This window comes from Schistocerca americana, chromosome X (genome assembly GCF_021461395.2).
Source record: "Schistocerca americana isolate TAMUIC-IGC-003095 chromosome X, iqSchAmer2.1, whole genome shotgun sequence".
In the NCBI taxonomy this organism is placed as follows: domain Eukaryota; kingdom Metazoa; phylum Arthropoda; class Insecta; order Orthoptera; family Acrididae; genus Schistocerca; species Schistocerca americana.
This window is the reverse complement of record NC_060130.1, coordinates 25,745,381-25,889,559: the sequence shown is the minus strand read 5'-3', so window position 1 is coordinate 25,889,559 and position 144,179 is coordinate 25,745,381. Positions and strand designations below refer to the sequence as shown.

Sequence of the window (144,179 nt, the reverse complement as noted above, 5' to 3'; positions counted from 1 at the left end):
CGTCAATAAGAAGGTCAGAGGCATACAGTAAACCTGTAGTGAAGCATCGGAATCTATAACTAGTGTCACAGAAATGGTTCAAAGCATTGACAGTAGAAAGAGTCAGTCTTCTAGTACTTAAGTCGGCATTGTGCCTTTTGTATTTAATTCCGATGCAATTTCTGTGTTTCATCGTCAATAAGAAGGTCAGAGGGATACAGTTATCCTGAAGTGAAGCATCGGAATCTATAACTAGTGTCACAGGAATGGTTCAATACATAGACAATAAGAAGAGCCCGTCTTCTTCTACTTGAGTCGGTATTGTGCCTCTTGTATTTAATTCCGATGCAAATTCTGTGTTTCATCGTCAATAAGGCGGACAGAGGGATACAGTAAACCTGAAGTGAAGCATCTGAATCTATAACTAGTGTCACAGGAATGGTTCAAAACATAGACAGTAAGAAGAGTCAGTTTTCTTGTACTTAAGTCGGCATTGTGCCTTTTGTATTGAATTCCGATGCATTTTCTGTGCTTCATCGTCAATAAGAAGGTCAGAGGGTTACAGTAAACCTGAAGTGATGAATCGGAATCTATAACTTGTGTCACAGGAATGGTTCAAAACATACACAGTAGGAAGAGTAAGTCTTCCAGTACTGAAGTCGGCATTGTGCCTTTTGTATTTAATTCCGATGCAATTTCTGTGTTTCATCGTCAATATGAAGTTCAGCTTGATACAGTAGACCTGAAGTGAAGCATCGGAATCTATAACTAGTGTCACAGGAATGGTTCAAAACATAGACAGTAAGAAGAGTCAGTTTTCTTGTACTTAAGTCGGCATTGTGCCATTTGTATTTAATTCCGATGCAATTTCTGTGCTTCATCGTCAATAAGAAGGTCAGAGGGATACAGTAAACCTGAAGTGAAGCATCGGAATCAATAACTAGTGTCACAGGAATGGTTCAAAACATAGAGAGTAAGAAGAGTCAGTCTTTTTGTACATAAGTCGGCATTATGCCTTTTGTATTTAATTCCGATGCAATATCTGTGTTTCATCGTCAATAAGAAGGTCAGAGGGATACACTAAACCTGAAATGAAGCATCGGAATCTATAACTAGTGTTACAGGAATGGTTCAAAACATAGACAGTAAAAAAGGTCAGTCTTCCTATACTTAAGTCGGCAATGTGCCTTTTGTATTTAATTCCGATGCAATATCTGTGTTGCATCGTCAATAAGAAGATCAGAGGGACACAGTAAACCTGAAGGTGAAGCATCGGAATCCTTAACTATTGTCACAGGAATGGTTCAAACACAGACAGTAAGAAGAGCCAGTCTTCTTGTACTTGAGTCGGCATTGAGCCTTTTGTATTTAATTCCGATGAAAATTCTGTGTTTCAACGTCAATAAGAAGGTCAGAGGGCTACAGTAAACCTGTAGTGAAGCATCGGAATCTATAACTAGTGTTACAGGAATGGTTCAAAACATAGAGCGTAGGAAGAGTCAGTTTTCTACTACTTAAGTCGGCATTGTGATTTTTGTATTTAATTCCGATGCAATTTCTGTGCTTCATCGTCAATAAGAAGGTCAGAGGGATACAGTAAACCTGAAGTTTAGCATCGGAATCCATAACTAGTGTCACAGGAATGGTTCAAAACATAGACAGTAAGAAGAGTCAGTTTTCTTGTACTTAAGTCGGCATTGTGCCTTTTGTATTTAATTCGGATGCAATTTCTGTGTTTCATCGTCAGTATGAAGGTCAGAGGGATACAGTAAACCTAAAGTGAAGCATCGCAATCTATAACTAGTGTCACAGGATTGGTTCAAAACATAGTCAGTAAGAAGAGTCAGTTTCCTTGTACTTAAGTCGGCATTGTGCCTTTTGTATTTAATTCCGATGCAATTTCTGTGTTTCATCGTCAATAAGAAGGTCAGAGGGATACAGTAAACCTCAAGTGAAGTATCGGAATCTATAACTAGTGTCACGGTAATGGTTCAAGACATAGACAGTAAGAAGAGTCAGTTTTTTTGTACTTAAGCCGGCATTGTGCCATTTGTATTTAATTCCGATGCTATTTCTGTGTTTCATCGTCAATATGAAGGTCAGAGGGATACAGAAAACCTGAAGCGAAGCATCGGAATCCATAACTAGTGTCACAGGAATGGTTAAAAACATAGACAGTAGGAAGAGTCAGTTTTCTTGTACTTCAGTCGGCATTGTGCCATTTGTATATAATTCCGATGTAATTTCTGTGTTTCGTCGTCTATAAGAAGGTCCAAGGGATACAGTAAACCTGAAGTGAAGCATCGGAATGTAAATCCGGTCTCGCAGAAAAGGTTCAAAACATAGACAGTAAGAAGAGCCAGTCCTCTTGTCTTGAGTCGGCATTGTGCCTTTTGTATTTAAATCCGATGCAATTTCTGTGTTTGATCGTCAATAAGAAGGTCAGAGGGATACAGTAAACCTGAAGTGAAGTATCGGAATCTATGACTAGTGTCACAGGAAAGGTTCAAAACATAGACAATAAGAAGGGTCTGTCTTCTTGTACTTAAGTCGGCATTGTGCCACTTGTATATAATTCCGATGTAATTTCTGTGTTTCATCGTCAATATGAAGGTCAGAGGGATACAGTAAACCTGAAGTGAGGCATCGGAATCTATAACTAGTGTCACAGGAATGGTTCAAAACATAGACAGTAAGAAGAGCCAGTCTGCCTGTACTTGAGTCGTCATGGTGCCTTTTCTATTTAATTCCGATGCAATTTCTGTGTTTCAATGTCAATAAGAAGGTCAGACGGATACAGTAAACCTGAAGTGAAGCATCTGAATCCATAACTAGTGTCACAGGAATGGTTCAAATCATAGACGGCAAGAAGAGCCAGTCTTCTATTACTTGAGTCGGCATTGAGCCTTTTGTATTTAATTCCGATGCAATTTCTGTGTTTCATCGTCAATAAGAAGGTCAGTGGGATACAGTAAACCTGAAGTGAAGCATCGGAATCTATAACTAGTGTCACAGGAATGGTTCAAAGCATTGATAGTAGGAAGAGTCAGTCTTCTAGTACTTAAGTCGGCATTGTGCGTTTTGTATTTAATTCCGATGCAATTTCTGTGTATCATCGTCAATCAGAAGGTCAGAGGGATACAGTTATCCTGAAGTGAAGCATCGGAATCTATAATTAGTGTCACAGGAATGGTTCAAAGCATAGACAATAAGAAGAGCCAGTCTTCTTGTACTCGAGTCGGCATTGTGCCTCTTGTATTTAATTCCGATGCAATTTCTGTGTTTCATCGTCAATAAGGTGGACAGAGGGATACAGTGAACCAGAAGTGAAGCATCTGAATCTATAACTAGTGTCACAGGAATGGTTCAAAACATAGGCAGTAGGAAGAGTCAGTTTTCCTGTACTTAAGTCGGCATTGTGCCTTTTGTATTTAATTCCGATGCAATTTCTGTGCTTCATCGTCAATACGAAGGTCAGAGGGTTACAGTAAACCTGAGGTGAAGCATCGGAACCTATAACTTGTGTCACAGGAATGGTTTAAAACATAGACTGTAGGATGAGTCAGTCTCCTAGTACTGAAGTCGGCATTGTGCCTTTTGTATTAAAATCCGATGCAATTTCTGTGTTTCATCGTCAATATGAAGGTCAGAGGGATACAGTAAACCTGAAGTGAACCATCGGAATCTATAACTAGTGGCACAGGAATGGTTCAAAACATAGACAGTAAGAAGAGTCAGTTTTCTTGTACATAAGTCGGCATTGTGCCTTTTGTATTTAATTCCGATGCAATATCTGTGTTTCATCGTCAATAAGAAGGTCGTAGGGATACAGTAAACCTGAAGTGAAGCATCGGAATCTATAACTAGTGTCACAGGAATGGTTCGAAACATAGACAGTTAGAAAGGTCAGTCTTCTTGTACTTAAGTCGGCAATGTGCCTTTTGTATTAAATTCCGATGCAATATCTGTGTTGCATCGTCAATAAGAAGATCAGAGGGACACAGTAAACCTGAAGGTGAAGCATCGGAATCCATAACTATTGTCATAGCAATGGTTTAAACATAGACAGTAAGAAGAGCCAGTCTTCTTGTGCTTGAGTCGGCATTGAGCCTTTTGTATTTCATTCCGATGAAAACCCTGTAATTCATCGTCAATAAGAAGGTCACAGGGATACAGTAAACCTGAAGTGAAGCATCGGAATCTATAACTAGTGTTACAGGAATGGATAAAAACGTAAAAGGTAAGAAGGGTCTGTTTTCTTGTACTTAGGTCGGCATTGTGCCTTTTGTATTTATTTCTGATGCAATTTCTGTGTTTCATCGTCAATACGAAGGTCAGAGGGATACAGTAAACCTGAAGTGAAGCATCGGTATCTATAACTAGTGTCACAGGAATGGTTCAAAACATAGACAGTAAGTAGAGTCAGTTTTTTGTACTTAAGTCGGCATTGTGCCTTTTGTATTTCATGCCGATGGAATTTCTGTGTTTCGTCGGCAATAAGAAGGTCAGAAGGATACAGTAAACCTGAAGTGAAACATTGGAATCTTTAACTAGTGTCACAGGAATGGTTCAAAACATAGACAGTAAGAAGAGTCAGATTTCTTTTACTGATGTGGGCATTGTGCCTTTCGTATTTAATTCCGATTCAATTTCGGTGATACATCGTCAATAAGACGGTCGGAGAGATACAGTAAACATGAAGTGAAGCACGGAATCTATAACTAGTGTCACAGGAATAGTTCAAAACATAGACAGTAGGAAGAGTCAGTTTTCTTGTACTTAAGTCGGCATTGTACCTTTTGTATTTAATTCCGATGCAATTTATGTGTTTTATCGTCAATAAGAAGGTCAGAGGGATACAGTAAACCTGAAGTGAACCATCGCAATCTATAACTAGTGTCACAGGAATGGTTCAAAACATGGGCAGTAAGAAGAGCCAGTCTTCTTGTACTTGAGTCGGCATTATGCTTTTGTATTTAACTCCGATGCAATTTCTGTGTTTCATCGTCAATAAGACGGACAGAGGGATTCAGTAAACCTGAAGTGAAGCATCTGAATCTATAACTAGTGTCACAGGAATGGTTCAAAACATAGACAGTAAGAAGAGTCAGTTTTCTTGTACTTAAGTCGGCATTGTGCATTTTGTATTTAATTCCGATGCAATTTCTGTGCTTCATCGTCGATAAGATGGTCAGTGGGTTACAGTAAACCAGAAGTGAAGCATCGGAATCTATAACTAGTATCACAGGAATGGTTCAAAACATAGACAGTAGGAAGAGTCAGTCTTCTAGTACAGAAGTCGGCATTGTCCCTTTTGTATTTAATTCCGATGCAATTTCTGTGTGTCATCGTCAATATGAAGGTCAGAGGGATACAGTAAACCTGAAGTGAAGCATCGGAATCTATAACCAGTGTCACAGGAATGGTTCAGAACATATACAGTAAGAAGAGTCAGTTTTCTTGTACTTAAGTCGGCATTGCGCCTTTTGTATTTAATCCCTATGCAATTTCTATGCTTCATCGTCAATGAGAAGGTCAGAGGGTTACAGTATACCTGAAGTGAAGCATCGTAATCTATAACTAGTGTCACAGGATTGGATCAAAACATAGAGAGTAAGAAGAGTCAATCGTTTTGTACTTAAGTCGGCATTGTGCCTTTTGTATTTAATTCCGATGTAATACCTGTGTTTCATCGTCAATATGAAGGTCAGAGGGATACAGTAAACCTGAAGTGAAGCATCGGAATCTGTAACTAGTGTCACAGGAATGGTTCAAAACATAGACAGCAAGAAAGGTCAGTCTTCTTGTACTTAAGTCGGCATTGGGCCTTTTGTATTTAATTCCGATGCAATATCTGTGTTTCATCGTCAATAAGCAGATCAGAGGGATACAGTAAACCTGAAGTGAAGCATCGGAATCTATAACTAGTATCACAGGAATAGTTTAAAACATAGACAGTAAGAAGAGCCAGTCTTCTTGTACTTGAGTCGGCATTGAGCCTTTTGTATTTAATTCCGATGCAATTTCTGTGTTTCGTCGTCAATAAGAAGGTAAGAGGGATACAGTAAACCTGAAGTGAAGCATCGGAATCTATTACTAGATTCACAGGAATGGTTCAAAACATAGACAGTAGGAAGATTCATTTTTTTAGTACTTAAGTCGGCATTGTGCCTTTTGTATTTAATACCGATGCAATATCTGTGTTTCATCGTCAATAAGAAGGTCAGAGGGATACAGTAAACCTGAAGTGAAGCATCGGAATCTATAACTAGTGTCACAGGAATGGTTCAAAACATAGACAGTAAGAAGAGTCAGTTTTCTTGTACTTAAGTCGGCACTGTGCCACTTGTATTTAATTCTGATGCAATTTCTGTGTTTCATCGTCAATAAGAAGGTCAGAGGGATACAGCAAACCTGAAGTGAAGCATCGGAGTCTACAACTAGTGTCACAGGAATGGTTAAAAACATAGACAGTAAGAAGAGTCACTTTTCTTTTACTTATGTCGGCATTGTGCCTTTTGTATTTATTTCCGATGTAATTTCTGTGTGTCATCGTCAATACGAACGTCAGGGGGATACAGTAAAACTGAAGTGAAGCATCGGAATCTATAACTAGTTTCACAGGAATGGTTCAAAACATAGATAGTAAGAAGAGTCGGTTTACTTGTACTTAAGTGGGCATTGTGCCTTTTGTATTTAATTCCGATTCAATTTCGGTATTACATCGTCAATAAGACGGTCAGAGGGATACAGTAAACCTGAAGTGAAGCATCGGAATCTGTAACTAATGTCACAGGAATAGTTCAAACATAGACAGTAAGAAGAGTCAGTTTACTTGCACTTAATTCGGCATTGTGCCTACTGTATTTAATTCCGATGCAATTTCTGTGTTTCGTCGTCAATAAGAAGGTCAGAGGGATACAGTAATTTTGAAGTGAAGCATCGGAATCTATAACTAGTGTCACAGGAATAGTTCAAAACATAGACAGTAAGAAGAGTCAGTTTACTTGTACTTAATTCGGCATTGTGCCTTTTGTATTTAATTCCGATGCAATTTCTGTGTTTCATCGTCAATAAGAAGGTCAGAGGGATCCAGTTAACCTGAAGTGAAGCATCGAAATCTATAACTAGTGTCACAGGAATGGTTCAAATCATAGGCAGTAAGTAGAGCCAGTTTCCTTGTACTTGAGTCGGCATTGTGCTTTTGTATTCAATTCCGATGCAATTTCTGTGTTTCATCGTCAATAAGAAGGTTCAAGAGATACAGTAAAACTGAAGTGAAGCATCGGAATCTATAACTAGTGTCACAGGAATGGTTCAAAACATAGACAGTAAGAGGAGTCAGTTTTCTTGTACTTAAGTCGGCATTGTGCCTTTTGTCTTTAATTCCGATGCAATGTCTGTGTTTCATCGTCAATATGAAGGTCAGAGAGATACAATAAACCTGAAGTGAACCATCGGAATCTATAACTAGTGTCACAGGAATGGTTCAAAACATAGACAGTAAGAAGAGTCAGTTTTCTTGTACTTAAGACGGCATTGTGCCTTTTCTGTTTAATTCCTATGCAATTTCTGTGCTACATCGTCAATAAGAAGGTCAGAGGGTTACAGTAAACCTGAAGTGAAGCATCGGAATCTATAACTAGGGTCACAGGATTGGTTCAAAACATAGAGAGTAAGAAGAGTCATTCTTTTTGTACTTAAGTCGGCATTGTGCCTTTTGTATTTAATTCCGATGCAATTTCTATGTTTCATCGTGCATAAGAAGGTCAGAGGGATACAGTAAACCTGAAGTGAAGCATCGGAATCTATAACTAGTGTCACAGGAATGGTTCAAAACATAGACAGTAGGAAGAGACAGTTTACTAGTACTAAAGTCGTCATTGTGCCTTTTGTATTTAATTCCGATGCAATTTCTGTGTTTCATCGTCAATAAGAAGGTCAGAGGGATACAGTAAACCTGAAGTGAAGCATCGGAAACTATAACTAGTGTCACAGGAATGGTTCAAAACAGAGACAGTAAGAAGAGTCAGTTTTGTTGTACTTAAGTCGGCATTGTGCCTTTTGTATTTAATTCCGATGCAATTTCTGTGTTTCATCGTCAATAAGAAGGTCACAGGGATACAGTAAACCTCAAGTGAAGTATCGGAATCTATAACTAGTGTCACAGGAATGGTGCAAATCATAGACTGAAGGAAGAGTCAGTTTTCTTGTACTTAAGTGGGCATTGTGCCATTTTTATTCAATTCCGATGCAATTTCTGTGTTTCATCGTCAATACGAAGGTCAGAGGGATACAGTAAACCTGAATTGAAGCATCGGAATCTATAACAAGTGTCACAGGAATGGGTAAAATCATAGGCAGTAAGAAGAGTCAGTTTTCTTGTACTTAAGTCGGCATTGTGCCTTTTGTATTTAATTCCGATGAAATTTCTGTGTGTTATCGTCAATACGACGGTCAGAGGGATACAGTAAACCTGAAGTGATGCATCGGAATCTATAACTAGTGTCACAAAAATAGTTCAAAACATAGACAGTAAGAAGAGTCAGTTTACTTGTACTTAATTCGGCAGTGTGCCTTTAGTATGTAATTCCGATGCAGTTTCTGTGTTTCATCTTCAATAAGAAGGTCAGAGGGATACAGTAAACCTGAAGTGAGGCATCGGAATCCATAGCTAATGTGACAGGAATTTTTCAAATCATAGACATTAAGAAGAGTCAGTTTACTTGTACTTAAGTTGGCATTGTGCGTTTTGTATTTCGTTCCGATGCAATTTTAGTGTTTCATCGTCAATAAGGTCAGAGGGATACAGTAAACCTGAAGTGAAGCATCGGGATCTATAACTAGTGTGACAGGAATGTTTCAAAACATAGACAGTAAGAAGAGTCAGTTTACTTGTACTTAAGTTGGCATTGGGCGTTTTGTATTTTGTTCCGATGCAATTTTAGTGTTTCATCGTCAATAAGGTCAGAGGGATACAGTAACCCTGAAGTGATGCATCGGAATCTATAACTACTATCACAGGAATGGTTCAAAACATAGACAGTAAGAAGGGTCAGTTTTCTTGTACTTAAGTCGGCATTGTGCCTTTTCTATTTAATTTCGATGCACTTTCTGTGTTTCGTTGTCAATTAGAAGGGCCAAGGGATACAGTAAACCTGAAGTGAAGCAATGGAATCTAAAACCGGTTTCACAGGATAGGTTCAAATCATAGACAGTAAGAAGAGCCAGTCTTCTTGTATTTGAATCGGCATTGTGCCTTTTGTATTTAATTCCGATGCAATTTCTGTGTTTCATCGTCAATAAGAAGGTCAGAGGGATACAGTAAACCTGAAGTGATACATCGGAATCTATAAGTAGTGTCACAGTAATGGTTCAAAACATAGACAGTAAGAAGAGTCAGTCTTCTTGTACATATGTCGGCATTGTCCCTTTTGTTTGTATTCCGATGCAATTTCTGTGTTTCGTCGTCAATAAGAAGGTCAGAGGGATACAGTAAACCAAAAGTGAACCATCGGGATCTATAACTAGTGTCACAGGAATGGTTCAAGGCATAGACTGTAAGTTGAGTCTGTTTTATTGTACTTAAGTCGGCATTGTGCATTTTGTATTTAATTCCGATGCAATTTCTGTGTTTCATCGTCAATAAGAAGGTCACAGGGATACAGTAAACATGACGTGAAGCATCGCAATCTATAACTAGTGTCACAGGAGTGGTTCAAAACATAAACAGTAAGAAGCGTCAGTTTTTTTGTACTTAAGTCGGCATTGTGCCCGTTGTATTTAATTCCGATGATATTTCTGTGTTTCATCGTCAATAAGAAGGTCCAAGAGATACAGTAAAACTGAAGTGAAGCATCGGAACCTATAACTAGTGTCACAGGAACGGTTCAAACCATAAACAGTAAGAAGAGTCAGTCTTCTTGTACTTAAGTCGGCATTGTGCCTTTTGTTTGTATACCGATGCAATTTATGTGATTCATCGTCAATAAGACGGTCAGAGGGATACAGTAAACCTGAAGTGACGCATCGGAATCTATAACTAGTGTCCCAGGAATGGTTCAAAACGTAGATAGTAAGAAGAGTCAATTTTCTTGTACTTAAGACGGCAATGTGCATTTTGTATTTAATTCCGATGCAATTTCTGTGTTTCATCGTCAATACGAATGTCACAGGGAAACAGTAAACCTGAAGTGAAGCATCGGAATCTATAACTAGTGTCACAGGAGTGGTTCAAAACATAAACAGTAAGAAGCGTCAGTTTATTTGTACTTAAGTCGGCATTGTGCCTTTTGTATTCAATTCCGATGCTATTTCTTTGTTTAATCGTCAATACGAAAGGTCAGAGGGATACAGTAAACCTGAAGTGAAGCATCGGAATTCATAACTAGTGTCACAGGAATGGTTCAAAACATCGAAAGTAAGAAACGTCAGTTTTCTTGTGCATAAGTCGGCATTGTGCCTTTTGTATTTAATTCCGATGCAATTTCTGTGTTTCACCGTCAATATCAAGGTCAGAGGGATACAGTAAACCTGAAGTGAAGCACCGAAATCTATAACTAGTGTCGCAGGAATTGTTCAAAATATAGACAGTAAATAGAGTCAGTTTACTTGAACTTAATTCGGCATTGTGCCTTTTGTATATAATTCCGATGCAATTTCTGTGTTTCATCGTCAATAAGAAGGTCCGAGGTACACAGTAAATCTGTAGTGAAGCATCGGAATCTATAATTAGTGTCACAGGAATGGTTCAAAACATCGACAGTAAGAAGAGTCAGTTTACTTGAACTTAAGTTGGCATTGTGCCTTTTCTATTTAATTCCGATGCACTTTCTGTGTTTCGTCGTCAATAAGAAGGGTCAAGGGATATAGTAAACCTAAAGTGAAGCATCGGAATCTAAAACCGGTTTCACAGGAAAGGATCATAACATAGACAGTAAGAAGAGCCTGTCTTCTTGTACTTGAATCGGCATTGTGCCTTTTGTATTTAATTCCGATGCAATTTCTGTGTTTCATCGTCAATAAGAAGGTCAGGGGGATACAGGTAACCTGAAGTGAAGCATCGGAATCTATAACTAGTGTCACAGTAATGGTTCTAAACATAGACAGTAAGAAGAATCAGTCTTCTTGTACATAAGTCGTCATTGTGCCTTTTGTTTGTATTCCGATGCAATTTCTGTATTTCATCGCCAATAAGAAGGTCAGAGGGATACAGTAAACCTGAGGTGAACCATGGGGATCTATAACTAGTGTCACAGGAATGGTTCAAAGCATAGACTGTAAGATGAGTCAGTTTTCTTGTACTTAAGTCGGCATTGTGCCTTTTGTATTTAATTCCGATGCAATTTCTGTGTTTCATCGTCAATAAGAAGGTCACAGAGATACAGTAAACCTGAAGGGAAGCATCGGAATCTATAACTAGTGTCACCGGAGTGGTTCAAAACATAAACAGTAAGAAGCGTCAGTTTTCTTGTACTTAAGTCGGCATTGTGCCTTTTGTATTTATTTCTGATGCAATTTCTGTGTTTCGTCGTCAATAAAAGGTTCCAAGGGATACAGTAAATCTGAAGTGAAGCATCGTATTCTAAAACGGTCTCACAGGAAAGGTTTAAAACATAGACAGTAAGAAGAGCCAGTCTTCTTGTACTTGAGTCGGCATTGTGCCTTTTGTTTTTAATTCCGATGCATTTTCTGTGTTTCATCGTCAATAAGACGGTCAGAGGGATACAGCAAACCCGAAGTGAAGCATCGGAATTCATAACTAGTGTCACAGGAATGGTTCAAAACATAGACAGTAAGAAGAGTCAGTTTTCTTGTGCATAAGTCGGCATTGTGCCTTTTGTATTTAATTTCGATGCAATGTCTGTGTTTCATCGTCAATAACAGGGGCTAAGGGATACAGTAAACCTGACGTGAAGCATCGGAATCTATAACTAGTGCCACAGGAGTGGTTCAAAACATAAACAGTAAGAAGCGTCAGTTTTCTTCTACTTAAGTCGGCATTGTGCCTTTTGTATTCAATTCCGATGCTATTTCTGTGTTTCATCGTCAATACGAAAGGTCAGAGGGATACAGTAAACCTGAACTGGAGCATCAGAAGTCATAACTAGTGTCACAGGAATGGTTCAAAACATAGACAGTAAGAAGAGTCAGTTTTCTTGTACATAAGTCGGCATTGTGCCTTTTGTATTTAATTTCGATGCAATATCTGTGATTCATCGTCAATAAGACGGTCCAAGGGATACAGTAAACCTGAAGTGAAGTATCGGAATCTAAAACTAGTGGCACAGGAATGGTTCAAACATAGACAGTATGTAGAGTCAGTTTACTTGTACTTAATTCGGCATTGTGCCTTTTGTATATAATTCCGATGCAATTTCTGTGTTTCATCGTCAATAAGAAGATCAGAGAGACACAGTAAACCTGTAGTGAAGCATCGGAATCTATAACTAGTGTACACAGGAATGGTTCAAAGCATGGACAGTAAGAAGAGTCAGTTAACTTGATCTTAAGTTGGCATTGTGCGTTTTGTGTTTCATTCCGATGCAATTTCTGTGTTTCATCGTCAGTAAGAAGGTCAGAGGGATACAGTAAACTTGAATTGACGCATCGGAATCTATAACTAGTGTGACAGGAATGGTTCAAAGCATAGACAGTAAGAAGAGTCAATTTTCTTGTACTTAAGTCGGCAATGGGCTTTTTTGTATTTAATTCCGAAGCAGTTTCTGTGTTTCATCGTCAATAAGAGGGTCAGAGGGATACAGTAAACCTGAAGTGAAGCATCGGTATCTAAAACTAGTGTCACAGGAATGGTTCAAAACATAGACAGTAAGAAGAGCCAGTCTTGTTGTACTTGAGTCGGCATTGTGCCTTTTGTTTCTAATTCCGAAGCAATTTCTGTGTTTCATCGTCAATAAGAAGGTCCAAGAGAAACAGTAAACATGTAGTGAAGCATCGGAATCTATAACTAGTGTCACTGATTGGTTCAAAGCATAGACAGTAAGAGGAGTCAGTTTTCTTGTGCTTAAGTCGGCATTGTGCCTTTTAGATGTAATTCCGATGCACTTTCTATGTTTCCTCGTCAATATGAAAGGCCAAGGGATACAGTAAACCGGAAGTGAAGCATCGGAAACTAAAACCGGTCTCACAGGAAAGGTTCAAATCAGAGATCGTAAGAAGAACCAGTCTTCTTGTACTTGAGTCGGCATTGTGCCTTTTGTATTTAATTCCGATGCAATTTCTGTGTTTCATCGTCAATAAGAAGGTCCAAGAGATACAGTAAAACTGAATTGAAGCATCGGAATCTATAACTAGTGTCACAGGAATGGTTCCAACCATAGACAGTAAGAAGAGTCAGTCTTCTTGTACTTAAGTTGGCATTGTGCCTTTTGTTTGTATACCGATGCAATTTATGTGTTTCATCGTCAATAAGAAGGTCAGAGGGATACAGTAAACCTGAAGTGAAGCATCGGAATCTATAACTAGCGTTCCAGGAATGGTTGAAAACATAGATAGTAAGAAGAGTCAATTTTCTTGTACTTAAGTCGGCATTGTGCATTTTGTATTTAATTCCGATGCAATATCTGTGTTTCATCGTCAATAAGAAGGTCACAGGGAAACAGTAAACCTGAAGTGAAGCATCGGAATCTATAATTAGTGTCACAGGAGTGGTTCAAAACATAAACAGTAAGAAGCGTCGGATTTATTGTACTTAAGTCGGCATTGTGCCTTTTGTATTCAATTCCGATGCTGTTTCTGTGTTTAATCGTCAATACGAAAGGTCAGAGGGATACAGTAAACCAGAAGTGAAGCATCGGAATTCATAACTAGTGTCAGAGGAATGGTTCAAAACATAGACAGTAAGAAATGTCAGTTTTCTCGTACATAAGTCGGCATTGTGCCTTTTGTTTGTATTACGATGCAATTGCTGTGTTTCATCGTCATTAAGAAGGTCAGAGGGATACAGTAAACCAGAAGTGAACCATCGGAATCTATAACTAGTGTCACAGGAATAATTCAAAACATAGACAGTAAGAAGCGTCAGTTTTCTTGTACTTAAATCGGCATTGTGCTCGTTGTATTTAATTCCGATGCAATTTGTGTGTTTCATCGTCAATAAGACGGTCAGAGGGTTGCAGTAAACCTGAAGTGAAGCATCGGAATCCATAACTAGTGTCACTGGAATGGTACAAAACATAGACAGTAAGAAGAGTCAGTTTACTTGTACTTAAATCGGCATTGTGCCTTTTGTATTTAATTCCGATGCAATTTCTGTGTTTCGTCGTCAATAAGAAGGTCCAAGGGATACAGTAAATCTGAAGTGAAGCATCGGATTCTAAAACCGGTCTCACAGGAAAGGTTCAAAACATAGACAGTATGTAGAGTCAGTTTACTAGTACTTAATTCGGCGTTGTGCTTTTTGTATATAATTCCGATGCAATCTCTGTGTTTCATCGTCAATAAGAGGTTCAGAGAGATACAGTAAACCTGTAGTGAAGCATCGGAATCTATAACTAGTGTCACAGGAACGGTTCAAAGCATGGACAGTAAGAAGAGTCAGTTTACTTGTACTTAAGTTGGCATTGTGCGTTTTGTGTTTCATTCCGATGCAATTTCTGTGTTTCATCGTCAATACGAAGATCAGAGGGATACAGTAAACCTGAAGTGAAGCATCGGAATCTATAACAAGTGTCACAGGAAAGGTTCAAACATAGACAGTAAGAAGAGTCAGTCTTCTTGTACATAAGTCGGCATTGTGCCTTTTGTATTCAATTCCGTTGCAATTTCTGTGTTTCATCGTCAATAAGACGGTCCAAGGGATACAGTAAACCTGAAGTGAAGTATCGGAATCTATAACTAGTGTCACAGGAATGGTTCAAAACATAGACAGTAAGAAGAGTTAGTTTTCTTGTACTTAAGTTGGCATTGTGCCTTTTGTATTTAATTTCGTTGCAATATCTGTGTTTCTTCGTCAATAAGAAGGTCAGAGGGATACAGTAAACCTGAAGTGAAGCATCGGAATCTATAACTAGTGACACAGAAATGGTTAAAAACATAGAGAGTAAGTAGAGTCAGTTTTCTTGTGCTTAAGTCGTCATTGTGCCTTTTGTATTTAATTCCGATGCAATTTCTGTGTTTCATCGTCAATAAGAAGGTCTGAGGGATACAGTAAACCTGAAGTGAAGCATCGGAATCTATAACTAGTGTTACAGGAATAGTTCAAAACATAGAGAGTATGTAGAGTCAGTTTACTTGTACTTAATTCGGCGTTGTGCCTTTTGTATATAATTCCGATGCAATTTCTGTGTTTCATCGTCAATAAGAAGGTCAGAGTGATACAGTAAACCTGTAGTGAAGCATCGGATTCTATAATTAGTGTCACAGGAATGGTTCAAAGCATGGACAGTAAGAAGAGTCAGTTTACTTGTACTTAAGCTGGCATTGTGCGTTTTGTGTTTCATTCCGATGCAATTTCTGTGTTTCATCGTCAATAAGAAGGTCAGAGGGATACAGTAAACCTGAAGTGAAGCATCGGAATCTATAACTAGTGTCACAGGAAGGGTTCAAACATAGACAGTAAGAAGAGTCAGTCTTCTTGTACATAAGTCGGCATTGTGCCTTTTGTATTCAATTCCGTCGCAATTTCTGTGTTTCATCGTCAATAAGACGGTCCAAGGGATACAGTAAACCTGAAGTGAAGTATCGGAATCTATAACTAGTGTCACAGGAATGGTTCAAAACATAGACAGTAAGAAGAGTTAGTTTTCTTGTACTTAAGTTGGCATTGTGCCTTTTGTATTTAATTCCGTTGCAATTTCTGTGTTTCTTCGTCAATAAGAAGGTCAGAGGGATACAGTAAACCTGAAGTGAAGCATCGGAATCCATAACTAGTGACACAGGAATGGTTAAAAACATAGAGAGTAAGAAGAGTCAGTATTCTTTTACTTAAGTCGGCATTGTGCCTTTTGTATTTAATTCCGATGCAATTTCTGTGTTTCATCGTCAATAAGATGGTCAGAGGGATACAGTAAACCTGAAGTGAAGTATCGGAATCTATAACTAGTGTCACAGGAATAGTTCAAAGCATAGACAGTAAGTAGAGTCAGTTTACTTGTACTTAAGTTGGCATTGTGCGTTTTGTGTATCATTCCGATGCAATTTCTGTGTTTCATCGTCAGTAAGAAGGTCAGAGGGATACTGTAAACTTGAATTGACGCATCGGAATCTAAAACTAGTGTGACATGAATGGTTCAAAGCATACACAGGAAGGAGAGTCAATTTTCTTGTACTTAAGTCGGCATTGGGCTTTTTTGTATTTAATTCCGAAGCAGTTTCTGTGTTTCATCGTCAATAAGAAGGTCAGAGGGTTACAGTGAACCTGAAGTGAAGCATCGGAATCTATAACTAGTGACACAGGAATGGTTCAAAACATCGACAGTAAGAAGAGTCAGTCTTCTTGTACTTAAGTCGGCATTGTGCCTTTTGTATTTAATTCCGATGCAATTTCTGTGTTTCATCGTCAATAAGGCGGTCAGAGTGATACAGCAAACCTGAAGTGAAGAATCGGACTCTATAACTAGTGTCACAAGAATGGATAAGACATAGACAATATGAAAAGTCAGATTTCTTGTACTTAAGTCGGCATTGTGCCTTTTCTATATGATTCCGATGCAATTTCTGTGTTTCGTCGTCAATAAGAAGGGCCAAGGGATACAGTAAACCTGAAGTGTTGCATCGGAATCTAAAACCGGTCTCACAGGAAAGGTAAAAAAATAGACAGTAAGAAGAGCCAGTCTTCTGGTACATGAGTCAGCATTGTGCGTTTTGTATTTAATTCCGACGCAATTTCTGTGTTTCATCGTCAATAAGAAGGTCAGAGGGATACAGTAAACCTGAAGTGAAGCATCGGAATCAATAACTAGTGTCACAGGACAGGTCAAAACATAGACAGTAAGAAGAGTTAGTTTTCTTGTACTTAAGTCGGCATTCTGCCTTTTGTTTTTAATTCCGATGCAATTTCTGTGTTTCATCGGCAATACGAAGGTCAGAGGGATACAGTAAACCTGAAGTGAAGCATCGGAATCTATAACAAATGTCACAGGAATGGTTCAAAACATATACAGTAAGAAGAGACGGTTTTCTTGTACTTAAGTCGGCATTGTGCCTTTTGTAATTAATTCCGATGCAATTCCTGTGCTTAATCGTCAATAGGAAGGTCAGAGGGATACAGTAAACCTGAAGTGAAGCATCGGAATCTATAACTAGTGTCAGAGGAATGGATAAAACCAAAGACAGTAATAAGAGTCAGTTTTCTTGAACTTCAGTCCGCATTGTGCCTTTTCTATTTAGTTCCGATGCAATTTCTGTGTTCCATCGTCAATAAGAAGGTCGGAGGGATACAGTAAACCTGAAGTGAAATATCGGAATCTATAACTTGTGTCACAGGAATGGTTCAAAACATAGGCAGTAAGAAGAGTCAATTTTCTTGTACTCAAGTCGGCATTGCGCCTTTTGTATTTAATTCCGATGCAATTTATGTGTTCCATCGTCAATAAGAAGGTCAGAGGGATACAGTAAACCTGAAGTGAAGCATCGGAATCTATAACTAGTGTTCCAGGAGTGGTTGAAAACATAGATAGTAAGAAGAGTCAATTTTCTTGTACTTATGTTGGCATTGTGCATTTTGTATTTAATTCCGATGCAATATCTGTGTTTCATCGTCAATAAGAAGGTCACAGGGAAACAGTAAACCTGAAGTGAAGCATCGGAATCTATAACTAGTGTCACAGGAGTGGTTCAAAACATAAACAGTAAGAAGCGTTAGTTTTATTGTACTTAAGTCGGCATTGTGCCTTTTGTATTCAATTCCGATGCTGTTTCTGTGTTTAATCGTCAATACGAAAGGTCAGAGGGATACAGTAAACCTGAAGTGAAGCATCGGAATTCATAACTAGTGTCACAGGAATGGTTCAAAACATAGACAGTAAGAAGCGTCAGTTTTCTTGTACTTAAATCGGCATTGTGCTCGTTGTATTTAATTCCGATGCAATTTGTGTGTTTCATCGTCAATAAGACGGTCAGAGGGTTACAGTAAACCTGAAGTGAAGCATCGGAATCCATAACTAGTGTCACTGGAATGGTTCAAAACATAGACAGTAAGAAGAGTCAGTTTACTTGTACTTAAATCGGCATTGTGCCTTTTGTATTTAATTCCGATGCAATTTCTGTGTTTCGTCGTCAATAAGAAGGTCCAAGGGATACAGTAAATCTGAAGTGAAGCATCGGATTCTAAAACCGGTCTCACAGGAAAGGTTCAAAACATAGACAGTATGTAGAGTCAGTTTACTTGTACTTAATTCGGCGTTGTGCTTTTTGTATATAATTCCGATGCATTCTCTGTGTTTCATCGTCAATAAGAATTTCAGAGAGATACAGTAAACCTGTAGTGAAGCATCGGAATCTATAACTAGTGTCACAGGAACGGTTCAAAGCATGGACAGTAAGAAGAGTCAGTTTACTTGTACTTAAGTTGGCATTGTGCGTTTTGTGTTTCATTCCGATGCAATTTCTGTGTTTCATCGTCAATACGAAGGTCGGAGGGATACAGTAAACCTGAAGTGAAGCATCGGAATCTATAACTAGTGTCACAGGAATGGTTCAAACATAGACAGTAAGAAGAGTCAGTCTTCTTGTACATAAGTCGGCATTGTGCCTTTTGTATTCAATTCCGTTCCAATTTCTGCGTTTCATCGTCAATAAGACGGTCCAAGGGATACAGTAACCCTGAAGTGAAGTATCGGAATCTATAACTAGTGTCACAGGAATGGTTCAAAACATAGACAGTAAGAAGAGTTAGTTTTCTTGTACTTAAGTTGGCATTGTGCCTTTTGTATTTAATTTCGTTGCAATATCTGTGTTTCTTCATCAATAAGAAGGTCAGAGGGATACAGTAAACCTGAAGTGAAGCATCGGAATCTATAACTAGTGACACAGAAATGATTAAAAACATAGAGAGTAAGAAGAGTCAGTTTTCTTGTGCTTAAGTCGTCATTGAGCCTTTTGTATTTAATTCCGATGCAATTTCTGTGTTTCATCGTCAATAAGAAGGTCTGAAGGATACAGTAAACCTGAAGTGAAGCATCGGAATCTATAACTAGTGTTACAGGAATAGTTCAAAACATAGAGAGTATGTAGAGTCAGTTTACTTGTACTTAATTCGGCGTTGTGCCTTTTGTATATAATTCCGATGCATTTTCTGTGTTTCATCGTCAATAAGAAGGTCAGAGTGATACAGTAAACCTGTAGTGAAGCATCGGATTCTATAACTAGAGTCACAGGAATGGTTCAAAGCATGGACAGTAAGAAGAGTCAGTTTACTTGTACTTAAGCTGGCATTGTGCGTTTTGTGTTTCATTCCGATGCAATTTCAGTGTTTCATCGTCAATAAGAAGGTCAGAGGGATACAGTAAACCTGAAGTGAAGCATCGGAATCTATAACTAGTGTCACAGGAAGGGTTCAAACATAGACAGTAAGAAGAGTCAGTCTTCTTGTACATAAGTCGGCATTGTGCCTTTTGTATTCAATTCCGTTGCAATTTCTGTGTTTCATCGTCAATAAGACGGTCCAAGGGATACAGTAAACCTGAAGTGAAGTATCGGAATCTATAACTAGTGTCACAGGAATGGTTCAAAACATAGACAGTAAGAAGTGTTAGTTTTCTTGTACTTAAGTTGGCATTGTGCCTTTTGTATTTAATTCCGTTGCAATTTCTGTGTTTCTTCGTCAATAAGAAGGTCAGAGGGATACAGTAAACCTGAAGTGAAGCATCGGAATCTATAACTAGTGACACAGGAATGGTTAAAAACATAGAGAGTAAGAAGAGTCAGTTTTCTTGTACTTAAGTCGGCATTGTGCCTTTTGTATTTAATTCCGATGCAATTTCTGTGTTTCATCGTCAAGAAGATGGTCAGAGGGATACAGTAAACCTGAAGTGAAGTATCGGAATCTATAACTAGTGTCACAGGAATGGTTCAAAATTAGACAGTAGGAAGAGTCAGTCTTCTTGTACATAAGCCGGCATTGTGATTTTTGTATTTAATGCCGATGCAATTTCTTTGTTTCATCGTCAATAAAAAGGTCCAAGGGATACAGTAAGCCTGAAGTGAAGCATCGGAATCTAAAACTGGTCTCACAGGAAAGGTTCAAATGATAGATTGTAAGAAGAGTCAGTCCTCTTGTACTTAAGTCGGCATTGTGCCTTTTGTATTTACTTCCGATACAGTTTCTGTGCTTCACCGTCAATATGAAGATCTAAGAGATACAGTAAACCTGAAGTGAAGCATCGGAATCGAAACTGGTCTCACAGGAAAGGTTCAAATCGAAGAATGTAAGAAGAGTCAGTCTTCTGGTACCTAAGTCGGCATTGTGCCTTTTGTATTCTACTTCGATGCAATTTCTGTGTTTCATCGTCAATAAGAAGGTCCAAGGGATATAGTAAACCTGAAGTAGAGCATCGGAATCAATAACTGGTCTCACAGGAGAGGTTCAAAACATAGTCAGTAAGAAGAGTCGGTCTTCTTGTTTTTATGTCGGCATCATGCCTTTTGTATTTAATTCCGACGCAATTTCTGTGTTTCATCGTCAACAAGAAGGTCCAAGGGATACAGTAAACCTGAAGTAAAGCATCGGCATCTAAAACTGGTCTCATAGGAAAGGTTCAAATCATAGACAGTGAGAAGAGTCAGTCTTCTTGTTTCTAAGTGGGCATTACGAAATTTGTATTTAATTCCGACGCAATTTCTGTGTTTCATCGTCAATAAGAAGGTCCAAGGGATACATTAACACTGAAGTGAAGCATCGGAATCTAAAACTGGTCTCACAGTAAAGGTTCAATTCATAGAATGTAAGAAGAGTCAGTCCTCTTGTACTTCAGTCGGCATTGTGCCTTTTGTATTTAGTTCCGATGCAATTTCTATGTTCCATCGTCAATAAGAAGGTCCAAGGGATACAGTAAATTTGAAGTAAAGCATCGGCATCTAAAACTGGTCTCACAGGATAGGTTCAAAACATAGAGAGTAAGAAGAGTCAGTCTTCTTGTCTTTAAGTGGACATTATGGCATTTGTATTTAATTCCGACGCATTTTCTGTGTTTCATCGTCAATAAGAAAGTCCAAGGGAAACAGTAAACCTGAAGTGAAGCATCGGAATCAAAACTGGTCTCACAGGAATGGTTCAAATCATAGACAGTAAGAGGAGTTAGTTTTCTTGTACTTAAGACGGCATTGGTCGTTTTGTATTTAATTCGAATGCAACATCTGTGGTTCATCGTCAGTCAGAAGGTCCTAGGGATACAGTAAACATGAAGTGAAGCATCGTAATCTAAAACAGGTCTCGCAGGAAAGGTTCAAATCATAGACAGTAAGAAGAATCAGTCCTCTTGTACTTAAGGGGGTATTGTGCTTTTTGTTTTTAATTCCAATGCAACTTCTGTGGTTCTTCGTCAGTCAGAAGGTCCAAGGGATACAGTAAACCTGACGTGAAGCATCGGAATCTAACACTGGTCTCACAGGAAGGGTTCAAATCATAGAAAGTAAGAAGAGGCAGTCCTCTTGTACTTAAGTCGGCATTGTGCCTTTTGTATTTCTTTCCGATGCAATTTCTCTGTTTCATCGTCAAGAAGAAGGTACAAGGGATACAGTAAACCTGAAATGAAGCATCGGAATCTAAAACTGGTCTCACAGTAAAGATTCAAATATAGACATTAAGAAGAGTCAGTCTTCTTGTACTCAAGTCGGCATTGTTCCTTTTGTATTTAATTCCAATGCAACTTCTGTTGTTCATCGTCAGTCAGAAGGTCCAAGGGATACAGTAAACCTGATGTGAAGCATCGGAAACTAAAACTGGTCTCACAGGTAGGTTCAAATCATAGAATGTAAGAAGAGGCAGTCCTCTTGTACTTAAGTCGGCATTGTGCCTTATGTATTTAAATCCGATGCAATTTCTTGTTTCATCGTCAATAAGAAGGTCCAAGGGATACAGTAAACCTAAACTAAAGCATCGGAATATAAAAATGATCAAACAGGAAAGGTTCAAAACATAGACAGTAAGAAGAGTCAGTCTTCTTTTACTTAAGTCGGCATTGTGCCTTTTGTATTTAATTCCGATGCAATTTCTGTGTTTCATCGTCAATAAAAAGGTCCAAGGGATACAGTAAACCTGAAGTGAAGCATCGGAATCTAAAACTGGTCTCACAGGAAAGGTTCTAATGATAGATTGTAAGAAGAGTCAGTCCTCTTGTACTTAAGTCGGCATTGTGCCTTTTGTATTTACTTCCGATACAGTTTCTGTGCTTCATCGTCAATATGAAGATCTAAGGGATACAGTAAACCTGAAGTGAAGCATCGGAATCAAAACTGGTCTCACAGGAAAGGTTCAAATCGTAGAATGTAAGAAGAGTCAGTCTTCTGGTACCTAAGTCGGCATTGTGCCTTTTGTATTTTACTTCGATGCATTTTCTGTGTTTCATCGTCAATAAGAAGGTCCAAGGGATACAGTAAACCTGAAGTAAAGCATCGGAATCAATAACTGGTCTCACAGGAGAGGTTCAAAACATAGTCAGTAAGAAGAGTCGGTCTTCTTGTTTTTATGTCGGCATCGTGCCTTTTGTATTTAATTCCGACGCAATTTCTGTGTTTCATCGTCAACAAGAAGGTCCAAGGGATACAGTAAACCTGAAGTAAAGCATCGGCATCTAAAACTGGTCTCATAGGAAAGGTTCAAATCATAGACAGTGAGAAGAGTCAGTCTTCTTGTTTCTAAGTGGGCATTACGAAATTTGTATTTAATTCCGACGCAATTTCTGTGTTTCATCGTCAATAAGAAGGTCCAAGGGATACATTAACACTGAAGTGAAGCATCGGAATCTAAAACTGGTCTCACAGAAAAGGTTCAATTCATAGAATGTAAGAAGAGTCAGTCCTCTTGTACTTAAGTCGGCATTGTGCCTTTTGTATTTAGTTCCGATGCAATTTCTATGTTCCATCGTCAATAAGAAGGTCCAAGGGATACAGTAAATTTGAAGTAAAGCATCGGCATCTAAAACTGGTCTCACAGGATAGGTTCAAAACATAGACAGTAAGAAGAGTCAGTCTTCTTGTCTTTAAGTGGACATTATGGCATTTGTATTTAATTCCGACGCATTTTCTGTGTTTCATCGTCAATAAGAAAGTCCAAGGGAAACAGTAAACCTGAAGTGAAGCATCGGAATCAAAACTGGTCTCACAGGAATGGTTCAAATCATAGACAGTAAGAAGAGTCAGTCTTCTTGTACTTAGGTCGGCAATGTGCCTTTTGTATTTCTTTCCGATGCAATTTCTCTGTTACATCGTCAATAAGAAGGTACAAGGGATACAGTAAACCTGAAATGAAACATCGGATACTAAAACTGATCACACACGAAAGCTTTAAAACATACACAGTAAGAAGAGTCAGTGTTCTTGTACTTAAGTCGGCATTCTGCCTTTTGTATTTAATTCCGATGCAATTTCTGTGTTTCATCGTCAATAAGAAGGTACAAGGGAAACAGTAAATCTGTTGTGAAGCATCGGAATCAAAACTGGGCTCACAGGAAAGGTTTAAATCATAGACAGTAAGAAGACTTAGTCTCCTTGTACATAAGTCGGCATTGTGCCTTTTGTATGTAATTCCGATGCAATTTCTGTGTTTCATCGACAATATGAAGGTCCAAGGGATACAGTAAACCAAAGTGAAGCATCGGAATCTAAAACGGGTCTCACAGGAAAGGATCAAAATAAAGACAGTAGGATCGGTCAGTCTTCTTGTCCTTAAGTTGCCATTTTGGCTTTTGTATTTAATTCCGATGCAATTTTTGTGTTTCATCGTCAATAAGAAGGGCCAAGGGATACAGTAAACCTTAAGTGAGGCATCGGAAACTAAAACTGGTCTCACAGGAACCTTCAAGTCATAGAATGTAAGAAGAGCCAGTCCTCTTGTACTTAAGTCGGCATTGTGCATTTTGTATTTGGATCCGATGCAATTTCTGTTTTTCATCGTCAATAAGAATGTCCAAGGGATACAGTAAACCTGAACTAAAGCATCGTAATCTAAAACTGATCACACAGGAAAGATTCAAACATAGACAGTAAGAGGAGTCAGTCTTCATGTTTTTAAGTCGATATTGTGCCTTTTGTATTTAATACCGACGCAATATCTGTGTTTCATCGTCAATATGAAGATCCAAGGGATACAGTAAACCTGAAGTGAAGCATCGGAATCAAAACTGGTCTCACAGGAAAGGTTCAAAACATAGACAGTAAAAAGAGTCAGTCTTCTTGTACTTAAGTCGGCATTGTGCCTTTTGTATTTTATTCCGATGATGTTTCTGTGTTTCATTGACAATATAAAGGTCCAAGGGATGCAGTAAACCAAAGTGACGCATCGGAATCTAAAACTGGTCTCACAGGAAAGGTTCAAAATATAGACAGTAAGATGAGTCACTCTTCCTGTACTTAAGTCGGCATTTTGATTTTTGTATGTAATTCCGTTGCAATTTCCGTGTTTCATCGTCAATAAGAAGGTCCAAGGGATACAGTAAACCTGAAGTGAAGCATCGGAATCTAAAACTGGTCTCACAGTAAAGATTCAAATATAGACATTAAGAAGAGTCAGTCTTCTTGTACTTAAGTCGGCATTGTTCCTTTTGTATTTAATTCCAATGCAACTTCTGTGGTTCATCGTCAGTCAGAAGGTCCAAGGGATACAGTAAACCTGATGTGAAGCATCGGAAACTAAAACTGGTCTCACAGGTAGGTTCAAATCATAGAATGTAAGAAGAGGCAGTCCTCTTGTACTTAAGTCGGCATTGTGCCTTATGTATTTAAATCCGATGCAATTTCTTGTTTCATCGTCAATAAGAAGGTCCAAGGTATACAGTAAACCTAAACTAAAGCATCGGAATATAAAAATGATCAAACAGGAAAGGTTCAAAACATAGACAGTAAGAAGAGTCAGTCTTCTTTTACTTAAGTCGGCATTGTGCCTTTTGTATTTAATTCCGATGCAATTTCTGTGTTTCATCGTCAATAAAAAGGTCCAAGGGATACAGTAAACCTGAAGTGAAGCATCGGAATCTAAAACTGGTCTCACAGGAAAGGTTCAAATGATAGATTGTAAGAAGAGTCAGTCCTCTTGTACTGAAGTCGGCATTGTGCCTTTTGTATTTACTTCCGATACAGTTTCTGTGCTTCATCGTCAATATGAAGATCTAAGGGATACAGTAAACCTGAAGTGAAGCATCGGAATCAAAACTGGTCTCACAGGAAAGGTTCAAATCGTAGAATGTAAGAAGAGTCAGTCTTCTGGTACCTAAGTCGGCATTGTGCCTTTTGTATTTTACTTCGATGCAATTTCTGTGTTTCATCGTCAATAAGAAGGTCCAAGGGATACAGTAAACCTGAAGTAAAGCATCGGAATCAATAACTGGTCTCACAGGAGAGGTTCAAAACATAGTCAGTAAGAAGAGTCGGTCTTCTTGTTTTTATGTCGGCATCGTGCCTTTTGTATTTAATTCCGACGCAATTTCTGTGTTTCATCGTCAACAAGAAGGTCCAAGGGATACAGTAAACCTGAAGTAAAGCATCGGCATCTAAAACTGGTCTCATAGGAAAGGTTCAAATCATAGACAGTGAGAAGAGTCAGTCTTCTTGTTTCTAAGTGGGCATTACGAAATTTGTATTTAATTCCGACGCAATTTCTGTGTTTCATCGTCAATAAGAAGGTCCAAGGGATACATTAACACTGAAGTGAAGCATCGGAATCTAAAACTGGTCTCACAGAAAAGGTTCAATTCATAGAATGTAAGAAGAGTCAGTCCTCTTGTACTTAAGTCGGCATTGTGCCTTTTGTATTTAGTTCCGATGCAATTTCTATGTTCCATCGTCAATAAGAAGGTCCAAGGGATACAGTAAATTTGAAGTAAAGCATCGGCATCTAAAACTGGTCTCACAGGATAGGTTCAAAACATAGACAGTAAGAAGAGTCAGTCTTCTTGTTTTTAAGTGGACATTATGACATTTGTATTTAATTCCGACGCATTTTCTGTGTTTCATCGTCAATAAGAAAGTCCAAGGGAAACAGTAAACCTGAAGTGAAGCATCGGAATGAAAACTGGTCTCACAGGAATGGTTCAAATCATAGACAGTAAGAGGAGTTAGTTTTCTTGTACTTAAGACGGCATTGGTCCTTTTGTATTTAATTCCAATGCAACATCTGTGGTTCATCGTCAGTCAGAAGGTCCAAGGGATACAGTAAACATGAAGTGAAGCATCGTAATTTAAAACAGGTCTCGCAGGAAGGGTTCAAATCATAGAATGTAAGAAGAGTCAGTCCTCTTGTACTTAAGTCGGCGTTGTACCTTTTGTATTTAATTCCGATGCAATTTCTGTGATTCATCGTCAATATGAAGATCCAAGGGATACAGTAAACCTGAAGTGAAACATCGGAATCAAAACGGGTCTCACAGGAAAGGTTCAAATCGTAAAACGTAAGAAGAGTCTCTTGTACTTAAGTCGGCATTGTGCCTTTTATATTTATTTCCGATGCAATTTCTGTGTTTGATCGTCAATATGGAGGTCCAAGAGATACAGTAAACCTGAAATTAAGCATAGGAATCTAAAACTGGTCTCACAGGAAAGGTTTAAATCATAGACAGTAAGAAGACTTAGTCTCCTTGTACATAAGTCGGCATTGTGCCTTTTGTATGTAATTCCGATGCAATTTCTGTGTTTCATCGACAATATGAAGGTCCAAGGGATACAGTAAACCAAAGTGAAGCATCGGAATCTAAAACGGGTCTCACAGGAAAGGATCAAAATAAAGACAGTAGGATCGGTCAGTCTTCTTGTCCTTAAGTTGCCATTTTGGCTTTTGTATTTAATTCCGATGCAATTTCTGTGTTTCATCGTCAATAAGAAGGGCCAAGGGATACAGTAAACCTTAAGTGAGGCATCGGAAACTAAAACTGGTCTCACAGGAAACTTCAAGTCATAGAATGTAAGAAGAGCCAGTCCTCTTGTTCTTAAGTCGGCATTGTGCATTTTGTATTTGGATCCGATGCAATTTCTGTTTTTCATCGTCAATAAGAATGTCCAAGGGATACAGTAAACCTGAACTAAAGCATCGGAATCTAAAACTGATCACACAGGAAAGATTCAAACATAGACAGTAAGAGGAGTCAGTCTTCATGTTTTTAAGTCGACATTGTGCCTTTTGTATTTAATACCGACGCAATATCTGTGTTTCATCGTCAATATGAAGATCCAAGGGATACAGTAAACCTGAAGTGAAGCATCGGAATCAAAACTGGTCTCACAGGAAAGGTTCAAAACATAGACAGTAAAAAGAGTCAGTCTTCTTGTACTTAAGTCGGCATTGTGCCTTTTGTATTTTATTCCGATGATGTTTCTGTGTTTCATTGACAATATAAAGGTCCAAGAGATGCAGTAAACCAAAGTGACGCATCGGAATCTAAAACTGGTCTCACAGGAAAGGTTCAAAATATAGACAGTAAGATGAGTCACTCTTCCTGTACTTAAGTCGACATTTTGATTTTTGTATGTAATTCCGTTGCAATTTCCGTGTTTCATCGTCAATAAGAAGGTCCAAGGGATACAGTAAACCTGAAGTGAAGCATCGGAATCTAAAACTGGTCTCACAGTAAAGATTCAAATATAAACATTAAAAAGAGTCAGTCTTCTTGTACTCAAGTCGGCATCGTTCCTTTTGTATTTAATTCCAATGCAACTTCTGTGGTTCATCGTCAGTCAGAAGGTCCAAGGGATACAGAAAACCTGATGTGAAGCATCGGAAACTAAAACTGGTCTCACAGGAAGGTTCAAATCATAGAATGTAAGAAGAGGCAGTCCTCTTGTACTTAAGTCGGCATTGTGCCTTATGTATTTAAATCCGATGCAATTTCTTGTTTCATCGTCAATAAGAAGGTCCAAGGGATACAGTAAACCTGAACTAAAGCATCGGAATCTAAAAATGATCACACAGGAAAGGTTCAGAACATAGAGAGTAAGAGGAGTCAGTCTTCATGTTTTTAAGTCGACATTGTGCCTTTTGCATTTAATACCGACGCAGTTTCTGTGTTTCATCGTCAATAAAAAGGTCCAAGGGATACAGTAAACCTGAAGTTAAGCATCGGTATCTAAACTGGTCTCACAGGAATGGTTCAAAACATAGACAGTAAGAAGAACAGTCTTCTTGTTCTTATGTCGGCATTGTGCCTTTTGTATTTAATTCCGATGCAATTTCTGTGTTTCATCGTCAATATGAAGATCCAAGGGATTCAGTAAACCTGACGTGAAGCATCGGAATCAAAACTGGTCTCACAGGAAAGGTTCAAATCGTAGAAAGTGTGAAGAGTCAGTCCTCTTGTACTTAAGTCGGCATTGTGCCTTTTGTATGTAATTCCGATGCAATTTCTGTGTTTCATCGTCAATATGAGGGTCCAAGGGATACAGTAAACCAAAGTGAAGCATTGGAATTTAAAACTGGTCTCACGGGAGAGGTTCAAAATATAGACAGTAAGATGAGTCAGTCTTCTTGTACTTAAGTCGGCATTTTGATTTTTGTATTTAATTCCGTTGCAATTTCTGTGATTCCTCGTTAATAAGAAGGTCCAAGGGATACAGTAAACCTGAAGTGAAGCATCTGAATCTAAAACTGGTTTCACAGTAAAGATTCAAAACATAGACAGTTAGAAGAGGCAGTCTTCTTGTACTTAAGTCGGAATTGTACCTTTTGTATTTAATTCCAATGCAACTTCTGTGGTTCATCGTCAGTCAGGAGGTCCATGGGATACAGTAAACCTGAAGCGAAGCATCGTAATTTAAATCAGGTCTCGCAGGAAAGGTTCAAAACATAGACAGTAAGAAGAGTCGGTCTTCTAGTTTTTGAGTCGGCATTGTGCCTTTTGTATTTAATTCCGATGCAATTTCTGTGTTTCATCGTCAATAAGAAGGTACAAGGGATACAGTAAACCTGAAATGAAGCATAGGAATCTAAAACTGGTCTCACAGGAAAGGTTCAAAACATCGACAGTAAAAAGAGTCAGTCTTCTTGTACTTAAGTCGGCATTGTGCCTATTGTATTTTATTCCGATGATGTTTCTGTGTTTCATTGACAATATAAAGGTCCAAGGGATACAGTAAACCAAAGTGACGCATCGGAATCTAAAACTGGTCTCACAGGAAAGGTTCAAAATATAGACAGTAAGATCATTCACTCTTCTTGTACTTAAGTCGGCATTTTGATTTTTGTATGTAATTCCGTTGCAATTTCCGTGTTTCATCGTCAACAAGAAGGTCCAAGGAATACAGTAAACCTGAAGTGAAGCTTCGGAATCTAAAACTGGTCTCACAGTAAAGATTCAAATATAGACATTAAGAACAGTCAGTCTTCTTGTACTCAAGTCGGCATTGTTCCTTTTGTATTTAATTCCAATGCAACTTCTGTGGTTCATCGTCAGTCAGAAGGTCCAAGGGATACAGTAAACCTGAAGTGAAGCATCGGAAACTAAAACTGGTCTCACAGGAAGGTTTAAATCATAGAATGTAAGAAGAGGCAGTCCTCTTGTACTTAAGTCGGCATTGTGCCTTATGTATTTAAATCCGATGCAATTTCTTGTTTCATCGTCAATAAGAAGGTCCGAGGGATACAGTAAACCTGAACTAAAGCATCGGAATCTAAAAATGATCACACAGGAAAGGTTCAAAACAGAGAGAGTAAGAGGAGTCAGTCTTCATGTTTTTAAGTCGACATTGTGCCTTTTGTATTTAATACCGACGCAATTTCTGTGTTTCATCGTCAATAAAAAGGTCCAAGGGATACAGTTAGCCTGAAGGTAAGCATCGGTATCTAAACTGGTCTCACAGGAATGGTTCAAAACATAGACAGTAAGAAGAACAGTCTTCTTGTTCTTAAGTCGGCATTGTGCCTTTTGTATTTAATTCCGATGCAATTTCTGTGTTTCATCGTCTATATGAAGATCCAAGGGATGCAGTAAACCTAAAGTGAAGCATCGGAATCAAAACTGGTCTCACAGGAAAGGTTCAAATCGTAGAAAGTATGAAGAGTCAGTCCTCTTGTACTTAAGTCGGCATTGTGCCTTTTGTATTTAATTCCAATGCAGTTTCTGTGTTTCACCGTCAATAAGAAAGTCTGAGGGATACAGTAAACCTGAAGTGAAGCATCGGAATCTAAAACTGGTCACTTTGGAAAGGTTCAAAGCATAGAGAGTAAGAAGAGTCAGTCTACTTGTTTTTAAGTGGGCATTGTGCCTTTTGTATTTAATTCCGACGCAATTTCTGTGTTTCATCCTCAACAAGAAAGGCCAATTGATACAGTAAACCTAAGTGAAGCATCGGAATCAAAACTGGTCCCACAGGAATGGTTCATAACATACATAGTAACACGAGTCAGTCTTCTTGTACTTAAGTCGGCATTGTGCCTTTTGTATGTAATTCCGATGCAATTTCTGTGTTTCATCGTCAATATGAGGGTCCAAGGGATACAGTAAACCAAAGTGAAGCATCGGAATCTAAAACTGGTCTCACGGGAGAGGTTCAAAATATAGTCAGTAAGATGAGTCAGTCCTCTTGTACTTAAGTCGGCATTTTGATTTTTGTATTTAATTCCGTTGCAATTTCTGTGTTTCCTCGTTAATAAGAAGGTCCAAGGGATACAGTAAACCTGAAGTGAAGCATCGGAATCTAAAACTGGTCTCACGGGAGAGGTTCAAAATATAGACAGTAAGATGAGTCAGTCTTCTTGCACTTAAGTCGGAATTGTACCTTTTGTATTTAATTCCAATGCAACTTCTGTGGTTCATCTTCAGTCAGGAGGTCCATGGGATACAGTAAACCCGAAGCGAAGCATCGGAATCTAAAACTCGTCTCACGGGAGAGGTTCAAAATATAGACAGTAAGAAGAGTCAGTCCTCTTGTACTAAACTCGGCATTGTGACTCTTGTATTTAATTCCGATGATATTTCTGTGTTTCATCGTCAATAAGAAGGTACAAGGGATACCGTAAACCTGAAATGAAGCATAGGAATAAAAACTGGTCTCACAGGAAAGGTCAAAACATAGACAGTAAGAAGAGGCAGTCTTCTTGTACTAAACTCGGCATTGTGCCTCTTGTATTTAATTCCGATGCAATTTCTGTGTTTCATCGTCAATAAGAGGGTACAAAGGATACAGTAAACCTGAAATGAAGCATAGGAATCTAAAACTGGTCTCACAGGAAAGTTTCAAATCATAGACAGTAAGAAGACTCAGTATTCTTGTACATAAGTCGGCATTGTATTTTTGTATTTAATGCCGATGCAATTTCTTTGTTTCATCGTCAATAAAAAGGTCCAAGGGATACAGTAAACCTGAAGTGAAGCATCGGAATCTAAAACTGGTCTCACAGAAAAGGTTCAAATGATAGATTGTAAGAAGAGTCAGTCCTCTTGTACTTCAGTCGGCATTGTGCCTTTTGTATTTACTTCCGATACAGTTTCTGTCCTTCATCGTCAATATGAAGATCTAAGGGATACAGAAAACCTGAAGTGAAGCATCGGAATCAAAACTGGTCTCACAGGAAAGGTTCAAATCGTAGAATGTAAGAAGAGTCAGTCTTCTGGTACTTACGTCGGCATTGTGCCTTTTGTATTTTACTTCGATGCAATTTCTGTGTTTCATCGTCAATGAGAAGGTCCAAGGGATACAGTAAACCTGAAGTAAAGCATCGGAATCAATAACTGGTCTCACAGGAGAGGTTAAAAACATAGTCAGTAAGAAGAGTCGGTCTTCTTGTTTTTATGTCGGCATCATGCCTTTTGTATTTAATTCCGACGCAATTTCTGTGTTTCATCGTCAACAAGAAGGTCCAAGGGATACAGTAAACCTGAAGTAAAGCATCGGCATCTAAAACTGGTCTCATAGGAAAGGTTCAAATCATAGACAGTGAGAAGAGTCAGTCTTCTTGTTTCTAAGTGGGCATTACGAAATTTGTATTTAATTCCGACGCAATTTCTGTGTTTCATCGTCAATAAGAAGGTCCAAGGGATACATTAACCCTGAAGTGAAGCATCGGAATCTAAAACTGGTCTCACAGTAAAGGTTCAATTCATAGAATGTAAGAAGAGTCAGTCCTCTTGTACTTAAGTCGGCATTGTGCCCTTTGTATTTAGTTCCGATGCAATTTCTATTTTCCATCGTCAATAAGAAGGTCCAAGGGATACAGTAAATTTGAAGTAAAGCATCGGCATCTAAAACTGGCCTTACAGGATAGGTTCAAAACATAGACAGTAAGAAGAGTCAGTCTTCTTGTCTTTAAGTGGACATTATGGCATTTGTATTTAATTCCGACGAATTTTCTGTGTTTCATCGTCAATAAGAAAGTCCAAGGGAAACAGTAAACCTGAAGTGAAGCATCGGAATCAAAACTGGTCTCACAGGAATGGTTCAAATCATAGATAGTAGGAGGAGTTAGTTTTCTTGTACTTAAGACGGCATTGGTCCTTTTGTATTTAATTCCAATGCAACATCTGTGGTTCTTCGTCAGTCAGAAATTCCAAGGGATACAGTAAACATGAAGTGAAGCATCGTAATCTAAAACAGGTCTCGCAGGAAAGGTTCAAATCATAGACAGTAAGAAGAGTCAGTCTTCTTGTACTTAAGGCGGCATTGTGCCTTTTGTTTTTAATTCCAATGCAACTTCTGTGGTTCTTCGTCAGTCAGAAGGTCCAAGCGATACAGTAAACCTGACTTGAAGCATCGGAATCTAAAACTGGTCTCACAGGAAGGGTTCAAATCATAGAATGTAAGAAGAGTCAGTCCTCTTGTACTTAAGTCGGCGTTGTACCTTTTGTATTTAATTCCGATGCAATTTCTGTGATTCATCGTCAATATGAAGATCCAAGGGATACAGTAAACCTGAAGTGAAACATCGGAATCAAAACTGGTCTCACAGGAAAGGTTCAAATCGTAAAACGTAAGAAGAGTCTCTTGTACTTAAGTCGGCATTGTGCCTTTTATATTTATTTCCGATGCAATTTCTGTGTTTCATCGTCAATATGGAGGTCCAAGGGATACAGTAAACCTGAAATTAAGCATAGGAATCTAAAACTGGTCTCACAGGAAAGGTTTAAATCATAGACAGTAAGAAGACTCAGTCTTCTTGTACTTAGGTCGGCAATGTGCCTTTTGTATTTCTTTCCGATGCAATTTCTCTGTTTCATCGTCAATATGAAGGTCCAAGGGATACAGTAATACCAAAGTGAAGCATTGGAATCTAAAACTGGTCTCACAGGAAATGTTCAAAACATAGACAGTAAGAAGAGTCAGTGTTCTTGTACGTAAGTCGGCATTTTGACTTTTGTATTTAATTCCGATGCAATTTCTGTGTTTCATCGTCAATAAGAAGGTCCAAGGGATACATTAAACCTGAAGTGAAGCATCGGAAACTAAAACTGGTCTCACAGGAAAGGTTCAATTCATAGAATGTAAGAAGAGTCAGTCTTCTATTACTTAAGTAGGCATTGTGCCTTTTGTATTTAGTTCCGATGCAATTTCTATGTTCCATCGTCAATAAGATGGTCCAAGGGATACAGTAACCGTGAAGTAAAGCATCGGCATCTAAAACTGGTCTCACAGGATAGGTTCAAAACATAGACAGTAAGAAGAGTCAGTCTTCTTGTACTTAAGTCGGCATTGTGCCTTTTGTATTTAATTCCGATGCAATTTCTGTGTTTGATCGTCATTAAGAAGGTCCAAGGTTCAAATGGTTCTAATGGCTCTGAGCACTATGGGACTTAACTGCTCAGGTCATTAGTCCCCTAGAACATAGAACTAGTTAAACCTAACTAACCTAAGGACATCACAAACAACCATGCCTAAGGCTGGATTCGAACCTGCGACCATAGCGGTTTAGCGGTTCCAGACTGCAGCGCCTATAACCGCACGGCCACTTCGGCTGGCCAAGGTCCAAGGGATACAGTAAACCTGAAGTGAAGCATCGGTATCAAAACTGGTCTCACAGCAAAGGTTCAAAACATAGACAGTAAGAGGAGTCAGTCTTCTTGTACTTAAGTCGGCACTGTGCATTTTGTATTTAATTCCGATGCAATTTCTGTCTTTCATCGGCAATAAGAAGGTCCAAAGGATACAGTAAACCTGAAGTGAAACATCGGAAACTAAACCTGGTCTCACAGGAATGGTTCAAAACATAGACAGTAAGAGGAGTCCGTCTTCTTGTACTTAAGTCGGCATTGTGCCTTTTATATTTATTTCCGATGCAATTTCTGTGTTTCATCGTCAATAAGAAGGTACCAGGGATACAGTAAACCTGAAGTGAAGCATAGGAATCTAAAACTGGTCTCACAGGAAAGTTCAAATCATAGACAGTAAGGAGACTCAGTCTTCTTGTACTTATGTCGGCATTGTGCCTTATGCATTTAATTCCGATGCAATTTCTGTGTTTCATCGGCAATAAGAAGGTACAAGGGATACAGTAACCTGAAAATAAGCATAGGAATCTAAAACTGGTCACACAGGAAAGGTTTAAATCATAGACAGTAAGAAGACTCAGTCTTCTTGTACTTAGGTCGGCAATGTGCCTTTTGTATTGATTTCCGATGCAATTACTGTGTTCATCGTCAATATGAAGGTCCTTGAGATACAGCAATACCAAAGTGAAGCATCGGAACCTAAAATTGGTCTCACAGGAAATTTTCAAAACATAGACAGTAAGAAGAGTCAGTCTTCTTGTACGTAAGTCAGCATTTTGACTTTTGTATTTAATTCCGATGCAATTTCTCTGTTTCATCGTCAATACGAAGGTCAGAGGGATACATTAACCATGAAGTGAAGCATCGGAATCTAAAACTGGTCTCACAGTAAAGGTCAAAAACATAGACAGCAAGAAGAGTCAGTCTTCTTGTACTTAAGTCGGCATTGTGCCTTTTGTATTTAATTCCGATGCAATTTCTGTATTTCATCGTCAATAAGAAGGTCCAAGGGATACATTAACCCTGAAGTGAAGCATCGGAAACTAAAACTGGTCTCACAGAAGAGGTTCAATTCATAGAATGTAAGAAAAGTCAGTCCTCTTGTACTTAAGTCGGCATTGCGCCTTTTGTATTTAGTTCCGATGCAATTGCTATGTTCCATCGTCAATAAGAAGGTCCAAGGGATACAGTAAACCTGAAGTAAAGCATCGGCATCTAAAACTGGTCTCACAGGATAGGTTCAACACATAGACAGTAAGAAGAGTCAGTCTTCTTGTTTTTAAGGGGGCATTGTGGCTTTTGTATTTAATTCCGACGCAATATATGTGTTTCATCGGCAATAAAAGAGTCCAAAGGAAACAGTAAACCTGAAGTGAAGCATCGGAATCAAAACTGGTCTCACAGGAATGGTTCAAAACATAGACAGTAAGAGGAGTTAGTTTTCTTGTTCTTAAGTCGGCATTGTTCCTTTTGTATTTAATTCCAATGCCACTTCTGTGGTTCATCGTCAGTCAGAAGGTCCAAGGAATACTGTAAACCTGAAGTGAAGCATCGTAATCTAAAACAGGTCTCGTAGGAAAGGTTCAAAACATAGACAGTAAGAAGAGTCAGTCTTCTTGAACTTAAGTCGGCATTGTGCATTTTGTATTTAATTCCGATGCAATTTCTGTCTTTCATCGTCAATAAGAAGGTCCAAGGGATACAGTAAACCTGAAGTGAAGCATCGGAAACTAAAACTGGTCTCACAGGAATGGTTCAAAACATAGACAGTAAGAAGAGTCAGTCTTCTTGTACTTAAGTCGGAATTGTGCCTTTTGTGTTTAATTCCGATGCAATTTCTGTGTTTCATCATCAATAAAAAGGACCAACTGATACAGTAAACCTGAAGTGAAGCATCGGAATCTAAAACTGGTCTCACAGGAAAGGTTCAAATCATAGAATGTCAGAAGAGTCAGTCCTCTTGTACTTAAGTCGGCGTTGTGCCTATTGTATTTAATTCCGATGCAATTTCTGTGATTCATCGTCAATATGAAGATCCAATTGATAGAGTAAACCTGAAGTGAAACATCGGAATCAAAACTGGTCTCACAGGAAAGGTTCAAATCGTAGAACGTAAGAAGAGTCTCTTGTACTTAAGTCGGCATTGTGCCTTTTGTATTTAATTCCGATGCAATTTCTGTGTTTGATCGTCATTAAGAAGGTCCAAGGTTCAAATGGTTCAAATTGCTCTGAGCACTATGGGACACAACTGCTGAGGTCATTAGTCCCCTAGAACTTAGAACTAGTTAAACCTAACTAACCTAAGGACATCACAAACATCCATGCCTGAGGCAGGATTCGAACCTGCGACCGTAGCGGTCTAGCGGTTCCAGACTGCAGTGCCTATAACCGCACGGCCACTTCGGCTGGCCAAGGTCCAAGGGATACAGTAAACCTGAAGTGAAGCATCGGTATCAAAACTGGTCTCACAGCAAAGGTTCAAAACATAGACAGTAAGAGGAGTCAGTCTTCTTGTACTTAAGTCGGCATTGTGCCTTTTGTATTTAATTCCGATGCGATTTCTGTGTTTCATCGTCAATAAGAAGGTCCAAGGGATACAGTAAACCTGAAGTGAAGCATCGGAATCTAAAACTGGTCGCACAGTAAAGATTCAAAACATAGACAGTAAGAAGAGTCAGTCTTCTTGTACTTAAGGCGGCATTGTGCCTTTTGTTTTTAATTCCAATGCAACTTCTGTGGTTCCTCGTCTGTCAGAAGGTCCAAGGGATACAGTAAACCTGAAGTGAAACATCGTAATCTAAAACAGGTCTCGCAGGAAAGGTTCAAAACATAGACAGTAAGAAGAGTCAGTCTTCTTGTACTTAAGTCGGCACTGTGCATTTTGTATTTAATTCCGATGCAATTTCTGTCTTTCATCGGCAATAAGAAGGTCCAAGGGATACAGTAAACCTGAAGTGAAGCATCGGAAACTAAACCTGGTCTCACAGGAATGGTTCAAAACATAGACAGTAAGAGGAGTCCGTCTTCTTGTACGTAAGTCGGCATTGTGCCTTTTATATTTATTTCCGATGCAATTTCTGTGTTTCATCGTCAATAAGAAGGTACCAGGGATACAGTAAACCTGAAGTGAAGCATAGGAATCTAAAACTGGTCTCACAGGAAAGTTCAAATCATAGACAGTAAGGAGACTCAGTCTTCTTGTAGTTAAGTCGGCATTGTGCATTTTGCATTTAATTCCGATGCAATTTCTGTGTTTCATCGGCAATAAGAAGGTACAAGGGATACAGTAACCTGAAATTAAGAATAGGAATCTAAAACTGGTCTCACAGGAAAGGTTTAAATCATAGACAGTTAGAAGACTCAGTCTTCTTGTACTTAGGTCGGCAATGTGCCTTTTGTATTGATTTCCGATGCAATTACTGTGTTCATCGTCAATATGAAGGTCCTTGAGATACAGCAATACCAAAGAGAAGCATCGGAACCTAAAATTGGTCTCACAGAAAATTTTCAAAACATAGACAGTAAGAAGAGTCAGTCCTCTTGTACGTAAGTCAGCATTTTGACTTTTGTATTTAATTCCGATGTAATTTCTCTGTTTCATCGTCAATAAGAAGGTCAGAGGGATACATTAACCATGAAGTGAAGCATCGGAATCTAAAACTGGTCTCACAGTAAAGGTCAAAAACATAGACAGCAAGAAGAGTCAGTCTTCTTGTACTTAAGTCGGCATTGTGCCTTTTGTATTTAATTCCGATGCAATTTCTGTGTTTCATCGTCAATAAGAAGGTCCAAGGGATACATTAACCCTGAAGTGAAGCATCGGAAACTAAAACTGGTCTCACAGAAGAGGTTCAATTGATAGAATGTAAGAAGAGTCAGTCCTCTTGTACTTAAGTCGGCATTGCGCCTTTTGTATTTAGTTCCGATGCAATTGCTATGTTCCATCGTCAATAAGAAGGTCCAAGGGATACAGTAAACCTGAAGTAAAGCATTGGCATCTAAAACTGGTCTCACAGGATAGGTTCAAAACATAGACAGTAAGAGGAGTCAGTCTTCTTGTACTTAAGTCGGCATTGCGCCTTTTGTATTTAATTCCGATGCGATTTCTGTGTTTCATCGTCAATAAGAAAGTCCAAGGGAAACACTAAACCTGAAGTGAAGCATCGGAATCAAAACTGGTCTCACAGGAATGGTTCAAAACATAGACAGTAAGAAGAGTCAGTCTTCTTCTACTTAAGGCGACATTGTGCCTTTTGTTTTTAATTCCAATGCAACTTCTGTGGTTCCTCGTCAGTCAAAAGGTCCAAGGGATACAGTAAACCTGAAGTGAAGCATCGTAATCTAAAACAGGTCTCGCAGGAAAGGTTCAAAACATAGACAGTAAGAAGAGTCAGTCTTCTTGTACTTAAGTCGGCATTGTGCATTTTGTATTTAATTCCGATGTAATTTCTGTCTTTCATCGTCAATAAGAAGGTCCAAGGGATACAGTAAACCTGAAGTGAAGCATCGGAAACTAAAACTGGCCTCACAGGAATGGTTCAAAACATAGAAAGTAAGAAGAGTCAGTCTTCTTGTACTTTAGTCGGAATTGTGCCTTTTGTGTTTAAGTCCGATGCATGTTCTGTGTTTCATCATCAATAAAAAGGACCAACTGATACAGTAAACCTGAAGTGAAGCATCGGAATCTAAAACTGGTCTCACAGGAAAGGTTCAAATCGCAGAATGTCAGAAGAGTCAGTCCTCTTGTACTTAAGTCGGCGTTGTGCCTATTGTATTTAATTCCGATGCAATTTCTGTGATTCATCGTCAATAAGAAGTTCCAATTGATGCAGTAAACCTGAAGTGAAACATCGGAATCAAAACTGGTCTCACAGGAAAGGTTCAAATCGTAGAACGTAAGAAGAGTCTCTTGTACTTAAGTCGGCATTGTGCCTTTTGTATTTAATTCCGATGCAATTTCTGTGTTTGATCGTCATTAAGAAGGTCCAAGGTTCAAATGGTTCAAATTGCTCTGAGCACTATGGGACTCAACTGCTGAGGTCATTAGTCCCCTAGAACTTAGAACTAGTTAAACCTAACTAACCTAAGGACATCACAAAAATCCATGCCTGAGGCAGGATTCGAACCTGCGACCGTAGCGGTCTAGCGGTCCAGACTGCAGCGCCTATAACCGCACGGCCACTTCGGCTGGCCAAGGTCCAAGGGATACAGTAAACCTGAAATGAAGCATCGGAATCAAAACTGGTCACCCAGGAAAGGTTCAAAACCTAGACAGTAAGAGCAGTCAGTCTTTTTGTACTTAAGTCGGCATTGTGCTATTTGTATTTAATTCCGATGCGATTTCTGTGTTTCATCGTCAATAAGATGGTCCAAGGGATACAGTAAACCTGAAGTGAAGCATCGGAATCTAAAACTGGTCTCACAGGAGAGGTTCAAATCATAGAATATAAGAAGAGTCAGTCCTCTTGTACTTAAGTCGGCGTTGGGCCTTTTGTATTCAAATCCGATGCAATTTCTGTGATTCATCGTCAATATGAAGATCCAAGGGATACAGTAAACCTGAAGTGAAACATCGGAATCAAAACTGGTCTCACTGGAAAGATTCAAATCGTAGAACGTAAGAAGAGTCTCTTGTACTTAAGTCAGCATTGTGCCTCTTGTATTTAACTCCGATGCAATTTCTGTGTTTCATCGTCAATAAGAAGGTACCAGGGATACAGTTAACCTGAAATGAAGCATAGGAATCTAAAACTGGTCTCACAGGTAAGTTCAAATCATAGACAGTAAGGAGACTATGTCTTCTTGTACTTAAGTCGGCATTGTGCCTTTTGTATTTAATTCCGATGCAATTTCTGTGTTTTATCGTCAATATGAAGGTCCAAGGGATACAGTAAACCAAAGTGAAGCATCAGAATATAAAACGGGTCTCACAGGAAAGGTTCAAAGTAAAGACAGTAAGATGAGCCAGCCTTCTTGTACGTAAGTCGCCATTTTGACTTTTCTATTTAATTCCGATGCAATATCTGTGTTTTATCGTCAATAAGAAGGTCCAAGGGATACAGTAAACCTGAAGTGAAGCATCGGAATCTAAAACAGGTCTCACAGTAAAGATTCAAAACATAGAACGTAATAAGAGTCAGTCTTCTTGTACTTAAGTCGGCATTGTGCCTTTGTATTTAATTCCAATGCAACTTCTCTGGCTCATCGTCAGTCAGAAGGTCCAAGGGATACAGCAAACCTGGAGTGCATCATCGTAATCTAAAACAGGTCTCGCAGGAAAGGTTCAAAACATAGACAGTAAGAAGAGTCAGTCTTCTTGTACTTAAGTCGGCATTGTGCCTTTTGTATTTAACTCCGATGCAATTTCTGTGTTTCATCGTCAATAAGATGGTCCAAGGGATACAGTAAACCTGAAGTGAAGCACCGTAATCTAAAACAGGTCTCACAGGAAAGGTTCAAATCATAGACAGTAAGAAGAGTCAGTCTTCTTGTACTTAAATTGGCATTGTGCCTTTTGTATTTATTCCCGATGCAATTTCTGTGTTTCTTCGTCAATAAGAAGGTCCAAGGGATACAGTAAACCTGAAGTGAAGCTTCGGAATTAAAACTGGCCTTACAGGAAAGTTTCAAATCATAGAATGTAAGAAGAGTCAGTCCTCTGGTTCTTAAGTCGGCATTGTGCCTTTTTAATTAATTCCGAAACAATTTCTGTGTTTCGTCGTCGATACGAAGATCCAAGGGCTACAGGAAACCTGAAGTAACGCATCGGAATGTAAAACTGGTCTCACAGAAAAGGTTCAAATCATAGGCAGTGAGAAGAGTCAGTCTTCTTAAATTTAAGTCGGCATTTTGCCTTTTGTTTTTAATTCCGACCTAATTTCGGTGGTTCATCGTCAATAAGAAGGTCCAAGGGATACAGTAAATCTGTTGTGAAGCATCGGAATCAAAACTGGGCTCACAGGAAAGGTCCAAAACATAGAGAGAAAGAAGAGTCAGTCGTCTTGTACTTAGGTCGGCATTGTGAGTTTTGTATTTAATTCCAATAAAATTTCTGTGTTTCATCGTCAATAAGAAGTTCCAAGGGATACAGTAAACCTGAAATGAATCATCGGAATCTAAAATTGGTCTCACAGGAAAGGATCAAAGTATAGTCAGTAAGAAGAGTCAGTCTTCTTGTACTTAAGTCGGCATTGTAACTTTTGTATTTAATTCCGATGCAATTTCGGTGTATCATCGTCAATAAGCAGGTCCAAGGGATACAGTAAACCTGAAGTGAGGCATCGGAATCTAAAACTGATCTCACAGGAAAGGTTCAAATCATGGAATGTAAGAAGAGTCAGTCCTCTTGTACTTAAGTCGGCATTGTGCCTTTTGTATTTAATTCCGATGCAATTTCTGTGTTCCATCGTCAATAAGAAGGTCCAAGGGATACAGTAACCTGAAATGAAGCATAGGAATCTAAAACTGGTTTCACAGGAAAGGTTTAAATCATAGACAGAAAGAAGACTCAGTCTTCTTGTACTTAGGTCGGCAATGTTCCTTTTGTATTTATTTCCGATGCAATTTCTGTGTTTCATCATCAATATGAAGGTGCAATGGATACAGTAAACCAAAGTGAAGCATCGGAATCTAAAACTGGTCTCACAGGAAAGGTTCAAAGCATAGACTGTAAGAAGAGTAAGTCTTCTTGTAGTTAGGTCGGCATTTTGGCTTTTGTATTTAATTCCGATGCAATTTCTGTGTTTCATAGTCAATAAGAAGGTCCAAGGGATACATTAACACTGAAGTGAAGCATCGGAATCTAAAACTGGTCTCACAGTAAAGGTTCAAAAGCATAGACATCATGAAGAGTCAGTCTTCTTGTACTTAAGTCGGCACTGTGCCTTTTGTATTTAATACCAATTCAATTTCTGTGTTTCATCGTCAATAAGAAGGTTCAAGGGATACAGTAAACCTGAAGTGAAGCACCGTAATCTTAAACAGGTCTCACAGGAAAGGTTCAAATCATAGACAGTAAGAAGAGTCAGTCTTCTTGACTTAAATCGGCATTGTTCATTTTGTATTTAATGCCGATGCAATTTCTGTGTTTCTTTGTCAATAAGAAGGTCCAAGGGATACAGTAAACCTGAAGTGAAGAATCGGAATCAAAACTGGTCTCACAGGAAACTTTCAAAACATAGACAATAAGAACAGTCGGTCTACTTGTTTTTAAGTCGGCATTGTGCCTGTTGTATTTACTTCCGATGCAATTTCTGTGTTTCATCGTCAACAAGAAAGTCTGAGGGATACAGTAAACCTGAAGTGAAGCATCAGAATCAAAACTGGTCTCACAGGAAAGGTTACAAATCATAGTCAGTAAGAAGAGACAGCCTTCTTGTACTTAAGTCGGCATTCTACCTTTTGTATTTAGTTCCTATGCAATTTCTGTGTTTCATCGACAATACGAAGGTCCAAGGGATACAGTAAACCTGAAGTGAAGCATCCGAATCGAAACTGGTCTCACAGCAAAGGTTCAAATCATAGACAAAAAGAAGAGTCAGTCTTCTTGTACTTAAATCGGCATTGTGCCTTTTGTATTTAATTCCAATTCAATTTCTGCGTTTCTTCGTCAATAAGAAGGTCCAAGGAATACAGTAAACCTGAAGTGATGTATCGGAATCTAAAACTGGTCTCACAGGAAAGGTTCAAATCTTAGAATGTAAGAAGAGTCAGTCCTCTGGTTCTTAAGTCGGCATTGTGCCTTTTGTATTTAATTCCGATGCAATTTCTGTGTTTCATCGTCAATAAGAAGATCCAAGGGATACATTAAACCTGAAGTAAAGCATCGGAATGTAAAACTGGTCTCACAGGAAAGGTTCAAATCATAGGCAGTGAGAAGAGTCAGTCTTCTTGATTTTAAGTCGGCATTTTGCCTTTTGTATTTAATTCCGATGTAATATCGGTGGCTCATCGTCAATAAGAAGGTCCAAGAGATACAGTAAACTTGTTGTGAAGCATCGTAATCAAAACTGGTCCCACAGGAAAGGTTCAAAACATAGAGAGTAAGACGAGTCAGTCGTCTTGTACTTAGGTCGGCATTGTGACTTTTACATTAATTTCCAATAAAATTTCTGTGTTTCATCGTCAATAAGAAGTTCCAAGGGATACAGTGAGCCTGAATTGAAGCATCGGAATCTAAAACTGATCTCACAGGAATGGTTCAATTCATGGAATGCAAGAAGAGTCAGTCCTCTTGTACTTAAGTCGGCATTGTGATTTTTGTATTCAATCCCGATGCAATTTCTGTGTTTCATGGTCAATGTGAAGGTCGAAGGAATACAGTAAACCCTCACTGGTGCATCGGAATCTAATACTGGTCTACCAGGAGCAGCTCAATGGACAAACTCTTAGAAGTTTAACTCTTCTTGTCCTTAAGTCGGCATTGTGCCTTTTGCATTCAATCCCAATGCGATTTCTGTGTTTCATGGTCAATGCGAAGATCCAAGGGATACATTAAACCTGCCTGGTGCATCGGAATCTAATATTGGTCTCCCAGGAGCCGCACAAAGCACAAATTCTTAGCATATTCTTTCTTCTAGTACTAAAGTCAGCATTGTGCCTTTGGTATTCAATCCCGATGCAGTTTTTGAATTTAATGGTAATTGTGAAGGTCCAAGAGATACAGGAAACCTGCACTGGTGTATTGGAATCTAATACTGGACTCCCAGTAGCCGCTGTAAGCACAAATTCTTCGAAGATTCACTCTTCTTGTACTTAAGGCGGCATTGTGCCTTTTGTATTCAATCCCGATGCAATTTCTGTGTCTCATGGTCAATGTGAGTGTCCAAGGGATTTACTAAACCTGTACTGGTGCATCGGAATCTAATACTGGTCTCCAGGAGCCGGTCAAAGCACAAGCTCTTACAAGATTCACTCTTCTTGTACTTAAGTTGGCATTGTCCCTTTTGTATTCAATCCCGATGGAATTTCTGTGTTTCATGGTCAATGTGAAGGTCCAAGGGATACAGTAAACCTGTACTGGTGCATCGGAATCTAATACTGGTTTCACAGGAGCCGCCCAAAGCAGAAACTCCTAGATGATTCTTTCTTCTTGTACTTAAGTCGGCATTGTGCCTTTTGTATTCAATCACAATGCAATTTCTGTGTTTCATGGTCAATGTGAAGGTCCAAGGGATTCACTGAACCTGCACTGGTGCATCGGAATCGAATGCTGGTCTCTCAGGAGCCGCTCAAATCACAAAGTTTTAGAAGATTCACTCTTCTTGTACTTAAGTCGGCATTGTGCCTTTTGTATTCAATCGCCATACAATTTCTGTGTTTCATGGTTAATGTGAAGGTCCATGGTATACAGTAAACCTGCACTGGTGCATCGGAAATAAATACTGGTCTCCCAGGAGCCGCTCAAAGCACAAACTCTTAGATGATTGACTCTTCTTGTACTTAAGTCGGCATTGTGCCTGTTGTATTCAATCCCGATGCTTTTTCTGTGTTTCATGGTCAATGTGAAAGTCCATGGGATACAGTAAACCTGCACTGGTGCATCGATATCTAATACTGGTCTCCCAGGTGCCGCTGAAATCAGAAACTCTTAGAAGATTCGTTCTTCTTGTACTTAATTTATTTATTTATTTATTGATTTATTTAACCTGGCAAGATTAGGGCCATCAGGCCCTCTCTTACATCTATCCAGGCATCCTAATTATTTTACATTCATATGTTTAAGTAGGCATGTTAAACTACATTTCTACAAAAAGTGAAATAAACAATTAGAAAGGTACACCTGGAAAAATATATACATATAGAGTTTATATTCGAAGATCATAAGTACTGTTATAATTAGACATTATTGAAGAGACAAATTTTAGATAGGAGTGCTGGCAGCAGGGAGTATGAGGGACACTCATTGTGAACGGAGGAGAAGAATACACATGATGAAACATAATTAAGGAAATATAAAGGAAAAGAAGATTGCCTGGCTAATAGAGATAGATGAATGGGAAGGCATCTCAGGAGCAAGATGGGAGACGCTAGCTTTGCTATTTGACAGATGAGAGGATTGGCCTGGTACATTAATTTTGTGGAGAACTTTATGAGGATGATAGTACGAAATGCTTCAACTTCTTCTTAAAAGCAGCAGGAGATTGATTTTTGCGCAAGGTAAGGGGCAGTTTGTTCCGGATGCTGACAGCGGCAACTGAGAAGGAGTTTGCAAAAGTTTTTGTTTTGTGAGTGGGCACAGTTAGGATACCAAATAAGAGTGACCTCGTGTTTCGATTATGATGGCACGACAGGTTTTTCATCTCTGAAGCAAGGTACTGGGGTGCTTGCGCGACGAAGAGTTTGTGAAGTAGACATAGAGTGTGGTAGTCACGCAATTTGTCCGGCCGCAGCCACTTTAGCTCGGAGTATGAAGCACTAACATGATCATATCGGCGAATGTTGCAGGTGTAATGCACACAGGCATTCATGGTTATCTCTAGCCGTATTTTCTTTTCACTACCCGTGCCTTGTTGAATCACATCACAATAGTGGAGGTTCGGTGGAAAGAGTGCTTGCACGAGCTGGCGTTTCAAGTCCAGTGGAAATATGTTCTGAAACTTTTTGAGAGCATAGAGACAAGCAGACGTCTTTCGGCACACTGCGACTGTATTCTCCGCCCAGTTGAGATGCTCATCCAAAGTTACACCCAATTTTTCACTGTTTTCTGATATGGTATTGGAGTACCATCGAGCAGAATAGAAGGTAGCCATTCGCGGAGATCTGAACTTATTAATTTCTGATGGGCTATTAAGATTACTTGCGTCTTCTTTGCATTTAGTTTAAGCCCCAGGCTTTTCGCCCATGTCACTACCGAAGACAGATCATCATTCATCTGAGCGTTTGCAGTGTTTACGTTTTCAGGTCTGACGCTTAGGTAGAGCTGGAGGTCGTCGGAATAGAAATGATATTTACAGGACAGAACCGACGAAATATAGTTGACATATAAAGAAAACAAAAGTGGTCCTAAGACTGATCCTTGTGGCAGTCCCGAGGAAAGATGTTTCCAGGAAGATTTTTCATTTACGCAGCCAACACATTGCTGTCTGTCTTTTAAGTAGCTTTCAAACCATCTCACTGCACTAACAGAGAAATTAAGCTGTTGCATTTTTTTGAGCAATATGTCAAAGTTACCAGTGTCAAAAGCTTTGCTGAAGTCCAGTAGCGTCAATATTGCTGCCTTTAGATTGTCAATGGCACATTTCAGGTCATCTAATACTTTAATTAGAGCAGTGTTTGTGCTGTGATGTTTACGGAAACCGGATTGAAATTTGTGATATAGGCTGAATTCGTGCAAGTGTTCAGTGATTTGGTCATGAACAATATATTCGAGTGCTTTGGAAACAGCAGGCAGTATGCTAATTGGTTGGTGCCTTTTGTATCCAATCCCGATGCAATTTCTGTGTTTCATGGTCAATGTGAAGGTCCATGGGATACAGTAAACTTGCACTGCTGCATCGGACTCTAATACTGGTGTCCCAGGAGCCGTTCAAATTACAAACTCATAAAATTCACTCTTCTTGTACTTAAGTCGGCATTGTGCCTTTTACATTCAATCCCGATGCATTTTCTGTGTTTCATAGTCAATATGAAAGTCCAAGCGATACAGTAAATCTGCACTGGTGCATTGGAAACTAATACTGGTCTCCCACGAGCCGCTCAAAACACAAATTCTTAGAAGATTCACTCTTGTTGTACTTAAGTCGGCATTGTGCATGTTGTATTCAATCCCGATGCATTTTCAGTGCTTCATGGTCAATGTGAAGGTCCAAGGTATACAGTAACCTGCACTGGTGCATCGGAATCCAATACTTGACCCACAGGGGCCGCTCAAAGCACAAACTCTTACAAGATTAACTCTAATTGCAGTTATGTAGGCATTGTGCCTTTGGTATTCAATCGCAATGCAATTTCTGTGTTTCATGCACAATGTGAAGGTCCGAGGGATACAGTAACCCTGCACTGGTGCATCGGAATCTAATACTGGTCTCCCAGCAGCCGCTCAAAGCACAAACTCGTAGATGATTCACTCTTCTTGTATTTAGGTCGGCATTCAGCTTTTTGTATTCAATCCCGATGCACTATCTGTGTTTCATGGTCAATGTGAAAGTCCAAGGGATACAGTTAACCCACACTGGTGCATCAGAATCTAATACTGGTCTCCCACGAGCCGCTCAAAGCGCAAACTCTTAGAAGATTCACTCTTCTTGTACTTAAGTCGGCATTGAGCCTTTTGTATTCAATCCTGATGCAATTTCGGTACATCATGGGCAATGTGAAGGTCCAAGGGATTCAGTAAACCTGCACTGGTGCATGGGAATCAAATACAGGTCTCCCAGAAGTGTCTCAAAGAAGAAACACTTGGAAGATTCACACTACTTGGACTTAAGTCGGCATTGTGCCTTATGTATTCAATCCCGATGCAATTTCTGTGTTTCATGGTCAACGCGAAAGTCGAATGGATACAGTAAACCAGCACTGGTGCATCGAAATCTAATACTGGTCTGCCAGGAGCCGCTCAAAGCAGAAACTTTTAGAAGTTTCACTCTTCTTGTACTTAAATCGGCTATGTGCCTTTTGTTTTCAATCCCAATGCATTTTCTGTGTTTCATGGGCACTGTGAAGGTCCAAGGGATACAGTAAATCTGCACTGGTGCATTGGAATCTAATACTGGTCTCCAAGGAGCCGCTCAAAGCACAAACTCTTAGAAGATTCACACTTCTTGTACTTAAGTCGGCATTGTGCATATTGTATTCAATCCCGATTCAATTTCTGTGTTTCATGGTCAATGTGAATGTCCAACGAATGCTTTAAAGCAGCACTTGTGCTTCGGAATTTAGATCGGGTCTCCCAGTAGCAGCTCAAACCACAAACTCTTAGACAATTCACTCTTCATGTATTTAAGTCGGCATTGTGCCTTTTGTATTCAATCCTGATGCATTTTCTGTGTTTCATGGTCAATGTGAAGGTCCAAGGTGTACTGTATAGCTGCACAGGTGCATCGGAATCTAATACTTTACCCATCAGGAATCGCTCAAAGCACAAATTCTTAGAAGATTCACTCATCTTGTACATAAGGCGGCATAGAGCCTATTGTATTTAATCCCGATGAAATTTCTGTGTTTCATGGTCAATGTGAAAGTCAAAGGGATACAGTAAACCTGCACTGGTGCATCGGAATTTAATACTGGTCTCCCAGGAGTCGCTTAAAGTAGAAACTCTTTCAAGATTCACTCTTCTTGTACATAAGTCGGCATTGTGCATTTTGTATTCAATCCCGATGTAGTTTCTGTGTCTCATGGTCAATGTGAGGGTCAAAGAGTTACAGTAACCTGCACTAGTGCATCGGAATCTTATACCTGACCCCCAGGGTCCGCTCAAAGCACAAACTCTTAGAAGATTATCTCTAATTGTACTAAAGTCGGCATTGTGCCTTTGGTATTCAATCGCGATGCAATTTCTGTGTTTCATGCACAATGTGAAGGTCCGAGGGATACAGTAAACCTGCATTGGTGCATCGGAATCAAAAACTGGTCTCCCAGGAGCCGCTCAAACCACAAACTCTTAGAAGATTCAATCTTCATGTACTTACGTCGGCATTGTGCCTTTTCAATTTAATTGCGATGCAATCTCTGTGTTTCATGGTCAATAGGTAGGTCCAAAGTATACCGTAAACCTGAACTGGTGCATCGGAACCTGATACTGGTCTCCCAGGAGTTGCTAAAAGCGCAAAATCTTAGAAGATTCACTCTTCTTGTAGTTATGTTGGCATTGTGCCTTTTGTATTCAATCCCGATGCAATTTCTGTGCTTCATGGTCAATGTGAATGTCCAAGGGTTACTGTAAACCTGCACTGGTGCATCAGAATCTAATACTGGTGCCCCAGGAGCCGCTCAAACCACAAACTCTTAGAAGATTCACTCCTCTTGTACTTAAGTCGGCATTTTGCCTTTGGAATTCAATCTCGATGCATCTTCTGTGCATCATGGTCAATGTGAAGGTCCAAGGGATTCAGTAACCCTGCAACGGTGCATGGGAATCTAAAACTGGTCTCCCAGGAGCCACTCAAAGCACATACACTTGGAAGATTCACACTTCTTGTACTTAAGTCGACATTGTGCCTTATGTATTCAATCCCGATGCAATTTCTGTGTTTCATGGTAAACGCGAAAGTCGAAGGGATACAGTAAACCAGCACTGGTGCATAGGAATCTAATACTGGTCACCAAGGAGCCGCTCAAAGCACAAACTCTTAGAAGATTCACTATACTTGTATTTAAGTCGTCATTGTGACTTTTGTATTCAATCCCGATGCATTTGCAGTGTTTCATGGTCAATGTTAGGGTCCAAGGGATTCACTAAACCTGCACTGGTGCATCGGAATCTAATACTGGACCAAAGGAGATGCTCAAAGCACAAACTCTTAGAAGATTCACTCTCCTTGTACTTAAGTCGGCATTGTGCCTTTTGTTTTCAATCCCGACGCAATTTCTGTGTTTCATGTTCAATTTGGAGGTCCAAGGAATTCAATAAACCTGTACTGGTGCATCGGAATCTAATACTGGTCTCCCAGCAGCTGCTCAAAGCACAAACTCGTAGAAGATTCTATCTTCTTGTACACTCCTGGAAATTGAAATAAGAACACCGTGAATTCATTGTCCCAGGAAGAGGAAACTTTATTGACACATTCCTGGGGTCAGATACATCACATGATCACACTGACAGAACCACAGGCACATAGACACAGGCAACAGAGCATGCACAATGTCAGCACTAGTACAGTGTATATCCAACTTTCGCAGCAATGCAGGCTGCTATTCTCCCATGGAGACGATCGTAGAGATGCTGGATGTAGTCCTGTGGAACGGCTTGCCATGCCATTTCCACCTGGCGCCTCAGTTGGACCAGCGTTCGTGCTGGACGTGCAGACCGCGTGAGACGACGCTTCATCCAGTCCCAAACATGCTCAATGGGGTACAGATCCGGAGATCTTGCTGGCCAGGGTAGTTGACTTACACCTTCTAGAGCACGTTGGGTGGCACGGGATACATGCGGACGTGCATTGTCCTGTTGGAACAGCAAGTTCCCTTGCCGGTCTAGGAATGGTAGAACGATGGGTTCGATGACGGTTTGGATGTACCGTGCACTATTCAGTGTCCCCTCGACGATCACCAGTGGTGTACGGCCAGTGTAGGAGATCGCTCCCCACACCATGATGCCGGGTGTTGGCCCTGTGTGCCTCGGTCGTATGCAGTCCTGATTGTGGCGCTCACCTGCACGGCGCCAAACACGCATACGACCATCATTGGCACCAAGGCAGAAGCGACTCTCATCGCTGAAGACGACACGTCTCCATTCGTCCCTCCATTCACACCTGTCGCGACACCCCTGGAGGCGGGCTGCACGATGTTGGGGCGTGAGCGGAAGACGGCCTAACGGTGTGCGGGACCGTAGCCCAGCTTCATGGAGACGGTTGCGAATGGTCCTCGCCGATACCCCAGGAGCAACAGTGTCCCTAATTTGCTGGGAAGTGGCGGTGCGGTCCCCTACGGCACTGCGTAGGATCCTACGGTCTTGGCGTGCATCCGTGCGTCGCTGCGGTCCGGTCCCAGGTCGACGGGCACGTGCACCTTCCGCCGACCACTGGTGACAACATCGATGTACTGTGGAGACCTCACGCCCCACGTGTTGAGCAATTCGGCGGTACGTCCGCCCTGCCTCCCGCATGCCCACTATACGCCCTCGCTCAAAGTCCGTCAACTGCACATACGATTCACGTCCACGCTGTCGCGGCATGCTACCAGTGTTAAAGACTGCGATGGAGCTCCGTATGCCACGGCAAACTGGCTGACACTGACGGCGGCGGTGCACAAATGCTGCGCAGCTAGCGCCATTCGACGGCCAACACCGCGGTTCCTGGTGTGTCCGCTGCGCCGTGCGTGTGATCATTGCTTGTACAGCCCTTTCGCAGTGTCCGGAGCAAGTATGGTGAGTCTGACACACCGGTGTCAATGTGTTCTTTTTTCCATTTCCAGGAGTGTATTTAAGTCGGCATTCTGCCTTTTGTATTCAATCCCGATGCACTATCTGTGTTTCATGCTCAGTGTGAAAGCCCAAGGGATTTAGTTAACCCACACTGGTGCATCAGAATCTAATACTGGTCTCCCACGAGCCGCTCAAAGCAGAAACTCTTAGAAGTTTCAGTATTCTTGTAGTTAAGTCGGCATTGTGCCTTTTGTATTCAATCCTGATCTAATTTCTGTGTTTTTTGGTCAATGTGAAGGTCCAAGGTATACAGAAACATGCACTGGTGCATAGGAATCTAATACTTGACCCCCAGGGGCCGCTCAAAGCACAAACTCTTAGATGATTAACTCTAATTGTACTTAAGGCGGAATTATGCCTTTGGTATTCAATCGCGATGCATTATCTGTGTTTCATGCACAATGTGACCGTCCGAGGGATACAGTAAACCTGCACTGGTGCATCGGAAACTAATACTGGTCTGCCAGGACAAATTCAAAGCACAATCTCTTAGACGATTCACTCTTCATGTAAATAAGTCGGAATGGGCCTTTTGTATTCAATCCTGATGCATTTTCTGTGTTTCATGGTCAATGTGAATGTTTAAGCGCTACAGTAAATCAGCACTGGTGCAATGGAATCTAATACTCGTCCCCCAGGAGGCGCTCAAAGCACAACCTCTTAGAAGATTCACTATTCTTGTAGTTAAGTCGGCATTGTGCCTTTTGTATTCAATCCTGATCCAATTTCTGTGTTCCTCGGTCAATGTGAAGGTCCAAGGGATACAGTAAACCTGTACTGGTGCATCTGAATCTAATACTGGTCTCCCAGGAGCCGCTCAAAGCACAAACACTTAGAAGATTCACTCTTCTTGTACTTAAGTCGGCATTGTGCCTATTGTATTCAATCCCGATTCAATTCCTGTGTTTCATGGTCAATGAGAATGTCCAAGGAATGCTGCAAACCTGCACTTGTGCATCGGAATTTAATTCTGGTCTCCCTGGAGCAGCTCAAAACACAAACCCTTAGAAGATTCACTATTCTTGTACTTAAGTGGGCATTGTGCATTTTGTATTCAATCCCAATGCATTTTCAGTGTCTCATGGTCAATGCGAAGGTCCAAGGTATACAGTAACCTGCACTGGTGCATCGGAATCTAATACTTGACCCCCAGGGTCCGCTCAAAGCACAAACTCTTAGAGGATTAACTCTAATTGTACTAAAGTCGGCATTGTGCCTTTGGTATTCAATCGCGATGCAATTTCTGTGTTTCATGCACAATGTGAAGGTCCGAGGGATACACTAAACCTGCATTGGTGCATCGGAATCAATAACTGGTCTCCCAGGAGCCGCTCAAACCACAAACTCTTAGAAGATTCACTCTTCTTGTACTTAAGTCGGCATTGTGCCTTCTGCATTTCATCGCGATGCAATTTCAGTGTTTCATGGTCAATAGGAAGCTCCAAAGTATACAGTAAACCTGAACTGGTGCTTTGGAATCTTATACTGGTCTCGCAGGAGTTGCCCATAGCACAAATTCTTAGAAGATTCACTCTTCTTGTACTTAGGTCGGCATTAAGGATTTGGTATTCAATCCCCATGCGATTTCTGTTTTTCATGGTCAATGTGACAGTCGAAGGGATACAGTAAATCTGCACTGGTGCATCGGAAACTAATACTGGTCTCCCAGGAGCAGCTCAAAACACAAGCTCTTAGCAGATTCACTCTTCTTGTACTTGAGTCGGCATTGTGCCTTTTGTATTCAATCCCGATGCATTTTCTGTGTTTCATGGTCAATGTGAAGGTCCAAGGTATACTGTAAACCTGCACTGGTGCACTGGAATCTAACACTGGTCTCCCAGGAGTCGCTTAAAGCAGAAACTCTTAGAAGATTCACTCTTCTTGTACTTAAGTCGGCATTGTGATTTTTGTATTCAATCCCGATGTAGTTTCTGTCTCTCATGGTCAATGTGAAGGTCCAAGGGATTCATTAAACCTGCACTGGTGCATCGGAATCTAATACTGGTCTCCCAGGAGCCGCTCAAATCACAAACCCTTAGAAGATTCACTCTTCTTGTACTTAATACGGCATTGTGTCTTTTGTATCAAATCACGGTGCAATTTCTGTGTTTCATGGTCAACATGAAGGTCCAAGGGATACAGTTAAGCTAGAATAGCGCATCGGATTGTAATAATGGTCTAAAGGGAGCCGCGCAAAGCACAAAGTCGTAGAAGATTCACTCTACTTGTACTTAAGGCTGCATTCTGTCTTTTGCATTCTATCCCGATGCAATTTCTGTATTTCATTGTCAATGTTAATGTCCAAGGGATACAGTAAACTTGCAGTGGTGCATTGGAATCTAATACTGGTCCCCCAGGAGCCACTCAAACCACAAACTCTTAGAAGATTCACTCCTCTTGTACTTAAGTCGGCATTGTGCCTTTAGTATTCAATCCCAATGCAATTTCTGTGCTTCATGGTCAATGTGAATGTCCAAGGGTTACAGTACACCTGCACTGGTGCATCGGAATCTAATACTGGTCCCCCAGGAGCCGCACAAACCACAAACTCGTAAAGATTCACTCCTCTCGTACTTAAGTCGGCATTGTGCCTTTGTATGCAATCCCGATTCAATTTCTGTGTTTCATGGTCAATGTGAAGGTCCAAAGGATACAGTAAACCTACACTGGTGCATCGGAATCTAATACTGGTCTCCCAGGAGCCGCTCAAATCACAAACTCTTAGAAGGTTCACTCTTATTGTAATTAATGCTGCATTGTGTCTTTTGTATTCAATCGCGGTGCAATTTCTTTGTTTCATGGTCAATGTGAAAGTCCAAGGTATACAGTAAGCCTGCATTGGTGCATTGGAATCTAATACTGGTCTCCCAGTAGCCGTACATGGCAGAAGCTTTTAGAAGATTCACTCTTCTTGTACATAAGTCAGCATTGAGTCTTTTGTATTCAATCCCGATGCATTTTCTGTGCATCATGGTCAATGTGAAGGTCCAAGGGATTCAGTAACCCTGCACTGGTGCATGGGAATCTAAAACTGGTCTCCCAGGAGCCACTCAAAGCACATACACTTGGAAGATACACACTTGTTGTACTTAAGTCGGCATTGTGCCTTATGTATTCAATCCCGATGCGATTTCTGTATTTCATGGTAAACGCGAAAGTCGAAGCGATACAGTAAAATAGCACTGTTGCAACGGAATCTAATACTGGTCATCAAGGAGCCGCTCATAGCACAAACTCTTAGAAGATTCACTCTCCTTGTACTTAAGTCGGCATTGTGCAATTTGTATTCAATCCCGAAGCAAATTCTATGTTTCATGGTCAATGCGAAAGTCCAAGGAATAATGTAAACCAGCACTGATGCATCGGAAACTAATACTGGTCTCCCAGGAGCCGCACAAAGCACAAACTCTTAATACATTCACTCTTCTTGCGCTTAAGTCGGCATTTTGCCTTTTGAATTCAATCTCGATGCAATTTCTGTGTTTTATGATCAATGTGAAGTTCCAAGGGATACAGTAAAAGTCGATTGGTGCATTGGAATCTAATACTGGTCTCCCAGGAGCCGCTCAAAGCACGAACTCTTAGAAGATTCACTCTTCTTGTACTTACGTCGGCATTGTGCGTTTTGTATTCAATCCCGGTGTAATTTATGTGTCTCAAGGACAATGTAAAGGTCCAAGGGATTCAGTAAACCTGCACTGGTGCATCGGAATCTAATACTGGTCTGCCAGGAGCCGCTCAAATCACAAACTCTTAGAAGTTTCAATCTTCTTGTACTTAAGTCAGCATTGTGCCTATTGTATTCAATCCCGATTCAATTTCTGTGTTTCATGGTCAATGTGAAGGTCCAACGAATGCTATAAACCTGCACTTGTGCATCGGAATTTATATCAGGTCTCCCAGTAGCAGCTCAAAACACAAACTCTGAGTAGACTCACTCTTCTTGTACTGAAGTCGGCATTGTGCCTTTTGTGTTCAATACCGATGCATTTTCAGTGCTTCATGGTCAATGTGAAGGTCCAAGGTATACAGTAACATGCACTGGTGCATTGGAATCTAATACTTGCCCCCCAGGGACCGCTCAAAGCACAAATACTTAGAAGATTAACTACAATTGTAGATAAGTCGGCATTGTGCCATTGGTATTCAATCGTGATGCAATTTCTGTGTTTCATGCCCAATGTGAAGGTCCACGTCGTTCAGTAAACCTGCACTGGTGCATCGAAATCTAATACTGGTCTACCAGGACAAACTCAAAGCACATACTCTTAGACGATTCACTCTTCATGTCTTTAAATCGGCATTGTGCCTTTTGTATTCAATCCCGATGCATTTTCTGTGTTTCATGGTCAATGTGAATGTTTAAGCGCTACAGTAAATCAGCACTGGTGCAATGGAATCTAATACTGGTCTCCCAGGAGCCGCTCAAAGCACAAACTCTTAGAAGATTCACTATTCTTGTAGTTAAGTCGGCATTGTGCTTTTTTGTATTCACTCCTGATCCAATTTCTGTGTTTCTTGGTCAATGTGAAGGTCCAAGGGATACAGTAAACCTGTACTGGTGCATCGGAATCTAATACTGGTCTCCCAGGAGCCGCTCAAAGCACAAACACTTAGAAGATTCACTCTTCTTGTACTTAAGTCGGCATTGTGCATTTTGTATTGAATCCCGATGCATTTTCAGTGTCTCATGATCAATGAGAAGGTCCAAGGAATGCTGCAAACCTGCACTTGTGCATCGGAATTTAATTCTTGTCTCCCAGGAGCAGCTCAAAACACAAGCTCTTAGAAGATTCACTCTTCTTGTACCTAAGTCTGCATTGTGCCTTTTGTATTCAATCCCGATGTTTTTCTGTGTTTCATGGTCAATGTGAGAGTCGGAGGGATACAGCAAACCTGCAGTGGTGCATTGGAATATGATACTGGTCTCCCAGGGAGCGCTCAAACCACAAACTCTTAGAAGATTCACTCTTCTTTTACTTAAGTCGGCATTGTGCCTTTTGTATTTAATCGAGATGCAATTTCTGTGTTTCATGGTCAATAGGAAGGTCCAAAGTATACAGTAAACCTGAACTGGTGCATCCGAATCTAATACTGGTCTCCCAGGAGCCGCACAAAGCAGACACTCTTAGAAGCTTCACTCTTCTTGTACTTGAGTCGGCATTGTGCTTTTGTATTCAATCCCGATATAATTTACGTCTCTCAAGGTCAATGTGAAGGTCCAAGGGATAAAGTAAACCAGCACTGATGCATCGGAAACTAATACTGGTCTCCCAGGAGCCGCACAAAGCACAAACTCTTAAAACATTCTTTCTTCTTGCACTTAAGTCGGCATTTTGCCTTTTGAATTCAATCCCGATGCAATTTCTGTGTTTCATGGTAAACGCAAAAGTCGAAGGGATACAGTAAACCAGCACTGGTGCATAGGAATCTACTACTGGTCACCAAGGAGCCGTTCAAAGCACAAACTATTAGAAGATTTACTATTCTTGTACTTAAGTCGGCATTGTGACTTTTGTATTCAATCCCGATGCATTTCCAGTGTTTCATGGTCAATGTTAGGGTCCAAGGGATTCACTAAACCTGCACTGGTACATCGGAATCTAATACTTGGCTCCAGGAGATTCTCAAAGCACAAATTCTTAGAAGATTCACTCTCCTTGTACTTAATTCGGCATTGTGCCTTTTGTTCTCAATCCCGACGCAATTTCTGTGTTTTATGTTCGATTTGAAGGTCCAAGGGATTCAATAAACCTGCACTGGTGCATCGGAATCTAATACTGGTCTCCCAGCAGCCGCTCAAAGCAGAAACTCTTAAAAGCTTCACTCTTCTTGTACTAAAGTCGGCATTTTGCATTTTGTATTCAACCCCGATGCAATTTCTGTGCCTCATGGTCAATGCGAAGGTCCAAGGGATACAGTAAACCTGCATTGGTGCATCGGAATCTAATACTGGTCTCCCAGGAGCCGCTCATGCACAATCTCTTAGAAGATTCACTCTTCTTGCACTTTAGCCGGTATTGTGCCTTTTGTATTCAATCGCGATGCCATTTGCTCAAATTCATGATCAATGTGAGTGTTCAAGGGATACTGTTAGCCTGAACTGGTGCATCGGAATCTAATACTGGTCTACCAGTTGACGCTCAAAGCTCAAACTCTTAGATGATTCACTCTTCTTGTACTTAAGTCGGCATTGTGCCTTTTGTATTCAATCCCGATGCAATTTCTGTGTCTCATGGTCAATGTGAAGGTCCAAGGGATACAGTAAACCTGCATTGGTGCATCGGAATCTAATACTGGTCTCCAAGGAGCCGCTCATACACAAAATCGTAGAAGAATCACTCTTCTTGTACTTAAGTCGGCATTGTGTGTTTTGTATTCAATCCCGATGTAATTTCTATGTCTCATGATCAATGTGAAAGTCCAAGGGAATCGATAAACCTGCACTGGTGCTTCGGAATTTAATACTGGTCCCCCAGGAGCCGCTCAAATCACAAACTCTTAGAAGATTCTCTCTTCTAGTACTTAAGTCGTCATTGTTCCATTTGAATTCAATCCCGATGCAATTTCTGTGTTTCATGGTCAATGTGATAGTCGAAGGGATACAGTAAACCTGCATTGATGCATTGGAATCTAATTCTGGTCTCCCAGGAGCCGCTCAAAACTCAAATTCTTAGATGATTCACTCTTGTACTTAAGAGGCATTAAGCCATTTGTATTCAATAGCGATCCAATTTCTGTGTTACATGGTCAATGTGACAGTCCAAGGGATAGAATAAACCTGTATTGGTGCAGCGGAATCTAATACTGGTCTCCCAGGAGACGCTCTAAGCACAACCTCTTAGGAGATTCACTCCTCTTGTACTTAAGTCGGCATTCGGTGTTTTCTATTCAATTATGATGCAATTTCTGTGTTTCATGGTCAATGTTAAAGTCCAAGGGACACAGTAAAACTGCACTGGTGCATCGGGATCCAATACTGGTCTCCCAGTAGTCGCTCAAAACTCATATTCTTAGATGATTCACTCTTCTTGTACTTATGTCGGCATTAAGCCTTTTGTATTCAATCCCGATGCAATTTCTGTGTTTCATGGTCAATGTGAAGGTCCAAGGTATACAGTATACCTGCACTGGAGCATCGGAATCTAATACTTTACCCATTAAGTGTCGCTCAAAGCACAAACTCTTAGAAGATTCACTCATCTTGTACATAAGGCGGCGTAGAGCCTATCGTATTCAATGCAGATGAAATTTCTGTGTTTCGTGGTTAATGTGAAAGTCGAAAGGATACAGTAAACCTGCGCTGGTGCACCGGAATCTAATACTGGTCCCCCATGAGCCGCTCAAATCACAAACTCTTAGAAGATTCATTCTTCTTGTACTTAATTCGGCATTGTGTCTTTTGTATTCAATTGCGGTGCAATTTCTGCGTTTCATGGTCAATATGAAGGTCAAAGGGATACAGTAAACCTGAACTGGTGCATCGGAATGTAATACTGGTCTCCCAGGATACGCTCAAAGCAGAAACGCATGGAAGATACACTCTTCTTGTACTTAAGTCGGCATTGTTCCATTTCAATTCAATCCCGATGCGTTTTCTGTGTATCATGGTCAATGTGAAAGTCGAAGGGATACAGTAAACCTGCATTGATGCATTGGAATCTAATACTGGTCTCCCAGGAGCCGCTCAAAACTCAAATTCTTAGATGATTCACTCTTCTTGTACTTAGGTCGGCATTAAGCCGTTTGTATTCAATCCCGCTCCAATTTCTGTGTTACATGGTCAATGTGACAGTCCAAGGGATAGAGTAAACCTGCATTGGTGCAGCGGAATCTAATACTGGTCTCCCAGGAGACGCTCTAAGCACAACCACTTAGGAGATTCACTCCTCATGTACTTAAGTCGGCATTGGGTGTTTTGTATTCAATCCCGATGCAATTTCTGTGCATCCTGGCCATGTGAAGGTCCAAAGCATTCAGTAAACCTGCACTGGTGCATGGGAATCTAATACACGTATTACAGGAGCCACTCAAAGCACAAACATTTGGAAGATTCACTCCTCTTGTACTTAAGTCGGCATTGTGCCTTTTGTATTCAATCCTGATGCAATATCTGTGTTTCATGCACATTGTGAAGGTCCAAGACATTCAGTAAACCTGCACTGGTGCATCGGAATCTAATACTGGTCTCCCAGGAGCCGTTCAAAGTTCAAAATCTTAGAAGATTCAGTCTTCTTGTACCTAAGTCGGCATTGTGCCTTTTGTATTCAATCCCGATCCAATTTCTGTGTGTCACGGTCAATGAGAAGGTCCAAGGGATACAGGAAACCTGCACTGCTGCATCGGAATCTAATACTGGTCTCCCAGGAGCCGCTCAAAGAACAAACTCTCAGAAGATTCACTCTTCTTGTACTTAAATCGGCATTGTGCCTTTTGTATTCAATCCCGATGCAATTTCTGTGTTTCATGATCAATGTGAGGGTCCAAAGGATTCAGTAAACCTGCACTGGTGAATCGGAGTCTATTACTGGTCTCCCAGGAGACGCCCAAACTACAAACTCATAGACGTTTCACTGTTTCTGTACTTAAGTCGTAAATGTGCCATTAGTATTCAATCCCAATGCAATTTCTGTGTTACACGGTCACTGTGAAAGTCCAAGGGATACAGTAATCCTGCACTGGTGCATTGGAATATAATACTGGTCTGCCACGAGCAGCTCAAACACAAACTCTTAGAAGTTTCACTCTTCTTGTACTTAAGTCGTCATTGTGCCTATTCTATTCAATCCCTATCCAATTTTTGTGTTTCATGGTCAAAGTGAAGGTACAAGGCATACAGTAAACCTGCACTGGTGCAACGGAATCTAATACTTTACCCCCAGGAGTCGCTCAAAGCACAAACTCTTAGAAGATTCACTCTTCTTGTACATAAGTCGGATTAGAGCCAAATTGTATTCAATCACGATGGAATTTCGGAGTTTCATGGTCAATGTGAACGTCCAAGGGATTCTGCAGACCTGCACTGGTGCATCGCAATCTAATACTGGTCTTCCATAATCTGTACAAAGCAGAAACTCTTAGAAGATTCACTCTTCTTGTACTTATGCTGGCATTGTGCCTTTTGTATTCAATCCTGATGCATTTCTGTGTCTCATGGTCAATGTGAAGGTCCAAGGGATTCAGCAAACCTGCACTGGTGAAACGGAATCTAATACTGGTCTCCCAGGAACCGCTCAAAGCACAAACTCTTAGAAGATTCACTCTTCTTGTACTTAAGTCGTCATAGTGCCTATTCTATTCAATCCCGATCCAATTTCTGTGTTTCATGGTCAATGTGAAGGTACAAGGGATACAGTAAACCTGCACTGGTTCGTCGGAATCTAATACTGGTCTCCCAGGAGCCGCTCAAATCACAAAGTCTTAGAAGATTCACTCTTCTTGTACTTAAGTCGGCATTGTGCCATTTTTATTCAATCACGATGCAATTTCTGTGTTTCACGGTCAATATGAAAGTCCAAGGGATACAGTAAACCTGCACTGGTGCATCGGAATCTAATACTGGTCTACCAGGAGACGCTGGAAGCACAAACTCTTAGAAGATTCACTCTTCTTGTACTTAACTTGGCATTGTGTGTTTTGTATTCAATCCCGATGCAATCTCTGTTTTTCACGGTCAATGTCCTGCAAAGTAGTGTTCCACGGCCTGCACAATCTAGAGAACATACTTGTCCGCCACTAATCCTGTGAGTGACCCAGGTGCAAGACCTGTCCCACAAATCCACCCACCACCTCCTACAGCAGTCCAGTCGCAGGCATCTCCCACCATATAAAAGGCACGATCATGTGCAAAAGCAACCTGTTAAAAATCAGCTATGCTGCAATTACCATACAATTTTCCATGTAGGGATGACAAGTAACCAACTGTTCACTCGCAGTAATGTCTAGCACCAAACTGTGGCAAACCACAGACTTGACATTGCAGTTGCCAAGAGGCTGTACACCACTTCAACAACTGCTTCACTAGACATACCATTTGGATATTCCCTTCCAGTGCAAGTTTCTCTGAACTACACAGGTGGAAATTGTCTCTCCAGCACATCTAGTGCCATTCACCTGACCTAAACCTCTGCTAATTTGTTTCCCACTGTTTCACTTTACCTTTTCCCTTCTCTCTTCTGTACCCACCAATCTTTTCCCATTCAGACCATGTACTGTCTTCTCCAATCACTCTGCCCCCCCACCCCTAGCAGCTACTGCGGGTGTGTACATTTGGCTGTTTGTGTGGTTTCCAAACTAAACCATGTGCATTTTAGATATGTTAGACCCATATACTTTACCTGAAACTAATTCTCTGAGGTACTGAGACTACTGCTTCCTGGCTCAGGGTTTCTATTGTCAGCTAACACAGTAGTATTGTCTACAAACAAAAGTGTATGGGACAGGATATTTACCAGTGAATCATTCACACTGGACACCAAAAAGACTGTTGTGGGGCATGTAGACAACCCCTGAGATGGTGCACCAAGGCTGTGTGACTGCAGGAGCAGACAGCAAAAACTCTACACAAAAGATGGTCTAGCACGTCTCAGAGCTTACAGTCAAAAATTATCAGGCAAGGTGTCCATATTATGCAAATTAACGTAGGATTAACAAGTGACAAATGCAGTTACCAAAGCAAATTAAATGATGAGCATGCCATCAGTATTATAGCTCTAAAGGAAATGCATTTAGGTGATAATTCAGCAGCTACATGCAAGATTACGCAATATAAAGCAATATCAATACTCCTCTCAATTGTTAGGTGCATCCACAATAAATGAAAAAAGAAACAGCTCTTGGATTATGCTGGCTTAAGCTGTCAGAAAATTAGTGATGTAGAAGTAATTAGGATAAAACTCAAAGGCCTGGTTATTACATCAGTCCACAAATCACCTAACGGAAAGTGTCTGACACTAGTCTTACACACAGCAACTAGACAGCACGTATATGTTTAAGATTTTAATTCCAAAACACAACCTGGAGATACATAAATAGAGACAAAAATAGAGAACCATTGTTCGAATGGATCAACACACAAGAAATTATCTAAGTTTGATGCCAAGGAATTTAAAAAGTTTTGGGCAGGCAGATGGAAACTGATACAAAACCTGACCCATCCATCTTTTCCACTGATGAGAACAAATTACCACTGAATCACTCAATAGTAGTACCTAAACATTTTTCAAGGAGTGTACATTGGCTCACAAAAGTTATCATTGGTGCTGAAATATCAGTTACAAAATACATTGATAAACCCTCATGGAAATTTGAAAAAGCTAACTAGATACAATACACCCAGGAAGTGGAGAGCAACCCACACTGGACACCTCAAAAGTCAGAACATTGGGAATTATTGTAGATGTAGCTAAATGGAATATCTGAAGGGAAGTAACAAAATAATGTGTACTAGGATGGGACAAACCTGCCCAAGTCCTCTACAAAGGATACCAAGTGTCTAAATAATGTTTTGATAACATTTTGTATTTAAAAATATGTGTGTGTATAAATTGTTCATGTTGATGTAAATTTGACAATTTAAGAAATGGTCATGCTTAGGAACAATGTAAGAAATAGGTGTTATGTAAAAACCAGTGTGCTTTTGTTTGAAACGAAAATGGCTGTGGCGCACGGAAGAGGTGCGAAAGGCGAATTGGCGTGCTACCTTGAGCAAGTTCGGGAAGTAAGTCACACAGTCTGAAGGCAGCAGTGATTGAGGTAACTCCTTTGTGGAGCAGAAGCTTTGCCTGCAAATTTTCATAAAAATGCCTCGGTTGAAGACTGCAAACAGCTTACAGCATAGCTGCGAGTTGTTGAGCTACTGTATGTAAAACTGAATGAAGCCAAGAAGAGAAATTGAGCCCATACAGCAAGAAACTTGCAGGCCGTAGTGTGGGTAGTGTAGCCATCATAACTGTTCACCACACTCAAGCCTACAGCCACCAGATAAGATTTTTTTCTATTTTTACCTTTGTACAGCATGAACCATTAATTTAAACTGTGTTTTAATAATCATTCTTGAACTTTACGGAAACTGGCTCACCCTGTTATTTCATCCTAATCATACATCTGTATAGGGTTCCTTCCTGGTGTTTGATTAATCCGAGTGTCCTGTTTTACAGACTTATGAAGTGCCAAGTTAATATAAAGAGGCACCATTTAAATTGCTTTAGTGTAAATAATAAAAATGTTTTCTTAACTATTGCAAAGTGTTATGGTTTGCTTACATAAAATTCAATCAGAGTGAAGCCAAGTTACTAGAACCTGTTAGATGCCTACACAGAATTATTTCAAACAATAATAGCTTTTGAAAGTAAATTCCACCAAGAAAGAGGTTTTCTTTAAGTGAAATGTTCAGTTAAAAAGTGTGTGCTTTAGTGTCTAAGTATTTAAGTTTCTTGATTATGGAAAGTGCTTTTCTAAAGGTAGTCCCCCCCACCCCGGCTAATTTTTTTTACCTTCCTTGAAGTTATCTACTGGGCTTTTTCTTTTTTAAAAACATAATGTATAAAGATGCAGCCCAAAATTGTTTAAGTGGGGTAATTTATTTGAAGAGCCAAACTAAACAGTAGCAAGAAAGTAGGCAAAATTCACATTTCTGCTTCTCCAATACTTCACTATTTCATTGCCAGGATAGGTTGGTGACCATTAAGTACATGTTTTAAACCACTAAATGAACTTGGAAATGAGTTTTCCTAGCTTCAGTATATTATTATTCATACTGTGTTCCTATCTTGCCACTGGGTAAGATCTTAGGAAAAGAAGTGAATAGTCCAATTTACTTATCCATTAGACGCAACACACGGTAAATCCTGTAAGAAGGATAACTCTATTGATTATCTTTTCCTGTAAACAGGACTATCCTTCGATAGTGTATTTTATTTTAAAACTAAACTAAATTTTAGTAAGAGGGTTATACGTGGCAACATAGAGACAGGGTTTCTGTTATTTACGTAAAAGCATACTAATATCATAATGGTAGTGTTATAAGGTCCTATTAATGTGTGGTCATGACATTTGTTAAATGTCTCACCACATTCCTATTGAAACTACTTACTCTTCTTGTAAATAACACCTATGACAATTTTATACAAATGTCCACTAAGACTTTGCCCGTCAACTTTCATTTAGGTAACAGCGATCTTTTAGATGTATTTAAATCAGTACTGTTAAGAAATACTGACTAGCTTTATTTTCAAGAATCTCAAGTTTAAGTTATACATACTGTTATCCTCCAATAAGAATCATTGGCCGATTCTTCATCTTTGACAGGTTCATCATGCCTGCAATGCAAAACATTATCTTTTGTATTAACAGATGAAATCCAACTTTTTAAATTTAATAAATGCTTATACAAACATAAAGTTTCTTCAAAAAATGTATTTATGACAACTTCCTGTCACAGATAATTTTCACTGAATGTTGCAACCCAGTTATAATGCTGATGAGAAGCAAATGTTGTTCTTTTCCCTCTCTTCCTTCACCATCTCCTGTTTTGTTCACCTTGACATATTTCTACCAAACAGACTACCCCAATGGATCCACTGCTTATATTTAACACACAGTAAATTCAGTGCAAATATTTCCTTAACACAGGATGTGCATTGACGAGCTTGAATTAATCAGAAAAATATAAACAGATACTAACCGTTCCACAGCTCTTACAAAATACTTGCATTAAGTAATCATCAAAGCTACTTTTTGTACAGCAAGAGGACTAAAAGTCAAAATGGTGCTACATGCTACAGGCAGTGCAATACAATTTATTTTACTCATTGCTATAGCAATAAATGTACTTATAAAAATATTCAGACTTAGACTATAATCAAATACAGAGAGAGAAAATATTCTAACTAAAGAGATATAGCAGCCATAGGCAGAAACAAATAAAAAAACTGATACTAATCTTAGCTTTGAGGACCAAAAGTTTCTTCATCTGGAAAACACAAAAAGAGAAATGAGACTGTTCAAGAATTAAGGATGAAAATTCAGGATCTTGAGTCAAGGAAGATGGACATGATGAAATTCAGTTGCGAAAGAGCAGCAGATGATGTAATTTTAAATGCTGAGAAATAAGATCTCTTCAAGAGGAGCCACCAAAAGGTCAAATAAGTGAAGAACAAGCTGAAAATACCGGTAAATGGGCTAAAATGGCGGCAAATAGATAAAGGAAACAGAAAGAAAGTGCTGAAGAACAGGCAACCAAACAACAACAACAACAACAACAACAATAATAACAGCACATTGTAGCAATATATAATAGCAGTCCCACAACATCTGGAGGAAGATTTTCCACTAACAGAGCAATAAATTCATGAAGCCATCAAATCTTCCAAAACTTCAAAGCAACAAATGAAGACTCCACTACAGCAAAATTATTGAAATAGTCAGAACACACAAATGATCTACAACTGCTGTTTGAGAACATTTGGAAAGCTGAAGAGATTATTGAAAGCATTAATCCACAGCTATGAAAAAAAGGGGACACACAAAATGTCAACAATTGCAGAGATGCCTGACTTCTGCCAGTGGTATACAAAATATTATCAAAAATTCTCTGGACAGAGTTGTAGAAACTTTAGACAAATAACTGGGAGAATCTCAAGGAGCTCTAGAAAGGGAAGACCCTGCACAGAACAGATGTTTATTAGAAAATTGATAATTCTCCACAGACTGTTAATCACCAAACCAATAATAGTATCACGTATTGGTTTCAAGAAAACATTTGATTTGGTAGGCAGAGAAATTATGGGTAAAATCATCAAAGAATTTTGTGTTAAAGCAAACATAATCCTCAAAACACTAGCAAATAGGGTGACTGAAGCTAAATTTATGGGAGAAGTATCTCAACCATTTGAAATAAAAACTGGTGTTAGACAAGGGGACAGTTTATCACCTTTACTGTAACACTGCATTCTAGAAAAAATAGAAAGTATCTGGAATTTGGAGAAAAAAAAATTACAAAATTGAACCAATAATTTTAGGACGAATAACAAATGGAATTAAGGTAAACTGCCTGGCTTCTGCAGATGATTCTGATATACTTTCAAAAAATCTGACAGACAGTTATTGAAAGAAATCTTTTGGAAGAAATAGCAAAGAGAGCTGGTCCCAAAATTTCAGCCGAAAAAACAACATTGATGACAATTTCAAACAATGCATCAACATTCTTAGAAAAACAAAAATGTAAAATAGCGTTAGTAAGTAAATTTAAATATATTGGACAAACTGTACAACAAAATGGACTAGAAGAATTAACAGTAGATGCAAGAGTCAGCAAACTGGAGAGAGCAAATCGTTTTACAAAGGATATTTACAACAAGAAATGTACAACTAAAAAAACAAAACTAAAACACTATCCCACAGTGGTATGACCAGGATGTTTATATGGATGAGGATGCCTAATGATGAACTATAAGCTGGACAGAACAGAGGTTCCTCAAAGGAGCATTATTAGAAAATAATGATTGCAATACAAGCTACAGATGGCTGGAAAATGAGAAGTAATGAGGAGATCTACAAAAATTTTGAGAAAATATCAGAAGTAATGGCTAAAAGAAGATTAATCTTTTTTTAGAGACCTCTACTGAATGAGTAGTACTGGAAGAAGGACTCAATGATAGCATGGATTACAGAAATAAGAAAGAAACAACATCAAACAATCAGAAATAATAGAAAGAAACCTTTTTACAGATAAAATACTGAATTTAAAAGGATCATCACCTCTCCAAGATCAAAATTAATTTCATCCCTCTCAATAAGACCGTGAAAACCGGAAATAAAATTCATAAATATGATATTGCGAAGATCAAAATCAATCAAAACATATTGGAACAATGCCACCAGTAACTGACAGTTGAATCCCATAAATGGGCAGACATTGCCTCCATGATCCAACAAGCAGCTAATACTACAATCCTGACAGCTAAAAAGAGGAATCATACATGGTGGAATGAGGTTTGTGGTGAGGTGGTGGCCTAAACAGCAAGTGCATGGAAAAAGTGGAATTCTACCAGGAGTCCTGATGATTTTGATGTATTCCATGAAGTTCGAAAATATGCAGCCAGAACTCTATGAAGGTCTAAGCAATTGCATGAGAAACAGCAGTTAGAATAGATCGATCAGCGTTTCCAGATAAACAATGTCAGAGACTTCTATCAGACGTTCAAATCGAACTTGAAAGGATACCAAGCCCCTAGTTTTTGTTTTAGAGACGAAAATGGAAAGCTCAGTGTTGTGTACATAGTTCCGCATATTCAGCGCGTACACAAATTTCCCACTAGAGTGCGCCCCGCTAAGCAAAACAGCGCAGGCGCAGCGCTCGTCCATCTCCGCACTATGAGATGGCGCTGCCATAGAGACGGACAAAATTCTGCTTCCGCCGATCCGCGTATTAATATGTAACGCAGCCAATGAGATTGCTGCTAACATAGAACATTTTCTCCTCGCGCATCACACTCGCGCAGTGATACATGAACGTGCGAGGTATTATAACGAGTGTAAAGACCTTCGATCAGTCAGTCTGCATTTGTCTGCACCAGTCTGTATGAGTCTGCATTAGTCTGTACCAGTCTGCATTAGTCTGTACCAGTCCGTCGAGTTCTACAATTGTCTGTACCAGTCCATAGTCAAGATTCAGTCTGCGTCTGATAAGATTACCATATTCCTGTACATAGCCATGAAGATAAATGTATAGACACTTTTGTCAAGTATCTGAGATATATGTGAGAATAAGATTAACGTACCAATCCCAAAGAACTTCAGATTGTCAATTGTAAATAGCATCCAGAACCAAGTTAAGTAATTTTTATATTTGTTATTATTTTAGTAAATGTGTGTGAAAATTAATCAAATTCTGTTTAAAGTTGGTCACCGTCAATCTGCTACTCTAAGCATGCAAGTGGCATTTCTATCATCTGACCGAATGGCAGAAGATAAACACACCATGATAAGACCACGAGACATATTGCTGACACTCGCTTACTTCGTTAGAGCAACAAGTCAAATAATCTGATGGTGTGTGTACTGAAGGTCTTACAGTATGCACACCACACTCGGCCTGACCAACAAAGAAAACTGCAAGATCATGTCTCGTTACTTTGAAAACCTACTTAATTGTGATGAACCGAAAGAAAGATTCCCTGCATGTGCCCCAATCCACAAACTACCCCTAATCTCCATCTAGTAAAGAGGAGACCAAAGAGATCATCAACAACTTTAAGAATAATAAGGCAGCTGGAGAGGATTCAATAGTGGTGGAACTACTGAAGCTGGCAAATAATGAAACTCTAGATATACTAGTCCAACTTTTTGAGGAGATCTGGAGAGCTGGGATGATACCAACTGAATGGCAGTCAGCTTTAATCCATCGTCTACACAAAAAAGGTGATAAATAGAATGTCAATAACTATAGGGGTACCTCATTAGTATATCTGTTCCATATAAGATTCTCTCCAAAGTGATACAGAATAGAATAGAAGGTCATTGTAACCAACTGATTGGGGACTATCAAGCTGGTTTCCGAAAGGGCGATTCTTGCGCAGAACAGATCTTTAGCCTGAAGAACATCATCAGGTCCAAAAAACTGGAAGAAATAACTATGTGGTCATGTTTGTTGATTTTCAAAAAGTATATGACTCCATCGACTGACAGGCATTAATGAATATTTTGGAAAAGTTTGGGATGGATAATACCTCAAGAAAGCTGATCAAACAAACTCTTACTAACACAGCGTCAAAATTTAAATTTATGGGTGAGGTATCAATTCCCTTTACAATCTGAACGGACATAAGACGAGGAGATGGACTATCCCTCTCCTTTTCAATTGTGTCTTGGAAAAGGTCACTCGAGAGTGGAGAAAGTTATTAGCCCAAGAAGAAACAAATGAAGAGTGGTTCAGACTTGGTCCTAAGAACAAAGGGGTGTGCATTGACTGCTTAGATTTTGCGGCTGACCTGGCCATTTTTGCTAACAACATAGAGTCAGCAGTCAACAAGATAAATAGGCTGTCAGAAATTGCTGAAAAAAGTTAGACTCCAGATCTCTATTCAAAAGACAAAATATATGACGAACATCTGTGATGGACCTGAATGGATGATAACCAACCTGGGAAAAAATCGGATGAGTTAAGAATTTCAGGTATCTCGGTGAAGTCATCCACCAGGAGAATGGATTAAAAGAAGAAGCAATTGCCAGGATGAGGAAGTTAGACCAAGCATACCAACTGACAAAGAATACTTATAGCAAAAAGTCTACGAGTATGTGGGCCAAGTTCCAACATTATAATACAGTTGTAAAACCTGAGGGCTTATAAGCATCCAAAACTTTGACCACGAATAGACAAGGTCAAGCTGAGCGGCTGGAAAAGTGTGAGTGTAGGATATTAAGGAAAATCCTAAGGTAATATATGGGTCGATGGACAATGGCGAATGAGAGCAAATGAGGAATCGTGCAGCAAGACAGAACCTATCACAGCATCCATTACAAAGAAATGATTGTTATTTTATGGTCATCTCATGAAAATGGACGGTGATCGACTATCAAAAAGAATACAGAGTTTCATCCCATCTAAGAAAACGAGGCCGAGATGGTTCAAAGAATGTGAAAAAGATCTTAAGCAGATTGGTATCTCAGAGAGAAATTCCTGAAAGGAACAAATTTAGAAGATTGGTGACCAACTACCAAGGTTTTAACATGGCATCAACATCCGAAAGACAGTGAGGACCCTTATCTGAAGGGCATAAAAAGGTACTTCTTGGAGGGGCTCAGAAGATACTGGCAGGAAGTCAAAGCTGGAGCAAGAACAAGACCTGGACACTACAGTGAAGTCGGTTGTTACCACACAGTCCATAAAGACTCACCTCGATAAAAATAAAAATAAAAATAAAAATAAAAGGCTTTCGATGCAGAAGAAATAGGGGATTGAGAACAACACGAATAGAATAAAGGGGGAAAAACATGAGGAGGAGATGGATGAGTACTGGAAAAACAGGAGACGACAAGGGAAGAAGAAGAAGTGAAGTTATTACATGATGAGAGATGGTGATTGCATTTGATTTGATTCAGTTTTCGTTACATACACCGAAAAAATGAGATGATTCTCAAGGGTGTGGAACATGTCAGAATGTATAACACAAAACATTTTAATATAATGAATACTACCCTGATCATTTGTCACGAGATTGTCAAAATAGGTGAATACAATACAGTAAACTGGAGAAGCTAATATTTACAGAATTAATACGCTGTCAGAATGAAATATTGTTGTTGTTGTTGTTGTTGTTGTTGTTGTGGTCTTCAGTCCTGAGACTGGTTTGATGCAGCTCTCCATGCTACTCTATCCTGTGCAAGCTTTTTCATCTCCCAGTACCTACTGCAACCTACATCCTTCTGAATCTGCTTAGTGTATTCATCTCTTGGTCTCCCTCTACGATTTTTACCCTCCACGCTGCCCTCCAATACTAAATTGGTGATCCCTTGATGCCTCAGAACATGTCCTACCAACCGATCCCTTCTTCTGGTCAAGTTGTGCCACAAACTTCTCTTCTCCCCAATCCTATTCAATACTTCCTCATTAGTTATGTGATCTACCCATCTAATCTTCAGCATTCTTCTGTAGCACCACATTTCAAAAGCTTCTATTCTCTTCTTGTCCAAACTATTTATCATCCATGTTTCACTTCCATACATGGCTACACTCCATATGAATACTTTCAGAAATGACTTCCTGACACTTAAATCTATACTGGATGTTAACAAATTTCTCTTCTTCAGAAACGCTTTCCTTGCCATTGCCAGCCTACATTTTATATCCTCTCTACTTCGACCATCATCAGTTATTTTGCTCCCCAAATAGCAAAACTCCTTTACTACTTTAAGTGCCTCATTTCCTAATCTAATTCCCTCAGCATCACCCGACTTAATTAGACTACATTCCATTATCCTTGTTTTGCTTTTGTTGATGTTCATCTTATATCCTCCTTTCAAGACACTGTCCATTCCATTCAACTGCTCTTCCAAGTCCTTTGCTGTCTCTGACAGAATTACAATGTCATCGGCGAACCTCAAAGTTTTTATTTCTTCTCCATGAATTTTAATACCTACCCCGAATTTTTCTTTTGTTTCCTTTACTGCTTGCTCAATATACAGATTGAACAACATCGGGGAGAGGCTACAACCCTGTCTTACTCCCTTCCCAACCACTGCTTCCCTTTCATGTCCCTTGACTCTTATAACTGCCATCTGGTTTCTGTACAAATTGTAAATAGCCTTTCGCTCCCTGTATTTTACCCCTGACACCTTTAGAATTTGAAAGAGAGTATTCCAGTCAACATTGTCAAAAGCTTTCTCTAAGTCTACAAATGCTAGAAACATAGGTTTGCCTTTCCTTAATCTTTCTTCTAAGATAAGTCGTAAGGTCAGTATTGCCTCACGTGTTCCAGTGTTTCTACGGAATCCAAACTGATCTTCCCCGAGGTTGGCTTCTACTAGTTTTTCCATTTGTCTGTAAAGAATTCGTGTTAGTATTTTGCAGCTGTGACTTATTAAGCTGATAGTTCGGTAATTTTCACATCTGTCAACACCTGCTTTCTTTGGGATTGGAATTATTATATTCTTCTTGAAGTCTGAGGGTATTTCGCCTGTTTCATACATCTTGCTCACCAGATGGTAGAGTTTTGTCAGGACTGGCTCTCCCATGGCCGTCAGTAGTTCCAATGGAATATTGTCTACTCCGGGGGCCTTGTTTCGACTCAGGTCTTTCAGTGCTCTGTCAAACTCTTCACGCAGTATCATATCTCCCATTTCATCTTCATCTACATCCTCTTTCATTTCCATAATATTGTCCTCAAGTACATCACCCTTGTATAGACCCTCTATATACTCCTTCCACCTTTCTGCTTTCCCTTCTTTGCTTAGAACTGGGTTTCCATCTGAGGTCTTGATATTCATACAAGTCGTTCTCTTATCTCCAAAGGTCTCTTTAATTTTCCTGTAGGCGGTATCTATCTTACCCCTAGTGAGATAGGCCTCTACATCTTTACATTTGTCCTCTAGCCATCCCTGCTTAGCCATTTTGCACTTCCTGTCGATCTCATTTTTGAGACGTTTGTATTCCTTTTTGCCTGTTTCACTTACTGCATTTTTATATTTTCTCCTTTCATCAATTAAATTCAATATTTCTTCTGTTACCCAAGGATTTCTACTAGCTCTCGTCTTTTTACCTACTTGATCCTCTGCTGCCTTCACTACTTCATCCCTCAAAGCTACCCATTCTTCTTCTACTGTATTTATTTCGCCCATTCCTGTCAATTGCTCCCTTATGCTCTCCCTGAATCTCTGTACAACCTCTGGTTCTTTCAGTTTATCCAGGTCCCATCTCCTTAAATTCCCACCTTTTTGCAGTTTCTTCAGTTTTTATCTACAGGCCATAACCAATAGATTGTGGTCAGAGTCCACATCTGCCCCTGGAAATGTCTTACAATTTAAAACCTGGTTCCTAAATCTCTGTCTTACCATTATATAATCTATCTGATACCTTTTAGTATCGCCAGGGTTCTTCCATGTATACAACCTTCTTTCATGATTCTTAAACCAAGTGTTAGTTATGATTATGTTGTGCTCTGTGCAAAATTCGACCAGGCGGCTTCCTCTTTCATTTCTGTCCCCCAGTCCATATTCACCTACTATGTTTCCTTCTCTCCCTTTTCCTACACTCGAATTCCAGTCACCCATGACTATTAAATTTTCGTCTCCCTTCACAATCTGAATAATTTCTTTTATTTCATCATACATTTCTTCAGTTTCTTCGTCATCTGCAGAGCTAGTTGGCATATAAACTTGTACTACTGTAGTAGGCGTGGGCTTCGTATCTATCTTGGCCACAATAATGCGTTCACTATGCTGTTTGTAGTAGCTTACCCGCATTCCTATTATCCTATTCATTATTAAACCTGCTCCTGCATTACCCCTATTTGATTTTGTGTTTAGAACCCTGTAGTCACCTGACCAGAAGTCTTGTTCCTCCTGCCACCGAACTTCACTAATTCCCACTATATCTAACTTCAACCTATCCATTTCCCTTTTTAAATTTTCTAACCTACCTGCCCGATTAAGGGATCTGACATTCCACGCTCCGATCCGTAGAACACCAGTTTTCTTTCTGCTGATAACGACATCCTCTTGCGTAGTCCCCGCCCGGAGATCCGAATGGGGGACTATTTTACCTCCGGAATATTTTACCCAAGAGGACGCCATCATCATGTAATCATACAGTAAAGCTGCATGCCCTCGGGAAAAATTACAGCTGTAGTTTCCCCTTGCTTTCAGCCGTTCGCAGTACCAGCACAGCAAGGCCGTTTTGGTTATTGTTACAAGGCCAGATCAGTCAATCATCCAGACTGTTGCCCTTGCAACTACTGAAAAGGCTGCTGCCCCTCTTCAGGAACCACACGTTTGTCTGGCCTCTCAACAGATACCCCTCCATTGTGGTTGCACCTACGGTACGGCTATCTGTATCGCTGAGGCACGCAAGCCTCCCCACCAACGGCAAGGTCCATGGTTCATAGGGGGGGGGGGGGGGGGAAACATTGTTATGCACTATTAATAAATTTATGTTATGCACTATTAATAAATTTAGCATACACAAAATACCTAATATTGACTGTTGCAACCAAGTACTGTCAAAACTTAAATCTAACATATTTTTACTTACGCTGGCCTAACAGTCTCTGTTAGGAAATTCATCTGTAGAGTAGAAGGCATTGCCTATCAAAAAGTCATTCAAACTCTGTTTAAACTGTGCTTTATCTGAAACCAAGTTTTTAATGGTTGCTGGTAATTTATTGAAAATGTGTGTTCCTGAATATTGGGCCCCCTTTTGGACCAACATAAGTGATTTTAGGTCTTTATGTAGATTGTTCTTATTCCTAGTATTGATAATATGTATTGAGCTATTTGTTGGAAATATAGATATATAACTTGCATCAAATTTCATTGAGGAGTAAGTATACTGAGAAGCAATGGTTGGAATTCAAAGTTCCTCGAATAAGTTCTACACGATGTTCTTCAAAGACTGGTCCCAGATACTCCATTGCACCATTCACCGAACCTGATAACCCCAAGCCGTCAGTAACAAAAATTAAGTCTTGCTTAAGAGATTTACAGCACTACATGCACTTGTTACCAAAGTCTCATTTACTTTTAGAGCTATCTGTTCCACTTCCTTTTTGGCCCCACTTCTCTCTGTCTTCACTATATCCCATACAGTTCTTATTTTGTTGCCAGATACAATCATCTTTTTCTCTTAATAAAGTTACTTCGATTTCTGGATTACTTGATTCAATATTTTGCAGTATTCTTTGCAATGCATTACAATTCTAATATCAGAAATGTTCCTAGATAGTAGATACAGTCTCCTTTTTGCCCCACATGATATCTTTATTCCTTGTGTAATCCATGGTTTATCTTTTGACTTCTGTGTGATCTGAGTTACCTTTAGGGGAAAACAATTTTCAAAAGAGGAGGTAACTTTATTAATAAATGCTTTGTATTTTCCATTTGAGTCAGGTAAACATCTCTCCAGTTCATGTCTTTGAGCAATTTCCTGAATTCCTCAATTTCTGGCTTATTTATTATCCTCCTGTACTCAGATTTAATATTTTTTTATCCTGACAAGTTTCAACATTTAACACAAGATGCTGCACATCGTGATCAGATAGTCCATTTACTATTGGTTTTGTGATATGACTTTTTTCCCCTAGATTTGTTCATAAAGATATTATCAATAGCAGTCTCAGAGCATTTACATATCCTAGCTGCAAAGTTCACAGTAGGAACTAAATTGAATGATAGTGTTAAAAACACCAGCAACCACTATTTCCTCTTCTTTTTTTTTTACACAAGCTATTCCTTTCGCTTTGTGAAATGAAGCACTGCCTAGTTCCAAAACACAGGACTACTATGACAAGGTGAAATGTTCTCAGAGTGCTACATGTATGATAGTAAATGTAATCCGCACTATAGTTGTTTTCTGAGTAGTTATGCTGTGTGTGTTTCATTCAATCAGATGAAATGGAATAAAATCATCAATTTATTTATTTTGGCTCTTTATCACCAAGATACATTCAATGTTGGTTGAGGTTTATCTTTTGAATTCACTCCAGTGTAGATTGTCAAAATTTTATCAGTTGTCAAAGTACTTGTAACACAGTTTCCGAATTTACTGCCATCCAGGAAAGTTTCCCACTCAAATTATTCTCAGAGACTGAGAGCTGGCTGAAACCCAGAGTAGAAAGCTCTCACATATTTAGTGATTAATGGAATATATATCGGAAAGGCAGGTTAGACACTGTAGGAGAGGGAGTGTCCATTGTCTCTATTGAGGCCAAAGCTGATTGTGACAGTGAAGTTACCTGGTTGCCTATAACAAGTCTATGTGAAATCACGTTAATTAATGGATGTTTTAATCATCCACCCAGTTCTGCTATGACAGTTTTGGAGCCATTCAAAGAAAGTCTACAGACAGTAGCACGTAAATACCTAGATCATGCAATGCTAGTTGGAGGTTAATTTAGCCTACTGAGTATAGATGGTAGCCTATGGCTTTATTTCAGGGGGTGCAGTCAATCTTGTGAAGCACTTTTGAATGTGGTTTTCGAAAATTGTCTTGAGCACCTAGTTTGGCATGCCACATGCAATGGAAATATCTTAGACCTTGTAGTTACAAACAGCCCAGATATCATCAATGGCTTCAGCATAGAGATGGGGATTAATAATCATGATAACATCATAACAACTAAGATTACAAAAATTAATAAATCAGTCAAGAAGGCTAGGAAAATGTTCATGCCAGAAAGAGCAGATAAGCAGATGTTAGCATCTCACTTAGACAGAACTGACATCACTTAGTTCCATTAAGATGGACATAGAGAGATTATGGTCAAAGCTTAAATAGATCATGAATTGCACTCTCAACAAGTCTGTACCTAGTAAACGAATTATGGATGCAAAAGAGCCACTGTGGTTTAACAATGAAATTCAGAAAATACTGAGGAAGGAAAAGCTACTGCACTCTTAGTTCAAAAGAGAATGCCAAATGCCAACAAGGAAAGGTTACTACCACTGTCATACCTCAGCAAAAGATCTGGCTGAGAAGCAGGGGAAATTATTGTCCTATGTAAAATCACTAAGTGAGTCAAAGTTTTCCATCAAGTCACTTGACCAGTCTGGTGTGGCAGTAGGAGATAAATGTTTTAAATTTTGCATTCAAGAAATCATTCATGCAAGAGAATCATATAAACATACCGTCATTTGACAATAGCACAAAGACACCTAACAACAATCACCACAAGAGGCCAGCGCTAGCACAAGTTGTTCACATGATATTCGTTGGACTGTTGCCTGTAAACACATGCCATGTCAGTGCTCTTGGAAGAGAGCTGTGGCAGTGACACGGCTCTGTTGTTGTTCCTGTGTAGTGATCTGCAATGACGGGACGGTACAGGGGGGGGGGGGTCGAGATTCAAGCAGTAATTAAGAACTTCATAAAGAAAGGTATGAAAGCGAAGGACATTCATGCCGATTTCCAGAATACACCAGGGGACTCTGCTCCTTTGTCTTCAACTGTTGCCAAGTGGATAAATGAATTTAAATTTGGTCAGGAGAGCTTAGATGATGATCATCCATGAATAGGTCAGCCAAGATGTGTCACTACTCTAGAAATCATTGCAAAAGTGCGCATAATGATCAAGGAGGATCACCAATTTAGAGGGCATGAAATTGCTCACGCTTGCCAGATGTATCTGAAAGGTATTCACAAGATGGGTGCCGCGACTCTTGACGCTGGGTCAAAAACGCATGAGAATGGACATATCACAACAATGTTTGGCCTGTTTTAGGAGAAACAAACAAGATCTCTTGTGCTGGTTTGTGACCACGAAGAAACTTTGTTTTACTACTATACCCCAGAGACAAAGCAACAATCAAAGCAGTGGAAACATGCTGAATCTCCGCCGCCAAACTCCTTCAGCGGGGAAGGACTTGGCGTCAGTGTTCTGGGATGCGCCACCAAATTCCTTCAGCGGGGAAGATCATGGCATCAGTGTTCTGGGATGAGAAGGGGATTCTGTTTGTACATTGTCTCCCCGCTGGGCAAACAATTACTGGAGAATACTATGCTAACCTTCTGGACAAATTATAACAAAAGGTATGCGAAAAAGGCCAGGTTTAATAAGGAAGAAAGTCATCTAGCATCAAGCCAATGCACGCTCACACGCGTGTGCCATCGCCATGGTAAAATTACACAAACTAAGGTATGAATTGTTGCCACACGTGCCTCTTCCCTAAACTGAAAATTTTTCTTTGTGGATGAAGATTCACTTAAATGAAGAATTGGTAGCCTGAGTTGACAACTCTTTTGTAGGCCTGGAGGAAAATCATTGTCGAGATGGCATCAAGGTATTGGAACACTGCTGGACCAAGCGAATTAATCTACAAGCAGGGTACATTGAAAAACAAAAAAGTTTCAGTGACATAAGTACTTTTTTTCTATTCTGTTTCAAGAACTTTTCAAACCACCCTCGTAAGCATCCCTGACACCTGAAATAATTAAAAACAAATAAGTCGCCAGTTGCAGATGGAATCTCAATTTGGTTTTACAAAGAGTGCTATATGGCACTAGACCCTTACTTAGCTTGTATTTATTGTGAATCTCTCACCCAGCAGAAAGACCTAAGCAACTGGGGAAAAAAATACAGAGGCGTCTCCTGTAAATACGAAGGGCGAAAGAACAGACCTACGAAATTACAGACCAATCCGTAACATCAGTTTGCTGCAGAATTCTTGTACATATTCTGGGTTTGAATCTAATCAGTTTCATAGTGACCAATAAGTTTATGTCCACAAATCAGTACAAAGCATCACTCATGGGCAACTCAGCATGCTCTTTTGTCATACGACGTCTGTTCAAAAAATTCCAGAACTTTGTCCACAAAATTTTCTATGCTTATCTTTTAGTTACTATGGATTGTCTCCTTCGAAATACTCTCCTCCACAATTGATACACTGCTCCCAATATCATTTCCACTTCCAGGAGCAGTCTTGACACACCTCTTGCTGGGTCGCATAAAGTGCTGTCTGCGAATTTTCTTTTATCTCATCTACCATTGCAAAACTTCATCCTTTTCAACTTTGGAAATAAAAAGAAGTCTGCAGGGGTCATACTATTCTCACATGGAACATCTCATTCTCTTTTGTGAGATCCAAAAAGTTTTTTTGGTTTTGACTCATGAGCCGTGGAATGAACTTGGCGGCAACACAATGCATTCCAAGATGCTGTGTCATTTCATAACATGATCCAATTGAAATGTTACATTCTTCTACAATCTCTCGGACAGTGAATCTTCGACTGGCACACACAATTTCGTTGACGTTCCTGACACAAGCGTCATCAGGGGACATCTAAGAGTGTCCTGAACAAGGATCATTTTTGACTTTTGTAAAGCCATTTTTAAAACGTGTGAATAATACGTAACACCGAGTATGGCTTAAGCACTCATCGCTATAGGCTCCCTGCATCATTTGGTGTGTCTCTGTAAAGGTTTTCTTGAGTTTCACGCAAAATTTAATGCAGATGCATTGCTCCTCTAACTTTGCCATCACAAAATTCACAAACCCAGATTCCATATTTCTTGATTTCCGAGAAGCATTTGACATAGTGCCTCACTGCAGACTTTTAACAAAGGTACAAGCACATGGAATAGGTTCCCAGACATGTGAGTGGCTCAAAGACTTCTGAAGTAATAGAACCCACTACATTATCCCGACGGTGAGTGTCCATCAGTGACTAGGGTATCATTAGGATCGTTCCAGGGATGTGTGCTAGGAGCGCTATTACTCATATTTTCTATGTGCATAACTGATCTGATGGACAAAGTGGACAGTAATCTATGGTTGTTTGCTGATGATGATGTGGTGTATGGAAGGTGTCATTGTTGAGTGATTTAGGAGGATAAAAGATGACTTGGACAAAGTTCCCAGTTGGTGCAATAAATGACAGCTAACCCTAAATGTAGAAAAGTATAAGTTACTGCAAATGAGTTGGAAAAACAAATCCATAATGCCAGAATCCTGCATTAGTAGTGTCATGAATGAAGAAGTCATATTGTTTCAATATCTGGACATAACTTTGCAATGTGATATGAAATGGAACAAACTTGTGAGGGTCATGGTAGGGAAGGTGAATAATCATCTTTCGTTTGTTGGGTGGATTTTACTAGTGTGGCTCAGCTGTGATGGACATCACATATAGGGTGCTAGTGTGATCTCTTCTTGAGTACAGTTTGAGTGTCTGGGATCCACAAGGGGTCAAATTAAAGCAGACATTGAGGTATTTCAGAGGCAGGATACTAGATTTGTTAACAGTAGGTTGAAACAACAACATACAAGTATTATGGAGATGTTTCTGGAACTCAAATGGGAATCCCTGGAGGGATTTTGAGGAACACTGTGCTGACTGCAGAACAATTCTGCTTGCACCAACATACATTACGCATAGGGACCACGAAGATAAGAGATGACAAATTAGGACTCATAGAGAGGCATATAGACATTCACTTTTTCCCCACTCGATTGGCAGATGGAACGGGAAAGGAACTGACTACAGTCGAATTAAAATTACTTGATAGTTGGCACTTCAAACGCCAATAAGAGTTGTCAGCGTCACACTTGAACTGTCTGCTGTTGCCAAACTCCACCAAAATTGTCCAGTCACTTCCAATTCCTGGTACAGCATTCTTTCTTGATGTATTTGTATCCCGAATTATGAGCCCGACACTTTTATTATGTATTTCATGACACATGATAACTACACCAAAAACAACACACATTAACAATGCTAATGAAAGACACATATTTCATTCATAGCACTAACCAAACACTACTGAATAAATCAGCACAAGGTGTAATTCAGTATCATACTTATAGTTATCATATTCACAGAGATCATCTTACATTAGATAAGCTTTTCACTATACTGCGTGAAACTGAAATTTTTAAGGTTGCAATTCATAGTTGGAACTGGGTCACTACATTCACATATATAAATACTTCATGCAGTGCTGTGGCATAGCACAATGGTTGGCAGATTAATCTAATGTGTAGCATGTCGTAGGTTTGAATCTCATCAATGTAGCAAAATTTTTAATTCCAAATCTAACCAAATGAGTGTGATTATTATTTTCATTCAATTAATTGGTTTAAATGTATTTTTTTATTTTTAATACTTCGCTGCATCATTTTTCATCATTGTTTTGACTGTTCTATTTGGTCTTATTTTTCATCTTGTCATTATTTCTTCATTTGGAATCTGTCTCAGTCATCTATAATCCACGACTAAGGGCCCACACGGACTGTTCACTGGTTTCAAACATGGCAGCATGTGCAGCTAGTTTAAGGATAGTTACAGGTAACAAATGACACGGAGAAATTTCAATTTGCTTTCAGCCCTGAAATTGAGTTTTTGTTGTCTTGAGTTTACCCTTAAGGGTTAGCTTTAATCGCCATGAACAAAGCGATAATGATATTAGTACTGCTGCAGACTGTTGACCACAATTTTCTCAGCTGGGTTAGGACACAAGTTTACAGTCAGGGATACAAAACGCGTTGTCTGCCCCAGTTCAGTCACTGGTCACTTTAAATCAATAGTCAACAGAGTATCCAACATTTCTGACATACCTTGCACCAGCCACTAGAAAAATTGCTCTGTGTTAAACATTTAACATAATTTGTGAAGTGAGCCGCTTGTTTGTTGTCACCTGTAACCAAACGGTAGCTGGTAGCCAATATGGCAACATTGTTGCAGCAAGTGATTGATGTCAACTATCAAGCAATTTTATTCAGACTATTGTAGTGAGACAGGGTACCTTCAGCCATGCACCATATGGTGGCTAGTGGAGTATGTATGTAGATGTGGAATCAGTCTTTCCTTCTCATCCCATCTGGAAAGTCTCCCCTGATCTGCAGTTCTGGGTAACTTTCTCAAAATCTAACCTTTTTCCTAGACCTATCCTTCACCCCTCTTCCTTCCACTTCAACCCTTCTGCCTGAAGAATGAGCTACTGGCTCTGAAAGCTCGCCTAATTATAATCTTCTTTTATGTGTGTGTTCTGCCGCCACTTAGCGAGTAGATTGTTTATCTATCCAATTCAATTATCATGTAATCAAAAGCTGCATTTAACACGCCAAGTCTCTTTTACCAATCATTTTTAATATGTCCTACAGAATGTGCTGTCTACCTTGTCCTTTTTTGAGATTACTGTCTTGCTGTACTTTTCTACAGGCATCATCTTACTTATTAGGAGTCAGTTCATTCATGTTGTTGTTGTTGTGGTCTTCAGTCCTGAGACTGGTTTGATGCAGCTCTCCATGCTACTCTCTCCTGTGCGAGCTTCTTCATCTCCCAGTACCTCCTGCAACCTACATCCTTCTGAATCTGCTTAGTGTATTCATCTCTTGGTCTCCCTCTACGATTTTCACCCTCCATGCTGCCTTCCAATGCTAAATTTGTGATGCCTTGATGCCTCAAAACATGTCCTACCAACCGATCTCTTCTTCTAGTCTAGTTGTAGAGCTGCATGTCCTCGGGAAAAATTATGGCTGTAGTTTCCCCTTGCTTTCAGCCGTTCGCAGTACCAGCACAGCAAGGCCATTTTGGTTAATGTTACAAAGCCAGATCAGTCAATCATCCAGACTGTTGCCCCTGCAACTACTGAAAAGGCTGCTGCCCCTCTTCAGGAACCACATGTTTGTCTGGCCTCTCAACGGATACCCCTCCATTGTGGTTGCACCTACGGTACGGCCATCTGTATCGCTGAGGCACGCAAGCCTCCCCACCAACGGTAAGGTCCATGGTTCATGAGGGGAGTTCCTTCATAGTCAACAGTTAAGGAATGGGTGGCTGAATTCATATGTGGTATATGTCTGTAAGATGACTCATGAACAATTTCCTAGAATTACAATCAAATATGAAAATGCTGAGAAAGAACACAGTGTGATATTGCAAGATCAGTAATTAAAAAGATGTGCAAAACAGTTGATGCCGTGGCTGTACCAGAAAGTGAGTGGCATATCTGTTGAAGCCTCACTACAACCTAATGTGAAAAACAATTTGGGACAATCTGACACACAACTGATTCTATGCACCAATCTGTTCCCGTGGATGAGAGATGACCGAAATGAAACAGCAGTTGCACAAAAATAGCCAAGGTGACTTCATCAGAGAGAAAGAGTGGTCATTGTTTTCTAGGATGCAAAAGGGATTTGTATTTTAGATTAGCTTGCAAGACTGAAACAATACCTCACAAATACTATGCAAGTATTCTGACTCAACTGGATGAAAAAATATGGAGCCAAGACCCAGGGGGAAAAAAAAAAGTTTATCGTCAGTGAAATGCATATGGTCACAAAGGCACTTTCACAACAGGAAAACTGGGAGTTTCAAGTGTGAAGTCTTCAAATATCTATTCCATTCTCCAATTTTTTCACATTCTGACTTTAGCTTCTTCTTCTTTTCTTTTTGTATGAATGATTCACTTAAGACTATATGCGTCACAGCTCAAAACCATTTTGTGAGTCAACAACTGGATATGTTTTCACTGCTCTGTCTCTTGTAACTCCGTTGGACATGGAGGTAGCAAATGAGGATGTAGGATGTTCATGACATACTGCTGTGCTGTCAGAGTGACCTGAAGTCATATCCGATGCTGCCCCACACGCCCTCTCCCTATGTCGTTGTCATACTGACTGACAACTGCAATCGCGGGTCTTGCAGAATGTGACTCACTGCTGATCACATGACAGGTGCAGGTGTGAAAGGGTTACAATGTGCTCAGTGTACATTACAGCGATTCTCCCATGGGCTCGTCAGACACGGTCAACTGGAAGCTTGCTGACAAGCACGCTGCCCTTACGTTCCCAAGCAGTCCAACATGGGGCCACTACCACATCTGAATGTCTCACAAATCTGCATATTGCATAATTCAATCAGCCTGGCAAATGGAGACACACAATTAGGCCCCTTCAAATTTTGTTACATGCTGATAATGCTGACTCACAGAAGTACAGGGCATCTGTGTCCTTCACAGGGATCACTCAACATCTTACACTCTTCACATCTCTTATAGCTCCTACCATTCATGGTAACAATCCAAGACACAAACAAAGCTAATGCAATCTGGTGGCCTTTGTATCCATTTCAGAGAGTTGCGACTCTCATAATTTACCACTGGTATGCACACTCGTGAAACTACGTTGCTTCAGGGAGCTTCCCTTTTTTTTCTTCAAGCAGTTTAGTTCTTTGAATCCATTTTTCTTGTAGCTCAGAATAATTATTTTATTGTGTAGCAAACTTACAGACTAGCATTCTGCTCTGAGCTGTCGGAGTTGGCGGTCATGTGTGTGTGAGGTGTGCTTGCTTGTGTGAATGAATGGTGTGTATTTCTATTTCTTTTTCTGATGAAGGTTGTGGCCAAAAGCTTATGCGTAAGTGTCTTAACTGTGCCTGTCTGCATTTTAACGTGCCATCTTTATGGTAATTAGCACTCTATCTTTTCCTACACTGCTGATATTCCAACCTGGAGTTTCCATTGTTTGAACTTACGGTCTACTGTTTTATTTTGCAGTGCACTTCTACAAGTGTAATACACAAATGTTGCCTTAGGAAAGAGTCACAATAACATCCATGTCTACCGTTTGCTATTTTTTACTAAATAGCATGTCACACTCGAAATTTAACTTAGCCAATGAAATAAGTTTGAAGATTTATTGTGTGTAAAAGACACTATGGCCCACTGTGTGGGAAATGTGGGAAGTTCTGTGCAGAGACGGAGTTATCCACAGACGTGGTAAGTCTGGGGAGCTATACGGGTGTTAAAACATCGCCACCTGCTGGGATGAGGGGCCACTTACTCTGTGGTGGCGCTGTGGCAGCAACGAGCTCGACCCATTGATTAGCACCACACATGACAATGACCAACCAGCTGCTTCTCTGTGCAGAGATATAAAATTTATCGATTTTGGACGTCGGGTGACAATCTGTCACATGGAGAACAATGTTTACTCTGGCAATTTTAACACTAATCTAGTGTTCTGCAACATATTAATGTGAAATGTTGTCTATGATGTTGAAGCGTGTAAGTTAAACTGATATCTGAGAATTTGTTGTTTTTGTGGCACTATCTGCAAAATGACCTCTCTTGCAGCTCCAAGCATAAATGTCAAGTGAAGAAGAATAATTAGCACAGCACACTGGAACCGAGTAGGGATCCGGTTTACTGCTCGGCCACTAAATTAGCATATTGTGAGTGCACCAGAATAGACGCTGTACACACTTGCATATACTACATACACAAGTACAAGCATGGATCAAGCTACTGTGAAACTGCACTCTGTGTGACTCATCACTACATCAGAATACTGTAAATGTAGTGATTCCAATTTCTTAAGGTCTCTTCCTGTTTGTTTTCATCAGTTGGATCTTATTTTTCAAGTATGTGGGAATCCAATGAGCTGCCTGTTTGGACACATTCTTTCTGTATGTCCCACAAGTTGGATTCTTTGGAGACACATTGTAACAAGAGTTTTTAGGAATTTGATGGAGATTTCACGCTGGGTTCTGTGTGATGTGTTCCATCTTTTATTCTTGGGCCTAAGATTTTTACTACAATTTTACATTATTCTAATTCAGTTTGCTGTTTTCATGTCTTGTGTTGGACAAAGAGTCTCTCTCATGCATAAAGAAATTCTAATTTGATCACTGTTGTACAATGTTAGATTTTAGAGTTCCAGGAAAAATACTTTTAGTTAACTGAGAGACAGTTTGTATTTTCTGAAGTCTGTATTCTATGGCCTTCTTTTCATTATGATGTTCAGTGGTCTTTTTCACCTAATTATTTAAACTCTTTAACACCAAATACTATGTTGTTGCCTACATAAGTTCAACTAGTGCCATTTTGGTATCAGCCAAGAATTTTTTCTCCAGGTGAAATTAGTAGTCCAATTTTCCTAGCTTGCTCCCTTAATATTTCAAATTGCTTTAGCACAACAGTAATGTTTTTGTCAATTAGTATTATGTCATCGGTATAGGTTACACAATATAATTCTATCTTTAAGTTTACGTTCTAGTCAGTGTAATAGTGCACCTGCTCTTCTCCATTACCTTACCATTTTCTTAGGGGCATAGTTGAATAGCAATGTGATGTGCCATCCCATTTTCATATTCTTATGTCTGTCTTAAATTACACTGCTTGAAAAAAAGTGAGACACTCAGAAGGTGGGGAGAAAACAAATTGAAACATAGCGAATTTAGAGGATATGTGATGTTATTTCAGTGATAACAAAACAGAGTCAAATTTACACAGAACTTATCAGTTTGAGCCCACTTATCAATACAGCAATGCACCCTGTCTGGCCTGGACAGTGCGGGAGGATGTCGTAAAGCTGCTGCATACCCTCCTGAGAAAGGTGATCCACAACTGTTGTAACTGGACATTGCAATCATGGATACAGGCAGTGGGACGGAGTTGACGTCCATGTTGGTCCCATAATGTTCTATCGGGGACAGATATGGGGATTTTGCTGGCCACAGGAGTATATCAACATCACACAGACAATTTAAAGAGACACATACTACATGTGGACAAGCACTGGCCTGTTGAAAAATAGCACCACAATACTATTACACACTGCTGTACCATCAGAGTTCCCTCGGCCATTACAAGCCGTGACTTGAAGTCATACCCAATGGCTCCCCACACCATGGGACTCCTTTGTGACCCCCCCCCCCAAAAATGTGGAAGAATGGGACCTCTCCCAATCTCCCCGGGTCACTGTCAAACTTCTCCACGATAGTCATTTGGAGCAGTGCAGGACTGGGACTCATTAGTGAACATAATGTGACACCATTCATTAGCAGTCCATACTTCTCGATCATGGCACCACTTCCTAGCTGTGTGACACAGCATGTTGCAAGGAGTCTATTACAGTGAACTCCTGTTTATCCGAAATGATCAGGACGGTGGCCGGTTCCGATAACGAAAATTTCAGATAAATCAAAGTCCCCCTGTTTTCACATGTGAACACTACAAATTGTGTCAATATTGCGAAATACGATCGTAAAACGTGCGTAGGGTATGTAAAACGTTTCTGATACGGTTGCAAATAACCCTGTACTTTTTTACTGAAAAAATTGTGTTGACATGTTAAAAAGGCACCAAACTATGATTGAAAACTCAAAGTTTTTAAATGCTGTATAACAAAGCTCGTTTATTTTGCATTCTTACAGAAAAAATCTCCCTTATTTGGCAGCAGGAAAAAACAGGAGTTTTAATTTTATTACCTGCTCTTTTGAATAAAAAATAAACTACTGAACAAAATTGTGAAACAAATCTAGAGATTACTCAAAGGAACGAAAAGTCTGTCTAGAGGAACTTTCAAGAAAATTAAAAAAAAGAAACCTTTTAAGTTATGGACATAGAAGTTCTAGGATTCATTAGAGTTTATTTTTTGGTAACGAAGTCACGAATGTCTTTTTTTTTTTTGTTTTTTTGCTTGAGAAACTATTGCTGCAACAATACATCTCCAACATTGAAATCAAACTATTTCAGGATAAATCGTCTCCTCCTGTTGGCTGATGTACTCCAGGGCAGTTTGGATCACTTCGTAACAGAATGTGTGAGGAATATTTTTCTCTGATTCATCATCAGAAACATAGTCTTCTAACGCTTTATGATCGGTCACAATTTGGACGATTTCATCCTCAGTCACATGAAAAAATGCCATTTTCCATTCACTCTTCAATGTCTTCGAAGTGTGTGTCTTTACAACCAGCTTCTCCAGTAAATTCACCAAAATTATGTCAGCTTGAGTTTCGGTGTTGCCTCCTCCTTCCCACCACTTAGGTTGCCTTACGATCTAAGAGTTTTTTCCAAGACCTAACGAGAGGAACTGGAGGAATTAGATTCCAAGCTTCAGCAATCAATGAATGACACTTAAAACATCGATTTTTTTAAGAGCTTCCACAAAATCATCTGCAGCATCAATCACACCTATTAAGTATTCCAGCATCTTGCGTCTGTAATGTTTTTCTATCGCCTCAAGAATACCTTGGTCCATCGGTTGACATAGAGATGTGACATTTTGTGGGAGAAATACAACTTTGATATCCCCGTCTTGCAGATCACCTGGGTGATAAGGAGCATTATCCACAAGAAGTAGCGCTTTTCAAGGAAGTCCTTTTCCTTCCATGTAATTTACTACAGCTGGAACAAACTCTGCCTGGAACCACTCTCTGAAGATGGCACTGTTCATACATGCCTTAAGACTGATTCGTGTACCTCAGTGGCAAAGCTGGTTGGTTGGTGTCTAAATGCTCTTGGTGTTTTGGATTTACCAATTAAAGTAAGACACAGTTTATGATTGCCAGTGGCATTACTGCAAGTGAGGACAGTAAATCTTTCTTTGATTTTTTTGTACCCGGAAGCCATTTCTTCTTCTTTAGAGGCAAGGGTTTTCGTTGGCAGCATTTTGTAATTCAACTCAGTCTCATCACATTTGTAAAGTTGATTGCCAGTATAACCTCCTTTGTCAATGATTGCGTGCAGTTTCTTCTTAAAATCAGCGTAGCAGCTTCATCCCCAGATAATGATTTGGCACTGATGGCAATTTCATGAATGCCATGCCGCTTCTTGAAACAATCCTGCCGGCCATTACTTCCGAGGAATTCTTGCTTCTTTCCTTCAATCAGCTCATCAGCTCATTTTGACAAAGTAGAGGACGTGAAACTGACACATCTTTGGCTCTTATTTATTCGTGCCACAAAAATAATGCCTCTTCTAACTGAGGATGTGCACCTTTTCTCATTGTTTTTCAAGATTTCACTGCGCTGCCCAATGCTTGGATGGAACAAAATTTTTCAATTCCTGATCGATTTGTCTTCCGATCAGTAATTGTACTCCTACTCTGCAGCAACTTTTGTGGGTGGCTCACCAGCATCAATTCTCTGCAAAGTGTGAAGCTCTTTTTCCAACAAGATCACATTTGTTTTATGTTTTGTGCCCGTAGTCACGTTCAGTGTTCTTTTTACAGACACTCGACTGAGTCCTTTATGGTTTTTGGCCCCTTTTATCTCTGGACACTTTAAGGCACATAGTGGGAGCACAAAACCTCAAATCAGAAACACACAGATGCAAAACTTGACAACACTCGAGATGCACTAGACAAACTTTTGATTTTTGAAACCAGGCTGTGGCAGCCATCAAATGAAAGCATTCGATACATCTATGCCATTTCCTCTGTTCTACCCAAGCCCACGTGGCAACACAACAGGGTGTTGTACGTTCACTGTTAAACACTCAGCTTTGGTGTACCGACAACAAGTGGAAAGTGTTAGGCGGCGCACTCTAATTGTCGGTTTCGACAGGGCTACGTTGCGCTGCATAGAACAATACTGTATGTACTGTACTTCCAAGGAGTTCCAATAGATGGCAGTGGCATACGAATAAGAAACACACTAGAGCTTCAACCAACACACGCACGAATTGATGATACTTGGACTTTTGACACGCACCAGTGCACTGATTAGCAGTAGATTGCCAAAAAACACTAGCAAATGCTTGGCTCCAGGTGCATGCAAATTGAAACTTGTCAAGCGTCAATCTAGCTAGCCAAAAGTGTAGCTGCACGAGAGTTTACTGTACTTGTTCTCAGATGGCAGTCACAGACATGAACAGATTACAATGTACTCAGTACACTACACAGTGATGCTCCCTTGTAGCGGTCTGATGTAGTCAACTGGAAGATTGATGATGAGTATGCCCTTACTTTCCAACATCAGGCCACTGTCAGATCCAAATACTCCAAAAATACAGATGTTGCAAGGTTTAACCAGGCGACCAAATGGACATCCACAATGAGGTTTCTTTCAAACTCTCATCAGATAATGCTGTCTCACACCAATATGCAGCACCTTCATATCCTCCAGAGTGATGATTCAACATCTGACGCTATTCACATCCCTTATGTACCACACGATGCTTGCTAAACAGCAATAAAAACAAAGAACACTAATGAATAATGAAGGAAAAGACAGACTGTTACTTACCATAAAGAAGATACCTTAGGCTGCAGATGGGCAGAATTAAAAGAAACTTACACAAAGCTTTCAGCCACAGCCTTCATCAGTAAGTAGTAATCTGTCTTTTCCAACATTGTTGATATTCCTACTGGAGTTTCCATTGTTTCAAGGACACTGACGCTTTTCTGTGAGTGTTTCCTTTATGATGTTTTCTGCATTTTAGCTATTTTTAAAAAAAGAAAAAAAAAAGAAAGAAAGAAAAAAAAAAGATTTGTTGCTGGAAAACTTCTGAAGTCCAATAAAGGAGTTACAACAGCCATATATGGTTATCTGGTGGACCTTGCAGAACCAAATTCTAGGGCTGAAATGTACTGTTGACCAATGGGCATTAATCAGAATGAATACTAAATAAAAAATTAAATCCAATTTTACACAAAAAACTCAGGTTCTATCACTGTTGTTTTTCGTTCTGTTTTGCTCTTATGTTTGCTATGACTTGTTAAGCAGAAATTTTCTTTCTATCTATAGAGTTACATTTGCTGTAATGTATCTTACCTGCATGTTGTTTCTTCTTTCTTCTCACTGCTGCCCCAATCATGGCAAGCAAGTCATCCTCACTGCATTTGCTTCGTATTGCATCTCTGAAACAACAGTTAAAACACCCGTTAAACAGTACCAGGCCAACACCACACAGTGAAATGTTGGTACACTAAAAAGGAAGAAAAACTTTACAGAAATCTTCAACAGTAATCTTGTAGTCTGCAGTAGGCAACAGCAGGATAACAAACCCACTGGACAAAAATGGGAAAGTCATGATAGAAGTTACTTTTATTTTTATAAATAAACAGGTATCTTACACAAATGCTCAAGAGTATACATAGGATCTCGGGCTGAAGAGGTGGAGCAGAAACTGACATTAGTTTTGTTGAAGAGGGAGTAGTGGAACACAGCACAATTTCTTGCAAAATGAAGCCAAATTTATTGATAAACTGTTAATTAATTGCGAAGCTCACTAATGTGACCATTTTACAATAGGTACTTACTGCTTGGAGTATATGTGACTTTTCAGGCTTGCCTGATAGATCTGTTGCAAAAACACTTTGGGTTCCCCACCAGATAACATTATGCAAGTCCCTCCCTCAATATTTCAGTGACACAACGTTTTGGCATCTTCAGGTGATGGTGATTTCCACCATCACTGCTGCAAGATGGAACTGGCAATTTCCACATGACAGCTTTGAAATTTATCATGTGGATGACTATGACCATCATATTTAGAATTCAGAGGATTTCATAGAATACCTGAAAATGCTTAAACTAGAACTTTCAGATCTTTTAGTTAGCTCAAATGTTATATCATTACTTACAAAAGTGCCCTGCAGCCCTCATTAGAGGTTATTAGCAGCAAGTTTGAGAAAGAAATTGTGGTGCTGTTTAAAAATGTGCATACCTCATCCTATTTCTTATGTAACACCAACTACTTTAATCAAGTGGACAGTGTTCCCATGGGAGATCCTCTATTTCCCTTAGTAAATATCCAACATTCCTCCTTCTGGCAGAATGCTGAAGAGACATTTGTGGTGTGGCCCACATAATACAGACACTACCTATGTTCCTGCAGCATTTGCACTCGGTCCATCTAAATATTCAGTTCACTGTGGAAGTACAAAAAGATAGCAGCTTACCATTCCTGGATGTCACGGTTAGAAGAAAAGCTGACAGAACACTGGGGCTTAGTCTCTACTGCAAACTGATACACGCAGAGTTATATTTGCGGTCCAAAAGTTGCCGTCACCCTGCACAATGTGGTGGTGTCTTACACTCCCTGGCACATAGAGCTCACGTGATCTCAGATACCGACAGTCTGCCTGGTGAACTGTAACACCAAAGAACAGTGTTCCAGCAGAATGTTTATTCTTGTAAACAGATTTGCAATGTGTTCTGAGCAAAGCAAGTTCAGTGTAGGGATGTAAATGAAGTTACTTAGACAAGCACTGCAAATGGCTTTCCTACCATATTTCAGCGGCATGTTTTCAAAAATAGAAAGAATCACTAAGAGAAACAGAATCAAGTGTGTTTTTTGTCTACCAGCAAAACTAAGGAATTGTTTGTGTTCAGTTAAAGACAATCTTGACCTTAGAAAACACAGATCATATATAAGATCTGATGCCATTATGGGAAATCTTATATAGGGCAGACACCTCACATTGTGCAAGAACACTGTGTTCAACAGCGCTGACAAAAATGCCACCCAGTAAATTAGTGGTAGCAGAGCACTGCCTGAATACAGGGCACCACATGTTTCCCAAGAGGACTGAAATTTTATTCTCAGGATCATCACTCTAGGATTGTGTTTTTAAGAATGAGGCATGTATCCATACGGTGGGCAATCTTACCAACAGGAATATGGAATTTTGACTAAGCACTGCCCAGAATCCAGCACTGACTGCCATGAAATTAAAACAGTAGAAACCAGATCCTCCGATGTATGACCTGATGCAGCACCTTGCAGAGAGTTAATTCAGCGTTTAACCACACGAGTGTCCAGAAGTGCAGTCATTGCCCACAACACATAAGCAGAAGGCTACTATGAATGGCATTTCCATCCAACTGGGAGTGCCTTCGTACTCCTGCTTCTAGCCTGACAAATTTCAATTCTGCTGTGCAAATATCACCAGTCACATCTTGCAGCAGTGATGACAGGACCCACCACTACCTGAAGATGACGAACAGTTGTGTTGCTGAAATATTGTGAGGCTTGCACAAAGTTATTCAGTGGAAAATCTGAGAAGATTCGTATACATTATTTTTCTGTGACGCAGGTAATGTGCAGCCAAATGTGATAATTTTCTGCATTTGCCTTTTTGTACATTTCAAAATACCCCAAAAATTGGCGAGAAACACTGAACATATGACATAACCAGATGACATACCCCACAGCATGTGCAGCAGTCGGAGTTGAGTGTAAAGGAATGATTGAGCAGTGCAATACTTTCATTTGAGCAAACAGAGCAAATTTCGAAAACATTTTGTAAATATGATCTGTTGTAAATGTAGATGTTACAAAATTACTGTCCCTGCTGTAATCAAGCAAAAGCAGTTCTGATTTTGTGTTTTTTGCTTCTGTCCTCTTTTTGTTTACAGACATTAGTTAGTAAAGAAAACATAGGTCATTTAATGGCAATGATGCTATTCTGAAGTTTATACTCATCTACTTTTTATGCAATACGGTAGGTTTTGATTTGTACTGTACTTTGCAAGAAATCAAGGAAACTGCAAGATCGGTAAATAAAATAATAAACTTCAATATAAATACATAATTGTTAAACACAATGAAAAAATACTGCCTGCCAGATGCAAGACTCAAATCCTGAACGCCATCACTAAAGTCGCACATGTGTGTCCGTAGCCACAATGATATGAATACTTGACTTGGGTTGGGATGATCAAGTGTGACAGACCGAGAGGCTCTACCACTGCAAGCATGACAAGGTACATCATCTGGTGACATTTATCATTCACTTTTGACACATTTCCCAACATTTGTATCGTATCCAAGGGTAGAGAAGGTGGTCTGGGAATATTGTAGGGTTTGACAAGGATGATACGGAGGTTAGGGGGTTGGCAAAAGGCAACTCTGGGTGGTGTGGGGAGAATATTGTCAAGGGATGATCTCATTTCAGGGCTTGACTTGAGAAAGTCATATCCCTGGCGGAGTAATTAGTTGATGTATTCGAGGCCAGGATAATATTGGGTGACAAGGGGGATGCTTCTGTGTGGTCTGGGGGTAGTACCATTGTTGTTGGGTGGGGAGGAATGTATTGCTTGGGAGATCTGTTTGTGGACAAGGTCTGCAGGATAGTTGTGGGAGAGGAAAGCACTGATATATAATATAATACAGGGAAACATTCCAAATGGGAAAAATATATCTAAAAACAAAGATGATGTAACTTACCAAACGAAAGCATTGGTATGTTGATAGACACACAAACAAACACACACACAAAATTCAAGCTTTCGCAACCCACAGTTGCTTCATCAGCAAAGAGGGAAGGAGAGGGAAAGACGAAAGGATGTGGGTTTTAAGGGAGAGGGTAAGGAGTCATTCCAATCCTGGGAGTGGAAAGACTTACCTTAGGGGGGAAAAAGGACAGGTATACACTCGCACACACACACACACATATATCCATCCGCACATATACAGACACAAGCAGGGTATATGTGTGGATGGATATGTGTGTGTGTGTGTGTGTGTGTGTGTGTGTGTGTGTGTGTGTGTGTGTGTGTGTGTGTGTGGCATACTGATCTGATCTGAACTATGCAGCCTTAAAATGGAAGTTTTTTGATCACTCCTTATTTTGCTCCCTGCCACCTTGGCAATATGTACCGCAAATCATCAGACAGACGACCTTCCTGCATGCTTCATGTTGTGTCTAGACAAGACAGCCTAGACACAATGAGAGGAAGCCGAAAGGCATGCTCTAAGTTAAAAAAGGAGGGCGTGAGGTCTGAAACAGGATACGTAATGAATGCTATAAAGAAAAGTACGTAGCTTCTGGAATACTTAACTTTAATCCATCCTTTTGGTACATCTGGAGATTGTGGTGATACAAGTGAGACTCTTTATATACATGCAATGTTACTAATGGTGCCTTGCTAGGTCGTAGCCATTGACTTAGCTGAAGGCTATTCTAACTATCGGCTCGGCTAATGAGCAATGCTTCGTCCATGTAGTCGCTAGCAAAGTCGTCCGTACAACTGGGGTGAGTGCTAGTCCGTATCTCGAGACCTGCCTTGTGGTGGCGCTCGGTCTGCAATCACACAGTGGCGACACGCGGGTCCGACATGTACTAATGGACCCTGGCCAATTTAAAGCTACCACCTAGCAAGTGTGGTGTCTGGCGGTGACACCACATTCCTCCCCTGCAAATCGGCGAATGGTCGTGTTATAAGGCTTCCGCCCGCCGTGGGGAGAACCCCATGTTGACGTATGCGATGAGGTGGGGAGCCTAACAACAGGCGAGGCTGTGCCACCCGCACGCGGCCATTTGGTCCAAGGGGAGCTAGGAAACACCTGAAAACCTAGTCCAGGGTGCACGTCAACATGCGGTGTATGTGCCCGTAAAGAGACAGGAGGGGCCGAAGGGTCGACCTCCATTGCGTCGGGGTACCCGACGCGCGAAGACGCCATGTGGTCCGGAGCGGGCAAGAGTTCCATGGCGGAGGACAGCTGGTCACGGGAAGCGATCGGCGGCGTGTGACCCAGGGAGGCGCTTGGTGGCTGCAGCGAAGCGTCCACTGCGGGCGGCACCAGCTGGACAGGCGGCGGCGGCGGAGGCGGCAGCGGCGCGTCGCCATGGGGCAAAATGGAAGGCATCGTTGGTAACACCTGGGGATGAGGCGAACCAGTAGATGGGTCCCCAGGGCGCTGACCGGATGGCACCGTCGCTGAAAGCAGACGGGGAACGGCAGAACCCGTGCGACGACAGAGGTGCAGCTGATTGAGATGCCGACGCACCTCACCAGAGGCCCCAAAAACCAAATACATCACGCGGCCGAGGCAGCAAAGAATGTGCACTGCGAGCCAACGCCGTGAACCTCGATAGTTGCGATAAAATACAACGTCGCCTGGAGCAAAAGCAGAAGTCTGCCGCTGCACAGGAACCTGATGCGGCGGGTGCAGCAAAGACATCAAGGTTCGATGAGGACGACTGTGGAGCAACTCAGCTGGCGAGCGACCATCTCGGGGCTGAGAGCGATACAAAGACAAAATGAGCAACAACGCGTCCTCCCGAGAATGCGACTCTTTCAACTTCAACATCTGTGACTTGAAAGTCCGGACCAATCGTTCAGCGGCACCGTTTGACTGAGGCGAAAACGGCGCGGATGTCAGATGTTGAATACCATTGGCCTGGCAGAATGACTGAAATTCTGCGGACATGAATTGTGAGCCATTGTCGGAAACAATAGTCTGCGGAAGACCTTCAATGCAAAAGATGCAGACAACGCTTGGATGGTGGCAGTTGATGTCGTGGAAGACATCCGGACAACAAAAGGAAAATTACTGAAGGCATCTACCAGAACAAACCACCGAGCATACCAGAATGGACCAGCAAAATCGATGTGCAAGCGTTGCCAAGGGGAAGTGGCTCTTGGCCATGCAAAGACTTTCCGCGGCAGTGTGGATTGTTCTTTGGCACACGCCACGCAAGAAGAACACATATTCGTAATCGCAGCATCGATTCCGAACCAAGTACAGTGCTGACGAGGAAGTTGTTTCGTTTGCACTATACCCCAATGTCCTCGGTGAAGAAGCCGTAAAACAGAGGACTGTAACGAACGTGGGACCACGATTCTGGACTGATCATTATCAGAACGCAACAACAAAACACCGCGTCGAACAAAAAGTCTCTCCTTGTGAGCAAAAAATCAGCAAACCAACGGATCCTCGATCCGAGACTTTGACAAAGGCCATTGCGTAGCAACAAAATGCAAAACGGTAGCAAGGACCGGGTCAGCAGCTGTGGCTGTAGCTACACGACGAAAATCAATCGGAAACGAGTCGACCACGTCATCGGTTTCCGAATCAATGAACATGCAAGCAAGTTCAGAAGAATCGAATGCTCTATCCTCAGCAACAGGCAAACGGGACAACGCATCGGCGTTTCCGTGCTTAGCAGTGGACCGATACAAGATATCGTAGCGGTACTGCGAGAGGAAAATAGACCAGCGAATGAATTTCTGCGCTGTACGCGGAGGTACAGGCTTGTTCGGATGAAAAAGCGACATCAAAGGTTTGTGGTCTGTGATGATGGTAAAGTGACGACCATACAAGAAATCATGGAACTTAGTAACACCAAACACGAGAGCCAAAGCTTCTTTCTCTATCTGTGAATAATTTCTTTGCGCAGACGAGAGCAATTTGGATGCAAAGGCAATAGGGCGATCATGCGACCCATCTTTGTGCGCAAGCACAGCACCGATCCCGAAATCTGATGCATCTACCATCAACAAAAGGGGTTTCTGGGGATTGAATGGCGTAAGGCAAGTATTAGAAAGCAACGCCGATTTCAACTGGCGAAAGGCGCGTTCGCATTCCGTCGTTCAGACGAACGGAACACCCTTACGGCGTAAGCTATGAATCGTAGCTGAAATGGAAGAGGCATTGCGCAGAAAGCGATGATAATAGTTAATTTTACCCAACACACTCTGTAGCTGCTTCAAATTCTGCGGCAAAGGCAAGTCTTGTATGGCACGGAGGTGCTCTGGACTCGGATGTATGCCTTGGGCATTGATGACATGTCCCAGGTATGGTAAGTCACGAGCAAAAAACACACATTTGTCCTTCCGCAAGCGAAGACCATTTTGTCGCAATACCTGAAATAATGTTCGTAGGTGTGCTAAATGCTCGTCTGCTGTCTTTCCGGAGATCACAATATCGTCCAGATAGTTCGCAGCAGTTGGGACTGATGCACAAACAGTTTGTAAATATTGCTGAAACAATGCAGGGGCGGATGCACACTCGAATGGCAGTCTTTTGAATCGGTACAAACCAAGATGCGTGTTAACCACCAAGACGCGCTGGGATTCTTCGTCCACTGGTATTTGGAAGTACGCATCTGTGACGTCCAACTTTGAAAAATATTTACCCGGGCACAGTTTGTCAAAAAGATCTTCCAGGCGGGGTAATGGAAAAGTTGCAAACACTAGTTGTGGATTCACAGTGGCCTTGAAGTCCACACAAAGTCTCAGTTTTCCGGAAGGTTTGGGCAAAATTACTAATGGTGAGGCCCAGAGAGAAGCCTGCACACGTTCAATTACACCTTGTGATTCTAAATTGTGTAATGTTCTTGCAACCTCATCATGCAATGCGTGAGGAACATTGCACGCTCTGAAAAATTTCGGTTGCCCGTTGACTTTCAGTTCCAAATGTGCTTCATAGTTTTTAGCGCAACCTAAGCCCGGCGCAAAAATGTCTGCAAATTCTTCACACAGACGAGAAACACTGTCTGAAGGCACAGTCTGATTCACTGATAGGACCTGATTTACTATAGACATGTTAAACAACTGAAATAAATCGAAACCAAACAAGTTCACTGCAGTAGAAGAACGAAGAACGTAAAATGAGACAAGTTTTGTTTGTCCCTTGTATGTTGCAAGAAGGCTGCACTGTCCTAACACAGGGGATATTCTGACCTGAATAACTATTTAACTTAACATTTGCGGCACGCAACGGAGGTTTGCCCAGTTGTTTGTACGTGTCGTGATTGAGCAACGAAACTGCAGCTCCGGTATTGAGCTGGAATGGTATGACCATTCCATTAAAATCCAAATCTACAAAAAGTTTATTGTCCTGCTGACGACAAGAGCAACTGTCTCGTGCAATTTGAACTGATACAGGTACAGCATCACTTGCTAATTGACGTGATTTCCGGCGACGACGACGCACACTTTGTGTGGGACGAACACTGTCACTGTTTGAGAAAGTGGCACTGGACGGGGTGGAATTCACTACATGAATGTCCATGGGCGAAGGTCCACGAGCCTGAGTGTCCTTGGTTCGATTCCGGCGCGAAGCAAAAGGCCTGGAATGGTTGTGATTGTCTGATCTGAGCTTTTTCTGGCAAACACTTTGAACATGTCCTTTCTTATTACAGAAAAAGCAAATAGCTTGGCGTGACGGGCAATTTTCACGCGAATGTCTAGTAGCACACCGCGGGCATGATTTTACTGCAGTTGTATGCTGTCGTGGCACACCTGGTTTAGAGCACAGTGGCAGCTGCGTGGACGTGCGCGAGGGCAGTTTACCGGGCCGTGCTGCGCGCCCGGCGGGCTGGTTAATGTTACACACGGCTGGCGAAGTTGCAAATGATTCCTGAGCAAAGTGAAGTGTGTCTTGTCTATCTAATATGTCTATCACTTGCTGAAGGGAGGGATTAACTAGTTTCAAAATCTGTTCCCATATACGAACATCAGAAACGTTCTGTGCAATTGCATCACGGACCATTGTATCTGAATAAGGGAGTCCACATTCACACTCAAAAGCACAATCCCTTGTAGGCCTTGCAATGTTGCAACCCACTCCCTATTAGTTTGACCGGCCGTACGTTTTGTACGAAAGAACGTATACCTTTTTGCAACTACATTAACTGTTTCCTTGAAATAGGCATCTAAAGCAGACAAAAGTTCTTCGTAGGACAGAGTTGCTACGTCGCATTGGGGAAATAATTTCACTATCACACGGTACGTTTGCACCCCTACACATGCCAATAAATGAGGCTGCCGCTCGTTACCTTGAATTCTGTAGGCGGCGAGATGAAATCCAAACTGGCGTGACCACTCCGTCCATGTTTCCTTAGCTGGGTCAAACGGCCTAAAAGGCGGTGCAACTGCGAGTTGTGGCTGCAGTAGTAGTAGAGCGGTGGCTGCCGCATCATTGTGCAGTTCACGTTGACCCTGGACGAGCCGTCCAAGGGCATCCAATAACGCCTGCGTCTGCTGATTCTGCAAGTGATAAAATTCGGACAGTACATCTGGCGAAACCATGACACAAGTAAATGTAAGCAATTTGAAAGAACAAGACCCTTTCCGTTGACTTGTCGCCAAAAATTGTTGTGTCTAGACAAGACAGCCTAGACACAATGAGAGGAAGCCGAAAGGCACGCGCTAAGTTAAAAAAGGAGGGCGTGAGGTCTGAAACAGGATACGTAATGATTGCTTGTGTGTTGTGCCTGGTGCAACTTTGTTTTCTTTATGGTAAATAGTGATCTATCTTTCCCTGCACACACACAGAGAAAAAAAACTGCCAAGTCCAGCAGCTAGGGGCAAGCTGCTGGAGTTGGCAGTCATATGTGTGTGACATGTGCTTGCCTGTGTGTATGAATGTGTGTGTTTCTCTGTATCTCTTTTGCTGATGAAGGCTGTGGCCGAAAGCTTTGTGTAAGTGCCTTTTTAATTGTGCCTGTCTACAATGTAACATGTCTCCTTTGCAGTAAGCAGCAATCTATGTTTTCCTATATTTTTCATTTACACAGATGTAATTAACAAATCAGAGTCTATTTATTCCAGAGAAGTGACAGTTTGTTCATGACAGTTCAGCACAAATCTGATTTTTTATATACAGCAAGGCTACCTATAAATTATTCTGTGTGCCAGTGTTCATGCTGACTATAGGGATTCACACTGATCATGTGTAATTTGACACCTGGTCCTGTAAAGTTACTTCTGCTCAACGTGAAAAATTCTCCAATTCACATTTTGTAATTAACCTTAACATATCAAATAATGCACCCTTTGATATAACTGCTTATTGTCCACTTCCCATCACTCTATTCCCAATGTCAACCCAGCTGACCTCTACTTCTAATCCAAAAACCATGGTTGACTCAATGTTTGCTATTGCAAGCTATTGCTATTGCAACACAAAAGTGCCAGAGGCACCAGTAATGATATACAATTAAAAATACTAGAAAGTAAGGCACACCGGTTAGTACATGCTAAGCCAAACACTACAAGTGTCTAAGACACTGCGCTCTCACACAACAAGTACGAGGTCTGAATACATTACAGTTATGATACACTAAACTGTTTCATTCACAGTGGCTATATACATACTCTCTCCCCAATAAACAGAATAGTTATAACTCAATTGTTCACAAGTGTATATTATGACTCTTGCCACAGCCACACAGTCAGTATGCCACAGGCGTGCCATAGAAAGCGATCAGGTTCAATTCCTTGTAGAGCCGGGAAATTCTGCTCGGTGGACAGACTGGAATAGGGTACACTCTGCTTGTAGTTCCAGCTGAGGAGATACTCAAGTGAGAAGTAGTGTCTTCAACTTCTGGAAGTTGATAACAGCCTGGAGAGTTGTATACTGACCCCCTAACTCTCCATAGATTTATAGTAGAGGACATCTCTCGAAGAGCATTGCGTGGTCTTCTGGGCCCAATGCAGAGTTCCTTTATCTATGTATATTGTATATCACCACTTGTACACACTCATCAGCACAGTATCATATTGTCTCTTCACATGGCAAATTTTTATTCCCTTGTTTCCAGATCAAGACTTTTCCTCTTCCTCTTCTTGGTTTTTTTTTTTTTTTTTTTTTTTTTTTTTACTATTACTTGTACCACACATATTCCACACGGTTTATGCTCACTCCTTCAATGATACTTCCCATCCTCCTCTAGTGTGCGAGTTGTCCCTGCTTTCCTGCGTGTTTCTTGGTTTAAACACCCTTGTTTCAAAAGAGAGTGACAGCTTAGATACAGTCTTGTCAACATTTTGTAATTTTATTTAGCAATTATTGTTTGAGCCTTATAGGCGAATGTCACAAGATATTGTCAACCACTGGATTCACTAGATTGGAATGGGGTTCATGGTAACTTATCAATTCATTTTTTAAGTTGCTGTTATCTTTTTCATCCTATCTTGGACTAGCTTTTCCATACTCCCACTCTATTTTACGTAGCCAAACAGTTATCTGCCCTTGCAAACTTGCTCCTTTACTACCAAGTTAACTAATACTGGGCAGCCTAACAGAAGTTCCAATATCCAGTCTTTCACCACAATTCACCTACACACACTTTTCACTCATTGATTTTCTTTTTTCAATGTCATAAATATTTTGCTTTCACAGACTGCTGTGCTTTGAACATAAAATTGTAGGAACATCTGCCTCACATGTCACTTTTTTTTTTTTTGTATTAAAGAATATGTTCCTTGCTTATTCCTATTTGCTTCTGATACATTTCCATTCTCACTTTTATTTTCTTTTGATCCATTTCTTTTTTCTTTGATAGACAAGTCAAACAACAATGGCAATATGTTGCAGCCCCCTGTGTTTCACCCTACTTACTACGAACTTACTTTTCTTAGCTTCCAATTTTATTAGTCATTTGGTTTTTAAGATACTTAAATTAATTGTTTGACCCTGTATTTTTATATCTTATTTTACCTTCGGTTGATAAAGGATTTCTGGTATGCTCACAAAGAGAGAGCTGATTTTCCCACCCCTCACCCCCCTTACCTTGTCCTGAAACAAACTTATCGCCAAGTATCTTGCAGTTTTTTTCCTATTATTAATCTCTTAGTCTAGTCATCAATTTAAAAGTGTCAGTTGTTGGTCCCATTGTCTAATAATTTGTACATTTATACACATGAAGTTCCAATTTTTATTTGGAACATATAGACTCTGATAATCATGAATCACAGTTCAAATGGCTCTGGGCACTATGGGACTTAACATCTGAGCCAAGGCAGGATTCAAACCTGCGACCGTAGCAGTCGCGCAGTTCTGGACTGAAGCGCCTAGAACCGCTCGGCAACGGTGGCTGGCGAATCATAGTTACCATCACACGGACAGAAATACTGTGTTAACTTTAATACAACATAGGGACATAGCTAAAAATGTCTTTACATAATTTCCAGTTCTGATTACTTTCCTTTAATTTAATCTAACAAATAGGTTAGTGTAACATGATGTTGACAGAGGCAAATTATATATACTCACAAATTATTTAGCTAGAGGTATCTGGTTTGTATGTCTGGGAGGGAGGAGGGTGCAAGATGAAAACTTCAAGAAAAGATTACTCATTTCATACCTGCTGGATTTAACTGCAGTTTATCTCTTCCATATACCAACCACATACCTAATGTGCATGGCAAACAGTTTGAAAGTATTATTCTATACTCAGCATTTGGAACTATCAGTTACTTCATGAGAGAGGAAAGAGGGATAAGTTTCTGAAGGTCTGGAAGGTCACTCGGACTCCACAACTAATGTGAGGACAAGAGGAACAAATGTGTCTATAAGAAGTTTTGGAATTTCACCTCCTGAAGGTAAAATACTGATCAGTCTGTCAGTCTTCTAGTAATTATATGGTTTCCTCGCATGAATTTTCACTTGGACATGATTATTCTATGTTTCATCACTCACCTGAGAGATATCTCTGAATTCCCAAAGAGACACACCTTCAAATTGCCATCAGCTGTTATCGGTAAACGGTTGCACGTGCCACAGAAGTGTTCACTCATTGAGGTAATAAATCCCACACGTCCCTTGAAGCCTGGGACATGGTATGCCTGCAAAAAGAAATTGTAAGAAAATAGGTACTGCTGTTGTGAAAATACTATAAATGTGTTGCTCACCAAGTGGAGGAAGGAGAAAATGTGCATTAAGGGGAGTTTGAACGCCCTATCCTGACAATGTTACATTTAGTGACTTAACTTTCCCGTACTTCAGGAACAACTGTAGCCATTGACAAGAAACTTTTACAGGACATTAAACTATATGTTCTGAGTCTTACAATAATTGCATTTCAGCCACTGCTTTTGGAAATACAATTTTTTAATTACACAGTTAAAATTTTGTGTACCTTTTTGTATGTTATTCTAAATAATTTTATTTATACATAACATTATGTTTTTCTTTTAGTTCAGAAGACTCAGGATACATATGTCATTACTCCCTGAAAATTTGAATTTGCTACTTGCCGTAGTTTCGGAGATTTAGGGAAAAATGCAAGAGAAAATGTAAATTTTCAGGAAGAGTTTTTAAAGTTTCAATAGACTGTAACTCAATATATGCTTAACATTTTATTTTTAGTCACTCAGAAGCACCCTGCACCATACTGTATATCATCCTCTTGATCTTTTTTAAGTTTTTTTTGTTTTCTTCTTTCTGGACTCCGTAGTGGCCAACTGTGCTGCATACTCTGCTTTACCAGTGCAAACCTTGTCCATCCCTTCAAATTCTCTGATGCAGTTTGCTCCAGAATTAATTCCCATATGTTGTAGCACTTTCACGCTACCAATGTTGCCATCATTAAAAGCAATAACAGCATGACTGACCCCCACTTTAGTGTCTTCATTACAAGAAAAACATTTTTTGGTCTACATCTACATCTACATCCATACTCCTCAAGCCACCTGATGGTGTAGGCTACCTTGAGTACCTCTATTGGTTCTCCCTTCTATTCCAGTCTCGTATTGTTCATGGAAAGAAGGATTGTCGGTATGCCTCTGTGCGGGCTCTAATCTCTCTCATTTTATCCTCATGGTCTCTTCGTGAGATATACGTAGGAGGGAGAAATATACTGCTTGACTCCTCAGTGAAGGTATGTTCTCGAAACTTCAACAAAAGCCCATACCGAGCTACTGAGCGTCTCTCCCGCAGAGTCTTCCACTGGAGTTTATCTAACATCTCCGTAATGCTTTCATGATTACTAAATGATCCTATAACGAAGCATGCTGCTCTCTGTTGGATCTTCTCTATCTCTTCTATCAACCCTATCTGGTACAGATCCCACACTGCTGAGCAGTATTCAAACATTGGGGGAACAAGTGTACTGTAACCTAATTCCTTTGTTTTTGGATTGCATTTCCTTAGGATTCTTCCAATGAATCTCAGTCTGGCATCTGATTTACCGATGATCAACTTTATATGATCATTCCATTTTAAATCACTCCTAATGCATACTCCCAGATAATTTATGGAATTAACTGCTTCCAATTGCTGACCTGCTATATTGTAGCTAAATGATGTGGGATCTTTCTTTCTATGTATTCGCAGCACATTACACTTGTCTACATTGAGATTCGATTGCCATTCCCTGCACCATGCATCAATTCGCTGCAGATCATCCTGCATTTCAGTGCAATTTTCCATTGTTGCAACCTCTCGATATACCACAGCATCATCCGCAAAAAGCCTCAGTGAACTTCTGATGTCATTCACAAGGTCATTTATGTGTATTGTGAATAGCAACGGTCCTACGACACTCCCCTGCAGCACACCTGAAATCACTCTTACTTTGGAAGACTTCTCTCCATTGAGAATGACAGGCTGCGTTCTGTTATCTAGCAACTCTTCAATCCAATCACATAATTGGTCTGATAGCCCATATGCTCTTACTTTGTTCATTAAATGATTGCGGGGAACTGTATCGAACACCTTGCGGAAGTCAAGAAACACAGCATCTACCTGGGAACCCGTGTCTATGGCCCTCTGAGTCTCGTGGACGAATAGTGCGAGCTGGGTTTCACACGATCGTCTTTTTCGAAACCCATGCTGATTCCTACAGAGTAGATTTCTAGTTTACAGAAAAATCATAATACTCGAACATAATACATGTTCTGAAATTCTACAACTGATCGACATTAGAGATATAGGTCTATAGTTCTGCACATCTGTTCGACGTCCCTTCTTGAAAACGGGGATGACCTGCGCCCTTTTCCAATTCTTTGGAATGCTACGCTCTTGTAGAGACCTACGGTACACTGCTGCAAGAAGGGGTGTAAGTTCCTTCGCATACTCTGTGTAAAATTGAACTGGTATCCCATCAGGTCAGCGGCCTTCCCTCTTTTGAGTGATTTTAATTGTTTCTCTATCCCTCTGTCATCTATTTCAATATCTACCATTTTGTCATCTGTGCGACAATCTAGAGAAGGAACTACAGTGCAATCTTCCTCTGTGAAACAGCTTTGGAAAAAGACATTTAGTATTTCAGCCTTCAGTCCATCATCCTCTGTTTCAGTACCTTTTTGGTCACAGAGTGTCTGGACATTTTGTTTTGATCCACCTACCGCTTTGACATAAGAGCAAAATTTCTTAGGATTTTCTGCCAAGTCAGTACATAGAACTTTACTTTCGAATTCATTTAACGCCTCTCGCATGGCCCTCCTCACATTACATTTCACTTCACGTAATTTTTGTTTGTCTGCAAGGTGTTGGCTACGTTTATGTTTGCTGTGAAGTTCCCTTTGCTTCCGCAGCAGTTTTCTAACTCGGTTGTTGTACCAAGCTGGCTCTTTTCCATCTCTTACGATCTTGCTTGGCACATACTCATCTAACGCATATTGTACGATGGTTTTGAACTTTGTCCACTGATCCTCAACACTATCTGTACTTAAAACAAAACTTTTGTGTTGAGGCATTAGGTACTCTGATATCTGATTTTTGTCACTTTTGCTAACCAGAAAAATCTTCGTACCTTTTTTTAATATTTCTATTTACGGCTGAAATCATCGCTGCAGTAACCGCTTTATGATCGCTGATTCCCTGTTCTGCGTTAATTGTTTCAAATAGTTCGGGTCTGTTTGTCACTAGAAGGTCTAATATGTTATCGCCACGAGTCAGTTCTCTGTTTAACTGCTCAAGGTAGTTATCAGATAAAGCTCTTAAAAAATTTCACTGGATTCTTTGTCCCTGCCACCCATTATGAAAGTTTGAGTCTCCCAGTCTATATCCGGCAAATTAAAATCTCCACCCAGAACTATAACATGGTGGGCAAATCTACTCGAAATATTTTCCAAATTATCCTTCAGGTGCTCAGCCACAACAGCTGCTGAGACAGGGGGCCTATAGAGACATCCAATTACCATGTCTGAGCCTGCTTTAACCATGACCTTCACCCAAATTATTTCACATTTCGGATCTCCATCAATTTCCTTCGATACTATTGCACTTCTTATCGCATTAAACATGCCTCCCCCTTCACTGTCCAGCCTGTCTCTGTGGTATACATTCCAATCTGAGTTTAGAATTTCATTACTGTTTACATCTGGTTTCAGCCTACTTTCTGTCCCTAGTACTATGTGGGCATTGTGACCGTTTATTAATGAGAGCAGTTCTGGGACCTTTCTATAGACGCTCCTGCAGTTTACTATTAGCACATTAATATTGTTATTCCCTGCTGCATTTTGTCTACTCCTACCTTGCCGCATCTCAGGAGGTGTCTCGTCGGGCCTAGGGAGGGAGTTCTCTAACTTAAAAAACCCACATGTGCACTCCACACATACTCCGCTACCCTTGTAGCCGCTTCCTGCATGTAGTGCACGCGTGACCTATTCAGGGGGACCCTACATTTCTGCACCCGATAGCGGAGGTCAAGAAATTTGCACCCCAGATCTCCGCAGAATCGTCTGAGCCCCTGGTTTAAGCCTTCCACTCGGCTCCAAACCAGAGGACCACTATCGGTTCTGGGAACGATACAACAAGTAGCTAGCTCAGATTCCACCCCGCGAGGCTTTCCGCCTACACCAACTCCGCTAACTGCCTGTACGAACTGAGGATGACCTCTGAACCCAGACGGCAGGAGTCATTGGTGCCGACATGAGCAACAATTTGCAGTCGGGTGCACCCAGTGCTCTCTATCACTGCCAGCACGGCCTCCTCCACATCTCGGATGAGACCCCCGGCAAGCAGACAGAGTGAACACTGACCTTCTTCCCCGACCTTTCCGCTATTTCCCTAAGGGGCTCCATCACCCGCCTAACGTTGGAGCTCCCAATAACTAATATACCCCTCCCCCCATGTGCCTCCTTGGACCTTGCTGAAGGAGTGGCCACATGTCCACTCACAGGCAGAACGGGCGATGCCACACGGCCAGCCTCCACACTGACCCTCCGCCTCATGCGCCGCGAATGCCGCTGAACCCGCCACTCCCCTTGGGAAGAGGGTGGCCCAACCGTGCCCGGTAGCCGCAAAGATGTCTTGACAGCAGGGTCAGTGGGTGAAGCATGTAATGTAACACCTGGTGTGTACCATGCAACGCACAAGACTCCCCACTGCCGCTACACTCTGAGGCAGCAGCCTGAAGATGGCTAACCGCGGCTTCAACACATTCAGCTGTTTGCGAACAGTGGCCAGCTCCTCCTGTGTCCGTACACAGCAGTCACACATCCTATCCATCATAAGAAATCAATTTACTGTAGAGAGTTAATCAACTTATAACTAGACTGCTAATTCACTAAAGGCGGCTGATAGTTGACTAAACTGTGGTTACTAGACACTTCCTGTAGAAAACAATGAAAATAGCACTACCTGTCTCTGGACTGTATTGAAAACAAACACTAGCACTACTGGCACTATGGCTGACTAAACGGACTCTCTCTGACTGTATTCAAAACAAACACGAAATCTATGGAACACTATTACTAGCACCCGACAATTAAAGCTTCCTAAAAGCAAAAACACACGGAAAAGGAAGTGACAAGTAAGAAAAATAGAGTTAATACTTCAATTAGCATAGCTCGCTGCACAGCAGACGTGACGCAGATGGCAGTTACAACGACACTGACACAATAAGATTATTGAACGACTCACTGGGATTTTGAGTCTGACAATGCAGACACTTCTTCAATAATTCAGGATTGCCAGGTCTCTGTAAACAGGTTTTATGATATCCACAACTGCTGCTGGGATAGAATGTTTATGGCTGTATGACCTGTTTGAGTACTGGGCATTGCGGTAATTGCACCATGAACCAGATCTAGGAGGGCAAAGATGGTGTACTGGTTTATCATCAGCTGACAGTCTCTGGAAGAAGGTAGCCCATACTGCCTGCTTCATTTTCAACAAATCCTCAGTATTATTTCTAATGGCAATCTCATAATACTGTTGTAGTTCATCAATCATGTTGTCTGTCAGCCTGCTTCTTATGGTCTTACCACCTGAAAGTTTCTTGTCTCTCAAACTTTGTTTCAACTTCCTCAATCTGGTATCCATCCTCTTCTGGACATGAGCAACACATTCCAGTTCTGTGATAAGCTTCTCACCATAAGGCTGAGTGGCTACTACACTGTTATATGCATTTGAGTCTGCATAACCTAAGAACTTAGTGTAACACACTCCCCTTTAGTTTACAGATCGATTATAAATTTCAACAGCTGCACAGGCCTCCGTACGACTAGTTGTCCTTCATAATTTCTGTCACAGATATGCCCTTCTTCATTCCCTGATTTATACTTATAACAATGTTTGGTTAAAATCTGGAAATCTATTAGCTTTCCAGTATCAACACTGGTCACTGTAGCAACAGAATTCTTAGAACTGCAGCTGCGCTTCTACCAAGTGCCCCAAAAGCTACTGATATGACAATCATACCATCGTTTATTTCAGCAGCTTCATTTGTAGCACCCTTAATTGACTCACATGCAGTGGATTTCACAGCAGCTCCAATAAATCCTGCATACTTGTCCATTTTACAAAGTGGGCGTGGCATATACATCACGACACACATTGTTTCTGCTGCAGTGTGTCCTTTGCCAATAGCTCTCAATCCATAAAACCACCTAACATTTACGTCAAAATAATTATCTTTACACTTATCAGAATTCCAAAATGAATGAGTGTATTTACAAATGGCAGAATTAATGGTAAGTTTCCTGGCTAGTCCATTTGATACCTCAATGTCTTCATGTAAACTAACTGGCCCTCCACATACATACAGCACACACATTCACATAACACCCCTGTTAGGATGTGTAAATGTATCAGAATATAACCTAACCTACCGTTTACATGAGTTTTGTTTTGAGATAACTGTGTTATCACTATGTTTTATTTTAATCTTCGAAGCACTAATGGGTGTTTCGCTAGATACTCATGAGTTTGCCAGTATTTCATTGTCTGCAACTTCACACACCACATGCTGAACACAATGTTTCTCTTTATTCAAAAATTTATTACCATGAAACCCACATTTCTTAAAAACACTTCATTTTGGAGTCATACTTTTTGAGAGATTTACCAGTCTATTCATCACTTCTCCTCGGAAAAACGTTAGCACTTTGATATACAAAGCATGTTTATACTATGAAAAGATACGATACTATTTTTGACAGTGCTACCAATGCAAACACATAATTTAACCTTTATAACACAGCAATCCACAGCTTTCTACAGGGTAGTCCATTGATAGTGACCGGGCCAAATATCTCACGAAATAAGCATGAAATGAAAAAACTACAAAGAACGAAATTCGTCTAGCTTGAAGGGAGAAACCAGATGGCGCTATGGTTGGCCTGCTAAATGGCACTGCCATAGGTCAAACTCATATCAACTGCATTTTTTAAAAATAGGAGCCCCCATTTTTTATTACATATTCATGTAGTACGTAAAGAAATGTGAATGTTTTAGCTGGACCCCTTTTTCACTTTGGGATAGATGAAGCTGTAATAGTCAAAAATGGTTCAAATGGCTCTGAGCACTATGGGACTTAACTTCTGAGGTCATCAGTCCCCTAGAACTTAAAACTACTTAAACCCAACTAACCTAAGGACATTACACACATCCATGCCCAAGGCAGGATTCGAACCTGCGACCGTAGCGGTCGTGCGTTTCCAGACTGTAGCGCCTAGCACCGCTCGGCCACTTCGGCCAGCTGCTGTAATAGTCACAAACATATAAGTATGTAGTATCACATAACTTTCCGCCAGTGCGGACGGTATTTGCTTCGTGATACATTACCCGTGTTAAAATGGACCGTTTACCAATTGCGGAAAAGGTCGGTATCGTGTTGATGTATGGCTATTGTGATCAAAATGCCCAAGGGGCTTGTGCTATGTATGCTGCTCGGTATCCTGGACAACATCATTGAAGTGTCGGGACCATTCGCCGGATAGTTACATTATTTAAGGAAACAGGAAGTGTCCAGTCACATGTGAAACATCAACCATGACCTGCAACAAATGATGATGCCCTAGTAGGTGTTTCAGCTGCTGGGGCAGCTAATCCACACATCAGTAGCAGACAAATTGCGCGAGAATTGGGAATCTCAAAAACGTCGGTGTTGAGAATGCTACATCAACATTGATTGCACCCGTACCATATTTCAATGCACCAGGAATTGCATGCCAATGACTTTGAATGTCATGAACAGTTCTGCCACTGGGCACAAGAGAAATTACGAGACGATGAAAGATTTTTTGCATGTGTTCTATTTAGCGATGAAGCATCATTCACCAACAGCGGTAACCTAAACCGCCATAATATGCACTATTGGACAACGGAAAATCTACGATGGCAGCGACAAGTGGAACAGCAGCTACCTTGGCAAGTTAATGTATGGTGTGGCATTAAGGGAGGAAGGTTAATTGGCCCCCATTTTATCCATGGCAATCTAAATGGTGCAATGTATGCAGATTTCCTGCGTAATGTTCTACCAATGTTACTACAAGATGTTTCACTGCATGACAGAATGGCGATGTACTTCCAACATGATGGATGTCCCGCACATAGTTTGCGTGCGGTTGAAGCAGTATTGAATAGCACATTTCATGACAGGTGGATTGGTCGTCAAAGCACCATACCATGGCCCGCACGTTCACCGGATCTGACGTCCCCGGATTTCTTTCTGTGGGGAAAGTTGAAGGATATTTGCTATCGTGATCCACCAACAATGCCTGACAACATGCGTCAGTACATTATCAATGCATGTACGAACATTACGGAAGGCAAACTACTCACTGTTGAGAGGAATGTCATTACACGTATTGCCAAAGGCATTGAGGTTGACAGACATCATTTTGAGCATTTATTGCATTAATGTGGTATTCACAGGTAATCACGCCGTAACAGCATGCGTTCTCACAAATGATAAGTTCACAAAGGTACATGTATCACATTGGAACAACCGAAATAAAATGTTCAAATGTACCTAGGTTCTGTATTTTAATTTAAAAAACCTACCTGTTACCAACTGTTCGTCTAAAATTATGAGACATATGTTTGTGACTATTACAGTGCCATCTATCACAAACTGAAAAAAGTGGTCCAACTAAAACATTCATATTTCTTTATGTATTACACGAATATGTAATAAAAAATGGGGTTCCTATTTTAAAAAACACAGTTGATATCCGTTTGAGCTATGGCAGCGCCTTATAGCAGGCCAACCATTGCGCCAGCTGGTTTCCCCCTTCGAGCTAGACAAATTTCGTTCTTTGTAGTTTTTTCGTTTGACACTTATTTCGTGAGATATTTGGCCCGGTCACGATCAATGGACTACCCTGTATATAAAAAATTACCGATTTTATTAGGTCTTGAAGTAATGCATGTAAAAATTTTAACATTTTCAACTGGTGTATATTATATTTTAGAAAATAAAATGAAATACTTCTCACACAAGTTTATAAGTAATATACATATCATTTTATTTGGAAAATGGCAAATTTTATAATCAGATAAAAACCCGAAAAAGTGAAAAAGAATGTTTTCCCCTTCTAACTCCCCTTAAAGTTATGGAAATGTGTAAGCTTTCGGAGCCAGTGGCTTCTTCTTCTGGCAGAAACAATAAGGGGAAGGAAAAGGGAAGAAAGAAAAGGATTGTCAAGGTTTAGGAAATGGGGAGAGTTGCAGAAAAGCTGCAGAGAAACCCAGGCCAGGACAGACTTACTGAATGGGATGAGAAATATGTAACTAAACCAGTCTATCTCTCATACCACCAGCAGATGTGAAGTATTCTTGTGATTGGTAGTAAGTCATAAACATTAAATTATTTTCAATGTATGTTCATACGTAATACTGCACGTACCTTTGAGGTATCATTGGGCCTATTGGGAAGAGGATCAAAATTAGGCCACTGCTTTCTAATTATTTGGAGCATTTCACAAAATGAGACCATCTTCCCATCATTCCATTTGTTGCCGCTGAAAGGCATGTACTCGATAAATCTTACATCAACATTTTTCTCTTTTGTTAACTCCACAAAACTGCACACTTCATCTTCATTAAAACTTCGCATTACAACACAATTTATCTGTGGAAGAAAGACACCATTAAAAACTTGGTATCAGATAAAGCCTGGTTTAAACAGAGTTTGAAAGACTTTTTGATAGATAACTCATCCTACTCGATAGATGAATATCTTAACAGTGGCTGTTAGGCCAGCTTAAATAAGAATGTCTGTTAGATTTCAGTTCTGAGAGCACTTTGCCATAACAGTCAAGATTATGCACTTTTTGTTTGATAAATTTATTAATAGTGCATAACAATGTTTCAGTCTGACAGCGTATCAATTCTGAAAATATTAGCTGTTCCAGTTTGTATTGTATTCACCTAGTTTGACAATCTCCTGACAAATGATCAGGGTATTCAAATGTTTTATATTTTTTATGTTATACTTTCTGGCATGTTACTCACCCATGAGAATCGTCTCATGTTTTGGGTCTTGGAACAAAAGCTGAATCTAATCTAATCTAACCTACAAAATAATGGTTCTACAAGTCTGTTGTTATATTTGTATACCTCACTGATTCTGTTAAATTAATCTTTTTCTCTCTTTTTAGAGAATGTCTGAATTTATCTTAGCATGCCAAGCTGTTAACCTTCTTAACAATTTATGAAAATTAAACTACATACATCTTCAATCTTTTTCCCCACTCCAATGCACACATCTTTTGCTGAAGGTATTATTTTAACTATTACATGAAATTAAGAAGCTTTCTTGAAACTGTGCTGCCATTTGTGAAACAAAGTTAAAAGTGTTCTCAAGATAAAAGGTCTTCACAAAAGGAGCATTTAGTATCTGTGCAGGTGGTAATACTGACAGCCATCATATAAACAAGCCCAAATGGTAGAACATCCTGCTTTACACATACACGCAATGGCAGAAAAAAGGAAAAGAGCACACCTTTCATTCAAGCATTGAATATATAAACTGATGAGACAAAACACTATGACCTCATGTTTGATAATGTGTTTGTCCACTGTTGGAACACAATACAGCAGTGATTTTGTGTGGGACAAGTTCAACAAATTTCAGGTATGTTCCCAGCATTATGTGAGGTATGTTCCCAGCATTATGCAGCACCGCATGTCTAAGCACAGGTCATGTAATTCCCATAAATTGCAGATCAGTGGTTTCTGGGTGCAGAACTGGTATCTGATAGCATTGCAGATGTATTCCATCAGATTCAGAAGGGGTGAATTTGATTCTGGCCTCGTGACACTGAAAGTCATATTGTTGAAACATGTCACCTTCATTAGGGACAGGGTGCGGACAGTGCACAATAATGTTCACACAGAACAAAGCTGTTATGGAGCCTTCAGTTACTACCACAGGACCCATAGAAGACCAGGTGAATGTCCTCCATAGCATAATATTGCTCCCACTGGCCTAAGTCTGTAGCAAAGTGCACCTTTCAAGCACCAATTCACTCTGTTGACAGTGTATGTGCACAAAACCGTCACGCAGGTGTAATGCGAAACTCGAATGATTCAACCAGATGACACATTTCTATTGATTCACTGCCCAATCTCAATGCTCCTGAGCCACAGAAATTGTAATTCAACTGTGTTGTCAACATGGGAACATACAGGGGTTGTCTGCAGCAGAGCCCTATGTTTAACAATGTGCAATGGATGGTGTGCTCTGAAATACTCGTGCTTCCACCAGCACTGTGTAGCTTCCTCAGCTGAATGTCATCTTTTTCAAAGGAACCATCCCAGAATTTGTCTTAAATCATTTAGGGAAATCAAGGAAAACCCAAATTTTGGTGGCCCGGTGGGACTCGGGTCCGTTGTCCTCTCGAAGGCAAGTCCACTGTTTGACCACTGTGGTGGCATGACCTAGTCTTAATTAAGCCAGAAAATCTTGGGAAATGCTGACAGATTTAAGATATAACAATTTAAAACAATCCTTTCATGAATTTCATTACAATTTTCTGCTCTTTTGAAAAACAATTTCTTTTGACTGTTTTGATGTTGTTTAGTATGTTTAAATAATGATGGCAGGCTCTATAAAAGGGCAGTTCGGCTTTTAAGTTTAGTTATACTGTTTTAAACTACATCCTTCATCTATTTGTCCACCCAGAAGTGCTATAGGATGTAACTTGAAGACTATGGTGAGGTGGTGGGGGACAGTCATGTGTTGAGGAGGAGGTGCTGCCAGAAATGAAGTGTGTGAGGTGACGTTATTGACACTGCATACAGGGAGAATAAAAATACTCTATTCCATATTCATTCACAATCTACGTCTGCCCCCATATGGTTTTACTTTTCTCCAATAAGAAAAAAGAAATTGTCAGTAACTGTCTCTATAAGGTCTTAAAAGGAAACAAACAATAGAAAATCTAGGCTGGAATAATGACCATATTATAAAAAAGATCCATTGCTATTCACTGTACACAGGAAATGTTAGGTCACAGACAAGCACAACAAAAAGACTACTAAACACGTAAGCATTCGATCAGAAAGTCTTCTTCGTAAGTGGACAAAACACACACACACACACACACACACACACACACACACACACACACACACACATATGACTGTTGTTTCTCCCATGATGCGCAGTTGCTCCCAGTCTGGCCCTAGCAGCCAGAGACCGTGGTCATGTATGTGTGATCTGCATTTGCGCGCATGTGTGTGTGTGTGTGTGTGTGTGTGTGGGAAGGGGGGGGGGAGGTTTGCACCAAAAGCTTACGTGTTTAATGGGTGGTGTATTTTTTTTTTTTTTTTCCCCTGCCTGCAACACAACATCTACACTATACAGTGAGTGCCAATCTATCCTTTTCATAATACTGTCGTTACCACCTTGCCAAGAGGCATATTGTGGAGTAATCCGAAGGGCTCTACTAATTTGTACAAGAGGAAGGAGAGCACAATCTCAATGTAAGTTTTTAGAAAACTGGTATGTGCATTACTTCTGCAAACCTTTCAGAAAGGACACAGTATGCACTTCATCCAGCAAGATGAGTAATAAACAATATTAGCAATACTGCATCAAACTTGTTCACTTTCATCTTTGGATTAAACATTCGATTTCAGAGAGTACAGAATTTGGCAGAATCAAATTTTGGGGATATGTGGAACTGGGACAACGGCATATTTTTTACCCATTCACAAACTAAGCACTGCTGATTGCTACTTTTATTGTGTCTGCTGCTGCAATGCATATATGAAACTGTAAGTGCAGCATCTATGATGGAATAAAATGTTATACAAATGAAACAAACAGGCACAGTGAAATAGAGTAGTATGGCTCATCATTTCGGTCTCACAGATTAGCAGGTGTTGACTTGAAAGATAATACTTAAGAAGTTGAATCCAAAGGAGAGGATGTACCGTATTTACTCAAATGTAAGCCCCATTTTTTCTGGTTTTTGTAATCCAAAAAACCGCCTGCGGCTTAGAATCGAGTGCAAAGCAAGTGGAAGTTCTGAAAAATGTCGGTAGGTGCTGCCACAACTAACTTTTGCCGTCGAATATATGTAGCGCAACACAGGCATGCTTCGTAGGCACAAAGATAAATACTTGCGCCAAAACCTCTGCGTCAGTAAATAAATTAAAAAAAAAGGTGAAAGACGATTTTCACACATTATCCAACGAAGTAAATATAAATTCCGTATTGTTCATCTTCGAATGTAGCAGAACTTCAATGTATTACGAAAATCCGACTGGCAAGACTGTTTCAGATGTTTGTCAATATGGCCAACTCTACGTTCTGAATTTTTTCCTACCTGTGAGAAGAGATGGTTGCTTATAGGAACCTGATGAAATGTGAATCACATGCAGTATTCTCTTCATCATAAGAGTAATACGAATATAAACATGTTGCCACGTATTCTTTCGTGTTTGCTGCTATCTTATTTAAATCCTGTCTGCCTAATAAACTACGAAACTAGAGTGAGACAACAGCAAATGTGGAAGAATATACGTATCGTGTCATGTTTATATTCGTATTATTCTTATGCCTAATAGTGATACAGTCAGAACTGAAGCACAGCAACTGACTAGATTTTTAAATCTAAGATGACTCTAATTTCTGTGCAGAATTTGATGTACTAAAGAAGCGGCCGCAAAGATTTTCAAACGGAGATAAATTTTCGCCTAACTCTCGTTCAGAACATGTTCTATCATACGCAGTCTATTATTTGGTTCTTGTTGATCATTATCAAAGAAAGCAGCAGTGTAAGTAACAACAAATAGTCTCTTGCCATTGTTTCGCTAATGAGATGATTTCTCTCTCTTTTTTTTTTTTTTTTTTTTAATTGTAGGCGGTGGTAGCGTGCATAAAAGCAAGCCATGCCGCGAGTGACGACAGGCCGCAAACACGCACTATCAGAATGCGACAAACAATGCATGACACAGTACAGTAATGTATTTTCAGCTTAGAGTGACATAAACGCCTATAACAAGGAAAACGGCACTTATCAGATCAAAGCAAAATAAGCAATTGATTCAAACCAGACGAAGCACGTGAAAAAGGAAGGGTACCAGTATAAATACGGACGGAGGGCCTGACGCATAGCAAAGGCTACCTGGTAAAGCTTAAGTGCTAAGCTTACGACTCGAACCAAACTACTGTAGCTGTATCGTCATTCATTCGACCTAAATTGTGTCTCATATTACAATGGACCGACTTTGTTTCGATTTGGAGGTGCAGCCTAAAACTTTTCTCTCCCCTTGAACTTCGAGTCTCAAATTTCAGGTGCGGCTTAGATTCGGGAATTTTTTTTTTCCTTCCTTTATTTCGAGTCTCATTTTTCAGGTTTGAGTGCAGCTTAGATTTGAGTAAATACGGTAGGTGGTATTTCACCTAATTCTGACTATGAAATAAAACAAAGTACGGCAGGGAGCTCTGACGAATCAAAGAGCAGCGATGAAGATTCTGATGAATAGTAAAGTATGAGTTAAGAAATAAGATGCTACTGAGATCGTAAATTTTTGTTGTGTTGATGAATCTGTTAACAAACATATTCAAAAATGCACTGAAACATTGGCACATGTAGTGTTGGGAGGTGATAAACTGTCATTACGGTTAGAGGAGCTACGTATTTCTTGCTGTTCTACTCCTACATGACACTGTATCTGAAGGTACAGAATGAATCTTCACTGGCTAGAGAAATGGGTAACACAATTTTACAAGTCTCTGCTGTCATGTAATCTCTTCAGGGAAATCATGACTGTACTAAGATTCGGTTTGTGGTTGACAAGGTCAGAGTCATTAAGAAATGCAAGGCAGCTACCATGTCAGTCCTAGAAGAGAGAGACGTAGCAAACTGTCAAAGCATGTACATTCCCGGTCCATATGTTTGTGGTGATGTAATAACCAAGTAATACTGAAGTGTGATCCAAGTCGCACAAATATGGCTTTAATAATAACCTCCGAACAATATGCCTCTAAGGACTCAACAAGACACAGAACACTGATGTGCACATTACAAACTAGAATCACACAGAGAATCAGTCAGCACTGTTCCACACTAATATATGTGCGAGTCACCAGCAGATGGCATGGCAGCGACCGCGCCACACGCTTGGCTCCCAGAGACAGAATCCAGCAGCCAGCCTGCAATGATCAGTGGGTGACCAATTTAAAGACGCATGTACGGCAACACCACTCTCGGTGCACTCACACTGACATGTACTAGTAGCACGATACAGCAGTGATGAGCAGTAGTACCCCTCCTGTCTTGCGCGCCTTTTATCTGGCTCTACAATTTACTTTCCTAGACCCACACAAATGCCTGATCCTCCTAATTCAATTTGCTCTGCAGACTATTTAAAATTCACAAAGAAAAAGGAGCCAAAATTGCACTTTGTGTGCCAGTTACTTTCCAATACATTGCCACCAGCTGATCTTATTTAAGAATACTCAACTTTCGTAGCCATACTTACAGCACATCCTTTGCTTCCTGGCCTAAATCCAAGTTAACTACCAGCCCCCCTGCCCCCTCCCCCCCCCCCCACACACACACACGCCCCTGCCCCCCCTCCCCCCCCCCTCTCCCCCCTTCCCAATCAGCTAGTTGTGTGTTGTTATCTCATGTCACACCCTAGTCTATGAGTGCCCAGCTGTCTGTCGCCTGACCCCTCTACCTGCACCCCTAGCTAACCCACAGATGGCTCCCCACTCTCCCACGAGCCACTAAATGCTGCCCTCCAAACCCCTCCCATCTCTCTCCATCCCTCACATTGCCTCAACCCACCCCATCCTACCCCACTCTAAAGCCCTACCTCACTCCAGAACACTCACCATGGGCCAGTAAAGAGCTGGCAGTTGAGCGACCACAACATAAGGAGACATGCATGTGCATGTGAGTGAGTGTGTGTGTGTGTGTGTGTGTGTGTGTGTGTGTGTGTGTGTGTGTGCACGCGCGCGCATGTTTTCCCTACAGCTAGAAAAAGAAAGTGCATTCTGGAAGCTCGCCAAGCAACGTACCTTTTAGCTTGGAAGGTAGAAGACGAGGTACTGGTGGAAGTAAAGCTGTGAGTACGGGTCGTGAGTCATGCATGGATAGCTCAGATGGTAGAGCACTTGCCCACAAAAGGCAAAGGTCCCAAGTTTGACTCTTAGTCCGGCACACACTTTTAATCTGCCACGAAGTTTCATATCAGTGCACACTCCACTGCACAGTGAAAATCTCATTCTACAAACCTTTTGTTCGTGTGCCTATCAATGAGACAGTGCTTCTGCCTTTTGGTGAGCCATCTGCTTTATTCCTAAATAATTCGTAATTTTCAACAGAAACTTTCCGTACGTTATTATTGCATCCTACATTACAATATGCAATTTCCACAATATGTGGTCATCTGTGAATATAATGGGGGTAACAACTGTAGGAGACCAAAAACTGACTGCAGTAAGCAAGTTCAAGTTATTGTACGCTGTAGTAGTTACGCAGAGGTGAAGAGGGTCACACAGGATAGGCTAGCATGGGCAACTCCATGAAACCAATCTTCAGATGGAAGATCACAACAATAAAAACATTTGATTCAGCATACACCAGACTCCAAACAGCGCACACAACCTGTATGCTCAGAAACACAGAAAATCATATTGGTTCCATCAGCAGGAAACTTCAACCCGTAATTGTTGTGGAACACTGTGGCGATTTTGTTCATTAATAAAACCCAAAACTGGGGAGTAATAAGAAAGTATTGTTGTAACTTCTTATCAACCTCATTACCAAAATACATATTAAGAAGACTGGTAAATTTTTATTTTAAAGGGGTCACTCCAAAGCGCCACGAAAGTATTTGAGCAATGTATAAAATTAGAGAATAGGTGCACAATATTGAAAGCCTATCTACATTATCTATATCTGCATGACAAGTCTGTAATTCACAATTGAATGCTGGCAGAGGGTTCAGAGAACCACCCTCAACCTATTTATCTACCATTCCACTCCCCTACAGCATTTGAGGAAAAACAAACACTTCAATATTTCCGTACAAGCTCTGATTTCTCTTATTTCATTACAATGATCATTTCTCCCTATGTAAGAGGGCTCTAACAAAATATTTTCACATTCGGAGGAGAAAGTTGATGATTGAAATTTTAAGAACCTGCTCCAGCAAAATGCTTTTGCTTTAATGACTGCCACCCCAATTCACATGTGATATCTGTGGCATGCACTTTCCTGTTTCCCAATAATACAAAATGAGCTGCCTTTCTTTGAACTTTTAAATGATGTCCTCTGTCAGTCCAATCTGGTAAGGATCCCACACCATGCAGAATACTCCAAAAGAGGACAGACAAGTATAGTTGTAGATAGTCTCTTTAGTAATCCTAATCTTCTAAATGTTTTACTATTAAATCACAGTCTTTTGTTTGCTTTGCCACCGCATTATCTATGTGAGCATTCCAATTTAAGTTATTTGTAAATGTAATTCCTAAGTATTCAGTAGACTTCACAGCCTTTAGATCTGTGTGAATTATCATGTAAACAAAATTTAGTAGATGCCTTTTACTACTCGTGCAGATGACATAAAAATTTTTATTATTTAAGGTCAGTTACCACTTTTTGCATCATATGGATAGGTAGCCTAAATCATTTTGCAGTTCATTTTGATCATCTGATCACTTTACAAGACAGTAAATGATTTGCGAGACTGTAAATGATAGCATCATCTAAGAGGACTGCTCAGATTCTCTCTTAAATTGTTAATGTAGATCGGCAACAGCAGGTGGTCTATAACACTTCCTTGAGGAATGTCAGATATCACTTCTGTTTTACATGACGATTTTCCATCAATTGCTATGAACTGTGACCTTTCTGACAGGAAACCACACATCCAGTTGTACAACTCAGACAATACTCCATAGGCACACAATATGATTAGAAAATGCTTGTGAGGAACTGTTTCAAAAAGTCTTCTGGAAATCTACAAATATGGAATCAATTTGAGATCCCCAGTCGACAGCACTTATTACTTTGTGTGACTAAAGAGCTAGCTGTGTTTTAAAAGGTCGATATTTCTGAATCTATCTTAGCTATTTATCAATGAATCATTACCTTTGAGATAATTCAAAATATTCAAACACAATATATGTTCCAAAATCCTAATGCAAATCAACATTAGTGATATGAGTCTGTTATTTAGTAGATTACTCCTCTTTTCTTTCTTGAGCATTGGTGTGACCTGAGCAACTTTTCAGTCTCTAGGTATGGATCTTTATCAAATGAGCGGCTATATATGATTTCTAATGGAGCTATTGTATCAACATTCTCTGAAAGAAACATAAATGGTTTATGACACTGAGGAGAGCTACTACTAAGTTACTCACAGTTGCAGTTGTTCTTGATTTGAATACTGCAATATTTACTTTGTTGTCTTTGGTGAAGAAATTTCAGAAATCCGTGTTTAGTAACTCTACTTTAGTAGCACTGTCATCAGTAACATTACCACAGCTATTGCGCAGTGAAGGTATTGGCTAAGTCTTGCCATTGGTGTACTATACATTCAACCAGAACCTCTTTGGATTTTCTTCCAGATTTCAAAACGAAGTTTCACTATGGGAATTATTAAACACATCTTCCACTGAAATCCACCCTAAGTTTCGAGCTTCAGTAAAACATCGCTAATCTTGGAGATTTTGCATTCTTTTAAATTTTGACATGCTTTTTTTCATTGCTTCTGCAGCTGAGTTTTGACATATTTTGTGCACCACCCTTTTAATTTATTTGGTATCCATTCAATTTATTTGGTATATATCTCTTAATTGATGTCGATACTATTTCTCTGAATTTAAACCATCTCTGGTCTACACTTACATAGTCAGACTTGAAGGAGTAGATACTTAGTAGAGACCGTCACCTTGGAAGGCATCAAGTTAATTTTTATCTGCTTTCTCATTAAATGCCCTATTGTGTACGGCTGAAAATTAATAGAGATAAGGCAAACAGAATGTGCAAAGTAAGTGGAAATTACTCGTCTCTTCCCCGATTACAGTGCAATAGAAGATACTACAAGATGTTGACAGATTGCCATATCTCGGTAGCTTTATATGTAATAATGAGGTCACAGATGCAGAAATCACCAGCAGAACTGGAAAATCAGTCCATATGGCAATTAGGTCTGTAATATGTCAACAAAGCTTTGCCTGTACTCCTTTATTGTTTATATTTGTGAGACTTGGAAAATGTCAGTAAAATCAGCACACAGTCTCCATATTTTTCACCAACAATGCTAGAGATGAATTCTGAAGATGTTAACCCGACCAAGTTACAAACGATGTAGTGCTGAGAATACGAGGTCTACACAGCCTGCACAAAATTATTGTTGAAAGAAGACTGAAGATTGCAGGTTATGTTCTATACATGTAAGGTGGAAGAATCCCAAAATCAACACTGTTGTGGAAATCAATGGACAGATACAGATGTACAGGAAGACCTTTTAACACCTGGAACTTTTGCAATGAATCTTCAATGCATGGACACAAACTTGGAGGAAGGTGAGAACTTGGCAGCTGATCGAGTGAACTCTGTGAAACCAGTTCCTTGTATGGTACACAGCAAATCTGAGTAAGTTAGTAAGTAAGTAAGTAAAGTAAGTACAACTGGGGATTTTGCAAAACTGTTGGATGATCGATATTATTGTCTAGATTTGACACTGTTGGACTTCTACCTTTTCCTTGATGTGTATTCTTCAAATTGTGAGTTTTATGAGAAAGCTGATAGGTACTTACCAATCAACCTTCCCTCACATGAACTGACATTGTCTCTTTATAAATTCTACTGTGCTAACAATTATCTACTGAGAATCCTCGACTAGGTCTCCACAGCTCAAATGAGCCAGTTTCTTTTAAATTTCTGTCTTTGGCTATAATTGTCTTCCAAGTATGGTGACACAACATCCTGTCATGAAACTTTTGCCTTTACATTTGTTTACTTTTCTGGACACTGCCTTTTTCTGCACTGTGCACCAAATACACTATGTGAGTAACGCCCAAGCTCCAACAACCAATCGTGAGCTGTAAACAGTTGTACACTCTACCAGGGCACATAACAAACAATTAACATTTGTTTTTTAGTGTTCTAAGCTGTGAGGTCATCAGCGGACAAATAATTTAGTACCTATTCCTAGGCAGCCGGAGTGGCCATGCGGTTCTAGGCGCTACAGTCTGGAACCGAGTGACCGCTACGTTCGCAGGTTCGAATCCTGCCTCGGGCATGGATGTGTGTGATGTCCTTAGGTTAGTTAGGTTTAATTAGTTCTAAGTTCTAGGCGACTGATGACCTCAGAAGTTAAGTTGCATAGTGCTCAGAGCCATTTGAACCTATTCCTGACGTGCAGTTGTTTGGAACAACGACTGACATGATCCAAAATATTACTTTCTTTTATTATAGCTTCACTTTTATTTTGTCTAATGATTACTAATTTCAGTATCAAATTCCATCATCAAGCCACTATATGATCAGAAAGCATAGTGTATCATTAAAATATTGTTTAATAAACAGATTACCATTATATCATCATTCCTTAAAGTAATGTCCAAACTGGAAGGACAGATGATTAATTTTGAGTATATACAAAAGTCAGAGTACTGAACCGGATATGAAAAAAGGAAAACCAGAAGGGCAGTGAGAGACGGGTGCCTTCTATCACCTTACTTCCTTAATATGTTCATCAAGGAAGTAATAACAACAACAAAGAAAAGATGACAAGAATCAAAAGGTAATTTCTGGAATACTCCAAGGAAATGTGATAGGGCCATTACATTTACAATGTATATAAATGATCCAGTAGAAAGTGTCAGAGGCTCCTTAATATTGTTCACAGGTATTACACTTGTCCATAAGAAAGTGTCAACAACAGAAGACAGTATCAATTTGCACAATGACCTGCAAAGGATTGGTGAATGATGCAGGCTCTGGCAGTTGACCCTGCACATAAATAAATGTAACATATCACACACACACACACACACACACACACACACACACACACACACAGGAAAAGAAATCCAATACTGTACAACTACACTATTAATGACAAATTGCTGGAAACAGAATCTACCACAAAATATCTAGAAGTAACTATTCAGAGCAACCTTAAAGCGGAATGATCACACAAAACAGCAATAGAAAAGCAGATGCCAGACTAACATCCACAGGAAGAATCTTAAGTGAATGTAAATTACCCCTGTGTCCTTACCCTGTACGACTGACAGAAGAGAGAAAGAAGATCCAATGAAGTGCGGAGTGTTTTGTCACAGAATCATTTAGTCACTGTGAGATCATTACAGAGATGCTCAGCAACTCCAGTGGTAGATGCCATAAGAGAGCAGTTGTGCATCACGGAAAGATTTACTACCCATGTTTCGAGAGAGTAGTTTCCGAGAAGAGTCTGACAACATAATAGTTTCTCTCATATACAATTCACGAAATGATCACGAGAAGAAAATTTGAGAAGTTAGAGATAATACAGAAGCGTACTGACAGTCATTCTTCCCAAACACTGTTCACAAGTGGAACAAGGCAGAGGGGGTCAGTTGGTGGCATGAGACGTACCCCCTGTCACACACAGTTAGGTGGTTTTTGGAGCATGATGTCGATATGGAGACTTAATTGCATGCATATACACTGCAGACTGACGACATCACAATAGTAAATCAGAGTAGGAACTAAATAAAATGTTTCAGGCCTTAAATCAAGAAATGGTAAAACTAAAGCTAAAAATGAATACAAAGAAGACAAAATTTATGGCTACAGACAAGAAAGGAGGTGGAGGCAGGACTGACGCAAGAACAGGCAATGAGCAACTCAAGAAAGGAACTGAAATTCACTATCTCAGTAGCATTTTGCAAGAAAACAATCAATATTTCAAGGCATTCAAGAAAAGAATAGCACAGGTGAAGAGTCCCTTCCAAAATAAGAAGAAGCTGCAACTGAATAAACATATCAGCTCCCACATTAAGAAAATATTTGTAAAGACCTTTGTGTGGAGTGTTCTGACACACAGATGCAAAATCTGTACATTAGAAAAGCCAAAGGAAGCTCACCTCAAACCTGCTGAAATGTGGTTCTGGAGGAGAAGTACAAGAACTAGCTGCATTGACAGAAAAATTAAAGGAAATAGGAGAGAAGAAGGAACCACTGAAAGTTATAGGCCAGAGCAAAGCAAAATACACTGGACACTTAACTGGAGATGATAATCTTTTAAAAAACATTTCTGAAGGCAAGATCATAGGTAAGAAAACAAGGGGATGACTGAGAACATCCTACTTAAACAATATGATCAATGAATGGGATTTTCTTCACACATGGAGATGAAAACAACTGCTGAAGAGAGGAAGCTGTGGCTGCAGAGACAAGGTTTAACCTTTTGGAAGAGTAAGGACAAACTAATACAAAATATGATTCTGCATGGCAGCTACATATGGAATAAATGACAACGTCTTGTGTGCATTCATCAAGTCACTTACCCCAGTAGGTGTCTTATCTACTAAAAGTAAAGGTCACTGTTGTGCTTTCAATAGATGTGAACTGCACCCTGAAAATGGTATGTCTAGTTTGCAGTTGTACAGAAGCTTTTTATTTTGCAAAATGGTTCAAATGGCTCTAAGCACTATGGGACTTAACATCTGAGGTCATCAGTCCCCCAGACTTAGAAGTACTTAAACCTAACTAACCTAAGGACATCCCTGCCTGAGGCAGGATTCGAACCTGCGACCGTAGCAGCAGCATGGTTCCGGACTGAAGTGCCTAGAACCGCTCGGCCACAGTGGTCAGCTTTTATTTTGCAAAGAAATTTTTGATAATAAGATGAACTGATGCTGGTACTCGCTACTGAAACCAGTAGTACTTAGACACAACAAAAGTGTGACTACAGAATTAAGAATAATTTTTCCAAACAATTGAGTATTTTTTTCAAAACAACACCACAATAGAGGAAACTTATTTTAAACTAAAGACACAAAAGAAAAAAAGAGAAACTGTAAAGATCTTGAGTCTCATAAGACTCTCTTGGGAGGAAAATATAAGATATTTAATAGGTAAACTTGCAAGGCATACTTTTTTATGTTGTATAAACTACGAAACTGTTAGCATCTTCAGCTAAAATTTACTTCTTCTGTCTTAATATACCTTCCTTCACTTTCAGCTGCAGTGTGGAGACAGGGGTGAGGGTGGGAGCGGGGATGGAGTCGAGGGTGAGGGCGTACTGCTTTAAAATGGTGATTCTTGTATTGATATTCTTAACAACAGATTTATATCTCTTGCTTATGAAAGTCTGCATGCGATGACAGCTGCACTAGTAATACCTTCACAGGGTCGTATTCAAGTTGCAAGGCTAGATCTATGCCAGCCATGGCACGCTCCCAGCCTTTCCTCCTCGTGATCTGGTTGTAGCATTGGGACTGCAGGGTGTCTAAGCAGATGTTCAGACCGTCAAGCCCTGCCCTCTGCAAGGCAACCAGCTGTCTTGTCAATATGAGGCCATCGGTTGTCATTAAGACACTTTCGCAATCTTTTATTTTTTTCAGGGCACCTGTGAAACAGCAAAACTGAAACAAATAATTTGTAACATTTCTGCTGCATATGAAACAAAACTCCAGTTGATAAATTGAAAATACAAATTCCTTAAAAGTTAACTGTACATTTGCCCTAATACAAAGAGATAAGAAGGGTTAATAAACTGAATTGAAGAATGCAAGTTAAGATAGCAATGAAAAAATAATTAGAGGCATAAGATCACCTACTGAAACAGAGAAATGGGAATCAATATGAACCATTACCACTACTGTCAACTGATTCCATGTCTCCATGCACACTGTATAAACCACTGTGGGTTTGTCCGACAAAGTACATTGTTGTACCACACATTATGGTTTTTCCCCATTCAGTGCTCATGTGGAGTGTGGGAAGAATGATTCTTTAAATGGTTCTGTGCATGCTGTAATTAATCTTGCCTTCATGGTCCCTATAGGAGTGATACATATGCGGTTATTGTATAATCCCTAAATACCTCGCTTAATACATGTTCCTGAAATTTCATAAGTTGGGTTTTGTCATATATTTGGCGTCTATCTTCACTTGTCTGGCATTTCCAATTTTTAGTAGCTTCTTGGTGCTCTCCCATGCATCAAATAAATCTATGATCAATCATGCTACACTATTTTGTATACATTCAATGTCTGCCATTAGCCTTATTTGTTATGGGTCATACTTAAGCAATATTCTAGAATGGGCCACACAAGTATTCTGTAAGCAATGTCCTCTATTGACTGATTGCATTTTCCAGTATCTTACCAACGAATTGAAGTCTGCATTCTGCTTTGCCTACAAGTGAGTCTATGTCACCATTTCATTTCATCCAGATATTTGTATGAGTTGACCAATTAAAACTGTGATTATTTGATAATGTAGTCATACAATTCTGTCTTTTATTTGTTTTGTGATGTGCTCCAATTTACATTTCTGAAAACTTAAACTCAGTTGCCCATCTTTGGACCAATTTGAAATGTTATGATCTGACTCAAATTTGTACAGATCTTTTTCAGGCAATAATTCATTATAGACAACTCTATCATCCAGGAAAAGTATGAGGTTCCTTATAATATCGTCTTCCAGAACATTAAGGTACAACATTAATGTAATGGTATAAATTACTATAACTGTATAAATAAGTTTATAAGTGTGTAAAATACATTGAACTATTTGTTACAACAAAACATTGTACTGGTATACTCAGCAAGATGTTAAATCAGCAGATAGCTATATTTTATGTTCAACATTTTGTGTACAGCATATATGCTGGAAAGGATTTATACCCAAATTAAATAAATCTGAAGAAATGGTAGTGTGTCTCTGGAAAAAAATATCCATAAAAACTCATACAGTCCAATTTGCTATTATGTCACTGTTACTGAAATATAATACAAAGTAACTGAATTCGATGAACATTCTCAGAGTGCAATATGCCTCAGAGTGAAATGCACAGTAATGTCAACATTATTTTTCAAGGCTATGTTTGTGAAAATGGATGACAGCAAACCGCACATTTTGTTCTCAATCTGAGGAAGCATTATGCACTGTAAAACACTGTACTGCTGTTCTACATAAAAGCTGTCTCATTGCCAACATCTTTCCCCTGCTGGCTGTTCTACACTTCTCATCACTGATTCAACATGTTGTAAGGTATTTTATGCTGTATGACACCACAGTCCAATCTGGTAAGGATAGCATAAAAATAATATATGAATTTCAGTATTGAAACTGGAACAGCAGAACAGCTCTCATCACACTGGATATCAAATCGAGGTTGGATTACAGCCATGGGTACATTAATTCATGCTACTCAACTGTATGTCATATGTCAGAGTTCATCAACTGTAGTGGTTGGCGACTGGTGGCTGGCGACTGGTGGCATACCCATCTCTTGGCATCCTGTGAACAGATGTTCTCCACAGGTGACAGATTTGAAGAAAATGCTGGATATGGCAACAGTGGAACACTCTCTGTATCGAGGTAGCTCAGTACAGCTCAGGTGATGTGTAGTCTTGCATTATCTTGTTAAAAGATAACATCATGGAGCCCTTGAAAATACGGCACAGCGATAGGCCTTAACAAAACACAAATGCAGTGGCTGCTGTCCAAATTACTGGCTATGTGAACCACAGGTTGTGACATGTATCCAGTTGCACCCCATACCATCACATCACATGCTGGACCCGCATGGGAATGACAGGTACAATCTGGCCAGGTCTGTTGGCATCAGAGCCTCCACACACAAGTACATCAATTGTGACGATGTTACAGAACCGAGACTCATCTGGTACAATGACACAGTGCCATTCCTGTGTCTGGCATTGTTGTTAGTTGCACCGCTGTCAGTTCACCTCTCTCTAGAGCTGCATTAAGGGGTTGACAGTCTGTGCTGCTCCAGATGCCATCACATTGTCTGTGTGGATACTTGTCTCACTGTATACAAGCCCACTTCCTGACTAAATGTACACAACTTCACTGCAGGATCACGTACGCATGAGCAAACACTTGTCTGCCCTCTCAGGTTCTAGTTGGGTGGCACTACTGAGGCCCTGCAAGGCATTTAGCATGGCCCTCCTGAACCTACCAATTCTATGTTCGCACAAAATGAGATTCTGAGCAATGCAAGCAGCAATATAGTGAAACAATAAACCAGAGTCTCAGCAGACCATGAGCCTGCCACTGCCAAATCTGGAATGCTGATAAACATTTCTCCTTCTTCCATTGTGCTTAACACGGTCTTCGTGTAAACAATCAACACCGAAATAGAATTTCTGAATGAGAAACCTGCTCCATAAGCTTATCTTGCATACAGAATATGCATGGGAGTGCTGAAAAGTAATGCCTCTGAATTTTTTATTCTGTTCTCAATATCGGTCGAGGTATGACACGTCACACATATTACTTGGTCAGCTTTCCCACTTCACTGACTCGTGGCACACCCCCCTCCCGCAAACAGATGGAGTCACAATAGGCAGCCCACTCTGACCAGAGATTGTGGATATATTTACGGTGCACTTTGAGGAAGAGGCCCTGATGTCATCCAAATGGAAATCCTTCTTCTTCTTCTTCTTCTTCTTCTTCTTCTTCTGTTATGTGGATAACACACTTGTCATCTGGCCTCATGGAAGAGACAAACTTCTTGACTTCTTTGTACATCTGAACTCCACACGCCACAAAATCAAATTCACTATGGAGACCGAAGAAGAAGGAAGACTACCATTCCTGCACATCATAGTCAGGAGAATAACGGACAGCACCCTGCGCCACAGCGTGTATCTGACTCTACAAAACACATAAACTCAGTTCTCCCTATGGCACTGTGAATAATTTCAATAACAAAAAGTGTGATGAATGTTGCAGCGTACATTTAATTTCCACTTAGGCTTTGCATTCAAGATCAGTCTTACCTGAGAGTGCAACATTACATCTTTGGTTAATTTAATTATATGTTCATTAGATTTTGGTTATAAGGCACGTTTTGGTGCCTAATGTTTCATCTCCAAATGCTGGAAACAATCCATGGAGGAAGAGGAGTATGTAAGACATTGGTGGACCAGGTTGGAAGAATCTGTGAATTTCAATACTCTGTAGAAGAGCTCAATCATTTGAAAATAACTTTCAGACCTTGTGGCTATTCTAACAGATATACATAAGGCACTACATTCTAAAATATTTGCATCTTTCACTGAAAAACAAGCAACTAGAGGAAAAGTTCTCTTGCCATTTGTAAAAACAGTCGCAGATCGCGACCTCCGAGTGCTATGAAGAGAAGGTATTGACGCAGTGCTTAAACCAAACTGAAGACCACAACAGCAGCCATACTCAAGTAAATTGCTATGCAGTAGTTTCAGTGAATTTGACAATGATGTGGCTGCTTTCATGGTGGCCCAGTCATGTTGTGGGGATAGAGAATGCCAGTGACAGGGCTGGAATTGTAGGTGACAAATTGATTTTTGGCAAAGCCTTGTATCAATACCTCCTTAATTATTGAGCTGAAAAACTGTAAAAAACATTCATACAGTAAAATCACACAAAAAAATTTCCTATTTCTGCAGGTATTGTGCCTTCTGTTTCCTTTTCATTACAAAAACATATTGATTCAAATTTATAAAGTCACAACTATGTCGCTGTGATTTGTGTAACACACATTCTGGAACATGTTCCAGGAATGTCATGAAACAGACAGCTTTAAATACTTACTCTAGCTCATCTTTCAAGACTTGCATGCCAACAACAACACCATCTATCCAATCTGTTTTTATTTCTCTTTCATGTAAAGATTTCTCCACAAAGGATATCATCTGCCATGTAGGCAGTGCAAGAGGAAATTCCACACTCGCATTTGGGTAATCAAGTAGAGTCTGTGTCTTGTCAGAACCAAGTACAATCAACCCAATTTCATCTTTCCCACTGGTAAATATCTGGAAACATATTAAATGGTAAAAATAAGTTTTGTTTATAACAAGTTGTATACCAATAAAAACATGACACACAGAGACTCTTTATAAAATTATTTAATTGGATAGATAAAAAATCTACTCGCCAAGCAGTGGCAGAACACACACATAAAAGACTGTTGTGATAGGCAAGCGTTTGGAGCCAGTGACTCCTTCTTCAGGCTAAAGGGTTGCAGGGGAAGCAAGAAGGGTGAAGGAAAAGGACTGGAGAGGTCTAAGAAAAGGGGTAGATTTTGGGAAAGTTACCCAGAACCGTGGGTCATGGGTGACTTACCGTACAGGATGAGAAGGAAAGACTAATTGTTGGGGACTGCATCGGGCAAGATTCGGAAACCTGAGAGCTTAAAGGTGGAAGACAGGGTAATATGCAAGACAGAGATTACTACTAAAACTGTACATGAGTTAATAAGAGTGAGAAGCTAAGCGTATTGTATACAACAGCTGCGGGAGGGGGTAGTGAAAATAGACGGGAAAGACAATGAAAGATGTAGAAAGCTAAAACGGAGTGAAGCAAAGAGTAATTACAGTGAAGAAAGGCTGAGACAGCAGAAATTAACGTAAATTAAAGCGAGGTGGGTGGTGAGAACCAAGGACACGTTGTAGTGCTAGTTCCCACCTGCGGAGTTCTGAGAAACTGGTGTATGGCGGAAGAATCCAGGTGGCATGTGTGGTGAAACAAGTGTCGAGGTCACGTATGCCATGTTGTAGAGCATGCCCTGCAACAGGATATTGTGAGTTTCCAGTATATACACTATGCCTATGCCCATTTATCGTAACTAATAATTTGGTGGTAGTCATGCAGATGTAGAAAGCTGAACAGTGTTTACATAATAGCTGGTATATGACATGTGTCATTTCTATTTTTCGCCTGATCCGCAGTTCTGGGTGACTTTCCCAAAATCTACACCTTTTCCTGGAACTCTCCAGGCCTTTTCCTTTACCCTTCTTTCTTCCCCTTCAATGCTTCTGTCTGGAGGAGCCACTGGCTCCGAAAGCTTGCCAATCATAACAGTCTTTTATGTGTATGTTCTGCTGCCACTTGGTGAGTAGATTTTTTATCTATTCAATTAAATAATTTTATCAATAATATATTGTTTTTGTTGTTATAGTCACTCTTTATAACCTACTTAAAATACATCACATACCCTCCTCTCCACAATTCTTCGAACACATAGTTTTGCCTTTTGTAAAAAATCACTGCGTTTCTGTATAACATACTTGGAATCAACGTGTCCAACATCTATTACAATCATAAACAGAAGAAAGAAAGTCATTGTATTTATTGGCAGTATTACGCAATCAAATATTTTGAAAGAGTTCCAGTGGTATAAATTTACAAAATCTTACAAATAAATATATACGTTTATTCTTTAAATCAATTCTTAGCAATAACATAATAGTATAAATTGCAGAATCAATATAGCCAATTTTAATGTAATGACTGCAATACAAATACAAAATAACAGCGGTAAGTTATAACAAATGAGAGAGAGAGAGAGAGAGAGAGAGAGAGAGAGAGGCATTTAGACAATGTTTCATTACAGTGTGAAACTTATTAGAATTAAAATGAAGCCATAGTGAATTATTACATTCCAAAAATAATAGTTATTGTGCTCTTTCACCCCAAAATACTACCTTCATTAGGTAATATATACTTTTAATTTCAGAAATTTTTACAACAGCTCTGGACTTCACTGCCTCGATGAATTTATTACATGTGTCAATGAATGAGGGTTGATAACACTGCTTTAGTCATTCAATTGTTCATCATGTGATATTCACAATGTTCTTAATAACTTCTTATGTAAAGTTCTATCATGAAAAAGATAATCTACGTAAGTTTTAAAAGTCACGAATCTTTAAACAACAACTTGATAATGGGTATATCAGTATTTTGTATACATTCTAGCATTGCTAGATTTACTTTTAAATTTCAAAGTATATGAGCAGATTGGCAACTTTCCATCCAGAAAATTTGCTGTTGGCAAGACCTCACTACAAAGAAAAATGGTCTTTCCGGAGTCAAATGCTAAAGAATTCATAAATACCAGCAGTGTAAGTGATACAAACAGGTATTAAGCAACGGTCATAAATATCGTTCTGCTAGACGAGAAAAAAAGTAGGTAGATGAAAGAGTAAATTGGGTGCAAGGATTGAACATAAACTCACCCAAATTACAAAGGATCTTTCTTTTTTTTTAAAAAAAAAAAAAAAAAAAAAGTGTCACTGCTCAAGAATTGAGAACTACCCCCACCCCCCTTTCTTTTACAGGCTTGCTTTCACTTCTCAGATGAGACCATGTCCCCCATATAAGAAGAAAATAGCCAATATGTAAAGAGAATTACAGTTAAAGAGTTTTCTAGAATGAGACTTTCACTCTGCAGCATAGCGTGCACTGATATGAAACTTCCTGGCAGATTAAAACTGTGTGCTGGACCAAGGCTCAAACTTGGTGATCGTAACCCCAGACCTGTGTTGCCGTTTTCGGAGGTAAATCTCGTATCTGGAAAGAGGAGATGACAGTTAGGGTACTATGGGCGAGCAGCTGCCATCAATTTTTGATGGTGCAGAACCCACAATAGTGGAACTGCTGCCTAGTCCAAAGGCACCTGTTACCAGTCTTACCCCACAATAGTGTATCGAATCCAGGCGTAATGTCGTAGCTGATAAAAAGTCATATGAGAGATTCCTGTAATCTAGGTGTGACTGCACCAATGCTGCATACAGCCATATCAAAGTAGAGTGGACCACTCCGCTGAGGCATAGAAGAGCATTCAGGTGCGACCTACATGTCTGCTTTAGTTGACAAAGACGGGGAAGCCATGTCAACTAGGCATAAAAGACCGGTCCTAAAAAACACAATGGCAGAAATGCATAACGTAGGTCATGGCAGCCAAAAAATGGATGCTATGAGTGAAAGCGCAGGATTGTGCTTAGTGTATTGCTCCCTGCATTCTGCCTCCAGCAATAGCCGTCGCGGATGAACAAAAAAGATGGGGACACCATATGTCATGCAGCTGCCACCAGATCATTGATAGCCACATAAAAGAGAGCGGCACTCAAAACAGAACCTTGTGCAAGCCCCGTCTCCTGCAGGGGGGGATGCTACAGGAGGCACCAACCTGTACCCAAAAAGTGTGACATGGAAGAAAGTTCTGGATAAAAATCATGAGTGGACCATGGAGGCCCCACTCCTTTAAGGTGGCAAGGACGTTATGGCACCATGTGGTATCATAAGATATATATGCAGATCAATGAAAACTGCAACAAGGAACTGATGCTGAGCAAAAGCTGTTCAGATAACACACTTCAAGTGGACTAAATTATCTTCAGTAGAGCGCCCTTGGCGAAAAGCACACTGGATCGAAGCCAAAAGACCCGGGGATTCAAGGACACAATACAGCCTTCGACTAACCATATGTTCAAGTAACTTGCAGGACACTGAGTAAACAATCTGGACGACAGCTGTCCGTTTGAAGAGGCAATTTATCTGATTTCAAAATTGGAATAACAGCATTTTCTCGCTACTGGGAAGAAAATTCTGCATTGCACCAGGGATGGTTAAAGAAAGGCCAGGTACACTGACGGAAAAATTTGCAACACCAAAAAATAATTAATGTAGAGTAATGAAATACCAGGAATATATTTGTTGAGACAACATATGTAAAGTGATTAATGTTGCAGGATCAGGGATCAATGTAAGTGTGAGATAAGCCACAGCAAATGTAAATGTAAATTCTGGTACGCTGTAGTACACGTGTCATGTGTCAGTTTGTGGAATGGAGTTCCATGCCTGTTGCACTTTGTTGGCCAATATAAGGACAGTTAATGATGTTTGTGGATGCGTTGAAGCTGTCATCAGATGATGTCCAATATGTGCTCGATTGGAGGTAGAGCTGGTTATCGAGCAAGCCAAGGCAATATGTTGACACACTATAGCATGTTGGCTTACAACAGCAGTATGTGAGCAAGTGTTATCCTGTAGGAAAACACCTCCAGGAATGCTGTTTGCGAATGGCAGCACAACAGGTCAAATAACCAGACGGACATACAAATTTGCAGTCAGCGTTCGTGGGATTCTACAAATGTATTGTTTAGCTTGCCAAGGCAAGTGTAATTGTGTACTTTGACCAGTGGGAAGCCAGTCGGTGTAGTGTTCTGCGTAGCGGCTGGGGTAGTGTTGTGTAGTTGAGGTGCTGCAGAATTGTTTGTATGGTCCCTCATATTACCGATGCTCGGAACTGGTGTTGGTAAAAGCACGCTGCATTTGCCGTGTGAGTCAGTAGGCTCAGTTGTTCGTGTATGTTGCTGCTGATTGCATTTTGGACCCACCAGCTTCCAAGGTCCATCTTTGTTCCACGGAGCTCACACTTCCAGCTCGAGGACTACTGCGGTGATATTGAGGGCCTCTCTAGTATATTCACTGGTGGTGTGACTGGTGTTGGTGTTGCTGTTGCTGTTGTGTTGCTTCCACCCGTCAGTTGGACAATGAGCTCATGCTGTCTCCGAGCCATTGCTTCTTGATTTGTGGCAGCAAAGTCCAGATTTAGCTGGTTCATCACTTACTGATAGGTGGCAAAGCAAGACAGAAACGTCGAAGGGAACAGATGGCACTCCTGCCTCTTGTGCTGCAGTCTTGCTACGGGGGGAGTGATGATTTGTTATTGTTTCCACCCTCCCTCGCCCAGCTTCCCTCAAAAATGCAACTCGCTAGCAACCTCGCTGTTAGCATACGACAGACATCTACAATTTTAATAACAATAATAAACACACAAAAATATATTAAATTATTCAATATAATAGTAACAATACAAATAGGTGGATCAAAGAAGGAAGAAAACATAGAACAAACAAAAGAACTTCAGAAAGTGTACAAACTGACATGGACACACTATAATAAAAGAAACATTTCAGTACAAGGCAAACACATGCACTACAATACAGTTATAGTATCAGAAGCACTCTTCGCATCAGAAATGACCACAATCTGAGGACCAGGCACCACAAAGCAGAAAGAATACAATGCAAAATCCTCAGAAAATTTTTAGGAGCAGTGCACAGAGATGGTATATGAATGAAGAGATCAACCAGAGAATTATATGAACACAGAGGCAGACTCAGTCACAATCAGAAAACACCGACTAACATTCTGTGGACACATACACACAATGAATAGCGACAGATTCACAAAGGGATTTAGGATGTAGTAAATGCCTTAATCAAAGAAACCAGTTGGTTTCAAGAAATAGAAGAAGGCTACAAACAAGCAGGAATCAGAATGGAAATGATGAATGAAAGAGACAAATTCAGAAACAAAATTATGAACATAAAACTTGAAGTAAAGGAAAGGAAGAAAACAGAGAAAATATGTACATATCAAAGGAAACAAGAACACAGTCAAAGAATGAAAAGATTTTGGGAAGAGAAAAGGGAGGAGGAAAGAAGGAAAAAGCTGAACAATCACGTAACAACCAAGTTGAACTCTGTCAAAGTGTGTGCTCACCATCATTATTTCAATAAACATTATGACTGAACAGAGGTCTGCAAACACATGTGAATGAGGGGAATGCTGTTTCTATCAGTGATTTCCAACTGTGTTCGGGAAGTCATTCTTTCTGTTGTTGTTGTATCGGATCTGTTGTTGACAGCTGGTATGTTCAACCCAGTGGTGTGCAGCTTTACCCAGCTGGAATGTTGTCAATCAGACCAAAAGCATGTCCTTGTGGGCAGACCCTAGCACGAGCAACTGAAAAGTGTCCTTTATTACATGTAGCTTGTCATTGCTGGAAGAACTTGGCATTTTTGACACACTTCTGTTTCCACGCTACCTCCTTCTCCAAAAGTTATGTGTGCATTTGGAAATTGGTGAAGTAAAAAATATAAAGACATCGTGTCATTCTGCCACATCTGTCTGTAGTGTGCATTTTGCAGTGCGTGTACGATACAAGGCATTTAGGTATGGTGAGGTTACTTAGCCATTAGTGTTCACAATGGCTGGCATAAAGGAAACATGACAAGTATTACATTAGAAAGCAACAGCGATAGCTTTCCGACCGCATAAATTCTACTAGGCAGAGTCAGAAGCAGACACAGTGGCCTGTGCCAGATACGAGGGTTGGAAGTGGCTGAAATGTGAGTTGTGGGACAGAGAGAAAGAGAGAGAGAGAGAGAGAGAGAGAGAGAGAGAGAGAGAACACACAGACAGCACCATAAAACATTCCCCATCTCTTTCTGCACAGAATGCACCACACTGCTGCCTTCTTAAGGGCACCCCAGTATAATATGTTGTTTGGGAAGTGTTTGGTAGTTATCATCATTGCTATGACCTCCACTTGTATCCACTCCTGCAAGATTGTGAAATCTACAGCCACTGAGGAGATTTATGTGAGATGTTCCTATCAACTTTATGTAATATTCATATTGCACACTTCTGCAGACAAAACAGATTTTCGACCTTAGCTTAGGAAAGAAAAGAATCATCACAGATCATTAAGGTTCAAAGAACTTGTCTTGAACACTGTAAGGGATCCGTGATCCCACAAACATAGATGCTAGTATCTGATGCCCAGGTCGATAGCGGACAGGAGTCGATTGTCGAGCGCTGCAGTAGGCAGTGAGACTAGTGCTGAGTGCGCAGTAGTATGGTAGAGTGTCGAGTGAGAAGTAGAGTGGGAAAGACGGGCAAGAATGGTGGTCGAGTGAGTTGTAAACGGTAAAATTCACTGGAGTATGACGAGTGAGCACGTCCCCCTGATCGTCGTGGGGTTGACTCTCACTAATGCCGATTCGCGAGTGATAAGAAACAGAAAGTGACAAGTGCCGAATTACGTGTTTCACGTCAACCGCGTCGGCCAGCAACAACCATGGATTGCAGTGAGGATTGTTGTGAATGTTAACCATCAGCATTGCGTGTGACAAAGTACTGAAAATCAGCAATCAGTAAAAAGAGATAACCGCAATTAGACGTGTAAGGCAAAGGTAACAACTGCCTCAGAATTTGTGTGTTAGTAGGAAATATATATCAGTTGTACATCGCAACCTTTGTGATACTTAATAATAGACAAACTTTCAATCATTAGCTATTCTGTCTCAGAACAGCCGCATTCGCAGAACAACCAATAGCCTTTCATCCATTAAGCACACGGTCATATATCATAATAATTAACTGTTTGGTGGCTTCGGTAAATTACCCAAAATCCAGTAAAGGAATTAATCGGGGGTGTTTCAACACAAATGCTTAAAAATTCTTTTGTAGTTAACCTATTTTCAGATTATGAAGAGTTCTTTGTTACAGCTTGTATTTTTGTTCCAGGTGGCACTGAACTTGATGGCTGTAGTGATGTCATGAAGGCACAGAGTTGGAAGTTGTTAAACCTTCAGAAACAAGATTTTCAAAAGTACTTCTTCTCAGACACCAACATTTCGCCCCTGTTTGTGTTGGAAACACAGATGTCTCAGTTGTTGTCACATAATTTGAGTGTAGTGACTGAATCTAGAAAACAGTTTCTTTTGCTTCCCTGTACCCCAAGCATTATGTGCAATGCAGGACTCCTAACAAGACAAACACACAGAGCACAGCCCTCTGTCTTCTCTTGCCGTTTCTGCAGTTTGGGAGCACAGTCTGGAAGTCTGACTCATGTTGACCGGACCGGCAGGGCGAAAATGGTCGACATGGGTTCGAAGCTGGTGACAGAACGGACTGCTACAGCATGAGCAAAGGTTTTTGTGGGACCCGAACTGATGAAACTCGTACGAGAAAATGGCCTGAAGAAAGGTGACGTACTTAGCGTTGCTCGCCTGGCGGGAATTGTGGGGTCCAAGCAGACGTCCAGTTTTATCCCTCTGTGTCATAATATATCTTTCTCCTCTGTGGCTGTGGACATTGAACTGGACTCTGCTCTCAACTGTGTGATTATAACTGGCACAGCAAAGTGTAGAGGGCAGACAGGCGTGGAGATGGAAGCTCTCACTGCTGTATCGGTGTCTGCCTTAACAGTGTACGATATGTGCAAAGCTGTGAGTCATGACATTGTGATATCTGAAATAATGCTTCTGACCAAAAGTGGGGGAACTAGAGGAGACTTCCACCGGACATGAGCATCTGTGTGGGTCAGTGAAATAAGTTAAGTATACCTGGTGTGACGTAGGCAAATTTCAAAGTCTGTTCGTAGTTATCATAAATTATACACACATCGAATTGGCCTGAATATAAGTTGCACCTTTAATTTCGAAAAAGAGAGAAACTTAATTAAAAATAATTTGTCAAGTTGCCCATTTACAAAAGCTTTTCAAAATGTGATTTACCCTTAACCACTTTTTTTTGTAGTACACTGTAGATAAATTACACACCAAAACAAAGCTTTCAGTTGCAGTTTTCATGTAAGACACTCTTAACTTCACTAACATTCATTGTTTTGTCACTGTCAGTATTTTTGTCACTCTCCTCCCAAAGTACAGTGCCGTCGCTACAATCCCGGGCATTGCATGTGCAGCATTTCTTGAACCGTACCTTTAAAAAGCACATCTGTTAGATGAATAACTGTGAGTTTGAAATTTGCAACGTAACTGTACGGAATTCCAAAATTTTCTCTCAATGTTGTGCTTCATTGGTGAAGAATAAATTATATTCTTTGGTTAGAGAAAAACTGTGCCTGTCCCATTGTCTAAAATAGTGAAACTGTGAGAATGGTAATACGGAGGGGTCCAGAAAAATGTAGACTCTCTTTGATAGTCAATATTGATGGAACAAAATGGCATAGTGTCAAAATTCTTGCATGGGAGGAAGATCATTTTGTGTGTTCAAAGTGACACCTGTTAGCAGCCAAGCAACATCAATGTTGCTGAATTGTTGACTGAAGTACAGCTGTCAGTGTTGCCAGTGTGGTAGCTGCACAGAATGTCTTGATGGTTTCTCATATCTCATTCAGTGTAGCTGGGTTCTGTTGGTAAACTTTGTTTGTCGAGGTCCCCCATTGGTAGAAGTCGAGAATTGTAAGGTCCCGTGACCTTGGTGGGCACTTGACAGCTCCTCTTCGACTTATCCGTCACCCACGTAGATTTTCATCTAAGTAGAATCTGATATCTCTGTGGTGGTGAGGCGGAGTACAGTCTTGTAGGTAAAAATCTTTTGTTTCCAAACACCTCTTGGATGGCTAATAAAATCAATGTTTGCAGCATATGATACACCTCACCAGTTATGTACCTTCAAAGAAGAATGGGTCAGAGAAACAATACTATGACGGACTGCACCACACATTAACACCATGTGAAGTAACATGTTTGTCCATGTGAACATGAGGATTTTCAGCAGCCCAATACATGCAGCTATGACAGTTTACATTACCATTCAGGTTGAATTGTGCCTCATTAGGCCAGATAACCTTCCCTGCAAACCATCATCTTCGTGAAGCATGCCTTCAGACCACTCGTAGTGCTCCATCCTTCGATTCGGGTTGTCCTCATTCATAGTGTGAAATAATCTTGGAATGTACACTTTCCACTTTGCAGTCTTCAGAATTTATCATGCACTTGATCAGCTTACCCCACTTCCCCATAGATCCTGCTTCATAGATTTTTGAGATGATCTAGAAAAATGTTGCAATACAGCAGTGCTGGAACCTGGAGGTTGATGTTCTTGTTCGGAGGACCTTTCCTTGTGCACATTTTAAACAGTATTGTCTGCTTAAAATTTATACCAAATACAATAAATTGTTGTTTCAGTACATCCTTGCATTGCTCAAACAATAGTTGTATTTCATTCAGTGCTGCATTGTCATCTGCTGGAAACCCACACGACAAGATCTGTTGGGAAAACAGTGGTTTATGCTACCACTCAAAATTGCAGCCATATAACACTTTGTTCCAAAGGTAATAACAATCAGAAAATGTCTACACTTCTCTGGATCCCTCTGTAGTCACTACCTAAATGGGATAGCAACAAAGAGAATGTTTGCATTGCTACCTCATACACAACAATTGATTTACAAACTGTAGTGATATTTTTGTTTCATTTCAAACTTAAGAAAAAGCACTACAGTTGAGGTTTCTATGATTCATAAAAGTCCCAGTTTTTATGGGAGATTTTTTGTAGAAATGGTGTATCTTATATTCAGGCCAATATGGTACCCGTTTCCATCCTGTTTTAAGTCTTAATTCAAAATATTTATCTTTCTTTTTCCAATACCTGATCAGTTTGAGAGAGATATTTAAAACAAAAAATAAGCACTAGCAAGTACGTTAATTTGCTATTGTTAAAAACTTTTTCTCGTGCATGTTCTCTACAATTTTGATATGACACCACCTGCACTCTTATCTTGTTGCCAGTAAAAAGTGAGTAAGTAGGTCATTAAACTCTCTCTCTCTCTCTCTCTCTCTCTGTGCCCTCCCCCAGCTGTGTGGTAGTGTCCTCTGTGTTGCTCTATTGTTTCAATTTTTGATGGTCCCGTGCTGTGAAAAGTTGAGGTGAAGTGTTCATTCTTAAATAAATAGTGTGTATCAGCTCTTTTCTCCTAGGATCAGGTTGTCATTGCTGTGTTCATTGATGTAAAATGACACTTTTTTAACAGTTCCTAAAAGGTGCACCACTTCATTGACATTTTTGCTCAGGTGTAGAGCATATTGGCCAGACCAATTTACATGTTTCAGCTTTACACTGTATGGTATCCTCTTTTTTAAAGGCCTATTATCTTTCTTGTGTGTGACTTGTCCAGAGATTGAAAATGTTTTATTTTGTAAGTTACCAATCCAGAACAGGTTTCTGTCAATTTAATTCTTCAGGTTTTTCCAGAAGTTTGCTGAAATTCCTGAGTTGTCCTTTGCACAGTCGGACATCATTGTCTTCCTCGCATATTTCGGTGACATTAGTTGTTGCTTTTACAAAGTGCTACTTGAGACTGACCGTCAGATGGAGCAGGTCTGTAATTTGTTCCCTCTGCCTTCGTGCTTCATCTGCAATGTGCTCTGACAGACACCATCCTCGGGTATCCGTGTTGCGTGATATTCCGAGTGTCATCTACACTCACGGGCACGATTCTTGTGTGTTATGTTTTCAGTCCAAGCTGGTTGGTAGAATTCTGTTTGCGGGCTGTCCCCGTTTGGGGACAAGGATCGGCAGGGCATGAAACCCTAATCTTTCATCTTTCAGTTAACTCAAATGTCGAGTGTCACTTTTTTCATGTACTGTGATTACAAATATAAGAAAATACAAAATGAAAATTTCTCAACATAGTCATGTTTCTTTTCAGTATGTTTCTCAGATCAGTACACTGCAATGTAAATATTCCATTAAAAGAATATATTTTTGATTGTTTCTTCAGTCAAAGATGCATTGCCTTTCTGACTTAACAATCAATGTCAAATCATTGTCCCTCAAACAATCCTGCAGGGGTTTGACAACGTGAGACCATGGCTTTATGGAGCATCACCTAGAATTAGCTGCCGTCTTTTCTGACATCATTTTAAATCAATGCTATCATCACTGTTTCTTTTGCTTAGGGTTTTGAGTCTAGGAATGATGCAAACAATCAGCAGTTTATTTCTTTCTTACGTGATCTTGTTTTCTCCTCCCTACCCCCCTTTCTTCTTTCATTTGGTAGCCTCGAGCAAATTGAATATTCCTGCTTTCCTTTGTATTTATTAATCTGTCTGTGCCCCTAATTCTTAAAAGACTTCATTATGACACTAATACTCTGAAGCAGCAAATTTGGGGAAAAAGAGCTGCATTCATTTATGCTGTTGTAAAATGGAGGAATTGGTTGTAGTTGGAAAAAAAATCTGCCTTTTACAGCTGCTGATTTTTGTCCTACATACGAGTCCTCCAAGCTACTGATGATCTGACCAATGTACGACATGCCAAAATGCTACAGCTGCATGGGGAGATACAATTAAATCCCATCCCCCCCCCCCCCTCTCTCTCTCTCTCTCTCTCTCTCTCTCTCTCTCTCTCAAAGATCGGCAGGTTCAGGAATCTAACACAGAAAGAATTTAATCACAGTTTCTTTTTCATCTCTATCATACAATGTAGTCCTATATAAAAACAAAGATGAGGTGACTTACCGAACAAAAACGCTGGCAGGTCGATAGACACACAAACAAACACAAACATACACACAAAATTCAAGCTTTCGCAACAAATTGTTGCCTCATCAGGAAAGAGGGAAGGAGAGGGGAAGACGAAAGGAAGTGGGTTTTAAAGGAGAGGGTAAGGAGTCATTCCAATCCCGGGAGCGGAAAGACTTACCTTAGGGTGAAAAAAGGACAGGTATACACTCGCACACACGCACATATCCATCCACACATACAGACACAAGCAGACATATTTAAAGACAAAGAGTTTGGGCAGAGATGTCAGTCGAGGCAGAAGTGTAGAGGCAAAGAAGTTGTTGAAAGACAGGTGAGGTATGAGTGGCGGCAACTTGAAATTAGCGGAGATTGAGGCCTGGCGGATGACGAGAAGAGAGGATATACTGAAGGGCAAGTTCCCATCTCCGGAGTTCGGATAGGTTGGTGTTGGTGGGAAGTATCCAGATAACCCGGATGGTGTAACACTGTGCCAAGATGTGCTGGCCGTGCACCAAGGCATGTTTAGCCACAGGGTGATCCTCATTACCAACAAACACTGTCTGCCTGTGTCCATTCATGCGAATGGACAGTTTGTTGCTGGTCATTCCCACATAGAATGCGTCACAGTGTAGGCAGGTCAGTTGGTAAATCACGTGGGTGCTTTCACACGTGGCTCTGCCTTTGATCGTGTACACCTTCCGGGTTACAGGACTGGAGTAGGTGGTGGTGGGAGGGTGCATGGGACAGGTTTTGCATCGGGGGCGGTTACAAGGATAGGAGCCAGAGGGTAGGGAAGGTGGTTTGGTTATTTCATAGGGATGAACTAACAGGTTACGAAGGTTAGGTGGACGGCGGAAAGACACTCTTGGCGGAGTGGGGAGGATTTCATGAAGGATGGATCTCATTTCAGGGCAGGATTTGAGGAAGTCGTATCCCTGCTGGAGAGCCACATTCAGAGTCTGGTCCAGTCCCGGAAAGTATCCTGTCACAAGTGGGGCACTTTTGTGGTTCTTCTGTGGGGGATTCTGGGTTTGAGGGGACGAGGAAGTGGCTCTGGTTATTTGCTTCTGTACCAGGTCGGGAGGGTAGTTGCGGGATGCGAAAGCTGTTTTCAGGTTGTTGGTGTAATGATTCAGGGATTCCGGACTGGAGCAGATTCGTTTGCCACGAAGACCTAGGCTGTAGGGAAGGGACCGTTTGATGTGGAATGGGTGGCAGCTGTCATAATGGAAGTACTGTTGCTTGTTGGTGGGTTTGATGTGGACGGACGTGTGAAGTTGGCCATTGGACAGGTGGAGGTCAACGTCAACGTCTTTCCTTGACGTTGACCTCCACCTGTCCAATGGCCAACTTCACACGTCCGTCCACATCAAACCCACCAACAAGCAACAGTACTTCCCCCACAGAAGAACCACAAAAGTGCCCCACTTGTGACAGGATACTTTCCGGGACTGGACCAGACTCTGAATGTGGCTCTCCAGCAGGGATACGACTTCCTCAAATCCTGCCCTGAAATGAGATCCATCCTTCATGAAATCCTCCCCACTCCGCCAAGAGTGTCTTTCCGCCGTCCACCTAACCTTCGTAACCTGTTAGTTCATCCCTATGAAATAACCAAACCACCTTCCCTACCCTCTGGCTCCTATCCTTGTAACCGCCCCCGATGCAAAACCTGTCCCATGCACCCTCCCACCACCACCTACTCCAGTCCTGTAACCCGGAAGGTGTACACGATCAAAGGCAGAGCCACGTGTGAAAGCACCCACGTGATTTACCAACTGACCTGCCTACACTGTGACGCATTCTATGTGGGAATGACCAGCAACAAACTGTCCATTCGCATGAATGGACAC

General features: G+C 40.3%; 1 protein-coding gene across 1 annotated transcript; it reads right to left on the bottom strand.

Annotated features, from left to right (window-relative positions):
• Positions 1–64,404: 64,404 nt before the first annotated feature.
• Positions 64,405–131,540, bottom strand: LOC124554944 (molybdenum cofactor biosynthesis protein 1-like). Its single transcript, XM_047128643.1, has 8 exons — positions 131,412–131,540; positions 130,010–130,230; positions 129,217–129,236; positions 125,584–125,810; positions 111,622–111,846; positions 102,243–102,388; positions 89,858–89,943; positions 64,405–64,460 (listed from the first exon to the last, which is right to left on the bottom strand). The coding sequence occupies exons 1-8, from the start codon at positions 131,538–131,540 to the stop codon at positions 64,405–64,407; spliced, it is 1,110 nt and encodes a 369-aa protein (XP_046984599.1).
• Between the last annotated feature and the right edge of the window lie 12,639 nt (positions 131,541–144,179).

Excerpts from the sequence above, each read along its gene's own strand:
- LOC124554944 (XM_047128643.1), bottom strand. The coding sequence starts at position 131,540 with ATGACTTTCTTTCTTCTGTTTATGATTGTAATAGATGTTGGACACGTT. Across the intron at positions 125,811-129,216 it reads ATGTAATGTTGCACTCTCAG|GTGCCCTGAAAAAAATAAAA; the intron begins GTAAGACTGATC and ends GCTGTTTCACAG. Across the intron at positions 102,389-111,621 it reads GGCCCAATGATACCTCAAAG|GCATACCATGTCCCAGGCTT; the intron begins GTACGTGCAGTA and ends TTCTTTTTGCAG.